Source organism: Aquarana catesbeiana, linkage group LG02 (genome assembly GCF_042186555.1).
Source record: "Aquarana catesbeiana isolate 2022-GZ linkage group LG02, ASM4218655v1, whole genome shotgun sequence".
Taxonomy (NCBI): domain Eukaryota; kingdom Metazoa; phylum Chordata; class Amphibia; order Anura; family Ranidae; genus Aquarana; species Aquarana catesbeiana.
Genome location: NC_133325.1, coordinates 313,332,807 through 313,476,985, shown reverse-complemented (window position 1 = coordinate 313,476,985; position 144,179 = coordinate 313,332,807). Strand labels below are relative to the sequence as shown.

General features: G+C 42.8%; 1 protein-coding gene across 3 annotated transcripts; it reads left to right on the top strand.

The window, feature by feature from the left end:
- Positions 1 to 39,236: 39,236 nt before the first annotated feature.
- On the top strand, positions 39,237 to 142,353 carry LONRF2 (LON peptidase N-terminal domain and ring finger 2). 3 transcript variants are annotated; one of them, XM_073614723.1, is made up of 12 exons: positions 39,237 to 41,035; positions 100,687 to 100,805; positions 103,443 to 103,565; positions 108,320 to 108,472; positions 111,539 to 111,764; positions 112,081 to 112,183; positions 118,034 to 118,148; positions 121,080 to 121,201; positions 127,403 to 127,561; positions 130,759 to 130,921; positions 134,978 to 135,127; positions 135,341 to 142,353. In XM_073614723.1, the coding sequence occupies exons 1-12, from the start codon at positions 40,276 to 40,278 to the stop codon at positions 135,497 to 135,499; spliced, it is 2,352 nt and encodes a 783-aa protein (XP_073470824.1). In that variant the 5' UTR covers positions 39,237 to 40,275; the 3' UTR covers positions 135,500 to 142,353. The 3 variants fall into 3 exon arrangements, with proteins under 3 accessions (XP_073470824.1, XP_073470825.1, XP_073470826.1); XM_073614724.1 differs by having other exon boundaries at positions 39,241 to 40,014; XM_073614725.1 differs by lacking the exon at positions 39,237 to 41,035 and adding an exon at positions 100,438 to 100,456.
- The last annotated feature ends 1,826 nt before the right edge of the window (positions 142,354 to 144,179 follow it).

Sequence of the window (144,179 nt, the reverse complement as noted above, 5' to 3'; positions counted from 1 at the left end):
GTTTTCCCTCCCCATATAAAAGAGGAGATTACCCCGTCTAGTTTGCGGAAAAAAGAAACAGGGATTGGGACCGGGGTGTTCCTAAAAATATATAAGAACTTAGGGAGGAATGTCATTTTTAATAGATTCACCCTTCCCACTGGTGTCAATGGAAGCGTTTTCCAGGCCTGACATTTTGCAATAAGAGTTTGGAGGATTGGGTATAATTTATGCGTCAGATATTGGGTCAGGTCTCTGCATATCTCAATACCAAGATATCTAAACTGGGTAACTCTGCGAAGGGGGGTCAGGTCAGCTGTGGGGGGGTTATTATCAGAAAGACTGAACAGGCTAGACTTACTCCAATTAATTTTGACCCCAGAGAAATCTCCATAATAATTTATAATTTCGAGAGCCGCAGCTAAAGAATGGGTATCGTCACCTAGGTATAAAAGCGTATCGTCCGCGTATAACGAAAGTTGTTCCACCAGTGGTCCTATCTCTAGCCCCTTCACCGCAGAAGCCGAGCGGAGTAATATAGCCATTGGTTCAATGGCCAGGGCAAAAAGCCCTGGGGACAGTGGACATCCTTGCCTTGTCCCTCTGCATAGTTGGAAGGGGGGAGAGAGGAGACCACCCGTACGTACCCTAGCCGTTGGTGATTTGTAGAGTAATTTGACCCAGTTGATAAATTTAGTTCCGAATCCAAATTTAGACATTACCTCCCATAGAAAGGCCCACTCAACCGAGTCAAAGGCCTTCTCGGCGTCTAGCGAGGCCACCACTCCACTCTCCTTAGGATCTCGGGGTAGCGCTATGTTAGTATGGAGTCTGCAGATATTTATATCCGTGCCTTTGCCCGGCATAAACTCGGTCTGGTCGCCATGTATTAGGGAGAGTATCACCGAGTTTAACCTACCCGCCAAGATCTTAGTAAGGATTTTGGCATCCACGTTCAATAAAGAAATGGGCCGGTAGGACGAGCACATTTCCGGGTCCTTCCCTGGTTTTGGAATGACAACAATCACCGCCTCCATCATTGAGGGCGGGAGACATTGCTGAGTCAGTGCTTTAGTGATCGTGGAGTGGAAGTGGGGGCCTAATATTTCCAGATTAGTTTTGTAAAACTCCGTGGGTAGCCCGTCAGGTTCCGGAGTCTTGCCTGCCTGAAGTGACCAAATGGCTCTCTGGACTTCTTTCAGTGTTATGGGAGTTTCCAGTGCTTGACTCGCTTCTGTTGTTAGAGTAGGGAAGTCTATTTTTAGGAGAAACAGATTTAATTCCTCAAGGGAGTATGTTGCTCTGGATGTATAGAGTTGCTGATAATACCGCTCAAATCGCGCGTTGATATGCACGGGGTCAGAGAGCAGAGTATCATCCTCATCCATAATATTCGCAATACAGGAGCCACCAGCCCGTTCTGTTGTCAGCCAGGCCAGTAATCTACCCGATCGCTCGCCCTGCTCAAACACACGTTGAGTCTGGGCAAGGAGGAAACGCCGGCAGGAGGCTGCACGAATAAGCGCCACCTCCCTATATGCCGTGAGCATATCAGAATGTATGCCCTGATCGGGGGAGGCTGTGTATTGAGTCTCAAGTCTTAATGCCCTTTTTTCAGCCGTCGAAAGCTCCAGTTTCGACTCTTTCCTAATTTTAGAAATGTTAAACTGATATCTACCCCAGGCAAACTCCTTGAATGCGTCCCATACCATTGGTGGAGGGGCTGAATGATCATTATGTGTCCAGTATTCCCCAAGTTCCATTAACATTATCGGTTCCATTTTCTCATCAGTGATCCAGTATGGGTTCCATTTATTAATATGTACACACGAGGGCACTGTTAATAATAGATGTGCTTAACACTAATAGGGGGGAGTAGGGGTTCAAGTATGTGATGGTGATTGATTATAAGTCAATAATATGTCTCATATAAGTGGTGGGGAGGGGGAGGGATAGGAACAAGAAGAATATATATATATATATATATATATATATATATATATATATATATATATATATATATATATTTTTTTTTTTTTTTTTTCTTCTCTCCTGCTCCAATGTGATAATGATAAAGTTAGCCTGGGCTAGGCACGTATAAGTGTGGGAGGATCTCCTCACATCCCCTAACTTAGGGAACTTACTTAGTAAGGTTAGACTCAAAGGAGTCGAGTAGGAAGTGATTGGTTGCTAGGGTGGTGTTTTTGGAGTGAAAAAGGGGGAGGTGTGAGTGGCTGTGTGTGCAAGTTTGTGTACAAATCTTTTTTTTTTTTTTCTTTCCCATTCCTTCATGGAATCAATAAAAATATGCTCTTATAATGTTAGGGGTTTCAACTCGGCGGTAAAGAGGTCGCTGGTTCTGTACTCTTTCCATAAACAAAAAGTAAAGGTGATTTTTTTTCAGGAGACCCATTTTCGGGTAGATCATATACCTAATTTACAGAAGGGATATTATAATGCATGGTATCATGATTCCTTCGCTTATTCAAAATCGAGAGGAGTTTCCATAGCGATACATAAATCATTACCACACCAGGTTTTGGAGGAATGGAGGAATAAAGATGGTAGAGTATTACTTCTTAAACTCCTGATATATGGTAAGAAATATACATTTATAAATATATATTTACCTAATCAGGGACAATCTAGAGTGGGTGCACAATTATTAACAGAGCTTATGGAAAAAACAGAAGGGATTACGATAATAGGTGGAGATTTTAATCTTATTCTCGATAATGATAGGGATACTACAGCAACCTCAATAATACAGAAGGCTAAGGATAAGAGAGAATTTAAGGAAACATTGGTCAAGCATCACTTGGTTGATCTATGGAGGGCGTTTCATCCTCTAGAAAGGGATTATACGTTTCATTCTAAAGTTCATGGTACATATCATAGAACTGATTTTTTTTTTTAGTGAATCAGTTGGGAGTATCTGCGACATCTTCCTCCGAAATTGGTAGTGCTGTATGGTCAGATCATATGCCAATTTTTCTGGTAATTGATATTTCTAGGGAGAGGGGTTTAAGAGGTACATGGAAATTAGATGATAATTTGCTATACGACGAGATATGCGCTGCAGAGATAAGGAGCGCAATAACGAATTTTTCTAAGGATCACATAAACTACCCTACCCCCCTACCGATCCAATGGGAAGCAATGAAATGCGTAATCCGAGGCCTATTTATAGAGTATGGGACAAGACTAAAAAAGGTAAAAGGGAATAGAATGTCCCAACTTTTGAAGGAGATACCAAAATTGGAAAAGCAACACAAGCAAAACCCTGGTAGGGATACTTTAACAGCACTTACGAAAAAGAAAACAGAGTTACAAAATTTACTTAATGAACAGACATTGCATATTAGGGATAAAAATGGTACGCTATACTATCAGCAAGGTAACAAACCTGGTAAATTATTGGCAAGAGCTCTACGCCAGCGAGTCAGTACCTCGTCTATTGTTAAAATTAAGTCAGAAAATTATGAAACGATCTATGACCCAAAAGGTATTTTAAAAACATTTCAGACTTATTACAGTAGTTTATATAACTTACCAAATCAACTAGAAAACTCAGACCCTGAAGGATTTCAACATAATATACTTCAATACATAAAAGATACGGCATTACCTTCATTGGTAACAGAGGAAATAGAACAGTTAGAACTACAATTTTTGGAGGAAGAAATACAAAAAGTAATCGCCTCACTAGTGCTGGGAAAAAGTCCTGGCCCGAATGGTTTTTACCCCGCGGTTCTATAAAACATTCCAAGATGTCCTAATTCCTATTATTAAGAGAACTTTCAATTCAGTATCTACCTCTGTACCTTTTGTCCCACATAGTTTACAGGCTTATATCTCACTCATACCCAAGCCGGATAAAGATCCTTCTATTTGTGGTAATTATAGACCAATCTCCTTAACCAATATTGATATCAGATTATATTCAAAGATTATTGCCAATAGACTTACTCCCATGGTACCAACGTATATACACTTAAACCAAGTGGGATTCATAAAGGGACGAGAGGCGAGAGATAATACGCTAAAAACCCTGACATTGGTGGAATACACTCAGAGACGCTCCATCCCATCCTGCTTACTGGCAGTAGATGCCGAAAAAGCTTTCGACAGGGTGGGATGGAGGTTTCTTAGAGATACTTTAGAGCAATGGGGGATTGGTCCTATACTGATGGATAAGATAATGGCCTTATATCATAATCCAGTAGCTAGAATACGCGTAAATGGGGACCTATCTGATACTGTACATATCACGAATGGAACTCGACAGGGATGTCCATTATCCCCAATCTTATATATATTAGTTATGGAACATCTCTTAATAGCAATTAGGAATAATAAAGATATAAAAGGCATTAGGGTTGGGGAGATAGAATATAAAATGTCAGTATACGTGGATGACGTGTTATTGTACATCACAAATCCATTGGTGACAATACCTAATCTAATAGCAGAATTTAAAAGATTTGGAGACCTAAGTAATTTTAAGGTGAATTATAATAAGTCTGAGGCTCTAAATGTGTCACTGCCTAACTCTATGGTTGAGCTATTAAAGAAAAATTTTCCATTTAAATGGCAGGTAGAGGCAATTGGGTACCTCGGAATCTCTATCCCTAGGGAGTTAAATAGGTTACAGGGACTGAACTATCTTCCACTAGTACGCAAAATAATAAGGACATTACAAATATATGATAAAGGGACCTTTTTGTGGATGGGAAGAATAAATATTATAAAAATGGATATACTACCTAAAATTATATATATATTTCAGACGATACCCATATACCCTGCAAGAAACATACTGAACGAACTACGTAAGGTCATAGGTAGTTTTATCTGGGCAAATAAGAGTGCTAGAATCAAAAGGAAAGCTTTATATAGATTAAAAAAAGATGGAGGGATGGCTCTACCGGATATTTCATTGTATCTTAGATCGATATTTATAGCCAGGATTGTGGATTGGTTCCATAATATGGAGTGCAAACAGTGGGTAAAACTGGAGGAAGATGTCGCAGATATAAAACTGAGAGCACTACAATGGATTAAGAGGGAATGCAGACCCTGGGAAGGGGATATGCCCTCCTTGGTAGTATCAACCTTGAAAGTCTGGGATAATCTGATAAAGAGGGGGATAGGATCTACATTGAGAGGTCCAATGACACCCCTCTTCAGCAACCCGGAATTTCCACCTGCATTTAAAGCCAAGACTTTCCTTAAATGGCGGAGACGGGATGATACGAGGATAGTGGAAACTTTGGATGAAAATAAACTTCCCCCATTAGATGCCCTTGGTATGGAACATAGAAATAAATGGATACAGTACGGACAACTCCAACAATATATTTCTTCTTTGAAGAAGGAGTCTGTATTTAATAGACCATTTCTAGGGTTAGAAAAAATATTGGTACAGAACCACAGACCCACACATACTCTGTCTGTTGTGTATAAATACCTAATCTCAGAGAATAAAGAGGAAGAGATATTCTACATAAAAAAATGGGAGGAAGAGCTAGGGTATACTATCCCCAGGGCTGACTGGGAAAAGGCATTTATAGTAGCACATAAATTGTCTATTTCTACTAGACATCAAGAAAGAAATGATAAAATATTAGCCAGATGGTACAAGTGTCCGGCAGACATGAATAATATTAGCCCAGATAATACAGATAGATGTTGGAGATGTGGTGTAGCAAAAGGCACAATGTCACATATATGATATTTCTGTCCAGAAATCCATCTATTTTGGGAAATGGTATTTAAATTATATAGGGATATAACAGGGGTAAATTTACAAGCAGATATATCTGTGGCAATATTGTTAATGAGCCCTGGATCAATTAAAAACATAGAAAAAGGAATCCTGAGGTATTTTTTAATGGCGGCACGCACTGTTATTGCCAGAAGGTGGAAAAATAGAATAGCCCCCTCTACAGAAGAATGGGAATGTGAAATAGACGTAATGCGCTCGTTAGAGGAGAGGATGATCAGGGAGGGACATATTTAACCAATATATGAAAGAAGTGGGAAGAGTGCAGAACATGGCCGATGAAACCGAGTGGGAGTTGTGATAGGAACTTAGAGGTAATATCGCAATTAATGGTTGAAGGAATTGGGAAAATGTCCCTTTTTTTTTTTTTTTTTTTGTGTGTGTGTATGGTTGTTTGGTATTTGGCTGTATGAGGGATGAGAGGATGGATGTACTGGTAGGATGGATTAGTGGGGTTGGGGGAATCAGTGTGTTACAGGATTATGGGTTTAGTCAGGAGCAAAGTTGTTATATTTATTTAGTAAAGTATGTGGCTGGGGCTAATAACGACCCTAATGTTATATAAAGTGAACCAAATAGGAATGCAGAATACAATTGTACACACTGCCAAAAAATGTATGTATGTTTATATGTTTATAAAAATTTTTTGTAAAAATGTTTGATAAATAAAGATTAAAAAAAAAAACAAAAAAAAAAACAAAAAAAAAAAACAGGGGCTGAAAAATTGGGCCTTAGGCACTGGTGGCAGCGCCCAGAACCAAAAATGTTCTTACAAGCTATCAGCGTGATCATTGAGGTGGAAGAGGATAATTACTCAGGATAGTCACTCAGCATCAGCATAGGCAGTCTTTGAAGGGATCTGAGATTTAAAAAAAAATTATTCGGTTACATCAGCATCAGGTGCTTGGTAGCTGGTGGTGATCCAAGACTGATTCATTTTTATGAAGGTCAGTCGATCGACCGAGTCGGTGGACAGACACACCCTGTGATCGGTTACAAAGCCTCCAGCAGCACTGAATGTGCGTTCCGAAAGAACGCTGGATGCAGGACAGGCCAGTAGCTCAGTTGCATACTGTGCAAGCTCTGGCCAGTGATCCATCCTCAAGACCCAGTAACCCAGAGGATTTTCGGTGGGAAAGGTGTCCAAGTCAGATCTTGCCCCTAGGTATTCTTGCACCATGTAAAAGAGACGTTGGCGATGGTTGCTGGAACCGATCATACCTTGGGGCTGCGGACTAAAAAATTGTCTGAACGCATCAGTCAGACGGCCACCTTCTCCACCGCTCCTTCTTTGACTGACCAAAGCCTCAGCAACACGTTATCCAGAAACAGGAGTTTGTAACTTCCCAGTCTCTGGGAACGCATTGCACAGATATTTCTGCAAGGCCTCCCGAAGATGTTTCATCCTCTGCTCCCTCTGCGACGGCAAGATAAGGTCCGCAACCTTACCCTTGTAACGTGGATCAAGGAGGGTTGCCAGCCAGTATTGGTCCTTCTCCTTGATACCAGGAATACGAGGATCCTTACGCAGGCTTTGCAGGATCAGGGAGGCCATGCAGCGTAGGTTTGCTGAGGCATTCGGTCCGGAGTCCTCTGGGTCACTAAGGACGACATGGTCCGCAGCCACCTCCTCCCAGCCACGTACAAGTCCATGTGTTTCTTGGGACTGATCCCTTAAAGACTGCTGCTGATGCTGAGTGCCAGGCTCCACCTCCATACTGACGCAATCCTCCTCCTCCTCTTCCTGTGTGATCGGCGGGCACGCAGGAACACTGTCTGGATAAAGGGGGCCTTAAGAGCTAAGGAAGTCCTCCTCTTCCTGCCTCTGTTCTGCCTCAAGTGCCCTGTCCATTATTCCATGCAGCGTGTGCTCCAACAGGTGGACAAGGGGACAGTGTCACTGATGCATGCACTGTCACTGCTCACAATCCTCGTGGCCTCCCCAAATGGTGACAGGATAGTGCACGCATCTCTGATCATGGCCCACTGGCGTGAGGAAAAAAAAACAAGCTCCCCTGTACCTGTGCTGGTGCCATAGTCGCACAGGTACTCATTGATGGCCCTCTGTTGCGTGTGCAGCCGCTGCAGCATGGCCAACATTGAGTTCCACCTGGTGGGCATGTCACCGATTAGGCGGTTCTTGGGCAGGTTAAACTCCTTTTGGAGGTCTGCCAGCCGAGCACTGGCATTATATGACCGGCAGAAATGCACACAGACTTTCCTGGCCTGCCTCAGGACATCCTGTAAGCCCGGGTACCTGCCCAAGAACCGCTGCACCACCAAGTTAAGGACGTGAGCCAAGCAGGGCACATGGGTCATTTATCCCTGTCGGAGGGCAGGGAGGAGGTTGGTGCTATTGTCGCAAACCACCATTCCTACCTAAAGCTGGCGTGGTGTCAACCACCTCTGAACCTGCCCCTGCAGAGCTGACAGAACCTCTGCCCCAGTGTGGCTCCTGTCCCCCAAGCACACCACCTCAAGCACCACATGGCATCTTTTGGCCTGTATACTTGCGAAGCCCCTTGAACGGCTTTGGAGCACCGCTGGTTCCGAGGACAAAGCACAGGAAGAGGCCATGGAGGAAGAAGAAGAGGAGGGGTGGAGGAGAGAGGTGTGTCACAATCATTAGTAGTGGCATTTTGGAGGTGTGGTGGCAGAACAACCTCCAACACTACTGCACCTTGTCCTGCATCCTTCCCAGCTGCCAGCAGAGTCACCCAATGCACGGTGAAACTTAGGTAACGTCCCTGTCCATGCCTGCTGGACCATGAGTCAGCGGTAATAGGCACCTTACCGCTGACCGCCCTGTCCAGCGAGGCATGGACATTGCCTTCCACATGCCGGTAAAGAGCCGGAATAGCCTTCCGTGAGAAAAAGTGGCATTTGGGTACCTGCCACTGAGGAACCGCACATTCCACAAACTCACGGAAGGGGGCAGAGTCTACCAACTGAAAAGGCAGCAGTTGAAGTGCTAGCAATTTTGCCAAGCTAGCATTCAACCGCTGGGCATGTGGATGGCTGGGAGCGAACTTCTTTCGGCGGTGCAGCAGCTGGGGCAGAGAAATTTGCCTGGTACAATCTGACGTCGGTGTACTGAAAGCAGATTGCCCACAAGTACTTGGCTGTGACACACCTAATTCTACACATTCATTCCTCTCAGTGCAGGTCTCAGAGAGGACTGAAGGTATAGTGGGGTTGGAGATCTCAGCTGATGAGGAGCAAGGAGAGGTCCTCTTTGTTCTTTGGTGTGGGTCTTTTAGATACGCTTGCCAACGAACTGCATGGCAGGTCAACATATGTCTGGTCAAGCATGTGGTGCCCAAGTGGGAGATGTTTCGGCCATGCGAGATAGCTTGAGACATATGTTGCAAATAGCAGCGGTGGGATCTGATGCACTTGTCTCAAAAAAGGCCCACACCAAAGAACTTTTGGAATAACGCAGAGACAGCAGTGCCCTGCACATGCGGAGCTCCGCGGTGTGATGCAGTCGGTGTGCTGCCCTTAGGCTGGCCCCTGGAGGGCATCCTGCCTTGTTGGAGATGTGCCTCCTCCTCCTCTCTCCTATCAGGCACCCACGTGGAGTCAGTGACCTCATCATCCCCTCCCTCCTCATCACTGGAGCAAACCTGGCAGTATGCTGCAGCAGGGGGAGCATGACTGCCACTTTGCTGTCCTTCTTGGGCACCCCCTCTGTCCGTGCTCACGTTACTGCCTTCATCTAGCTCAGTATCATCATCAGAGCCTTCTAAACGCTGGGCATCCTCCTGGAGCATGTACCCAACACTGTGGTCAAACACTTCGAGGGACTCCTCAGGAGGACATGGTGGGGCTAGGGAAGGAGTCACTGATGCCATTGAGCTGAGGGAAGAGGCCGCCTTGGCATCTGCTTTGCCAGACAATGTACCCTGAGCACGGGTAAGAGAGGATGAGGAGGATGAGGACGGCTTGGTCATCCACTTGACCAAGTCTTCCGCATGTTGCGGCTCAACGCGGCTAGCTGCCGAAAAAAAGGCCAAGTGTGTCCCACGGCCACGTGCTGATGAGGATGCATCGTCTCCACGACCAGCACTGTTGCCTCTAGACACAGAGCCTGCTTGCCCTCTTTTATTGGCTTGTGACTGTCTGCCTCTCCTTGTTGGCCTTCCAGACATACTAATGGCCTGTAGCTGCACTAAGCTGGGATATATATATATATACTGATACTGCAGCTAGCAAAATCAAGTGCCTGCCTGTAGTATGAGAACACTACCAACCTTCTACAGGTAGCTTTGGCTGAACACTGTGCAGAGCTCGCAAAAAACTAACTTGTAGCTTATTTAGCTGCCTGCGGTGGTGATAGGATCAGGAAAACACCACCAACCTTCTACAGGTAGCTTTAGCTGAACACTGTGCAGAGCTTGCACTACACTAACTTGTAGTTTTAGTTGAACACTGTGCAGAGCTCGCAAAAAACAAACTTGTAGATTATTTAGCTGCCTGCGGTAGTGATAGGATCAGGAAAACACCACCAACCTTCTACAGGTAGCTTTAGGTGAAAACTTGTAGCTTATTTAGCTGCCTGCGGTAGTGATAGGATCAGGAAAACACCACCAACCTTCTACAGGTAGCTTTAGGTGAACACTGTGCAGAGCTCACAAAAAAATAACTTGTAGCTTATGTAGCTGCCTGCGGTAGTGATAGGATCAGGAAAACACCACCAACCTTCTACAGGTAGCTTTAGCTGAACACTGTGCAGAGCTCGCAAAAAACTAACTTGTAGTTTTAGCTGAACACTGTGAGGAGGACGCACTACACTAACTTGTAGCTTTAGCTGAACACTGTGAGGAGGACGCACTACCCTAACTTGTAGCTTTAACTGAACACTGTGCAGAGGTCACACTAAACTAACTTGTAGCTTTAGCTGAACACTGTGAGGAGGACGCACTACACTAACTTAACACTGTGAGGAGGACGCACTACCCTAACTTGTAGCTTTAGTTGAACACTGTGCAGAGGTCACACTAAACTAACTTGTAGCTTTAGCTGAACACTGTGCAGAGGTCGCACTACACTAACTTGTAGTTTTAGCTGAACACTGTGAGGAGGACGCACTACACTAACTTGTAGTTTTAGCTGAACACTGTGCAGAGGTCACACTAAACTAACTTGTAGCTTTAACTGAACACTGTGAGGAGGACGCACTACACTAACTGTAAGTAGTCTAGCTGCCTGACTGTGGTACTAATAGGATCAAAAGAACACCAGCAATTTTCTTCAAGTAGCTGTAAACACTAACAAGACAAGCCTGCCTGTCAGTAGGAAGATAACAGGAACGGATCTAGCTAAACTGAATACAGTGTATATACATATATATATATATATATATATATATACACACACACACAACACCTGGGATGCATATATATACACAATACACTGTAAGTGCAGCTAACTCACTGACTGCCCTGCCTAATATAGCTAAATCAAATGAAATGATACTGTCTCTCTCTCTCTAAGCACGCCGGAACACACTACACAGGGCCGCCGTGCAGGTGGCCTTATATAGTGTGGGGCGTGTTCTAAACCCCCTGAGCCATAATTGGCCAAAGCCACCCTGGCTTTGGCCAATTACAGCTCTCTTTACTGACGGCGCTGTGATTGGCCAAGCATGCGGGTCATAGTGCATGCTTGGCCAATCATCAGCCAGCAATGCATTGCGATGCCGCAGTGAATTATGGGCCGTGACGCGCCACACGAATTTGGCGCGAACAGCCCATATCGTTCGCATTTCGGCGAATGATCGAACAGACGATGTTCGAGTCGAACATGGGTTCGACTCGAACGCGAAGCTCATCCCTAATGGTGGTGTATGCAGTATATTGAAAAACAATACTTCAACCAATTCTTATCCTTTAAGCTGTGTGTATGTCTAATTGTGCGGATGTGTGTGCAGCTGCGATCCCTCTTTTTAAGACAACGTTGTCTTTTTAATATCTTGGAAGGTTATACTCAGACCGTTATTTTTGGTATTTTGTTATATTTGATATTATGGTGTGTTTTTTCTAAATAAAATTTAATCAATTCAACCTTAGTGTTCACTTACTGCGACCCTCTTGGAAGGCCTTCCTTCCTCTTTTCTTATATGTAGTTTTTTTGTGGTCGCATGGACTGCGCCATGCAGTTGATACTACATGGTGAAAGGTTGAAATTATTATTATATTAATATTAATTAAATTAGTTGTATATTAATAGTGCGGTAGATCCGGGCACCACAATATTTTTTTCAATAACAAGGGTTCATCAGAAAAACTAATCAAGTCTCTTACTTCTATCTCAGAGGTTGGACTGGTACTCTCAACCTTGATCTGGTCAGCTTCCCTGAATAAAGGTAGGATTTCAACGTAAGGCACTATTTCCTCCTCATCCTCTTCCTCATTATCTTCCTCTTGCTCATTATCCTCCTCTGGCAACACAGTGGGAGTAGGAACTTGTCGCTGTTAGCGAGTCTTAGGTGGCTTCGGAGGAGGCGAAGGGGGCACTTGAGGCACCCTGACTGCATCAGATAATGGAAGCAGGTGATTTTGATGCCACATCTTTAAGGGCCCTTGCTGTCCTTGAGGTCTGATTTGATAAACTGGTAACCCAGGAAGTTGTTTACAATTAAACATGTGACTAAAAGGAAAAGCACACATATAAGGAGAGACTGGTGACTGAAAGCAACCAGTGCACGTAAATAATAATAGGTGAGTGTAAGCACAATCAAAAGCATAATTGTGAAATTGTAAAAAATTTAACTGCCTGTATTGTGTATCACAATTGTGAAAAATGTAACACAGCCTGTATCAGTGAAACACAATATGGTATTACAAATAATGTACATCAAAGTCCAAATCAGTGCATGAAAATAGAAGAAGTATTTTCTCTCCCCAGTTTCCAGACAGAGTTGTAACATATGATCCGGATGAACTGGTAAATACGCCTGTGGACACTTAAAAGGGATTCACAGATAAGAAGTTGGGTACTCTTACCAGATATGGTGGACACACATGCCGTACGGCAGTGAGTCAAACGACCTCAAAATCCTAGGTTCCTGGTAATGCGAAGATGTTATGTTGAGTGTGATGATCGATTCGCGACTCCAGACCGCATGGCCAGACAGCAATGGATACCCGACAACCGAGCAAATCCAAGAAATGATGGTATAGCAGAATGACCACCAGTGCCCAAATATAGGTTGAAAAAGAAAAATGGGCTCCATATGGTGCAGGTCAACCAAAAATGGTTTATTTGAATAAAATATCATACAATGAAATGCAGGATATCAATATAAAAGTGATCACAAAAATTAAAATATAAACCACTAAACCCCTAAAAATAGAACCCAGAGTGTGTATCATCCGGGAGATCACAATCGGGGTAGACATCTTTCAAACCATAGAGGTAAAGGACACAAAACTAGGGGTAGCTTTAATCACAATGGAAATGCTAGAATGTCCCATTATGGTGACTATTCTGACGGACCATCTAGACCATGGCACAATGATAGATATGGATACGGGAAAGACAGTCATGTTGATAGCACTCCTATACGTACCCACAATCGATACGCTCCCCTTCGGGATGAGGGTCCCTATGAAACATATCATGATCGATATTTCTATAATAACAGAGAAGAGGAAGATTACAGTATATGAGGACCCTGTACAATCATAATTGTGCAGGCCCATCCCAGCCTTTGGGTTTTCACAGACTCACCCACAATCCCTCCTGAAGTCTCAAACCAAAAGAGGCTCCAGAGGGGGTTGGCGCCTCCAAAGGAGGAAAAAGAAAAAGGACGCATTAGGTGCAGGCATTTTTAATCTCAGCAAAGCAGTTTTTACAGAGGAAGAAACATGTATTCTAGATAAAGGACTCGAATTTGTCCCACCTAGAAACTCAATAAATTTACAACTTTTGTTGATGTACAGAAGTACGTCCGAAAGTTAAATATTCAGAGACACTTTTTATCTGTACCCTCGGGAGACTCTAGAGGTGAGGGACAGGGTGTTAATATACACTCTGGTCTCTCCAACCCATCCCTCTTTAATCCCCCTAGTAATACATCCCATTCGGTTAATGCGTTTAAAAATCTGGTTTTACAAGACCTTGATAGATTACCTAATAAAAGAGTCCATCAGGATCCAGCTATTGCAGTAGGATTGAAATCCCTATGTGATAGAAAAGATCTCACTATCTGCCCCACTGACAAGGGGGCGGAATAGTTGTTTTGGATAAGGAGGAATAAACTAAGGGAATGTAAAAACTTCTGGACACAACTTCCTCCACAACATCTGTGCCAGATGTAAATCTGTCTCTTTTGTTTCCACGGTTACTATGCAAAGTTACGACATGAAACACTTTACTACATGTGCTACTAGGTTCATAGTTTATTTAATTACTTGTTCATGCAAGAAACAGTATGTTGGTCGAACGATCAGGACTTTTTCAATAAGTGTCAACGAACACATAGCCAAGATAAAAAAATGGTTGTATCAAGCATAATGTTCCACGACACTACTTAGAACATCATAATAGAGATCCAACCGGCACACAATTCCAGGTCATAGACAAATTTGTCTCCCATTGGAGGGGTGACTCGTGCCTTCGGGGTGTGTCACAGCTCGAGACCTACTGGATATATGAGTTAAAGTGTTACTCATACCCATGGTATGAATGTTGATTGGGACATCAACTGTTTCATTGACCGGCTTGAGTGGCACTAGTGCGCTCGTAGGTCTCTCGCCGCGACACATCCCTGCCGGTTATGAGATGGTCAATCACCCTTAGCTCATTTATGTGTCTTATTCATGCATCTGGTTTACTGGTATTTATAGTTTTATTTTGATAATTTTACTATGTGTCTAGTATCCATTTTACATGAATACACTTTATGCTTTTGATACATTACTTGATGCTGTCTTATGTTTGCCAGCAGATGGACTTGGTTATTGTGCTCACTGCAAGTTCTTTTGGCCTTATGTATATATTTTCCTTGAGCCTTCACTGGTGACAGCCTATGTCCTTTTATTGTGATAAATATCTTTCCACGTTACATCTCACCTTGACGGCGCTGTGGCGTCACCACGCACCTGTTGTGGGAGCGTTGGTGCATATGACGGGCATTAGGATGGTGTTACGTTCTAATAGGTTATGGGTCAAGCGGTCATCATGTGATCCGTATCCCTACTGCTGGCGGAAATTATTTAGATGCATCCACCCACCAGGTTGTTCATTATGAGGCTTGGAGCGCAGATCATGTGACGAACATTTACCCACATTATACCCCTCTGTGATGGCGCTGTGGCGGCACCACGCTCCTGTTGTGGGAGCGTAGATGCGTATGATGCACATCAGGATGGGAGTTACGCCCTTTACAGGTAATTGGTCGAACAGCCATCATGTGATCCGCACCTCGGGCGGAAATGATCCATATACATCCACTTGTGCTGTTGCTCATTATGAGGCTTGGAGCGCAGAATATGGCGTATTTTGTATTCAAGCCCATTCCTGTGTTTATATGTACCAACATATGTTTTTACTGTATATCCAGCATTTCCTTGTCAGATGGTGAAGTGGGCAGTGATCTTTGTTTGTCCTCTTTCATTGAATTGAAATTGAGGCTTGAGACACACGCCGTCTCTGCCACTTCCGGTCCCGCCCTGATGGGGGCAGTCCTTTATGTTTTTTCTATTTGTCAATAGCTTATAAATACTACAGCAATGTGGGGAGGCAAAGTTATGCCCCAGTGGAAGACCTATTGAGTCGCAACGCGTCGGACAAGCACCTCTTTGCTTCCCACATTGCTTTTATATTTTAATTTTTGTGATCACTTTTATATTGATATCCTGTATTTCGTTGTATGATATTTTATTATCATAAACCATTTTTGGTTGACCTGCACCATATGGAGCCCATTTTTCTTTTTCATCCTATATTTGGGCACTGTTGACCATTCTGCTATACCATCATTCCTTGGATTTGCTTGGTTGTCGGACATTGCTATCTGGCCATGCGGTCTGGAGTCGCAAATCGATCATCGCACTCAGCGTGACATCTTCGCATTACCAGGAACCTAGGATTTTGAGCTTGTTTGACTCACTGCCGTACGGCATGTGTGTCCACCATATCTGTTACGAGTACCCAACTTCTTATCTGTGAATCCCTTTGAAGCGTGCACAGGCATATTTACCAGTCCATCCGGATCGTATGTTACAACTCTGTCTGGAAACTGGGGAGAGAAAATACTTCTTATATTTTCATGCACTGATTTAGACTTTGATGTACATTATTTGTGATTAGGGATGAGCCCGATGTTCGAGTCGAACGTAAGTATGGAATTTGGGGGACCCCCACGCAATTTTTTTTTTTTTAATTTTGGTTCGGGGTTCTCCTTAATATTCATACCAGACCAAAAGCGACTGGTAATGGACTGGGGGGATCCCATGCCGTTTTTTTCAATGACTTGTTTCACTTTAAGCATTATTAAAATCACTGCTCCCGAAAAAACGGCCATTTTTAAAACTTTTTTTTGCATTGATACATGTTCCCTGGGGCAGGACCCAGGTCCCCCAAACACTTTTTATGCATATAAGCCTTTAAAATGAGCACTTTTGATTATTCATGTTCGTGTCCAATAGACTTTAACGGCGTCCCTTCCTTGGTCAGAGTGGATTCTGACAGGCAGCCCATAATGCACGAAAAACTTCTCAACAAGGACCTTCGCCACAGTGGTTGCTCGCTGATCTTTAGTGGAATAGGCCTGTGCATAACGGATAAAATGGTCAATCACCACCAGGACCCTATTTCTTCCACCTGTTTCAGGTTCTAGGCACAGGAAGTAAATGCAAACCAACTCTAAAGACTCCTGGCTCAGCAAATGTCCCATGGGAGCAGACCGAATTGGCAATGTTTTCTGCTGAATACATGCTAAACAGGAATGACAATAACTTTCTACCTCTCCTCTCATATTGGGCCAGTAAAATCTATCTCTGACTAGACAAAAGGTCCTTTCTGTTCCTTAATGTCCATGGTCATCAGGCAAAGCGGTCAAGAGGGTTGAACGATGTTTTTCAGGAAGAATAGCTGCCATTTTTTCTCCCTATCCTCTGAAGGACCTCACCTATACAGCACTCCTTCCCTTAACTGCAATCTATTCCACTCCCGATGTAAAATCTTCGCTCCAGCAACAGAGCCCAGAATCCTGTTCAGTGCTTGGATAGCCAGATGGCATTGTGGATCCTGGTCCTGATGCTTTCTCAAATCTCTTTTAGGCAACTGAGGAAGGTCCTCACCATGCACTTGCGTCAGCCCACAGTAGCGTCTGGGTATTCCAGAGGGGTGGACCCCCATGGATTGAGCTGTAACATCTCCCTTCAGCCTTCGAGCCATGCCTTGACTCAAGGCCCGCACACTTTCTGCAGCCACAGGCTCAATTTCCTGGAACCTTCTCTTGCCTATGAGGTCTACGAGATAAGGCATCTGCATCTTGATTTCCTGCCCCAGATCAGTACTTTACACTGAATTGAAACCCAGTGTGGGGGCGGCCAACCATCAGATAATCCTTCAATTTGTCTACTACAGCCCATTTTAGAGCCAAGAACTCCAGCTTGTGAACAGGATAATTTATTTCTGATGGAGTGAGACTGCGACTCACATAAGCTACTGGTCTGAGACCACCGTCTTGTTCCTAATAGAAAAGTCCTCCCAGACCATCTCTACTGGCATCTACATAAAGTTAATAAGGCTTGCCAGGGTCAGCAGAGGCGGGAACCGGAATGTCAGTGAGCCAAAAGGCCTCTTCACACTGATAAGTCCATTGATCTTGTACTGGTTCTCCTTTCCTACAACAGCCAGACCTTTTCTCTTTGGACTCATTCTCTCCTTCCCCCATAGCCACTTGTAACAGTTCATTATGTGTCGGCGGCACAGTGGTGAAGTGGGTAGCACTCTCGCCTAGCAGTAAGAAGGGTCGCTGGTTCGAATCCCAACTACGACACTACCTGCCTGGAGTTTGCATGTTCTCCCTGTGCCTGTGTGGGTTTCCTCTGGGTACTCCGGTTTCCTCCCACACTCCAAAGACATGCTGGTATGTTAATTGGATCCTGTCTATAATTGTCCCTAGTATGTATGAATGTGAGTTAGGGACCTTATATTGTAAGCTCCTTGAGGGTAGGGACTGATGTGAATGTACAATGTATATGTAAAGCGCTGCGTAAATTGACGGCGCTATATAAGTACCTGAAATAAATAAATAAATTATGGGGCCGAGCAATCCAGGTAAAATTTGCTACAAATCTTTGATAATAGGAGCAGAATCCCAGGAATGATCTTAATTCTGTCACCGTCCTTGGCCTAGGCCATGTAGTGACGGCCTCCAATTTCTTTTTTTTTTTTTTTTTTTTTTTTTTTTTTGAGTTTAAATACCGTTTATTGAAAAAGAAATAACAGTACAAAGGTATTAAATTGGCAATCGCCAAAAAAAATATCACAGCAATGTAAATAACATTAGAAGCGAGGTATACATGTACCTGATGCAGAGTCTGGCTCAAAATAGATGTGGACGGCCGCCAATTTCTTCGGGTCCGTGGCATCTCCTCCTTCAGATTCAGCATGACCCAAGTACATAACAGAAGTTCTGTAGAACTGACACTTTTCCAATGACAGTTTCAATCCCTCTTCATGGAGCCTTGTAAAGACTTTCTCCAGCCAGGCTTCATGCTCTTCTAATGTTCTCCCAAACACGATAATGTCGTCCAGATACACTACTACCTCTATTAAGTTCATGTCCCCTACTGTTCTTTCCATCAATTGCTGGAAGGTTGCTAGGGCCCCACCACAATTCTTGAGGCATCTGGCTTAACTCATAGAACCCCAAGGGGAAAATAAATGCAGTCTTCTCTCTGTCTTCTCTGATAGTACCCACTCTTCAAGTCAAGTACACTGAACCACTTGGCTCCAGTAAGACACTGGAGAGCATCTTCAATGTGAGGGGTTGTGTACTGATCAGGAATAGTGCGACAATTCAAAGTCCAGTAGTCAATGCACATGCGTAGTGACCCATTCTTCTTCCGCACAACCACAATAGACGACGTATAGGAGCTTCTGTATTCTCGAATGACCCCCGATCTCTTCAACTCAGCCAACTGCTCGCAAAGATCTTCCAGGTCACTGAGAGTTATTCTGCTAACTTGGTCTCGAAAGGGTTTGTCCTCTTGTAACCAAATTTGGTGCTGAGCACTTTTGGCATGTCCCACATCGAAATCAATCGACCCTTCGAGAAAATCTTCTCCCATCTAGCCAGTTGTGACTTCATTCTTTGCTGCCATGCAAGGGGTAAAGCTTAACTACAATGCTGGAACTCCTTCTGCATCTGCTGACAACTCTCTCTCCCAGCAGCCTTTTCAGGAAGCACTGGGATGGCTGCACTCACTTGTCCCACCGACATACATGCCCCTAATGTAATTGAATGGTCTGTGACATTCCAAAGACTAATTGGCACCTTCTTTCCAGTTCGGGACAGGTCCTTGGAGGGAACCAATTTAGGGACCATCTCTAATCCAACAGCTTAGGTTTATTCAAACTTTTCTAACACAACAAAGTCGCTTGGTTGGTCCCAGGTCAACTTGACTGTGGCCTTCAACCAAGCAACTTCTCCAGGCTGTAACACTCTCTCCCTGGTTTCCAGCTTCCACAGGCATCCTACTCCGTCAGCAGGGGGACTCTGTTTTTTTTGCCACACGTCAGCAGGCTTGAAGTAGCTGAGGGTTGATCTTGTTAGGGATGGAACCATCTTCTCCCAACACAGACGACAACAGTCTCCTCACCAAGTCCGTGTTCGTCCTAATCAATATCGAATTCTGTCTGGCCCTTGGTGGCCGGGGGGCACACAACTGCCAAAGTGTCGAATGCTTCCACTTTCCCAACAGCTGTGTAGTGTGAGTACCTGAATATTGTGAGTACCTGTGCAGAGTGCTGTGGGTGCCTGAGTGCATGAGTGCTGTAAGTACCCGAGTGCATGGCGCTGTGAGTACACGAGTGCTATGAGTACCTGTGTATTATTGTTAATTGGAAAGAGCATAATTCCCAATCCCCATTAAATTAGTAGGTACGATGACCAGCGGGGTTGGAGATGCGGCCCGGTGTACATTTTGCGGCATGCATGCGTTCCTTGATCAATTGATTGAGAGCGAATTCCGCTGTGCAAAATGTAAGCACGTTGTTTCCCTGGAAGCCCAGGTTCTGAATCTAGGGAAGCAACTGTCAACACTGTAAAGAATCACCATCCCAAAGGAGAGCTGGCAGCTCCGGCAGAGGCCAGCACAGAGGCAGGTGGAGAGAAAGAGGGGCAGGCACCAGAGAAGAGTAGATGGGTGACAGTCAGGAAGGGTAGTGTCAGGAGTCAGGGAGCGTCTCCGCTCGCCGGGCTCCGGTGCGCATACGCACGGGACGAGCTCTTCGCCGCACACCCGTCCGCGGCCTGATGGTGCGGCGCGCGCGGGTGCATGGCGGTCCCCGTGTGCGCGCCGTAGCCCGTGCGGCTGCCCGGTAGCGCGTCACACTGACGCGCTCGCCGGGCAGGGGGACTATATCTGACGGCTCCAGCGCCCAGTCGGGTTGCTGGTTTGTCGTCAGCTCTCCCTGTTCCCTGAGCCTGTGTTTACCCTGTACTTGCCTGATCTGTGTACCGAACCCCTGCTGGCTTGTTTAACTACTACTCTCCCGGATTATCCCTTTGTGCTGTTGCCTGATCTGTGTACCGAACCCCTGCTGGCTTGTTTAACTACTACTCTCCCGGATTATCCCTTTGTGCTGCTGTCTGATCTGTGTACCAAATCCCTGGCCTGTTTAACCACTACTCTGCTGGACAATCTTACCAATAACCTGCTTGACCTGTGTACCAAACCCCTGGCCTGTTTAATTACCACTCTGCCGGACTATCTTGATTCTAGCTGCCTGATCTGTGCACCAAACCCTGGCCAGCTTAACCACTGCACTGCTGGATCTTGTGATACCCTGATTATCACCTGCTTGTACCCTAACCTCTGCTTGTGTTTTCAGCCCTGCTCCCTACGGATCCCAGGACACCCGCTTCCAGCTCCGGAACCTACTATCCTCCCGGAAGCCCGTGCCTCCGCGTGCCCTCAGCCTCCTGTACCCATCTCGGGGGTCTGGGTGCGCGTGGTCGTAAGGGCGAGCCGCTCTTGGCATCTCGGCCTCGGTGAGTATTTGTCCGTGACAATACAAACCAGCCAGATGTCTGAGGCCGACAGAGCGCGCTCTCCTCTGGAGATCCTGTGTCAACAAGTATCTACCCTTGCGGACTCCGTACAGAAGTTACAAGAAGGTTATACACAAATTGATAACCGTCTGCAGCAGATCACTGGGTTACTACCTTCCGCAGCCGCAGCTCCTGCACCCAGCGGTGGGGGTCCACTTCCCCAAGCTCCGGCCAACCCCACTGTGGTCATGGCTCTTCCTGAGCCCAGGGTCCCTACACCTGAACGGTTCTCGGGAGACCGCAAGAAGTTTAGGGCTTTTAAAAACGCATGTTCCCTCTACTTCGCTCTACAGCCGAGAACCTTCTCCTCAGAAATCGTCAAAGTGGGGTTTGTGATTTCCCTGCTATCCGAAGAGCCCCAGGCGTGGGCCCACAGCCTGATGGAACAGAGCAATCCTGCCCTGAACACTATCGAGGCCTTCTTTGAGAGCATGACCCAGCTCTACGATGATCCGCAACGCATGGCCACAGCCGAAGCTATCTTGCACCACCTGTCCCAAGGGAGAAGACCTGTTGAGGACTATACAGTGGAGTTCCGTAAATGGGCGGCCGACACAAACTGGAACGAGCCGGCCTTACGTTATCAATACCATCAAGGCTTGTCTGAGTTACTCAAAGATGAGTTAGCCAGGATGGAGACCCCTGCTTCCCTAGAGGAACTCATTCAAGCAGCTACCAAGCTCGACTGGCGTCTTCGGGAGCGGCGCTCAGAACGGTTTCAGCTGCCTCGCCCTGTCTGGGCGTCACCAAGACCTCACTCCACTGTACCTTCAAATTCATCTTCAGTTCCCTCTGCATCGGTCCCTGAGGCCGAACCAATGCAGCTCGGCCTGGTCCGAGGTCCGTTAACCTCCGAAGAGAAGCAACGCAGGCGGCAGTCTAACCTTTGCCTCTATTGCGGAGGAACCGGACACTTCCTACGCAGCTGTCCGATCAGGCCTAGTAAGTTCCCTCAATCAAACGTATTGAACTTTCCAAACAATAACACTCCCAAGGCTTATGTGATGTTGTTTGTTTCTCTACAGCTTCCGGAAAGGGAGACTCGCCTGCAGGCCATCGTTGATTCCGGGGCCTGCAGCTGTTTCATAGATTCCACCTTGGCACACAGATTGAAGATCCCTCTACAAACCAAAGAGCAGAATTTGCAAATACATTTGGCCGACGGATCCCTTCCTTGCTCTGGTCCCATCACCCAGGAGACCCAACCTATTCCAGTAGTCACAGACTCCGGCCACCGGGAGTTCTTACGGCTTGACCTAATCCGTTCACCAATCTTTCCCATCATACTTGGCCTACCATGGCTACAAGCTCACGATCCACTAATCAAATGGAGCACCAAGTCGGTATCCTTCTCTTCGCAGTATTGCTCTCAGCACTGCCTGCTCCCGGATTCCAAAGTCTGTGCCACAATGGCGGTACCACCAGGCAATCTTCAACACGTCCCCTCCGAGTATCTCGAGTTTCAAGAAGTTTTTAGCAAACAAATGGCTGACCACCTACCACCTCACAGGGCCTACGACTGTCCAATTGACCTTCTTCCTGGATCTGAGATTCCGTTTGGCCGGATATTTCCCCTGTCTGAAACCGAGTTGGAGGTCCTGAAGCAGTACATAGACGAAAATCTTGAGAAGGGTTTCATCCGCCCTTCATCCTCACCCGCCGGAGCGGGTATCTTTTTCGTCGGGAAAAAAGATGGTACCCTGAGACCCTGCGTAGACTATCGACAACTAAACAACATTACAATTAAGAACCGGTACCCGTTACCGCTCATCCCTGAATTGTTCCAGAGGTTCCGATCGGCCAAGGTGTTCTCTAAACTCGACCTCCGAGGGGCTTACAATCTCATCAGGATCAGGGCGGGAGACGAATGGAAGACGGCCTTTAGATCTAGATTCGGCCACTTCGAGTATTTAGTGATGCCATTCGGTCTCTGCAACGCCCCAGCCACCTTCCAACATCTAGTGAATGATATATTTCGACAATATCTAGATGACTTTCTCGTGGTATATCTGGACGATATCCTTATTTTCTCCCCTACGCTAGAGATGCACAGAAGGCACGTTAAAACGGTTCTTGCTATTCTGCTACAACACAAGCTATACCTGAAAGCCGAAAAATGTGAATTTGAGAGATCCACCATACAATTCTTGGGGTTCATACTCTCTACCAATGGGGTTGCCATGGACCCTCAGAAGATTCAGGCAATTCAGGAATGGCCAGCTCCATCTAAAAAAAAAGGAGTACAGAGGTTTATAGGATTTGCCAATTTCTATCGGAAATTTATCGTAGGATTCTCGGCCATTGTGGCACCTATTACCCAATTAACTCGGCAGCATCAATCTTTTCAGTGGTCCACAGCGGCTCAAGAGGCTTTCCTTAAGTTAAAAGAGCTATTCAGTTCCGCTCCAATCCTCTGCCATCCTGACCCGACTCAGCCCTTCATACTGGAGGTAGACGCATCGGAAATCGCAACCGGAGCAATTCTTTCCCAGAGACAGGGACCAAAGGCCATTCTACACCCAGTAGCTTTCGCTTCTCGGAAACTCAGCCCACCGGAACTCAATTACGACGTGGGTGACAGAGAGCTGCTGGCTATAAAGTTTGCTTTGGAGGAATGGAGGTACCTGCTGGAGGGGGCAGTCCATCCGGTGATGATCTTTACGGATCACAAGAATCTCGAGTACCTCAGAACAGCAAGACGTTTAAAACCCCGCCAAGCCCGTTGGGCCCTTTTCTTCTCCCGCTTTAATTTCCATATAGCATACAGACCGGGGGCGAAGAACGGGAAGGCTGATGCCCTTTCACGGATGTTTTCCGCAGACTCCCAAATACCAACACCCAGCACGATCCTCTCTCCTCAAAATTTTCTCGGACTAACTCAAGCAGACTTGATATCCTCCATCAAATCCTCATCAGGCGCTTGTAGAGAACCAACTGTGCATTCCCTGAGAAGATACGAAGACCTTTTCTGGATTAAGGGAAAAATATTTGTACCACAAGTGACTCGGCCCTTAACCCTTCAGATGTGTCATGATCATAAGATGGCAGGGCATTTTGGGAATAAGAAGACGGCTGAACTCCTTTCTCGTTCATTTTGGTGGCCAGGATGGAGAAGGGATTGTAAAGAATATGTGGCTTCCTGTTCCCTGTGTCAGAGAAACAAGGGCCAAAACACCAAATCCTGGGGTCTGCTCAGACCTTTGCCTATTCCGGAACGACCATGGGCTGATGTCTCCATGGACTTCATCGTAGATCTACCCAGCTCAGAGAGTTTCTCCACCATCCTTGTTGTTGTCGACCGCCTTTCCAAAATGGCTCACTTTCTGCCCATGAGGGGTACTCCCTCTGCCGTAGACACGGCCAACATCTTTCTTAAGGAGGTTGTTAGGCTCCATGGGATACCAAGGAGCATCGTGTCAGACAGAGGCGTCCAGTTCACGTCCAAATTCTGGAGGGAACTATGCAAGGCCCTGGGTATCAACATTTGTCTTTCCTCGGCCTATCATCCCCAGAGCAATGGCCAGACAGAGAGGACCAATCAGACGCTAGAGCAATACCTCCGCTGCTTCTGCTCGGGATCCCAGGATGATTGGGCGAGCCTTCTCTCCTACGCTGAATTTGCGTACAATAATTCTATCCATGCCTCCACCAACCAGACCCCTTTCTGGATCAATTGTGGGTTCCATCCCACATCCTTCGCTAACAACATCCCAGAAACGGCAGTTCCTGCAGTCCAGGATAGGATAAATTCACTACAAGCTAACGTTCAAAAAATTCAAGACACACTACGCAAAACCCAGGAGGACTACAAGAGACAGTACGACCGGGGCAGAAAGGCAAACCCAAAATTTGATGTAGGAGATGAGGTCTGGCTGTCCACCGTTAATCTGAGATTACCGCTGCCATCTCGAAAGCTCGGGCCTAAATTCATAGGGCCTTTTCAAGTCAGGAAGATTATCAACCCTGTGGCTGTGGAATTGACACTTCCCAAGACATACCGGATTCACCCCGTTTTTCATGTGTCACTATTGAAGCCTGTGGTGCCCAGTCCTTTTCCGGGAAGAGGAGAACCCCCTCCTCCGCCAGTCAGAATCGATGGCGAGACTGAATTCGAAGTGGAATCCATTCTTGGTTGTAGAAAGAGGGGCAGACAGCTACAGTACCTGATTCAATGGAAGGGGTACCCCCCCGAAGATAATTCCTGGGAGCCCGCCAGGAATCTGCACGCTCCACAGTTAATTCGAAAGTTTCATCAAGATCATCCGGAACTGATGACCAGCCTTGGCGTCCAGTGTCCGCCCTTAGGAGGGGGGCACTGTCAGGAGCCAGGGAGCGTCTCCGCTCGCCGGGCTCCGGTGCGCATGCGCACGGGACGAGCGCTTCGCCGCACACCCGTCCGCGGCCTGATGGTGCGGCGCGCGCGGGTGCATGGCGGTCCCCGTGTGCGCGCCGTAGCCCGTGCGGGTGCCCGGTAGCGCGTCACACTGACGCGCTCGCCGGGCAGGGGGACTATATCTGACGGCTCCAGCGCCCAGTCGGGTTGCTGGTTTGTCGTCAGCTCTCCCTGTTCCCTGAGCCTGTGTTTACCCTGTACTTGCCTGATCTGTGTACCGAACCCCTGCTGGCTTGTTTAACTACTATTCTCCCGGATTATCCCTTTGTGCTGTTGCCTGATCTGTGTACCGAACCCCTGCTGGCTTGTTTAACTACTACTCTCCCGGATTATCCCTTTGTGCTGCTGCCTGATCTGTGTACCGAACCCCTGCTGGCTTGTTTAACTACTACTCTCCCGGATTATCCCTTTGTGCTGCTGTCTGATCTGTGTACCAAATCCCTGGCCTGTTTAACCACTACTCTGCTGGACAATCTTACCAATAACCTGCTTGACCTGTGTACCAAACCCCTGGCCTGTTTAATTACCACTCTGCCGGACTATCTTGATTCTAGCTGCCTGATCTGTGCACCAAACCCTGGCCAGCTTAACCACTGCACTGCTGGATCTTGTGATACCCTGATTATCACCTGCTTGTACCCTAACCTCTGCTTGTGTTTTCAGCCCTGCTCCCTACGGATCCCAGGACACCCGCTTCCAGCTCCGGAACCTACTATCCTCCCGGAAGCCCGTGCCTCCGCGTGCCCTCAGCCTCCTGTACCCATCTCGGGGGTCTGGGTGCGCGTGGTCGTAAGGGCGAGCCGCTCTCGGCATCTCGGCCTCGGTGAGTATTTGTCCGTGACAGGTACTGTAGAGGGGAAAGAGTCAGGGAGGCCGATCCTGAGCTGGAACATAACATCCCAGTAAGTACACCCCGTTGTGTGACATTAGTGAAACCAGTCAGGGACCAGCACTGCTGGAGCAGGGTGATGCCCCTAGCTACCAGGGGAAGAACTCCTCCAGTTAGAGTGGGGAGGAAGCCAAAGGTAAGGAAAGGAAGATTTTGGTGGTAGGGGACTCAATTTTCAGAAGGACAGAGAGGGCAATCTATCACAAGGACCTGAAGTGCTGAACTGTATGTTGTCTACCGGGCTCTCGGGTTCAGCACATCACAGATCTGGTGGACAGATTACTTGGGGGGGTGCTGGGGAAGACCCGGCTGTCATGGTGCACATTGGCACCAATGACAAAGTCAGAGAAAGATGGAGTGTCCTAAAAAACGATTATAGGAATTTAGGAGCTAAATTGAGGAACAGGACCTCCAAGGTAGTATTTTCAGGAATGCTGGCATGGTGTGCAGCATGGGAGTGATACAGCAGGAAAGTGAGCGGGGACTGAAGTGGGGGGCAGCAGATATCATACCTGGTGTACAACATGGAGGTGATACTAGCCCGGGATAGCCCCCATCTCCGGCCTAGCAACCCGGGCAATACAACACACGTCCACCCAGAGAGCCGTCCAGGTGGCACCAAACATAGATCACCTGACTCCACTCCAAGAAAACCCCTGCCCATTGACAGAGATAACCCACATACCCATAACCTGACCTTGCGTTGCTCTTTTCGTTTCTAGTTCCACCAAATACCCGGCCACCTAGTGGTAGAAGAGAAAAGTGCAACACGGCCAAACTTAGGGAGAAATCAATAGATCTAGGATAACTAATCTAGGATAGGATAACTACTCCTGGCAAGTAAATTTGTGAGGAGCAACCCTGCCTAAACTCCAGGGTGCTACATCCTCCCCCTGCCCACAAAACTACATCTCGGAGTTTGCAGAAAAATAATTTATTTTTAAGCTCTCAAGTCTGAGAGCGAGTGTCCTGGCAAAAACTGGGATGGGTAGGGAAACAGGAAAGGGTTAACAATATAACAATATAGAAATATAAACATATATGTGGCATACCGCATGAATAAACATAGGTGTCAAAAAGTCATATAAAAAACTACGATGAGTCATATGGGACAAAAAAAGTATACAAAAACATCTATGTACAATTTTAAGGCAGGCATAAGCAACAACCTTGATTCCTCACTATCTATCTAAAATATATGTACAGTGATAATATGGAAATAGGTTAGCGTTGACGACAGGTTAGATTCCTGTCTCTCCTTAGCCAAGGAAGACGCACCAACATAGCAACACCTGAAAGAGAATCAACAGCAATGCAAATGCATCCTATCCTAAGGTAACATGGTGCATTATACTGTATATACATACGTGATTAAACAGGTTTCAATGGTCCTAAGCCGAAGACAGCATAGCAGTATAAATACACCCTATGGAATATTGTATTATTTACATTTTAAGAAGTAGGTCCCATCCTCAAAGGGGAATGACACCTCCTTCCCATTGATCAACAACTTAGATTTTGCACATAAAGTAAACAAGTAAAAGTTTACTCAGGTCAGCACCGCTCACGCCAACTGGTGACCATACTAACGACTGTCCCGACGTGTGGTTTAGTCCATTATTCACAGACATGGTGGGGATTGGCACCTCTTTTACAGCCCAATCTAATTGGCTAAACACTTATGCCCCGTACACACAGTCGGACTTTGTTCGGACATTCCAACAACAAAATCCTAGGATTTTTTCCGACGGATGTTGGCTCAAACTTGTCTTGCATACACACGGTCACACAAAGTTGTCGGAAAATCCGATCATTCTGAACGCGGTGAAGTAAAACATGTACGTCGGGACTATAAACTGGGCAGTGGCCAATAGCTTTCATCTCTTTATTTATTCTGAGCATGCGTGGCACTTTTTCCGTCGGATTTGTGTACACACGATTGGAATTTCCGACAACGGATTTTGTTGTCGGAAAATTTTATATCCTGCTCTCAAACTTTGTGTGTCGGAAAATCCGATGGAAAATGTGTGATGGAGCCTACACACGGTCGGAATTTCCGACAACAAGGTCCTATCACACATTTTCCGTCGGAAAATCCGACCGTGTGTACGGGGCATTAGAGTCCAAGACAATTTACAGTCCATTGATTTCCTTCTGGGTGCACTATGTTTCCCAGCAGTTTCCCTTCTTCCTCAGGGACAACTCTGGGGACAAGGAGGCACAGCTGCATTTTAGGCAACAAGCAGCCAGGCCCTAATGCAAGGACCACACTTCAGGACATAGGTCCCTTTGCAAACACATCCTCAGTCTGTCCACATGACAGCCAGGTTTTTTTTTTTTTTCACTCAGGAGCAACAACCTGCTGAAGATCACAGGTTGCCCTTCAGGGTGGATCACCCCAACAACTTCAAACTTTAGCCAACATGGCTCAGGTAGGCACTCCATGTATCTGCCCAGAATGCTAATTTGTAGTCCTGTGAGCCTCCAGGTAATTGACCAAATCTGGTCTCCAAAATAGTGTATCTTTGCAAATGATCAGCTGCTAACGTTACGCATGTCTCATAACCATGCAAAATAGTTACACCAAATAGTACACACGCTGCGCTTATCAAAATAATAATGTAAGAAATTTCTACTAAAATATTAATAAAGTGATATTGTGCTTAACATACAAAATATACAAAATCTATTAATACTATACATTAATGTGCAATAAACGTCAATGAATGAATAAATAGGTAAAAATGCTCCAATCGGCCTGTGTATTTCAAATATTCCACAAAGTTTGTGCAATTTTCAAACATTAATAGATAATTCAAAACAAACATCCATGCGATTTAGTTTTGCATCCATGCATTTCAGTGCTGAATCTATGCAATATGGTGCTAGTGCAATGTTCAAACAATAAAAAGTTAAAAAATACAAAAAGAGCATCCATGCGATTTGGTGCTGCATCCATGTGATTCTATGCAATTCAGTACTGTGTTGCTGTGCAATGATCAAATTAACAGTCCACAGATCTTCCACACTCCATTCATGTGTTATTGTGAACACAAACTAAAGTGCTGTGTGCTCATACAAGTGCTCCCCCCAGGTGATAGCCCCTCACCTTAGGGCGTGTGACCTTGCAATTAAGCTTGGTCCAAATGCGCCTTAGAACCTCTGTGGGTTCGATGTTATATGCAGTGTCCTGGATAGATTTGCACTGGTGCCTCTGTTCCTCACAGCAGTCCCGTTTGCACCTCAATATATCAACACAAAAAGGACTTCATGGTGCAGTATGTACTAAATTTATTAAAATCATAAACAAATCCCGCAATGGGTACTCACAGTAACCAGGCATTTAAGGGCGCCACACTAAAACAGCAGGAACGAACGGGCAACAGCGGCCGGTATGGGGTGGCGTGCTAATCTTTCCCAACAGGTTGTATAAGGTTCCGTCCTGTCCCTTTCCCCTGTATGTATCTGCCGGCAGCATTCAGTCCAGCATAGTTCAGGCAGTACAGCTCTCTGGAGTGTTCTCCACTAGCAACATTTTAAATGTGTGTGAAGTTGCTGTCAGCATAGCGTCCTTGACATCACACAACACATATTTTTAATCCAAGGTGGTAGTAGTACCATTTTGATGACGTTTCACCAGTAGTACCCAGGGTCAGGTAGAATTACAGACTCTCCCTTCTTATTTACCGTGGTGATGAATCCCTCAAGATCCCTTTTGTCTGGTTGGCAGATGACTACACCATCTAGGTTGATCTTCCTGCCGTAACCCCAGGTATTCAACACTGACAGATACTTCCTGGACATCCTAGGTGACAGCTTCAGAAAATCTGTCTTTAGGGGGATCTGAAGGAACCAATGCACGGCTTCATCCACCCATTGGATTTTTCTTTTCCAAAATCTCCTCTTCCAGATGAGGGGGAATATAGGGGTATAAGTACCCGTAGTCTTCTGCCACTTTCTTAATTATTATCCTCTGTATCTTGGACAGCCGAGGCGGGGTCTTGGGATCTCCATATCCGGGTAGAACCCGGGCACCCGGAGCACGTTGAACTGAGCACCCAGCGACCACATCAGGCTTATGGTCTTGTTTAGCGTTGTGCACGGGCATACTAGGGTGGACTTTGGGGACCCATTGAGCCCCATGGTCTTCCTCAATGGACCTGGTGATGCTGATCAGCAGAGCTGCACTGGCTGACAGCATAATGTGCACACTAGCTGTAGTAGCAGGTGTTTTATCCTCCTGCACATTGCTTATTAGCTCTGAAGACATCACTCTCACCCCATTTTCCAGTGTAAGATAACATGTCAGAAAAGAGTTCCGATAGACCATCAGATGGAATGTCTGAATCTGAAATGGTCGAGCACTCTTTGGTCCAGATGTAGTTACGCTTAGCATGCGCCTTCACTGGCACCACTATGGCATTCCCCTTGATGGCCACAGGCATCAACTCCCCCACAGGCACACCACTCTCACTTCTCGCTGGCTTACCTGGCTCCGGTACTTCCCTCCTGGGCATTTCGGACATCAACCCACGTTGGGTGCCAAATGTAGCAAGGTCCCAGGCCTCCTTTGATCTAATGAGAACCTCCAGGGCCAGGAATAGCTGACATCCTTCTGTATGTAGTGGGTTGTGAGGCATGGTGGGTGTACAGTTGTTAAAGTTATTGGGCGCCAGACACTTCTTGAAGGCAAAAGAAAGTTTATTTCTCTTAACAAACCTTTTTTTGGGGGGAGAGAGGGTTAGCGCCAGGACACCCTTAGGTAGTTGCAAGATTAATTGGCAGACTCTGAGACTTCAATAGAGGGACAGCCACGCAGGGAAAGGCATCCAGCAAGACGCCACATCTGCTGCATGTGTAAGAATGCTGTCTCCTATGGCAACAGTCTTTAACAGTTCCAAACACAAGGCTTAACAGTTGCTTCACTTTCACTACAATCACTCCTTGTAGTTCTTGAGTACACTGAGCTCCCGGTCTCTAACTAGACCCACTGATTCACTGCCAATGAATCCCTTGAGCTCCTCCAATCTTCACGGTGGTATCTTCCTCAATTCCTCAAGCGTCACCCCCGCTTCTCTGCTGGGTCCCTAACTTGGCACTCTAGATACCTCTCAAGCTTCACCCTCGCTAGCCTGCTCGGTCCCTGGCTTGACACACAATGCTGCTCTGCAAGGGTCACCTACACTGGCTGGGTCCCTGGCTTGATACCCACTGAAGTTTCACGATTCTTCACCATTCCCAGTTGGTGAGAATGCTGCTCCAGTACTTGCTTCAGTTACTCACTGTGGTCCCTGGTAATTAGGCGGCTAGTCCCTTACTGGCGACAGCATCCCCTCTACCTCCGACCATGACAGGTTCTCCGGCTGGCAGAACCGTCACTTTTGGTTGGACTGTAAGCCCCAGTCCCAACCAGGGCTGGTGCAAGGATTTTTGACACCCTAGGTGAAACCTAATTTTGCCGCCCCCCCCCCTGGCTCCACCCCTGACTCCACCCCCTTTGCCCTGCCCATGTATACCCCACCTTTTTAATGAAGCGCCCATCAAATGCAGCCTCACCAGCGCCCATCAAATACAGTCTCACCTGTGCCCATCGAATACGGTCACAGCTGTGCCCATCAAATACAGTTTCACCTGTGCCCATCAAATACGGTCTCAGCTGTGCCCATCAAATACAGTCTCAGCTGTGCCCATCAAATACAGTCTCACCTGTGCCCATCAATGCCGCTTCCCCACTGCCAATCAATGCAGCGTCACGGGGGGGGGGGCCTCGGTACATACTTGGCATTTAGGATTTGGCAGATCAGTGAATATACATATACACACACATTTGCAAATTGCATGTCATTGTAATATAATATACAATCTCATCATCAAGTAAGACACACAGCAACAGTTTTTACTCACCAAACCATGTGAGGTGATGGTCTTGGGCTCAGCAATGTGATTGTGTGTGACACAGCCAGGAGAGCGTCCTCGGGAGGAGGGGTGTGCTGGACACACACATGTCAGAGCGACGGAGAGCATCCTGGGGGAGTGTGCTGGCGGTGCTTTACACACGCATTATATCATTGGGGAGCATGCCCTGGGGGGTGGGCTGGACCTGGACACTGTCACATGACACTCACTGTCAGAACGATCTCCGCTCCGAGTCAGAGTGCAGAGCGGAGAGCGGGCTGGGGGGTGGGATGGGTGCTGCAGTGGAAACACGTCAGAGCGGCAGGGTGCAGGGGGGAGTGCTGGACTGTAGAGTGGATACATGTCACACAGTGTCAGAGCAGAGACGGGGGGGGGGGCGGGGTCGCTGCTTCACACATGTCATAGCGGCTGCCTAGTGTTGCAAGCTCTATGGACTGACAGTGCAGGAATAGTATAACCAGCGGCCGAGCACCCTAGGCGGCTGCCTAGTCCGCCTAGTGGTAGCACTGGCCCTGCTCCCGACCCTGCGCTTCTCTCTTGCTGCTGGATAGGCCCTTAGACAGCCAAGCAGCCTGATGTGCCTGGAATAGCCCCCATCTCCGACCTAACAAGCCGGGAAATACAACACACGTCCACCCATACAGTCGTCCAAGTGGCACCAAACATAGATCACCTGACTCCACCCGAATATATAGGCTCTCCCGGCAGGCCAAGGGATTCAAGAAAATCCTTCCCCAATCCTGAAATCCTGAAAATCCTGAAGTACCCCACATACCCATAACCTGACCTTGCGTTGCCATTCTCGTATCTAATACCACCAAGTACCCGGCCACCTAGTGGTAGAAAAGTGCAAAAAGGCAATCAACCAGGATAACTACTCCTGGCAAGTAAATTTATGAGGAGAAACCCTGCCTAAAATCCAGGGTGCTACAAATATATGTGAAATATACCTGATATATGTTATAACAATATATGTAACACTCAGGGCTTTTTTTCAGGGGGAACTTGGTGGAACTCAGTTCCACCACCTCTGGCTCAGACGATTGGGGGGAGCCTGCTCACCACAATCACTTGTAAAAACAGAAGTCTGGTTTCTGTGTTTAGAAAAGTGACAGCACTGCACTCTGTGTGTAACCCCCCTGAACTCTGCATGTAATGCAATCCTGGTATTTAATGCCCCTTTAAGACCCTCCTACTGTTCGTGAAATTTGACTGACCACACCCACTATTTGATGTGATTTGGAGGGTGTTTGTTGGAGGAGGGGTTTTGGGGGGTCGTGGTTGAGTTCCAGCACCTAATGTTTGAGAAAAAAAGCCCTGATAACACTTACTGTTCGTTTACATTCATTGTGAGATATTATTGAAAATCAATAAAAAAAATACATGCTAAAAAAAAAATAGAGCAGTATGTTCCTGTGCAGTGCTGGAAATATGTGTTTCAGACGCTGCAAGTAGTGTGAACAGGTCCTAAATGTTGTATTTTGCAGTCTGCTTGGAGCTCTGCTTTTAATGTAAAAATTATGTTTATTGTCATAACTAAAATGTTACTAAAACTGAATCTTTAGGACAACCTGTTTTTTTAGTTGTTCTAAAAACAGGGGTTTAGTTTGCACACATTTGCAAATACATACAGTATGTAAGCTGCAGAGCCACTTCACAGCAGCTCAGTATTATCTGCAGTCCTAACTCTAAATGCTGAGAGCCTCCATAGTAGAAGCACATGCATTATAATTGATAAGCAGAGGGCAGGTAAGCCTGGAGGGAGCCCACCCCTCCTTAAAGGTACAGGGGTGCATTGGACACCCAGCACATAGCACAATGGCAGCCCTGTGAAGGCCCACAGATGTGTCCACAGGCCGGAACTCGGTAGAGGGAGTCATGACATCACTGAATCTCCTCCCATATGTACACACAGTAGCTAGCGTGGCTTAGCAGCACGCAAGGTTCTAGAATAGTCCCACAATACTCAGGTGCCAAACAGCCAATCCAGGGTGAGCTGGAGGAGGTAGTGGGAGCGGTCTGTGTTGGAAGTGCTGAGTGCACGGCTGCGGGACACACGCGCTCGTCTGATGCTCGTGCATGAGACTGCTACTTGGTCCATACCTCCAAACTTTTGAACTTCAGATTGAGGGACACTTGAGGGAGGAAGTGACCTGTGGCGCACGCTACAAAAATGGTTGTGGCCAAACTCTTAAAAGTGGGAGGGGGCTTAAGGGGCATGGGTATACAAAACCCGGGCTTCCTTGTACCTTTAACCACTTGCTTACTGGGCACTTAAACCCCCCCTCCTGCCCAGACCAATTTTCAGCTTTCAGTGCTGACGCACTTTGAATGACAATTGCGCGGACATACAACACTGTATCCAAATTACATTTTTATCATTTTTTTCTCACAAACAGAGCTTTCTTTTGGTGTTATTTAATCACAGCTGGGATTTTCATTTTTTGCTAAACAAACAAAAAAGATGGAAAATTTTGAAAAAAAAAAAAATCATGTTTAATAGTTTGTTATAAAATTTTGCAAGCAGGTAATTTTTCTCCTTCATTGATATGTGATGATGAGGCAGCACTGGTGGGCACTGATAGGCTGCACTGATGGGCACTGATAGGCACAGTTAAGGCGGCACTGAAAGACACAGATAGGGCGACACTGATGGGTAGAGATAAGGTGGTACTGATGGGTAGAGATAAGGCGGCACTATTGGCCACTGATAAGATGGCACTGATGAGCCCGGATGGGTGGCACTGATAGGTACCACTGATAGATGGCAAAGATGGGCACTGATAGGTGGTACTGATGGGCGCGTACTGATAGGTGGCACCGATGGGCACTGGTAGGCGGCACTGTTGCCTATTGCTAGGTGGCACTGGCAGGGGGCACAGGTGGGCACCAAGGATCTGGCTGCAGCTCGCCGTAATCGGGACTGATGTCCCTCTCACAGCCGCCGTTGATCGGCTTTTTTTTTTTCTCCTTGTGCTGTCAGTGCGAGGAAAAAAAATAGCCGATTACCGGCTCTGTTGACATCACATGATCAGCTGTCATTGGCTGACAGCAGATCACGTGGTAAGGGGTCGGGATCAACCCCTTACTCCGATCTGTGATTCAGCGAGTCTCATAGACTCGCTGATCACAGAGTGTGCCGCGCACGCCCTTCAGGGGGCGCGCAAGCCGCTCGGGGACAGGAGGGGGTCAATAAATGTCCTCCCAGAAAAGCAGGTCCGCGCTGTAGCTGTCATTCGGCTATAGCGCGGATCTGAAGTAGTTAAAATATGCTTTGATTGCTGTGCTGCAAGCAAGAGTCTCATGGACACATACAAACCCCAGCACAATTATTAAAAAAAAAAGCTTCCATTACAAATGGTTTTAAACAAACTGTGGAAGTGTGCGTTTCAAGGATCTGAATCTTATGCAATCTAGCTATTTGTTGAGTGCATTCCTTCTCACACGAGTATTGGTGGAGCATGGACAATTAGGATCATCTATTACACATTTTTTATTTTTTGGAGTGTGGACTTTTTTCTTCCAGGATTGTATATCATTTAATTGTGCATATAATATATGTTTGATGGAATCATATATGTTTATAATTTTAATTAGCGCCATCCTATTATTTGATATACATGTTTTTGGGTGTTTAGTTCACTTGAAATAGGGGCAAGTTTTTCTGGATTTTGTTAGAAATCAATTTACTGTATTTATCGGCGTATAACACGCACCAGCGTATAACACTTTGTCTTCCATAGTTTTGCTTCTACTCTCAAGGTCGCAGCCGCCAGTGCTAACTGGAACTTTTATTGGAACTATACATTTTTTTCCCCTGAACAGACTTTCTCATTATTATCCGTTTGTATTTTTAGTTATTTTATTTTATATTATTATTACTCAGTTGGTCCTTGCTCTGTCATTTTTTTCTTCTATATTTTAAGAGGGAAGATTCAGCACTGCATCGCTTTAACTGACAATTGCGCCGTCGTGCGACTTGCACCCAAACAAAATTGACGTCCTTTTTTTCCCACAAATAGAGCTTTCTTTTGGTGGTATTTTTTGCACCATAAACAAAAAAAAGAGCGACAATGTTGAAAAAAAAAAAAACGCAATATTTTTTACTTTTTGCTATAATAAATATCCCCCAAAACTATATATAAAAAAAACACATTTTTTCCTCAGTTTAGGCCGATATGTATTCTTCTACATATTTTTGGTAAAAAAAAATCGCAATAAGCGTATACTGTTTGGTTTGCGCAAAAGTTATAGCGTCAATAAAATAGGGGATAGTTTTATGGCATTTTTTTTTTTTTTTTTTACTAGTAATGGTGGCAATCTGCGATTTTTATCGGGACTGCGACATTATGGCAGACACATCAGACACTTTTGACACATTTTTGGGACCATTGGCATTTATACAGTGATCAGTGCTATAAAATCAGCTGCACTGATTACTGTAAAAATGTCACTGGCAGGGAAGGGGTTATCTCTAGGGGATGATCAAAGGGTAATTGTGTTCTAACTGAAGGGTGGAGGGGACTGTGTAGGGGAGATGACAGATTGCTGTTCATACTCTGTATGAACAGATGATCTGTCTCTTCTCCCCTCAGAGAACCGGAAACTGTGTGTTTACACACACAGATCCAGGTTCTCCGTGTGTCAGCAGTGATCGTGGGAGCCAGTCGGTGATTGTGACCGCCGGGCACTCGCATTGGCTCCGGGGGAGCCCTTAGTGGCCACAGGGCCAAGCGACGTAACACTGTTGTTTTGCCCAGCTGTGTCATTCTGCTGCAGTAAAACTGCGGCGGCTGGTCGGCAAGTGGTTAAATAAGGAACTTTGAAGCAAAATAAGGGTCAGTGCCCATCTGCAGCCTCACAATTGCCATCAATGCAGCCTGATCAATGCCCATCTGCAGCCTCACAAGTGCCATCAATGCAGCCTCATTAGTCCACATCAATGCAGCCTCACCATTGCCATCAGTGCAGCAGCCTCACCATTGCCATCAATGCAGCAGCCTCACCATTGCCATCAATGCAGCAGTCTCACCATTGCCTTCAACGCAGCTGCCTCACCTTCACCATCAATGCAGCAGCCTCATCACTGCCTTCAATGCAGCAGCCTCATCACTGCCTTCAATGCAGCAGCCTCACCATTGCCATCAATGCAGCAGCCTCACCATTGCCATCAATGCAGCAGCCTCATCACTGCCTTCAATGCAGCAGCCTCAACATTGCCATCAGTGCAGCCTGATCGATGCCCATCTGCAGTCTAAAAAGGGACAGGGAGGGGGGTGGGATGAGCGTCAACAGATTACATACATTGAGAATTTCCTATGATAGACAGAACATTGGTCCAATGGCGGCCCAGGAGACGGGACTTCCTATTAGAGTGGCCGCAAAGTAAACAGGAGATTCTCACTGTATGTAATCTGATGGTGCTTGTCCCGCCCCCCTCCCTGTCCCCTCCAAGGCAGCTAAAATTGAAGTATTGGCGTATAACACACACGCGCTATTTGCACCCGATTTTCAGGGTGAAAAAGTGCGTTATATGCCAATAAATACAGTATTTGTTTGGCGCCATTACTTGTTAATTTATATATATCACATTCACGTTAAAAACGCACCCAATTCGCAAATATGGTGAACCCAGCCTTTGAAATATGTTTACCTAGAAAAATGATGACGTTTTCAATCCTTTTTTCACCCACTGTAAGTCCCCTTTCACACTGGGGCTGCGGCCACGTTAGTGCTAAATTGGCGCTTTTAACCTCAAAAAAGGCGCTAAAAGTGCCCGTGTTGCGGCACTACCTGAATAAGGATGAGCTCAGGCGTGTTCGCAAGCCGCACGTGCAGAGCCCACCAGGAAGTCGGCACTGCACAGCGCTAATCACAAGCAGTGAGACATTACCTGATGTGCGGCTGCAGAGGTCAGGAAATGTGTCGCTGCTTGTGATTAGCGCTGTGCAGTGTTGACTTCCTGGCGGACTCGGCACGTGCGGCTTGCGAACGCGCCTGAGCTCATCCTTATTCCTGAATCGCTGCCCATTCATTGCAATGGACTGGGCGTTTTGGGAGCTCTAAATACACTTCTCCCAACTAGAGTTGCCACCTCATCCCTCTAAACCCGAACACATATGGATCACACGGGTTCGGAGGCTAATTTAATGCAGATAAGGCACCAAGTGAGTTTAATTACCACCTTAATCAGCCACACAACCTGTGTAATTAATATGTGTTCAGGTATAAAGGGATGAGGTGGCAACCATACTCCCAACCTGCCCCAAAGATGCTGCTTGCAGGACTTTTCCTAACAGCCCAGAAGCGCACCGCCCGAGTGTGAAAAGACACACCGCAGTGAATAGGAGGCAGTTTTCAGGCACTATTTAGAGGCTATTTCTAGTGTTAAATGCCTGAAAACTGCCTCAGTGTGAAAGGGGTTCTAATGTTGTTTGGGTACAGTGTTGCATGACTGCGCAATTACCAGTTCAAGTAGCGCAGTGCTAAATCGCAAAAAATGGCCTGGTCATAAAGGGGGTAAAACCTTCCGGAACTGAGGTGGTAAAATCTACTGGTAGAGTCCTACAGTGCACAGACACATAGGATAACAATGAGCTGCTTCTATGTGCTAAGCTCCTGTAGTAGCCGCGTTTTCTAAGTACAGTGTACATGATAAGGAGGAGGGGGCTTCAATTTGGAATGAGTTTTTTCTGTGAGGTAGCAAACATAGACCGCAGTAACCCAGAATGCTTCCTGTCCTCATTGCAGTCACACAGAACAGCCTTGTTATGGCCAGCCATTACTAATCATCCTAAACCCCATGACGTGGAGTGTGAAGCAGGCGTTGTATAACATCTCCGAGCCGCTTATATAAGGCAGTGCAGGCTGGGGGCAGCCAATAGCCGATCACCTCACGTGTTCCCATAGCATTCCCTTGGAGCTGAGTTTCTTATGCGGCCACTAGGGGGCAGCACAGTGATTATTATTATTCTGCACATCAGACTGCCCGTCCTGTCATCATCAGTGTGATGTCCCACCCACCACGTGTAGACAGTAAGTGACCCGCCATGGGCGATCTGTACGGGACATCTGTATGTAATCGGCGGGGCCGGCCCACAGACGCAGGTTGCCCTGGAATACACGTGTAAATGAAAATGATCGCTGAAGGAGCAGCACTGTTATTCAGTAGAATGGTGCGGCTGAGGTCACTTCTCCGGCCATCGTGTACGTAATACAGCTGCAAGCATTGTATGACCGATCGGTAGTATTGCATGTGACTGGTATGTGCTAACATGGCAGTGGTGTCTTTAAAAGGCTGTCCCTGTGATGTCCGGACTGCCCTCCCCATGTGATGAGCTCACAGAGAGGGAGGGGAGGGGGATTGGTGGAGCAGAGCGAGCAGTGATCTCTATGGGGCACATGCACATAGTACCCATCTATTGCCCATCACACATCAGACCTGGAAACTGAGTGCCTCTAGAGGAGGAGGCTATGGTATAGGGTTGTGCTATCCCCATCTGACTCCTCTCTGCAGCTTCATTGACTTGTCTCCTCATCTAGTCCTGCAATTCTGAAGAGCTCAGCTGATCTTCTTCATACACACTTCTTCCAGCAACACAATGCCAGCGTGCCACCAACCTGGATCCCCTGCCAGGAGCCTGCCTTGGGATGGCCCTGACCCACGGTGTGCAGTGGGGTTTAGGGACTTGGGATGTAACACCAACTCATGAACTGTGCCAGTGTAATCGGGAGATCCATCTTTTGGCTTCTCACAGGTAACAAAGAACTAGAGCTTGCTAACAATAGACTTGTAACAAAGAAACTCATCCTGAGGAAGAATGTTGCAATGTGACCCTTAAGCCTCCGTTAGTGTTACAGTATTTATGATTGAATTATGGGTAGGCGGCGGTCGCGGCGACCAGTACAGCAAGACTGATGGACTACATACCTCCAGGATCCTTTTGTTCCACTTCTAATAGTAAACTCCTGGGTTTTCTCTCATAATGTAGAAAGTCACATATTTGAACTCTCCAAGAATGGAGGTGAGATCTTTGCAACGTTCTGAGATGCTCTCCTTTGACCTCCCTGGCCTGTGCTCGGAGATGCTTGGGGTGGCGGAGGAGGCCTTCAAGGCTGGCAATTTTGAATTGGCCGCAGAGATCTATGGTTCTCAGCTCGATGAGCTGCCTCAGCCTCAAAGATGCTTGTATCTAAAGAAGGGGGATGCCTTGTCATTGGCAGGGCGAGTGACCGATGCACTGGACTCTTACACCAAGGCAGCAATGTTAGGTCAGCTTTGTCCTGATGAGCTTAGAGTTCTAGTAGAAAGTATTGCTAAAAATATTAGAGAAAAAGAACTGAAATTGCCCTTTGCCAAAACAAAGATCAACCTTTTGCATAGTGGACAAGGTCAAGGTGCACAAGCCCCCTGCAATTTAAGCCTACCAGAGGTTCCTAAACCGTCCCAAGACATTGACCTCTTCTCCTGTCCAGTATGTCAGCTCCTAATGTTGGACCCTGTCTCTTTGGTCTGTGGACACACTTTCTGTAAAAGATGCTTGTGTGAAAAGAGGCCACCACAGTGCCACTGCTGCAACAACAGGGCTCCAAACAAAGCAGAGGGACATGAAGCCTCTTTAATGGATTTGAAGGTAAACGTGGTGCTTGGAAATCTCTTAGAGAAGTGGTTGTGTGAAGAGACCAAGGTACGGAGATTGTCTGTGGAAGGGGATTTCTTACAGCAGGACAGCAATTTCTTAGGTGCATTAGAGAAATTCAACACGGCATTGGAGCTGGGTAAGTGGCCTACAGAGATATTGGGCACAAAATTGGGGTATTCATTAAAGGAGGATACAGACTGAAGAAAGGGTGTTGGTCATAGCAAAAAAACATTTTCTAACTTTCATTTTCTTTTCTTGGGTTGTAAAAAGAAAGCAAGTATCTGATTTGCTGCTATGGGTGAAATTTTTGTTTCTTTCCACACTTTTCCTAAAAAAAAAAAAAAAAAAAAAAAAAAAAAAAAAAATAATTAAAAACTCTCAGTTTTGGATAGAGTACAGAAGGGTTGGAACCTTTGTTAGATGTTAAAGAGGAACTTTATCACTTCATTATAAAAAATTATAAAAAGGTACCTTTAAAAATGTTGAATAAGGACAATCTACAAACAGATACTTATTGATGTTTGCAAGCTTTTTAGACCCCTGTCACATGGGCGGACCAAGTGGACACGGACCTGTCATCTGCCTGCTCAGTGGAGAGACCCCCCCGGTGAGCAGGCGGAGCCCACCAGTGTGAATGAGCCCTTATTCTTTACACAACCGTTCCTCTTTATTCTTCTCACGATGACCATTTTCACTAAAGGCAGATGAATCCATCTTCCTTTACTTTTTAAAACTGCCTGGAATTCTGGGTATGCCTCCTGAAACACGCAATGCACATTATCTGAGTGGGAAGGCATTGATGCAGTAGCCCTCCAAGGATACATTAGTAAGGCCAGGGTTAAACCACCTTTGCCTCACTCAAGCAGAAAGTAAAAAAAAAATAATTATAAGTAAAAGCAAAAATGTTTGTTATAAAATCATCTTGTATTTATTAAACATTCTGAAGAGCTGCATGCTGATGTGATTTTTAGTGAAAGAAGGGAAAGGTCTGCTTTAGGGACTTCTCCATTCTAGTGTGTTATGGCAGCACACATATTACCACGGGAGACCCAAGCTACCAGTCAGGACATCCTTCATGGCTTTCTCAGGCTCTCACGTCCCACCGGGAGACTCGAGCTACCATCCAGGACATCTCCGCCGGTTAGTTGGAGACCCATACAAAGCTGGGATCAGCTTTGATTGGGTCTCCGCTATGGTAACCTGGAAGCGATGACATGACACCACTTAGGGTTTACCCAGATGTCAATGGCACCATTTAAAAAAAAAAATCAAAAGTATTCAGAAAGACAGATTTTGCTCTTTTGAATGCTAGGCCAGAGGAGGGATTTGGGATCTTACAGACCCCAGATCCCTCCATAAAGAGTACTTGCCAATTATTTATTACTGTCACAAATGATGTTTAAATCCTTAGCTGTGTATACTTCCTGTTCTGTCATACCTCCTTCACCTGGACAGGAAGTAAGTGGAAATTTGCCCTATTGCAGACACCGCAAAAAAAATCATAAACCGTCCTCACTCTACTGAACATATGTTTTTTACTATTAGTTTACTCTCAATTCCTAATCTCTCTGATATCCATCATTGGGCATCAAAGAAAACGTGGACCAAGTCAATTCTAGACTTTCCCAACTGTATCCAAAAAGTAGAAAAAAGTTTGACTGTAGTGCATTTTATAAGGAACTTTGTGAGCAGGAGGGAACTGCTGCAGGTATGAAGCGTTGCCTCCTTGACAAGCCTACACTTACTTACAGCAGCTTCCAACACTCCCCTGTCATAGTTGAATCTCAGCGTACTGACAGGTAAAGCTTCAACACTTTAGGGTAGAATCAAAGCTTGTGGCTAAGTGCTTTTCTAATGGACCATTACTATGACGGACAAGCTCAGTGGCCAGTAGAAATGTGGTAGGAAGGGGTGGGCAAGTTTTAGAGCTGCAAGAAAGTGCCAAGCTTCAGTTGTGACGGAAATGTTTTGGACAGTGCTGTAAGAATGTGTAGATTTTATTTTTGTTACCTAGATAGAGCCTTCTTTAAAGTGGAACTAAAGTATGCAGAATATCCATCTCTGTTCCAGCGTTGGATCCCTTCTCCTCAGGCTTCTTCCAGATGCGTTGTTTTTGGCCTCCTGATTTGCCAGCAGAAATTATGTGACTCCTTCACTGTACATGAGTTGTCAAAGCAGGCACAATGGAACTGTGCTGAGAATGTATGCTAAGCTGCGCATCCACAGTACAGTGTACATTAAATACAACACTGCAGACAGGCTTTTTTTAAACTTTAGTTTTACCTTAACTGTTTTTAGCACTTTACTACATAAATTACAATGCATCTTCCTTTGCAGTTCAATTTCATTAAAGAAGTGTGGGAAAAGAAAACCAAAACAAACATCTATGCTCACCTCCCTGCTGCAGCATTGGCCTAAGGCGCCTTTCACACCGTCGGCTATTCTGCCACAGTTAAAAGCATGTTTTTTTTTTCCTGTGAAATTCAAGACTCCAGGCACTGCGATCAGCTGGATTTGCACAGTGTGATTAGCTGCGGTTGCGTTTAGCTGCGGTTTGCCATTTCCATGGCAACCCGACAGGGTACCGACTCGCATTGTTTGGTATGAATCTTGAGGGGGAAATTCACGCCAAATTTTAAATAAAAAAAAAAACGGCGTCGGTCCCCCCCCCCAGGGGCATACCAGGCCCTTCGGTCTGGTATGGATGTTAAGGGGAACCCCCTACGCCGAAAAAAACGGCGTGGGGTCCCCCCCAAAATCCATACCAGACCCTTATCCGAGCACGCAGCCCGGTTGGTCAGGAAAGGGGGTGAGGACGAGCGAGCGCCCCCCCCCCCGAGCCGTACCAGGCCACATGCCCTCAACATGGGGGGTGGGTGCTTTGGGGGAGGGGGCGCCTTGCCCCCATGTTGATGAGGACAAGGGCCTCTTCCCGACAACCCTGCCCGTTGGTTGTCAGGGTCTGCGGGCGGGGGGCTTATCAGAATCCGGGAGCCCTCTTTAAAAAGGGAGCCCCCAGATCCCGGCCCCCCACCCTATTTGAATGAGTATGGGGTACATGGTACCCTTACCCATTCACCTAGGGGAAAAAGTGTCAATAAAAAAAAAACACTACACAGGTTTTTAAAGTAATTTATTAGACAGCTCCGGGGGTCTTCTTCCAGCTTCGGGGTCTCTCCGGTTCTTCTCCGCGCTCTCCGGGTCTTCTGCTGGGCTCCTCCGCTAACTTCTGCTCTTTTGCCGCTCTTTTGCTAGCAGAGGAGCCCGGTCTGCTGCCTTCTGCCTTCTTCCCTCTTCTCTTCTTCCAATGTTGACACAACACTCTCTCCGGCTGGAATGCTCTCTGGGCGCTCTGACTTATATAGGCGGTGACCCCGCCCCCTTATGTCGTCACAGTCCCTGGGCATGCTGGGACTGTGACGTTTTAGGGGGCATGGTCAACATCACCCAGTGACCACGCCCCCTAAAACGTCACAGTCCCAGCATGCCCAGGGACTGTGACGGCATAAGGGGGCGGGGTCACCGCCTATATAAGTCAGAGCAGAGCGCCCAGAGAGCATTCCAGCCGGAGAGAGCGTTGTGTCAACATTGGAAGAAGGCAGCAGACCGGGCTCCTCCGCTAGCAAAAGAGCAGAAGATAGCGGAGGAGCCCGGCAGAAGACTCGGAGAGCGCGGAGAAGAACCATAGAGACCTCTGAAGCCAGAAGAAGACCCCCGGAGCTGTCTAATAAATTACTTTAAAAACCTGTGTAGTGTTTTTTTTATTGACACTTTTTCCCTAGTTGAATGGGTAAGGGTACCATGTACCCCATACTCATTCACTTAGGGTGGGGGGCCGGGATCTGGGGGCTCCCTTATTAAAAAGGGCTCCGGGATTCCGATAAGCCCCCCGCCCGCAGACCCCGACAACTTACGGCCAGGGTTGTCGGGAAGAGGCCCTTGTCCTCATCAACATGGGGACAAGGTGCTTTGGGGTGGGGGGGGCCGCAGGGTGCCCCCTCCCCCAAAGCACCCCCCCCCCCATGTTGAGGGCATGCGGCCTGGTATGGCTCGGGGGGCGCTTCCCCGTCCCCACCCCCTTTCCTGACCGACCAGGCTGCATGCTCGGATAAGGGTCTGGTATGGATTTTGGGGAGGACCCTATGCCGTTTTTTTTGGCGCAGGGGGCTCCTCTTAAAATCCATACCAGACCTAAGGGCCTGGTATGCCCCTGGGGGGTGACCCACGCCGGTTTTTTATTTAACATTTGGTGTGGAGTTCTCCCTCAAGCTTTATACCAAACAGTGCTGGGCATTGGCGGGGATCCGAGTCGGATCCCCGTGCTTGTCGCTCATCGGGAAAGGAAAAATCATTTTTCCTTTCCCAATGAGCAGCTCGGCGCTGTTATCAGCAGCTGACACAGTGCACTGCGATTATGTGCAAATAGCTGCGCTAAATCTCTCCTGGATGCAGTCAATTCTATTTTTTCTATCCGCACAGAACCGCATGTATCTAATTCGCAGCTAAACGCAGTGTGTGAATGGGGCCATAGGAAAGCATTGTGTGCTTTTAGCTGCGGTAGAAAATTAGAAAATCCGCAGATAAAAGCACCATTCTATCCGTCCGTGTGAAAGGGGCCTAATGCTGCAGCTGTTCTAAGCTAAAGAACTGAGTGATTTCATGACCACTGATTACCCAGTTCTTGGTCTGCTTGGAACTAAGCAGCGACTCTGTCACTGATCTCTGCTCTGCTCCTCCAGTGCTCAGTGGAGCACTGGAATGCGGAGAGGGCAGGAGCGGCAGGCTCTTGCTGTCAGTGGTGTGATCAGGGCCTTATTAGGGCATTATTGTCGGGATCCTTCCAGAGCCTGGAATGGCTTTAGCCTGATGTTGGCTGATATTGGGTCATAGGAGAGCACAAGAAAGTGCACTCCTGTGACCCACAAGAGAAGTATGGCCAAAAAAGCTTCAGCAATACTTCTCTTTTAAGTGTGTGTCATTTATTTTGATATATCTCTCTAAATTTTTTCAAAAAGGTTGACAGCCTCATGCCTCAACACTTTTGGATAACCTGAACAGCCATTCTGATCCAGGGTTCCGTTGAATGCTAGGGTTCTTCAAGAGGTTGCTAGGGGTTCCTTGAGTAAGAAGCAATTTCTGCCTCTCAGATAAGTAACCAGGGATGCTATTTTTATTTTTTTTATTTTAGCTATCTGTAAGTGGGGAACCCTTCCTACTTACTATCAGTGTTAAGGGGCCTTCTTCCAATGAGCACCAATGTAAGGTGGTCTTTCTAGTATTGACCGTCAACCATCAAGGGGGGCATTTTTTCAGTGACCATTAATGTAAGGGGGCAATTTCTGTGACTAATTGATTTATTTTCTTTTCTCCTTTTCGCTCCCTTCACCGCAACCTCCTGAGACATGTCACATTTCCCAGGAGGCTGCGGGACCAAACTCACATGTAGTGCAATCTTATGCATGTGCAGTAGGGAGCCAACTGTGAAACAGCAGGAAGTCACAGCTGGCTCCCACAGTCAAGATGGCAGTGCTTGGGATCTGAAGACTGGCAAAGAACTGGCTCGGGTAAAGACAGCACTGGGCTCCTGGGCTTGTAAGTGTCTGTTTCTTAAAAGTCAGAAGCTACAGTAATTGTAGCTGCTAATTTTATTTTTTTTTTAAAAACAACTTGAGTTCCTTATTAAACAAACCTCTGTTGAAAATAAACAACTTCATAGTACAAGCAGTAATGCCCCGTACACACGGTCGGATTTTCCGATGGAAAATGTCCGATCGGAGCGTGTTGTCGGAAATTCCGACCGTGTGTGGGCTCCATCGGACATTTTCCATCGGATTTTCCAACACACAAAGTTGGAGAGCAGGAGATAAAATTTTCCGACAACAAAATCCGTTGTCGGAAATTCCGATCGTGTGTACACAAATCCGACGGACAAAGTGCCACGTATGCTCAGAATAAATAAAGTGATGAAAGCTATTGGCCACTGCCCTGTTTATAGTCCCGACGTACGTGTTTTACGTCACCGCGTTTAGAACGATCGGATTTTCCGACAACTTTGTGTGACCGTGTGTATGCAAGACAAGTTTGAGCCAATGTCCGTCGGAAAAACTCCTAGGATTTTGTTGTCGGAATGTCCGAACAAAGTCCGACCGTGTGTACGGGGCATTAGAACGGTTCTGTAGTACAGAACGAGACACGACTTGTCAGGCGTCTAAGTCGCCTGACAAGTCGCCCCTGTGTGAACCGGGGCTAAGGGGGGCTTTATCAATCGTTTTGCTGCTTGTTGGTAATATTCCAAATAGTTTAATAGCCATAGTGTGGCTATTGTTTTTTTTTAGTTGATTCACCCTTCAGAAGTATGCATAATCTTGAGGAACCTCAGTCTAAAATGTTACCTAAACCTGGGACAATAAACACAACTACCTTGATGAAATTAGCTTTACATTAGAAGCCTCTCTTCCCATCAGAGCTTTCCCCATCACACTAGATGGACACATTGCATCAGAGGTCCCCAATCATGCCTGAGGCCCCCATCACATCAAAGCTCTTTCTGGACATTAGAGGCCCCCCATCACAGTTGGGGCCTCCATATACATCAGAGCCCCTTATCACATCAGTCACCCCTGATAGCACCCTGGCTGAGAAACACTGGTGTGGGCAAGAATGCACTTTATGATCCATTAACACAATATCATTGCGGTAATGCACATTGCATGCATTTTTGTGATGCAGTGCAATTTGAATGGCACCCTAACACACTGCTTACACCAATGTTCTTAGCATGTGTTACCACAACGACAATTTGAAGCAGAGTTCCACCCACTTTTGAGAGGTGGTCTTAAACGAAAGACCACCCCTCCACCTCTCGCTTTTGGATATTAAAAAAAAAAAAAAAAAATTCCTTCCTACCTTTTTATGAAGTACATAGTGTACTTCCAATCCTTCCGGGCCTCGGCGCAGGACATCATATCCTTTTGTGTGGCGAGCCCCCCACTGTCTTCTGGGACCTGTGTGTCCCCCAGAAGACAAGCTGGCCATTCACAGAGCACCGCGCGACTCACGCGTGCGTAGTAGGAAACGGGCAGTGAAGCTGCAAGGCTCCACTACTTGTTTCCCTTAGTAAGAACGGTGGCGCCTGCATCCAATCCGATGGACGGATCAGCCTTAGGGGGCCGCCATCGCGGGCTCCCTGGACAGGTAAGTGTCCTTTATTAAAAGTCAGCGGCTACAGTATTTGTAGCTGCTGACTTTAAAAAAAAAAAAAATATATATATATATATATATATATTTGCGGCTGGAACACCGCTTTAAAGCTCTTTCACTTCTTATAAGAATATGAAAATACTTTAATGACCATAAACTGGACATAGGTGCACTTTAAACAATTATCAAATATTTTGTGACTGGTTTACTGCAAGAAAATTTTTTTTGCTATGTTAAATCTTGATGTCGTAAGAAATGGGTAATTATTAAGTAGTCCAAAGAACATGTTTTCCAGTGCTGAGTTTTCTTTTTCTCTTCGGTTGTTTTTGGCAGAAGCAGTTAAAATTGTTTTCCAGCTTCCAGAGAATGTCAAGGCTAAAGTCTGTCTGTGAACTGAAACCTTGCTGTGTTAATGTAAGCTTATATTCAAATTGAACATACAAAGAAAAGGGGAGAATTTTGACTCGTTAACTAATAGTAACATTCTTCTTTTGATTGGGGACACCATACATTGGCAGATAATGCACTACACGGTAGTGTACAGCATTGTGTGCACAGAGGAGTAGTGTAGCATATATAATATACATAAGCCCCCATTCACACTGGTGCAGCTTTGAAATTGCGCTACTTCAGCGTGAATTCAAAGCCGCACATCGGTGTGATTTGCACTGCAGATTTCATTGCGGCTTGCAACATCATACAACAGAAGTCTATGCAAGTCGCAATGAAATTGGCAAAAAGTAGTGCAGGAACCATTTTTTAAAGTCGCTGCGACATGAGTGGCGGCAATTTGAATAGTTCCATTGCCAACAATGGGGTACGACTTGTCATGTGATTTGGAACTGTCAAATCGCATGACAAATCACACTGGTGTGAACTGGGGCGAACAGCGGAGTGATGTAGAGTATACTGCACACTGTACAGAGTGGTTTGTTTTGTAAAATCTTAATATACAACACAGTGGAATAGTGTGCAGTATAGAATATATTAAAGTGTGGAGAGGTGAGGTATGTACTGTGTACTGATATTAAATAAATTGTAGCACTAAAACACACATACACAATGTAAATATGAATAAAAAGTCTTTGTGCATGTGAACATAGTGTCCCAAAGTGACATATAATCAAAATAAAGATAGTCCACAGTAAATGTGAATAATCCGTGTGTCAATTCTGTCTGCTTCTCAACTGTCAGCTTGGATGTCATCAAACTTGGCGAATAATAGATGGAATACGCTTACCAGAAAGGTTGGATTCTACTGCCATAAGCATAGAATCAATGGAGCTTGGTGCCACCCGGGGCAAAGTTGTAGAGTGTTGGAGGCAGGGTAGAGCCTCTCCAGGGCCAGGACGTCCCCTCTTTATCCGAAGACCAAGTGGTTTCTCAGTTCCCCGGAATATGTGGAAAAAAAGAGGAATGCTTCCACATAGTGTAACTCAGGGTATTTTATTACTAAAAAAACCACGATACATATAAAAAGTGATCACGAGTAAAAAGCAGTGTATAGGGTCTATAAAAGCCGCCCTATATAAAAATGTGTTCAGCACAACATACAGAGAGTGGAGTGGTGTACAGTATAGAACATACAAGAGTGTGGAGAGGTGTGGCACACAGTATAACCGTACAACATTGTGGAGTGGTGCTGGGTGCAGAACACACAGCATAGTGTACAGAGTGGAGTGATTTTAAGTCTGAAATGTACAGCACAGTGTGGAGCCTTGTGGATATAGAATATATAGCCCATTGTATAGAGTGGAGCATTGTGCATATATATTGTACAGCACAGTGTACAGAATGGCGAGTTGTAGAAGATATAATGTACAGCACAGTGTACAGAATGGCGAGTTGTGGAATATATGATGTATAGCACAGTGTACAGTACAGGGTAGAGTGGTGGGTAGTATAGAATGTACAAGAATGCAGAGAAGTGATGCATACTGTACAACATGCAATGTAGACAGGTGCTTGGGACAGGTACAAACTATGGCTGGTCCAGGTTTAATGAGTGAGGACATCTTGGTAAGGCGCACTTCCTTGATGAGTTTTGTTACTGCCATACCAGAAGTATAGGTATCAATGCCATACATATCCTGCAGCTTGCAACTCTGAATCCCCTTATACATGGCTGAGCACAGACGCTGGACCACATATGGCCACTGGGACCAACCCATCCATAGCACCTCCTTCATCCAAAACCAAAAACCCTATTGCCTGTTAGGAATGTACTACCTCAGAGGAAAGTACATATTTAGGCCCCTTTCACACTGGGGCGGTGGGGGCGTCGGCGGTACAACAGCGCTATTTTTAGCGCTGCTGTACCGTCGTTCTTGCAGCTGTATTCGGCCGCTAGCGGTGCGGTTTTAACCCCCGCTGGCGGACGAAAAAGGGTTAAAATCCCTCGTACAGCGCGGCTATTGCCGCGGTATAGCCGTGCTGTCTCATTGATTTCAGTGGGCAGGAGCGGTGAAGGAGCGGTGAATACACCGCTCCTTCACCGCTCCAAAGAAGCGGTTTGCAGGACTTTTTTCACCGTCCTGCCAGCACACCGCTTCAGTGTGAAAGCCCTCGGGCTTTCACACTGAACAAACAGCGGAGGCTGTTTAGGGGCAGTTTGCAGGCGGTATTTTTAGCGCAATAACGCCTGCAAACTGCCTCAGTGTGAAAGGGGCCTTATAGTCACCTCCAGCAGAGCACAAGAGCTTTGTCTTAACCACTTACCAACCGGCCCATAGCCGAATGACGGCTGCAGGGCGGTTGGATAACTCTGGGTGGACGTACTATGACGTCCTCCCAGAATTCCCCTCGGGCGCGCACCCGAACACATCCGTGACCGCCGGGTCCTCCGGACCCGGCGCATCACGGATCCCGGTAAATGGCCGCTGATCGCGGCCGTTTACCATGTGATCGTGCCGTCAAATGACGGCGCGATCACATGTAAACAGACCGGCGTCATCTGATGACGCCGGTTCCTCTCCTCCCCCTCTCCTCCCCGCCTGTGTACCGATCGGTACACAGTGAGCGGGGAGGGGGATGGATGAATGTCTGCAGCGCTGTGGGCTGTATGTGTAGTGCCCACAGCGCTGCACAGAGACATCCAGGCATCCATCCATCCATGCTCAGCCATCCCCACTACACTGCAATGCTGAGCAATACTCTGCAACACCCCCACAATACTCTGCAATGCTGTGCAATACTCTGCAATACCCCCACAATACTCTGCAATGCTGTGCAATACTCTGCAATGCCCCCACAATACTCTGCAACACCCCCACAATACTCTGCAATGCTGTGCAATACTCTGCAATACCCCCACAATACTCTGCAATGCTGTGCAGTACTCTGCAATACCTCCACAATACTCTGCAATACCCCCACAATACTCTGCAATGCCCCCACAATACTCTGCAATGCCCCCACAATACTCTGCAATGCCCCCACAATACTCTGCAATGCCCCCGCCATACTCTGCAATGCCCCCACAATACTCTGCAATGCTGTGCAATACTCTGCAATTCCCCCGCAATACTCTGCAATGCCCCCGCCATACTCTGCCATGCCCCCGCCATACTCTGCCATGCCCCCGCCATACCCTGCCATGCCCCCGCCATACTCTGCCATGCCCCCGCCATACTCTGCCATGCCCCGCCATACTCTGCCATACTCTGCCATACCCTGCAATACCCTGCAATACCCCGCAATACCCCGCAATACCCCGCCATACCCCGCCATACTCCGCCATACTCCGCCATACTCTGCCATACTCTGCCATACTCTGCCATACTCTGCCATACTCCGCAATACCCCGCCATACTCCGCAATACCCCGCCATACTCCGCAATACCCCGCCATACTCCGCAATACCCCGCCATACCCCGCCATACTCCGCAATACCCCGCCATACTCCGCAATACCCCGCCATACCGAGCCATGCTCAGCTGTACTCGGCCTCTGTATGTGGCCAGGCTGTGGAAGTCTCTCACATGTGGTATCGCCGTACTCAGGAGGAGCAGGGGAATCTATTTTGGGGTGTCATTTTTGGTATGTACATGTTATGTGGTAGAAATATTGTATAAATGGACAACTTTGTGTTAAAAAAAAAATGCGTTTTAACCACTTCCCGCCCACCGGCCGTCATACAACGTCCTTGACTTTGTGCGGAGATATCTGAATGATGGTTGCAGCTACAGGCATCATTCAGATATCGGCTTTTTCAGCCGGCGATTCCCTACACCATGAGAACGATCATAGCAGCTGTTCCACTGCTTGATCGTTCTTACGGGAGGCGAGAGGGGATGTCCCCCCCTCCCGCGCTTCTACCGACTCACCGCTACGATTGAAGCCAGGATCGTTTTTTTTTTTTTTTTTTTTTTTTTATTTCAGGCTTCCCAGCCTAGAGGTGAGATGTGGGGTCTTATTGACCCCATATCTCACTGTAAAGAGGACCTGTCATGCCATATTCCTATTACAAGGATGTTTATATTCCTTGTAATAGGAAAAAAAGTGGTCAAATTTTTTTTTTTTTTGGAAAAAAGCATCAAACTAAAATAAATAAAGTAAAATGAACAATAAAAAAAAAATAAAAAATTTTTAAAGCGCCCCTGTCCCTGCGTGCTCGCATGCAGAAGCGAACGCATACGTAAGTCCCGCCCACATATGAAAACGGTGTTCAAACCACACATGTGAGGTATCGCTGCGATCGGTAGAGCGAGAGTAATAATTTTGGCCCTAGACCTCCTCTGTAACTCAAAACATGTAACCAGTAAAAAATTTTAAAGCGTCGCCTATGGGGATTTTTGAGTAGCAAAGTTTGGAGCCATTCCACAAGCGCGTGCAATTTTGAAAGGTGACATGTTGGGTATCTATTTACTCAGTATAACTTCATCTTTCACATTATGCAAAAACATTAGGCTAACTTTACTGTTTTGGTTTTTGTAAAGCACAAAACAGTTTTTTTCCCAAAAAAAAGGCGTTAAAAAAATTGCTGCGCAAATACCGTGCGAGATAAAAAGTTGCAACGACCGCCATTGTATTCTCTAGGGTCTTTGCTAAAAAAACATATATAATGTTTTGGGGTTCTATGTAATTTTCTAGCAAATAAATGATGATTTTTACATGTAGGATAGAAATGTCAGAATTGGCCTGGGAGCTACAGAACGCCTGAAGGTGCTCCCCTGCATGTTGGGCCTCTATATGTGGCCACGCTGTGTAAAAGTCTCACACATGTGGTATCGCCGTACTCGGGAGTAATAGCAGAATGTGTTTTGGGGTGTAATTTGTGGTATGCATATGTGGTGTGTGAGAAATAACCTGCTAATATGACAATTTTGTGGGAAAAAAAAAAAGTAAAAAAAAAACCTTGATTTTGCAAAGAATTGTGGGAAAAAATGACAACTTCAAAAATCTCACCATGCCTCTTTCTAAATACCTTGGAATGTCTTCTTTCCAAAAAGGTATCATTTGGGGGGTATTTGTACTTTTCTGGAATGTTAGGGTCTCAAGAAATTAGATAGGCCGTCAGTACTTCAGGTGTGATCAATTTTCAGATATTCGCACCATAGCTTTTGGACTCTATAACTTTCACAAAGACCAAATAATATCCACCGATTTGGGTTAATTTTACCAAAGATATGTAGCGGTATAAATTTTGGCCAAAATATATGAAGAAAAATTACTAATTTGCAAAATATTATAACAGAAATGAAGAAAAATGCATTTTTTTACAGATTTTTCGGTCTTTTTTCTTTTACGGCGCAAAAAATAAAGAACCCAGCGGTGATTAAATACCACCAAAAGAAAGCTCCATTTGTGTGAAAAAAAGGACAAAAATTTCATATAGATACAGTGTTGCATGGCTGAGTAATTGTCATTCAAAATGTGAGAGCACCAAAAGCTGAAAATTGGTCTAGTTAGGAAGGGGGTTTAAGTGCCCAGTTGTCAAGTGGTTAATATATTTCTTGGATAAGCCACTGTAGCATGCCAGTTGTTTCCAGTGTTGATGCAGAAAAAAATTTTGTTACATTAGACAGTTGTTTTTAAAACCTATTTTGCTGGAAGAGAACCTTTATGGACAGAAATGTTAATACCATTGCTGACTTCAAGATTCTTCACCTAGTGAGTCCCTGACCTAGAGAAAGTATTAGACTTTTTAGACTTCACTTGCTGCATGCCTGTTCCAGGTCATTGACTCAGTGATTATTCCTCCTGATGTGGAAGTCAGCTTGTGGCAAAGCAAATCAAAGCTTCCAGAAAGGTCAGTTTCTGCAAGATTTTGGGGGAGGATTTTTCTGCAATGGAACCCTGTCTTGGTACAGGCGGTCCCCGGGTTACAAACAAGACAGGGACTGTAGGTTTGTTCTTAAGTTGAATCTGTTTGTAATTTGGAACAGGTACATTTTTTAAGTGTAACTCCAGCCAAAAAATCTATTTTTAACCTTTTTGGATAGCATAGGGAAGGGTTAACAACCCATTTGTTTTGCTGTGTGTGCCCCTGTTCAGAAGATTTCACCTCACTTTCTGTCCCAATGACAATTGGATTTTGAAAAATTTGGGTTGTTGTGGAAACAAGGATTGGTGATAAAGCATCAGTAGAGGTACCTTTTTCTCATAATAACTCTTAAAGGAGAGAATTTCCCTTCCTAGGGGTAGATTTCCTCTCACTTCCTGTTTTCTCCCTCCGTTTGTAAGTTGGATGTTTGTAACTAGGGGACCCCCTGTAGTAAGAAATTTCCCAGGGTGGGCACAAGGCAGGGTGAGAATGCCACTGCTCCTGTGAAGGCCCCTATTTTGTAGACGCTATAACTTTTGTGCAAACCAATCAATATACGCTTATTGCCATTTTTATTTTTTTTTTCCCCAAAAATATGTAGAAGAATGCATATCAGCCTAAACTGAGGAAAAAAAATATTTTTTTTTATTTGGGATATTTATTATAGCAAAAAGTAAAAAATACTGTGTGTTTTTTTTTGTTTTTTTTTTGTTTTTTTTTTTCCACTCTTCGTTTGTTTATAGCGCAGGCAATAAAAACCACAGAGGTGATCAAAGACCACCAAAAGAAAGCTCTATTTGTGGGAAAAAAATGATAAAAATTTCATTTGGGTAGTGTTGCATGACCGCGCAATTGTCATTCAAAGTGTGACAGCACTGAAAATTGGCCTGGGCAGGAAGGGGGTGAAAATGCACTGTATTGAAGTTGTTAAAGCTGAACTCTGGGGAAAATGAATAAAATACCCTTGCAGCGCCCCCTGGCATTGTGGTGATTAAATGCTTGTTTTTGCCTAGGGTATCAGGAAAATAATTTTTACATATCTAATCCCTTGCTCCCATTGGCTCCTCCTTCCATGCGACCTATGTGTCAGTCCATTTTGGAAGACAATTTCATATCAGTGGTGTTTGGCAGACATCTGACACCTATTCCTGTAACTATATTCTTACATTACCACCATCTGCCTGCTCTGCAAACCATCTCCCCGTCCACATTTCCTACCAAAGAGAAGTTGGTAAGTCTATAGACTGCTCTGCAGTTACGATTTACTGCTCTGCCCCTTGTGCGTGCATTATTTACCACCCTTTAAAAACTACCATTATCACATAGTTTACTTTATGTGTATAGTGCTGCACTATAAATGTGAAAAAAATCACTGTTGGTTAAATATATATGGAATAATATTAATAATATAAAACCCTGTGATGATTAAGTGCATGAAAGATGTCACTGAGTCAATAAAGTACAGCGGTATCTTGGATTACAAGCATAATTCATTCCAGAAGAATGCTTGTATATCAAAGCAAGTTTCCCCATAGGAGTCAATGGAAACTCAGATAATTCGTTCCACAGTGACTGCTATTGTATGCAGTACCGCATGTGGCCAGAGGTGGGGGGGGGGGGGCGTTGGAAACACTCAGACCGCGATCGGAGTCGCTCGGATGCCCTCGGGGACACTCGGGAATGGAGTGTTTGTGAGCCTCTCCAAGCAGCTCTGAGTGTCACCGGCGCCCCCCGCATCTCTGGCCAAATGTGGTACTGCACATCCCATTGGCTTGTCTTGTGAGACAACAACTCGCAAACCGAGTCAGGATTTTTAAAAAATAATAGCTTGTATTGCGAAACGCTCGTAAACCACGTTACTTGCAATCCAAGGTATTACTGTATATACAAAAACACAATTTTTGAATCTGTGATTATTGAAGTCCCGGTACACAAAAATCTGTGAATCAAGTTACAGTATCAAAAAAAATTGTTAAACGATTGTGTAGCATAAAGTCAGGAACATCTGTCCAGACCACCATCATGGACCCCCTATAGAAGGGGTACCCAACTTGCGGCCCGCAGCCAAAGACGGCAATGAATGCGGCCCAACTCAAAACCCCAAACTTACTTAAAAATTTTGATTTTTAAAACATATTTTGTGTAAAAATGTGTGTACACTTAGCGAACACATGTGAGTAGAGAAAAATATTGACAGTGTTTATTTACTGGACTTTTATAAGTTCTATCTTCCTAAAGAAAATTATCCCACTCTCCACAATCATGACTTATTCATGTCATCAGTTTTCAGCAACACCTATATTTGCGAGCAACTATATTCAAGCTAAATTTAGAACCAAAATATCTGATAAGCACCTTGAGAATTCATTGAGAATTGCAGAACCAGTGTCAAATATTGCACTAGTTTTATGTTGCTTGATACTTTTATAATAAAAAAATCTAAGAAAAAAATGAAGTTTTATTACTCAGAGGTATCTTGTGGTCTGCCGAATTTGTCTGCTCCTCAACTATCTTTATTGTTAGTGAAAATTGAGTACCGTATTTATCGGCATATGACACGCACAGGCGTATAACACACAACTTAATTTTAGGAGGGAAGTTTCAGGAAAAAAACTTACATTTTAAATAAAGAACTTTGAAGCAAAATAAGGGTCAGTGCCCATCAATGCAGCCTCACCATTGCCCATCTGCAGCCTGATCAATACCATCTGCATCCTCACAATTGCCCATCAATGCAGCTTGATCAATGCCCATCTGCAGCCTCACAAATGCCCATCAATGCAGCTTGATCCAAGCCCATCTGCAGCCTCACAAATGCCCATCAATGCAGCTTGATCAATGCCCATCTGCAGCCTCACAAATGCCCATCAATGCAGCTTGATCCAAGCCCATCTGCAGCCTCACAAATGCCCATCTGCAGCCTCACAAATGCCCATCAGTGCAGCTTGATCCAAGCCCATCTGCAGCCTCACAAATGCCCATCAGTGCAGCTTGATCCAAGCCCATCTGCAGCCTCACAAATGCCCATCAGTGCAGCTTGATCCAAGCCCATCTGCAGCCTCACAATTGCTCATCATTACAGCTTGATCCAAGCCCATCTGCAGCCTCACAATTGCTCATCATTACAGCTTGATCCAAGCCCATCTGCAGCCTCACAATTGCTCATCATTACAGCTTGATCCAAGCCCATCTGCAGCCTCACAATTGCTCATCATTACAGCTTGATCCAATCCCATCTGCAGCCTCACCTTTGCCATCAATGCAGCCTGATCAGTGCCCATCTGTAGCCTCATCTCAGATTACTACTGTCTCGGAAGGGACAGGGAGGGGGGCGGGACGAGCACCGTCAGATTACATACAGCGAGAATCTCCTGTTTAATCGGTAGCCTCTTTAATACAAATTTCCGCCTCCTGGACCGGCTTCTATGATAGACAGAACACTGGTCCAATGCTGGACCAGGAAACAGGATTTCCTATTATATAGGCCCCTGAGTAAACAGGAGATTCTCACTGTATGTAATCTGACGGCTCTCGTCCCGCTCCCCTCCCCGTTCCCTCCTAGGCAGCCCAAATTGCAGTATCGGCGTATAACATGCACACACTATTTGCGCCTGATTTTCAGGGTGAAAAAGTGCGTGTTATACGCCAATAAATACAGTAATTGAAAATTGAGTACTTTATTGTCAGTGTATTTTATGTGTGGCCCAAGACAATTCCTCATCTTCTAATCTGGCCCAGGAAGGTCAAGGTTGGACACCCCCTGCCAAAGGAATATGTTCAGCTCACAGGTGGGCCCTTATCACAAAGGCCAATAATAAAAACCGTAATTAAAATGTTTTTATAAAAATCAGGGATTTGGAATAGCAACTGCAAGTGGATGCCTCAAGTTTAAGCCCAGCTCAAAGGAGAGAAAAAACCTCCTAGTGTACACAGTAAAAGAAATGTATTTCTGAAAAAACATATATGCACTCATATTTGCATTTTGGAGTAGAAGGCGCATCAAAGTACCAAGCCACCACCTCCCCCCACATCTCAGTAAGACTTGCAGCCAAACAACACCATAGGAAGAACAGTAGAAGCCGGCAACTCACTAGAAAATGCTCTGTCTCTCACCTGAGTCCATGAAGCTCCGTCCTATGCGTTTCGTTGTTCTGACGTCCTCAGAGGCACCTTGTGGTGGTCTTCACGGATGTTCCCGAATTCATGCTATACAGTCGTCTTTGGGGAATTTTTTTTAGATACTATGGCTTGATTTACAGCTTTTTGTAGAAAGGGACTTTAATAATCACGGACTGTGGTGTTTTTTTATTTATTTATATATATATATATATAAAATCCTTTATTAACTCAGTGACATCTTTCTTGCACCTTGTCAGCAAGGGGTTTTATATATGTTACATATATTTATATGTTAATATTATTCCACATATTAAACCAACAGTGATTTTGTTCACATACATAGCGCAGCACTAAAAACCAATGCTTTTATTTTTGTTATGTACACTAAGTGTGCTTGCAGCTTGTAGGTTTTCTTGTTGTGCAAACTGACTTCTATCCATAGCCTACTGTACTATGTTTAAGCCTAACCTGTTATGTGCTTTTTTCAGTACAATGACTCTTTTTAACCTTTCACCTGATTTTGAGAATAATCTTGCTGTAAGGTAAACAACATTGTACATACTAGATAAAAGGTTCCACAATCACTGATTAGAGCAGAATTATTTACATCAACATTGAACGTCTATATGAAAAAAAACTCTGTTCAACTTTCTAATCTGAAGTGTAAATAATAAAAGCTTAAAAACAACTTATCTGATCACTCGAACAAAATTGTGATTGGTTCTTTCTAGACCATGCGACTGTGGGGCGATTTGTTGCTAATGTAAGCCAGTGGAGTAATTATGTATGCTCAAGCATGTTCTGAGGTCAGTGTACTATAAGTAGGAAGCACAGGATAAGGGTGACAGCCTTGAAGCTGCCACTCTCAAAATTAGCAACCAGCGCCAGCTTCCATATTTATGTTTTATGATTTTATATCTTTAAAGTTTTCCATTTTAATAGTGAGAAATAGAGAAAACACTGGTTATATACTCAGCATAACTGAACTAGCAGGTCCCTGCATTTATACCCAAAACGTTTGCTGGCCTGAGTATGCTTGAAGTATATAAGAGCTTTTTATGATCAGGTCGATTTCCATCTGTACTGGATCATGTAGTATGCCAATAGACTTTTGTAAGGGGTGAAAATGACTTGCTATGTAGTTGGGTTTTCATTACCAGTGTTCTGATATTGAACTACTAGAAGTCTAGGATTTGACCATGGTGCTCCCCGGTCATAACGGGGAAACAGATTGCAATAAAACCTATAAGGGTTGTCTAGAGCTGGGCCTTAAACGGACTCTCAAAAACAGACGCCTCAAAAAATAAAAGTGCGTCCTGTAAATAAAGACTAAAAAAAAAAAAAAAAAAAAGTAAATTTGCAATTGGATGGGATCGGCACATCAACACTATGGGGTTGATTGTGCACTTTGCAAAGTGCAGTTTCTCCAGAGCTTAGTAAATGAGGTAAGGCTTCGCTTTACAAAGAATACCCAATCATGTGCAAGAAAAAAATACAAAAAAACAGCATTTAGGCTTGCACATTATTGGATGATGAAAATCAGCAGAGTTTCTGCTCATTTACTAAGCTCTGGAGCAACTACTCTTGTAGAGTGCAACTGCACTTTTCAAAGTGCACAGTCTATTTGCCTTTAGTAAATCGACCCCCATGTCTTCCAGTGCACACCGGTGGCCATGGGTTCAGTGTGACACGCTGGTGTGAAGAAGCCCTAGTTCTTCTTACCTATCTCGACACTCGCGCCAGTCTTCGCTCTCTTGAGGAGCTACGGCTCCTGAAAAATGTTCTGCATTCGATACACTGGCGTGTTGAATGCCTGGTTCCCTACTACGTGCTGTGGTTCCACATGCCAGCCTCTATGTCACTACAGGACACAACAATAACACTTTTTAAAGCACACAGACCTATAAAATAAATGCTCCAAATATGCTGCCAGAAGTTGGCAGAGAAAACGCCTCTAATGCTGTGTTTTTTTTTTTTTTTTTGTTTTTTTTTATACGTGTTTATGTACAGTGGGGACAGAAACTATTCAGACCCCCTTAAATTTTTCACTCTTTGTTATATTGCAGCCATTTGCTAAAATCATTTAAGTTCATTTTTTTCCCCATTAATGTACACACAGCACCCCATATTTACAGAAAAACACAGAATTGTTGACATTTATAAACATGATAAAGAATCTTATTTCTAACCATCTTGGAGTCCTTCAGGTGTTTTTTTAGCAAACTCCATGCGGGCTTTCATGTGTCTTGCACTGAGGAGAGGCTTCTGTCGGGCCACTCTGCCATAAAGCCCCAACTGGTGGAGGACTGCAGTGACGGTTGACTTTCTACAACTTTCTCCCATCTCCCCACTGCATCTCTGGAGCACAGCCACAGTGATCTTTGGGTTCTTCTTTACCTCTCACCAAGGCTCTTCTCCCCCGATAGCTCAGTTTGGCCGGAAGGCCAGCTCTAGGAAGGGTTCTGGTCGTCCCAAATGTCTTCCATTTAAGGATTATGGAGGCCACTGTGCTCTTAGGAAACTTAAGTGCAGCAGAAATTTTTTTGTAACCTTGGCCAGATCTGTGCCTTGCCACAATTCTGTCTCTGAGCTCTTCAGGCAGTTCCTTTTGACCTCATGATTCTCATTTGCTCTGACATGCACTGTGAGCTGTAAGGTCTTATATAGACAGGTGTGTGGCTTTCCTAATCAAGTCCAATCAGTAAAATCAAACACAGCTGGACTCAAATGAAGGTGTAGAACCATCTCAATGATGATCAGAAGAAATGGACAGCACCTGAGTTAAATATGAGTGTAAAGGGTCTGAATACTTAGGACCATGTGATATTTCAGTTTTTCTTTTTCAATAAATCTGCAAAAAATGTCAACAATTCTGTGTTTTTCTGTCAATATGGGGTGCTGTGTGTATATTGGGGAAAAAAAATCAACTCAAATGATTTTAGCAAATGGCTGCAATATAACAGAGAGTGAAAAATTTAAGGGGGTCTGAATACTTTCCGCCTCCACTGTATGTGAGTAAAAACACGTTTTCTCCTGTATTGCGTTTTAAATGTGTATGGGTGTAAACTGATTCTATTGGCTAAAATGTTAATTTTATTCTAGCCACTAAAATAAATGTTCACACAAAATTGCATGTTTTTGACATGTGTACACGCATATGGGCATAAATTACCCTGGAAAACTCTCTGAACATAACTTTTTCAGTTAGGCTTTGACAATAAAACCTGGAAGCTAAATGCTTTCTATGTAGAGCTGTACCAGATTTTGCATGCTCCAGTTTTAGTAAATCTCCCCAATTGTATTTTGACAGCGGGACTCTTGATGATGCCCACTGATCAGCAATTGACTGCAGTCATTGATTGAGAAACGTATTCCAACATTCTCATTTTTCAGAAGCCAATCTAACGTTTGGCTTCTCTTGAAAAAGGACTTCCACAGATGGGTTAAAATTCGGACAGTCCTTGCTGAACCAGATGAATTTCGATTCATCTATGGCCATCATTAGGCTCGATTCGCACTAGAGAACGCAGCGGCTCACAGCAGGAGCCCGGTGCGTCTCCATTCACTGTTTCAGGTCCGATTTCAGCCCAAATTATTGGCTGAATTTGGACCTTAAATGGACCAAAAGATGCACAGGACTCCTGTGTAATTCGCACCAGAGCCGTTGCAGAGATGTGAGAGCAGGTAACCATCTCCTGCTATGCGAATTTGATGCGGGGGAAATCCGCATCCAATTCGCAATAATGTGAACCCAGCCTTAGTCTTTGGCTAACTTAAACTTGTTTTGAAAAGGCTCGTTACTTGGCTAGTATGTATACATGCTATGGAAACTATAATTCATTGTTTTTAAAATGTTTTATATATTTTTACATTGATGGTTTTAGACGTGCACTAATGAAAATTTCAGTACCAAAAATGAGTTTAAAATATATATTTATGTGTGTGTGTATATGTGTGTGTATATGTGTGTATATATATATATATATATATATATATATATATATATATATATATATATATATATATATATATATATATATATATATATATATATATATATATATTTGTATTATATTCTACTTTTTAATTAATGTCATGAATTTAAATGAATCTGAATTTATTGTTGACCATTATTGGCACCTTTAGCGCAATAAAAAATCAAGAAAAATGCATTCCTTTAAATTGTATCTGTCTTCACACTAGTCCATTGCGCTTCTGTTGTGTTAAAAATCTTGCTTGCTGCATTTTTGGTCAGTTGAAAAAAACGCACCATAAATGCACCGCCCCGTTAAAGTGCATTGAAAACGCAGCAAGAACGCATCAATAATTTAGAGTCATATGACCTATGAAAAACACACCATAAGCACAGTAAAATCAAGGTAAAATCGTGGAAATCGCTGCAAAAACACATGCGTTTTCTGCTTCGTGATCATGGGAACCTTTTTCTTTATCGCCAGAATGCCAAAAACGCAATGTTTCAGTCACCGAAATTTCGGTGCATCTCTAGATATGTTATATATTTTTACTGGAGCATTATTGGCTTTCCAAAGTAAAACACAACATAAGCTGTTTTCCTTTAGGCTCTCTCTTTTTGTGATTGAAACTCTGCTTTTAACAAAGAGAGAGAGAATAAAATTAGTCACTGTTGAATACATTCCCTATAATACTTTCTCAATCACTGACCCAGACCAAGAATCCAGATCAGTAAGTTGGAGAAAAGTAAGTTTTCTTGATTCTTGTATGTGTTGGTAAGTGAGTTTGAGGACAAAGAGTTAGCATAACATTCAGGCAACTAACATTTTCAGAAAATGAGCACAAAAAAGGCAGCTGCCATGTTTGTCATGAATAGTTTCCACCTTTTTTCTGTAGAGTGAAATAGCTAAAAGTGGGTATTGGATTAGTTTTTGTGCTGGCTGTTTATAGAGATTTATAATTATGCCTTGCAGTTGGCTCTAGTTACATACTTGCATAATAAATTAATAAGCATGTGCCAAGCAGTTATATAGTGTGGCATTATTTCATCTTTCTCTGCATCTATAAACATGATTGGTTTAGCAACTCTAAACCCAAAATCAGGCTTTATGTGTCAGTACTCCAAACTGCTAAAGCGTTTAACCACTTCAGTTCCGGAAGGTTTTACCCCCTTCCTGACCAGGCCATTTTTTGCGATACTGCACTGCATTGCTTTAACTGACAATTGCGCGATCATGCAACGCTGTACCCAAATAAAATTGATGTCCTTTTTTCCCCCACAAATAGGGCTTTTTTTGGTATTTGATAACCGCCGGGGTTTTTATTTTTTTCGCTATAAACAAAAAAAGATTGACTATTTTGAAAAAAAAACTATTTTTTGACTGCTATAAAACATTCTCAATAAAATTTCTTCATCAATTTAAGCCGACATTTATTCTGCTACATATTTTTGGTAAAAAAAAAAAAAAATCCCAAAAAGCGCATATTGATTGGTTTGCGCAAAAGTTATAGTGTCTACAAACTATGGGATGACTTTAGGGACTTTTTTTTTTTTTCATGTTTGTACTGGTAATGGCGGTGATCATCGATTTTTAGCGAGACTGCGATATTGCGGCGTACAAATCTGACCCTTTTTGGGGACCTGTGACACCAATACAGTGATCAGTGCTAAAAAAAAAAATACACGGACACTAAATAAATGACACTGGCAGGAAAGGGGTTAACATCAGGGGCGATCAAAGTGTTAACTGTGTTCCCTATGAGTGTTTTCTTACTGTGTGGGGGACAAATACACTCGAGGATTAGCAGGAACCACAGATGTCTCTCTTCTTGTCTGACAGAAGTACGATCTGCCTTGTTGACATAGGCAGAGCATCCTTCTTTCTCTCCAGCGAGCGATTGTCGGGGTCCACCCAGATGCCCTGCAGGCAGCTAGCTCAGACTATCAGCATGCCACTGACTGACCTGAGCCAACTGCTGCTGCCCACTCTACTAACTGGCGCTCCAGTGAGCGCTGGAGAGGCAGCGCCGAGAACCGATGCTGCAGCAAGTAGGTAAGTATGTATGGCTTTTTTATTTTGTATGTATGTTTATTTTATATTGTAGTATGTATATTAAATGTATTTTTTGTATTCCCACACTTCTCCTTTAAACCCTGACTGTAATTTGCAATTTTCTGTAAACTACTATCGAATACAGCTTTTTTAATAAGAATTTGGAACCGATAATCGAGCTTAATGGTGATTTACCTACCTGGACCTGTGCGATACCATTACAGGAAAATTATACTGAGATTAATATATAGGTTGCCATTGCTGATCTACATTTTAAATGTCTCGTTTCCGTGTTGTTTCTGACTTCATGTATACAACTGTTGAAGTCAGACCTCCTTTGTATACTTTATTATAGTTTGTGACTTAGAAGCGATTTACCCAAGGCATAGACAACTAACATATTGAATGGAGAATGGAGTGGCATTGCCACTCCTAACCATGAAGAATCAAGCCCATTATGTGTCACGTACCTGACAAGGGAGCCTGCGATGTCAGCGCTGTCCCTTCTCCTACGAAGCGTACACCTTCTTTCTGCGTATCACGGCTCCGGCACTGTGATTGGCCGGAGCCGCGATGATGTCACTCCCGCGCATGCGCGCTGGTACAGCCACTAACGGCATGATCGCTGTTAGAGACGGCACGCTCAGTGCGCCTGCGCGCCGTTGTCTACGGTGCATGCGCTGTAGACATCAGTGCCTGTCTTTTGGAAATATCTCCTAAACCATGTAGGTTTAGGAGATATTTCTTGCACCTACAGGTAAGCCTTAATCTAGGCTTACCTGTAGGTAAAAGTGGTCTGTAAGGGTTTACAACCACTTTAAATATATTAGTTTCCTGCAATTTCTCTGTACAACAGCACTCAGACTTGTCTACAGACAAATTCAGACCTGGTTTGCTTTGCAGAGTGTTGTTGGTCCAACTCCATGGACATGCCTACAGAAGGAAGGAACACAGATATATTGAATGCTTAAAATGTGCAGTTAACCATTGCTTCGGTTGGTTGACTAAGCTGTATTGCCTAAAATAGTTATGCCCTGTACACACGGTCGGACATTGATCAGACATTCCGACAACAAAATCCATGGATTTTTTCCGACAGATGTTGGCTCAAACTTGTCTTGCATACACACAAAGTTGTCGGAAAATCCGATCGTTCTGAACACGTATGTTGGGACTATAAACGGGGCAGTAGCCAATAGCTTTCATCTCTTAATTTATTCTGAGCATGCGTGGCACTTTGTGCGTCGGATTTGTGTACACACGATCGGAATTTCCGACAACGGATTTTGTTGTCGGAAAATTTTATAGCAATCTCTCAAACTTTGTGTGTCGGAAATTCCTATGGAAAATGTGTGATGGAGCCCACACACGGTCGGAATTTCTGACAACAAGGTCCTATCACACATTTTCCATCAGAAAATCCTATCGTGTGTACAGGGCATTAGAGTAAAGCAAATTTCCCTACAGATATATACAGAGTGTAGTAAAAGCCCGATAGACATTCAAACCCTTTCACATTTGCTCACATATCCCCAAACACTGCTTTGACATCTACGTTTAAGCCTCAGTAAAGGGCAAAACGCATCAGTACAAGGAACAGTTGGAGTGTCTGTTTCCTCTTGAACAATCAAATGTATGCAGTGGAAAAAGTGATGTACTGCTTAACACTTGTTCCTGATTAAACCCTTCCTCATCTTACAAAAAAGTATTTTGGACTATCTCATATTTTTGAGGATATTTCTGTCCCTGTTGGGGAAAATTTAAGTGGCACCAGTCAATAGAACAAGAATTAAAGAGAAATCCCTTTGAACAAGGGCACAGACAACAGTAAAAAACCTGACAGAAGAACTAACCATTCCACACACTTCAAGGGTTAGTCCACCTTTATAGCAAAAATGAAAACGTGAACTAACATTGTACATTCTCTGCACCCCTGTTCCCCTCTGTACTTACCTCTGGTGATGCTGAGCTGTCAGTGCCCATGCAGCCGGTCCAGATGTCGGAGGATTTGAAATCCTTGTTGTTCTCCCTGTTCTCTGTGCAGTGCTCCTGGGAGGGACCTGAGCAATTCTGATTGGTCAGTGCCTGCAGAGTAAATCACTTTTGTCCTTACCCTGAAGAGCTGCACAGAGAAAAGGGAGAAGAACAAGGGTATTAAATTCCTGGACTGCTGAACCGGCTGTTTGGGAACTGACAGCTCAGCATTGGACGGGCAATTACAGCGGGGACCGGTGAGGGTGTACAGTGATAGTTACCTAGATTCCTACTTTAACTACACTGAAGGCCACGGGACTTACAGAGGTATCTGGAATGGGAGCAAGAACCACTAAATAGGTAAGCCAATTCATGCTTACGTAAATTAGCTGTGTAGTTAGCTGTTTGCTCAGAGTTCAGCTATAAGCACAGGTAGTTTAACTGGCTTGTTTAACTAGACAATTATTTCTATTTTCCGTACATCATTTGGCTTTTTAACCTCTACATTACTTGTTATTCCAAAGCAAGCAGTTTTGTGTGGGAGTTTCTAGGCTTGGAAGTCATCCAGCAGTTTAATTAATCCGTATTCTTCTCTTTCAGCCGTGCCTATTTCCCCTTGGAAAGATAGAACTTTTCATAATTAATTTTATTGTCTGCTAAATATATAAAATAGAGATCCCTGAATAGCTTGTTGTTGCAGGTCTTCAACACAACTTCTTTCACTGACAAATGGCACTGCCGTGAAAACATTTCGAACCACCATATCAGCATCTTCCCCTTTTTGTTTTAGACAAATGGACAGTGTATGGCACAGTTTATCTTAACAGTTAGCCTAAAGGTGCCACAGTTTTATGAAAGAAGTAAAGCTGTCTATTTCAACTAATAAAATTATTTTTTTGAATGATGAAACATGATTGAGCGTTCTTGACCATGGCTTAACATTTTCTTTAGTTTTCCTAAATCACCCCAACTTTAAGTGGTTCTAAACTCTAAAGGTTTAATATTTTTTTATTTTTTTAACCTTGAAGTATAAAACACAAAACCAAAAGTGTAATATATTTCAACTTACCAATGATTGGATATGGTGGCTGTATTCTTTGGATTTTTTTTCGATGTTTTCCCTCTGTTTTTTACCTGGTGGTCACCTGGTGATCTGGCCAGTAACACACCTTCTTAGAGTGTCTACACCAAGGTTTCTTAACCAGGGTTCCATGAAACCCTAGGGTTCCTCCAGAGTTTGCTAGAGGTTCAGTGAACAGATAAGTTCCCGCTGGCACCAATGATCTTTAGCTATCTGTGCGGGGGTAATTCTTCCCAATGTTCACAAGTTTAAGGAGCATTCTTCCCATTGACTATCACAATAATGTATCATGAGATGTAGCTATAGTAGTTTTTAGCAGGGGGTTCCCTGACACCAGAAAGCTATTTCAAGGGTTCCTCTGTGTTGAAAAGGTTAAAGGCTGGTCTACACTTCGGATAAAGGAACACGAGGGGCCACAGCAGACAGCAGCCTTGTCTGGGGGAGGGTAGTGTTCAGTGTATTAGCAGGTTTAGATACACGAACAAATTGAAGCCAAAGTTGTTTATCCCATCCATGTAAATTGGTACATTCTGCAGGAGAGCTTGGGCTTTTGAAACACAAACTTGCTGTCTGGATGACCAGATGAAAATGGAAGAAAGAAAGCCTAAAAAAGGAAACGAATACAGCTATCTAGGAATTGGTAAGCTGCAATAAAATAAATGTTTGTTTTTTAATTCAATACTGCTTTAGGGCATTCTCTGCCTTTAAGGTAAAAAAAAACTTTCACCACCTGTCCCCCCTCCCCTTCCCAACACTTACCCGAGTCCTCTATCAATCCAAGGCTGTGCCCGGCTGCAGCTCTTCTCTGCCTTCATGCTCTCACAGGCTTTGCTGAGAGCAGCGAGGGCCATCGTGATCCAAATCCTGTGAGGAAGGAGCAGGGGCACATGCAGAAGCAGAGGAGCAGAGAGTGCCAGCAGAAGGGGCTGTTCTGTGCAATACCCTTGCACAAAGCAGATAAGTCTTAACTTCTTTTTTATTTAATTTTTTACAAATAAAGGTTTACAATCACTTTATTGACAATTTAGGGCAAAAAAAAAGAGCCAAAAAACAAGCTCCATTTAGTGCTGCAACTTCTAACTTTGAATTTCTCTTCAAAATCAGTGTTACATGTAAAAGAGGTTATTGAGACACAGTCCTTAAAGTCCATTGCCGCTTGCCATGAACTTCCTGGTAGTGCCCTTCACATGCACAGTACAGCAGATACAGCAAAGTCTCAAGCCGCTGTCAATCAGGGGATTGTCCTGACACTTGGGCTATCAGCTTTAGTGGGCGTAATGAGATTTGTTCTTCTAGCCAGGTGGGGAGCACAAATGCAAAGGTGAATAAATGGATCCCTATAAGGAAGTGGAGTCACCTGATGACAGGAGCCGGGTCAGGAGTAGTCTGTGTTAGGAAAGATGAATTCTATATTTTGTCTCTGGTAGTTTAGGGCAGGCTCCAAAAGTAGCACATTTCTTTTGCTCCCCACTGTTCTAGCCAACTGCTATAAGGCATAAGTTCTGAGTTGCTTTGTACGGATCTTATGCAGAGCTGAGGCTTATCTCCCTACTCATATCTTACTGTACTGTTCACTGATCCGCTAATGGCATAAAGAGGAATGAGTTTCATGCTAGCCCTGCCAGGTATTTTTCTTTGCACCCAGCAGCTAAATGAAAAACGCTGACTATTGTCTGCTGGAGAACCTGCATGGTCAAAGCACATTAGCTTTAAAATTGCTATGAGGTAGAGCTTTTTGGCAGTAGAGACTTTGTATGTCTCTTCTGTTGAAAAGAAAAACATGAAAAAAACTATTAACCTCCCTGGCGGTATGATTATTTTGGATTTTAGGTGCTGAAAGCGGTACAATTATTTTGCATGGAAATTTTGGCATTTTATATTGTAGGCCTGTAATTCTTAACAATGACACACACAGATCTGTCCACCAAGAGTTTAGTAGACATCCCGGGTATGATGAAGTTTGAAACACAAAAACATAAATTATAATATAATAAGTAAATATAAATAATTTAAAAAAATTATAAAATAATAATAATAATAAAATACATTTTGCCACGATTCACTATTGCTCAATTCTGCAAGTGTTCTAATTTACTATCGCTGTTTTCTAACTGGTCTAGAGCCACTTTTGACGTAAAGGGACACTTTTTGGTTGCTATAGACAATCTCAAGTTTCCAGGCAGAAAGAACAGTATATATAATATAAAACTGCATGCAGGGCATGGGCCAAAGCACTGGGGACAAAAGGGATGTGAAATAATTTCATACAGTACTGTAATCTGTAAGATTACAGTACTGTATGTTATGATTTTTACTTGTTTTGAATTTGCTGCCAGGCTCCGCCCCCGTGCGTCGCGACACTCGCAGGGAACGGAGCCTGGCACAGAGAGGCTTCGGAGGAGACAGAGCCCGCAGACAAAGCGGGGGGACATCGCAGGATCCTGGGGACAAGGTAAGTATACCGCACCAGGATCCTGCAATGTAATCCCGAGTGGCTCGGGGTTACCACTAATGGTGCTGAAATTTAACCCCGAGCCACACTCGGGATTACCGTCAGGGAGGTTAACTGTTTTCCTGTTCCTCTAGCATTTTTTTTTGTGAGTGTATATTGCCTGCAGATTCTGAAGAATGGAGTTGGGTACAAGGATGATGTAACTCCAGCACAGTAGTTATATCATCAGTGGCCACCCATGAGGAGAAGACACCAAAAGTGGAATAAATGGTGTAGAAGATGGTAGCAGTGGCAATGGCCCAGCAATAGTGTTTATTTTGCTGTCGGTGCTAAAGGACAGAACCAGCGGTAAGTATGCTATGTATGATTGCACATTATGGAAAAAGGTGCTCTACACGCTACAGTTCTCCTTTGACCACTTGCTGACCACCATATACACATATACTGTACATCCTGTCAGCAAATGGTCATACCAAGCTCATGAGCTTGGTGTAATTTTTTTCAGGCTGTTTAGCCGTTTATCGGCTGTCTACAGCTGCCCAATCACTTTTACAGTACTAAGAAGGACCTTCTACTGCTGCTGTCCATGGTGGTTCCTGGGCGCTTGCGTTCTGGGAAATGGCCTGGATTGCTTCAAAGGGAGGAGATAGAGGAACATCCGTTCCCCCATCTCCTCTGTGATGAAGCTGGAAGCGACAATGATTTTTGTCACTTCTGGTTTCACAGCTGTCAAGTTGCTTCCTTAGCTGTAACAGCCAGGGAAGCAACAAATCAAACATGATCTATGCTTGATTAGCTGCTTTTGAGGGCAGTAGAGACATTGGTTTTCTAATAATCTCCTGATGTCTCTATAAAGAGTGGCTACCACCTGCCCAAAGCTATCAATAAGGGGACTTCTTAGCCCTCTAGTGATAGCAATAAAGTTAAATGCAAAAAAATAAATTAAACAGTGACTTTTTTTTAATGAAATACAAGAAATAATTTACATTTAAAAACAAAAAACACCCCTAACCGCCCTACACATACATACAAATGCATGCGGTCCTGCATGCATATGTAAACAACGATTGCACCACCTATGTGGCGTATAGAGAACAATAACAATAGGTCCATCATACATAATTAACTCTACACAATTAAGTCTACATTGATAACCTGTAAAGTCTTTGAAAGCATCGCCTATGAAACATTTTAGGTACTGTAGTTTGTCGCCATTTGTCATATCTAGTTACTCAATGCAACATCATCTATTCTATCTTACTAAAAAGTTGGGTTTTATATTGTGTTTGTGTGCACTAAAATTCATTTTAGTTTATTTACTCCTGAAAATTTGCATTTGATAAACGGCCAGGCAAATTTCGTGTGACATTTCTGTGTTCCATAGTCTCTTCAGCCTGAGGCAAGATGCAGGCTGTGCTTGATCAGAGGGAGTGTTCAAGAGGCAGACTGTGATTGGGAAGGGTGTGTGCCAGAGGCAGGCTGTGATTGGTCAGAGGGTGCGGTGGTTGAACAGACTACCTAGTACAGGTATACTGTGTGTCTGCACAGTGTCCTCTACATCTGAACGGACAGCCAAAGGATGCAAACTGACCACGCTAACACAGATCAGCTCCTGTGCTTTGTGTGGTCAGTTTAGAACTCAGAAGAAAGGTGTCTGGCAGGATCTACCAGGTACTTCAGATGGAAGAAGTACAGGAAAATGACAGACTGTGATTTATAAAATACACTTATGTGAACACACACACACAGAAAAAAGTAAAGACTTATGGTAACCTACACCTTTAAAACCACTTGCCACCAACTCACGTACCTAGTCATTGGCTTCAGTTGGTTGTATCGGGGTGAGGCCTGCAGCTGCAAACATCACTTTGGTAATGTTATTTGGAGCCGACAGTTGGCTTTCTTGTATTAACAACCAATGCGGCTAAACGTCCCCCCTTCCTGCCACCTTTCGCAGCCCGCCCGGGCTCTACCATAACCCCCAGGAGACCCGAAACACCAGCCATGATGTCCGCCGGCTGGCCGGAGACCCGGACAAAGTCAGAATCGGCTTCGATCGGGTCTCTTATGTAGTAACCCGGAAGCGACGTCCCAACGTCACTTCTGGTTTACTTGGCAGCCAACGGCGCCATTTTTAAAAAAAAGTAGATCTTGGTTTTATTGAATACTTTTGAGTGGAGAGGAGGGGTTTGGGTTCGGATCCCTTCATAAAGAGTACCTGTCACTGCCTATTACTGTCACAAGGGATGTTTACATTTCTTGTGACAGCAATAAAAGTGCTCAGAATTTTTTTTTTTTTTTTTTTAAAGGAGCAGAGTAAAAAAAAAAAAAGAGAAAAAGATTAAATAAGAAAAAATTAAAATCTTTTAAAGTGCCCCATCCCTCCGTGCTCTCTAGGGTCTCTGATAAAAATGATATATAATGTTTGGGGGTTCTAAGGAATTTTCTAGCAAAAATACTGATTTTTAACTTGTAAGCAACACATGTCAGAAAAAGGCTTGGTCTTCATGTGGTTAAAGAAATGGAACGGATAGCTTTTAATGTATGGCCAGTTTCCTGCAATCTCGGCTTCACCAATTTAATTTTTTAACCTTCTAAACACCATTTCTTCATACATTATTTATTTAGGTCATAGCCTATTAAATATGCATAGTGTGTATTTTATGTAATCAGATTTTAAATGCATGCTGCGTTTCATGAATGATGACTGGGTCACAGGAGCTTCCTAATACGCAGCGACGAATACTAGTGTTAATTACACTATGAAGCTTCTACGTAGAGACTTCGTAATGTGTCTGCTTCATGTTTATTCCAGTTTACCGCTTTAATGTTTAAGTTTAGCATCCTTTAATTAATGTAAAGCAGCACCGCAAAGTGTTTTAGAAGCGTTGACTCATTTAGCTATAATTATGATGAAGGGTGAGATACATTTGTGAACCGTTTTGAATAGACAACAAGTCATTTCCCCATGTAAATATGTCACACATAAAATCCATGCCTTTAGAAGCAGAAAACTGGGACACCAGTGTAATATTCCTGTTTTATCTCTTTTAGTATGCCACGTGCTTTGTCTAGCGGCTTTATACGGGAAATTAGTACAAATAGCAATGGTGTTCGAAGGGCTTTACTCCACATAACCATTCAGGTTTTCAATTTACAGAAGTTGATAACCAATAACTGACTGGTTGTTGATGGTCACCATACTGTGCTGTTGCCTTATGAGTTTATGTTAAATCTCCTTTAATAGCTGTAAAATATTGTAATTATGAATATATTTCATTTAGCTTGTTTTAGCTTCACAGAAGTGTCTGTTAGACACTAGACAGACAATTTGGTGCCTAAGCTTGTGTATACAAACAATGGGACCCAAACCACATTGTTCTACACATACTCACTTCAAAGGATCCCATGTTTAGATATGCAGTGAGGGTCAACCGTCATCAGTACTTAATTTTCCTGAAGGTCATGTACCTACAAGTTAAGTCTCCCACTCAAAATAGTGCCAAAGATTTGCATTAAAGGGGGCTGACTTATGCAAAGTATAGGGGTTGGAGATGTAGACAGTCCTGAACCAGGAATGGGGAAGCCCACATTCTATGGCAGAGCAGTCACGTGAATGGAACCTCTATGGGAATGGTAAGTATTGGAAATCTCCCTTGTACTTGTATCTAAATATGTTGGTCTTCTGTATTTTCTGTCCTACTGTTTGTAGATTAATGTTTTAAGGAATATTCTCTGTATTCCTTCATGTAATCCATGATTTTTACCCTTTTCTTGTACAATTAGATAGCTTGCCGTGTATTAGTCTAGGCCTACTTTACTATATACCATTACATTTTTGTTATTGTGTTAAAGCTTTCACTCGTGGTCAAAGAACTCTCATTTAACCCAAATCATATCTGAGAGATATTAAATCTCAAATATTGTATACGGGTAACAGTGCGCATTGCTGTTTAGTGCATCGGAGGCTTGTGACCCGCGTCCCAATTTTCCACTGGCCTCTACGCTGTTAATGTCACAACCTCTGCTGGATGTCAGACATTGTAAAAAGGATTATTCTTTGAAATGCTTATCCCTGTTTTATAAGGCTGGACATTGTTCAGTTTAAAAGAAAAAAGATATTTCAGTAAAAAGCAAAGGTAGACTATCGACTAGTGAAATGGCACTTTGACATGTAGTTAAAGTGACACTAAACTCCGGTTTAAGAAATTAAAATTCTATTCAAGTATGTACCTTCTGTTGTTCCCAGCCCAGCCATCTCCAAATTCCTTTTTTTGCTGCTGTGACTAACGCCATCCACCCCCCCACCGGACGGACAGGAAGGCAGCGCTCATTTCTAGCAACAACCCCCCCCAGCGTTAGACAGATGAGAGGCAGCAGTGGAGACTAACCTTAACATAAGAGCCAGGGGGAATGAGAGCCGGGGAATGAGAGCCGGGCCATTCCCCTTTCCGTTCTACTCCGGGCTGAACAGGAAGTGATTGGCCAGTGTGTCATAAGACTCCCTGGCCAATTTGGGTCTCAGGAGCTGCTTCCTGATTGGCCAGAAGGAGAATCAGGAAGACCATAGCGAATATTATTTTGCTATTGTCACACAACTGGATGGGCTTGGGGCGCAGTGCTCTGCGCCCCGAGTCCGCCCTTTTTTTTTTAAGGCAGTTAGAGCCTCAGGCTCTAATCATGTGCTTCAAAAAAAAAAAAATCCCATTGGAATCCATGTGTCCGACGCCCTGCATGTAGATTACGGGCCAGGCACATGAATTAGGACAGGCTACGACTGATGGCCACCCTCTGTAGCCTCGCTCCTATGGGACTTGTAGTGTGCATAGAGCAGTGATGCACGTGACCACAACTAAAGTACGCTGCCTGTTCTAAACAAATGGAAGCGAGTAGAAAAGGAGAGGTTTGGAGCTCACGGACAATTGTAAGGAAAAAAACACATTGAGAAATTATTTTACAAACAATACATTAAAGGTCCATTATGGGTTAAATTCAGTTTTCAAGCATGCTGCAGGTGACACCTGTATACCTCCCCCCTCACCTCCCAGTCCCCCCCTCCTCCATGTGACAAAGGTTGGGGATTGCTCTCCCCCTACCTGCTGTCATATTTAAAATCGGCGCAGCAGTCTGTGAATGAAGAAACTACAAGTCCCACCTTCCACTGTGAAAGGCGGTTTGTTGATCCCAGTGGAAAGTGAGGGAGCTGATGAGCACATTAATATTTCACTGACACTTCCTCCATCTTTAAACAGAAAGGCTGTACAGAGTTATGGAAAAGAAACGTGGAGGATTTGTCTGCAGGAGCCTGTCTTTGCGTCTGTGATCCGCTGATTGCAGGTGCAATGCTTTGCATGCTGCTGGGGGGGAATAATAAATGCACCTTTTTCTGCAAAAATATGTGCATTTATTATTTTTTTCCCTAAAGGTGAGCTTATCCTTTAAGAGGTGGATGTGTATGGATCATTGCTGAAGAACAAGGATATTTGATAACATTGGAAGTATATGGCACAAAGGTTTGGAAATCCTGTTGTACTGTGTGAATCACGTAAGGAGCCTGTTAAAACTATGTCAGCTGCAGTTCCTGTGTGACATCAATTATGTTTATTTTATTTTGTTCCCAAGGCAGAAGGTTTTTTATCTGTACATTAAGAAAAAACCTTCTGTGTACTGCAGCCCGCCTAATGCCGCGTACACACGAGCGGACTTTCTATCCTACTTGGTCCGGCACACTTTCCGACGGACTTTGTCCGCCAGGTGCGCCGGACTTTAAAACGGACGGACTTGCCCACACACGCCGGGACTTTCCGGCGGGCTAAGTCCGCCCGTCTTTCCGACGGACTTTCGCTGGAGTTCCGGCGGACTTTCAGAATGAACGGACTTGCCCACACACGGACAAGTCCGTTCATTTTGAACGTGACTCAGGTGCGACGGGACTAGAAAAGGATGTCAATCTTGCCGCTTTTATCGGCGAGATTGACACCTTACTAGCCCCGTCGCGGGGCATACCAGGCCCTTAGGTCTGGTATGGATTATAAAGGGGAACCCCGCTACGCCGAAAAAACGGCGTGGGGTCCCCCTAAAATCCATACCAGACCCCGATCCGAGCACGCAGCCTGGCCGGTCAGGAAAGGGGGTGGGGACGAGCGAGCGCCCCCCCCCTCCTGAACCGTACCAGGCCGCATGCCCTCAACATGGGGGTGGGTGCTTTGGGTTAGGGGGGCGCCCTGCGCCCCCCCCCCCCCCCAAAGCACCTTGTCCCCATGTTGATGAGGACAAGGGCCTCTTCCCGACAACCCTGGCCGTTGGTTGTCGGGGTCTGCGGGCGGGGGCTTATCGGAATCTGGGAGCCCCCTTTAATAAGGGGGCCCCCAGATCCCGGCCCCCCACCCTATGTAAATGAGTATGGGGTACATGGTACCCCTACCCATTTACCTAGGAAAAAAGTGTAAGTAATAAAACACACTACACAGGTTTTTAAAATATTTTATTAAACAGCTCCGGGGGGGGGATCTTCCTCCGGCTTCGGGGGTCCCTCCGCTTCATCTTCTCCCGGCGTCCGGTTGGTTCTTCTCCGCTCTCTTCTCCCGGTGTTCCTGTTCTTCGGCCGGCTCCTCTGCTGTCTTCAAGTAGCTCTCTTGCCAGCAGAGGTCCGGACTTCTGGGCTTCTGGGCTTCTGGGCTTCTGGGCTTCTCTTCCCCAGATGTTGACACGACGCTCTCTCCTGCTGGACTGCTCTCCGAGGGCTGCGTTGTGACTTATATAGGTGGAGACCCCGCCCCCTTTTGATGTCACAGTCCCTGGGCATGCTGGGACTGTGACGTTTTAGGGGGCGTGGTCACTGGGTGATGTTGACCACGCCCCCTAAAACGTCACAGTCCCAGCATGCCCAGGGACTGTGACATCAAAAGGGGGCGGGGTCTCCACCTATATAAGTCACAACGCAGCCCTCGGAGAGCAGTCCAGCAGGAGAGAGCGTCGTGTCAACATCTGGGGAAGAGAAGCCCAGAAGCCCAGAAGTCCGGACCTCTGCTGGCAAGAGAGCTACTTGAAGACAGCAGAGGAGCCGGCCGAAGAACAGGAACACCGGGAGAAGAGAGCGGAGAAGAACCAACCGGACGCCGGGAGAAGATGAAGCGGAGGGACCCCCGAAGCCGGAAGAAGACCCCCGAAGCCGGAGGAAGATCCCCCCCCCCGGAGCTGTTTAATAAAATATTTTAAAAACCTGTGTAGTGTGTTTTATTACTTACACTTTTTTCCTAGGTAAATGGGTAGGGGTACCATGTACCCCATACTCATTTACATAGGGTGGGGGGCCGGGATCTGGGGGCCCCCTTATTAAAGGGGGCTCCCAGATTCCGATAAGCCCCCGCCCGCAGACCCCGACAACCAACGGCCAGGGTTGTCGGGAAGAGGCCCTTGTCCTCATCAACATGGGGACAAGGTGCTTTGGGGGGGGGGGCGCAGGGCGCCCCCCTCCCCCAAAGCACCCACCCCCATGTTGAGGGCATGCGGCCTGGTACGGTTCAGGAGGGGGGGGGCGCTCGCTCGTCCCCACCCCCTTTCCTGACCGGCCAGGCTGCGTGCTCGGATCGGGGTCTGGTATGGATTTTAGGGGGACCCCACGCCGTTTTTTCGGCGTAGCGGGGTTCCCCTTTATAATCCATACCAGACCTAAGGGCCTGGTATGCCCCGCGCTCGCCGCAATAGGAAAATGTGTTTTTCCTATTGCAGCGAGCGTGAGATGCAATACCCTGCCCTCGTGTTGTATCTGGTCCGTCGGACCAGCCTACACACGAGCGGGCTTTCCGTCGGACCAGCACACACACGAGCGGACTTTCCGCCCGAAACTGAGTCCGGCGGAAAGATTTAGAACTTTCTTCAAATCTAGGTCCGGCGGGCTTTTGGGAAAAAGTCCGCCGGAAAAGTCCGCCGGTGCCTACACACGGGCGGATTGTCCGGCACACTCTGGTCCGCCGGACCAAGTATGCCGGAAAGTCCGACCGTGTGTACGCGGCATAACACTCACCTGAGCCCCATCTCGATCCAGCGATGTTGCACGAGAGAGTCGGCTGTCCAGGATTCTTCCTCCTGTTTGGCTGGCAACATTGGCTCCCGCTGCTGTCAATCAGTCAGTGAGCCAATGAGAGAGAGGGGGCGGACACACAGAGTAGCAGCTTGGCTCAGGTGCCCCCATAGCAAGCTGCTTGCTCCGGGGGCACTTGGCAGGAGGGAGGGACCAGGAGTGCCAGCAAGAGACCCAAGAAGAAGAGGATCTGGGCTGCTCTGTGCAAAACCACTGCAAAGGGCAGGTAAGCATAACATGTTTGTTATTTTTAAACAGAAAAAACAAGACTTTAGTATCACTTTAAGTTTATTCTATTCAGTTTGATTAAAGTGGAAGAAAAGCCTAATACTAACTATTTTTAAAAATGTTTCCTCCCCCGTCTTCCTACCTATCCTGCTTACTCTTATTTAAAAAAGATATGTGTACTTACCTATTTTGAATCCATTAATGTGATCCTGCAGCTCCAGCTTTCCTGTGGCAGGGAGCACTGCATAACAGTTGGGAATTCCAGGAGCCGTAAAATCACCTATAGGCTCCCATAACCCAGCCATTATCGGCGCTCCTTCCTCTCCCCTGCAGAAGCCTCTCACTGACACAGGACAGCCAGTGCTGAAGAATAATTTGATCGGTCTGGAGCAGATTGAAAATAGGTAAGTACACCGATCTTTTTTTTATTTTTTTTTTTTTTTAATTTTTTTTTTACACAAGGTAGGAAGGATAGGTAGAAAGAGGGGAGAAGGGAACATTTTTAAGAATAGTTAATGTTGGACGTGTCTTCCACTTTAACCAGTTATGTCATTGATGTGTATTTGGGATCATTATCATGATAAAAGATCCATTTCCAGTTCAACTTCAGCTTTCATTGATTCATTGACTGCAAGCTGTCCAGGCCCTGACTAACAAAGCAACCCCAAACTATATCATTTCTATCACAATGCTTTACACTTTGTAAGAGGTACTTCTCTTGAAAGGTTGTCTTCGGGTTTGCTCCAAACGTGTATACTTTTTCTGTGGGTAAACAAATCTATCTTTGATTTATCAGGCCACAGCACATTAAAACAATTTGTATATGGGTACCATAAGACTTTGCCTTCACCCTTATCACTTACCATTTAAAGTACAAATAAAATCTCTTGTATTGGATGTCTAAAATAAAAACTAAATCCAGTAACGATGTGATGCACAAGCCTCATAAATTAAACAAATAACTTCCTTTTACTTTCCATAACAGAACTAAATCCTCATCTCCCATGCTTCCCTTCCCAGACACTGCAGCTCAACTTCAGCAAGCCTCTCCGCCTCAGCCAGTCAAAGGAAGCTTTGTATTCATTGAAAGAATACAAACCTGCCTCTGAATGGCTGAGCACCGCACATCTTGACTCAGTTTTATTACCGATGTAAGTCGGGAAATTTCTCTCACAGCCGGAAACCCAGCACTGTGTACTGTAGGTGAAGCTACAGTATCTCACAAAAGTGAGTACACCCCTCACATTTTTGTAAATATTTTATTATATCTTTTCATGTGACAACACTGAAGAAATGACACTTTGCTACAATGTAAAAAAGTGAGTGTACAGCTTGTATATCAGTGTAAATTTGCTGTTCCCCTTAAAATAACTCAGCACCCAGCCATTAATGTCTAAACCGCTGGCAACAAAAGTGAGTACACCCCCTAAGTTAAAATGTCCAAATTGGGCCCAATTAGCCATTTTCCCTCCCCGGTGTCATGTGACTCGTTAGTGTTACAAGGTCTCAGGTGTGAATGGGGAGCAGGTGTGGTAAATTTGGTGTTATCACTCTCACTCTCTCATACTGGTCACTGGAAGTTCAACATGGCACCTCATGGCAAAGAACTCTCTGAGGATCTGAAAAAAAGAATTGTTGCTCTACATAAAGATGGCCTAGGCTATATGAAGATTGCCAAGACCCTGAAACTGAACTGCAGCACGGTCGCCAAGACCATACAGGGGCCACATACTGCATCAATTTGGGGTGCATGGCTGTTGTCCCAGAAGGAATCCTCTTCTGAAGATGCACAAGAAAGCCGCAAACAGTTTGCTGAAGACAAGCAGACTAAGGACGTGGATTACTGGAACCATGTCCTGTGGTCTGATGAGACCAAGATAAACTTATTTGGTTCAGATGGTGTCAAGCATGTGTGGCGGCAACCAGATGAGGGGTACAAAGACAAGTGTGTCTTGCCTACAGTCAAGCATGGTGGTGAGAGTGTCATGGTCTGGGGCTGCATGAGTGTTGCCAGCACTGGGGAGCTACAGTTCATTGAGGGAACCATGAATGGCAACATGTACTGTGACATACTGAAGCAGAGCATGATCCCCTCCCTTCAGAGACTGGGCCGCAGGGCAGTATTCCAACATAACGACTCCAAACACACCTCCAAGACGACCACTGCCTTGCTAAAGAAGCTGAGGGTAAATTTGATGGACTGGCCAAGCATTTCTCCAGACCTAAACCCTATTGAGCATCTGTGCGGAATCCTCAAACGGAAGGTGGAGGAGCGCAAGGTCTCTAACATCCACCAGCTCTGTGATGTCGTCATGGAAGAGTGAACGAGGACTCCAGTGGCAACCTGTAAAGCTCTGGTGAACTCCATGCCCAAGAGGGTTAAGGCAGTGCTGGAAGATAATGGTGGCCATTGAGTATGTATTGACACTTTGGGCCCAATTTGGACATTTTCACTTAGGGGTGTACTCACTTTTGTTGCCAGCGGTTTAGACATTAATGGCTGTGTGTTGGGATATTTTGAGGGGACAGCAAATTTACATTCTTATACAAGCTGTACACTCACTACTTTACATTCTAGGAAAGTGTAATTTCTTCAGTGTTGTCACATGAAAAGATATAATAAAATATTTACAAAAATGTGAGGGGTGTACTTACTTTGCGAGATATTGTATGTACGGTTCATACAGCACTTGGAGCCAATGCAGCGCTTTATTGAAGGAGTTTGTTTGGACCAGCTTGGTCCATATGAACTATTTAAATTGACAGGAAACCTGCAGATCAGCTTTAAGTTTCCATGCACACTAGCGTTTTTTAAGCTAAAAAAATGCTAGAAAAAATGCTGGATGAAAAATGCTGATAATAGCATTTTTGTGCCAGGTTGTAGTAGCATTTTAGCAGCTTTTAGGAACGTTAGCTTTTATTCGCATTTTTACAGTACATAAAATAAAAAAATGCTTGAAAAAAGCTTATAGAAGCATCTAGCACTTTTTTTTCTGCTGTAAAAAAACTCCAAAAAAAACGACAAACAGTTTTTTTTTCTGCTCCTGGACCCTGAAGATCAAAAAATGCTAATAGCCTAAAGTAGTGTGCATGGACACATAGGATAACACTATTTAGCTTGTAGGAGCAGAAAGAAATGCTAATAGTTTCTAGGAGCTTAAAAAAAAAACGCTAATGTGCATGGAGTCTTAGCCTGACATCTTTTTTTATCTGTAGAGAAACGTTGGGTACTATGAACTAACATTTAGAAAGCATAGGTATTGCATTTTACAAAAATTCACATGCCAATTTACAGTAGACCTGCACATTTTATGTGTGCTCACATGTGAGAAAAGAATTTATTCCCCCCGCGGCACTGAAAGCTAAATCTGCTTGTCCCAGATGCTATCAAGTTGTAAAGTATTAAGTACAAGGAAAACTACAATGCAGTGTAACTGATTACTGTAGACATATCTACACTGGTTTTAAAGTAGAACTCTAGGCAAAAATATTTTTTCTCATTTTGGATAGTGTAAGGCAAGGTCATAACCCCTGTCAGTTTTTTTTTTTCCCATGTGTGTCCCATTTGGGAGATTTACATTCACTTCCTGTCCCATAGCCAAAACAAGAAGTGAGAGGAAATCCCTTGGGGGTCACCAGATCTAGTGCCCCCATTGCAAGATTTCATTTTCTGGGGACAGCATAGAATTTGGGATTTTCTTTTTCTTTCACTTTCAATTACAACAGTAAACAGGACAAATAAAGAGGGCGCATCTTCAATGAAAAAAAAAAAAGTTTTCCCTTTTAGTTATACTTTAATTTTCCAATGCTGTTCACAAAGCCAGCAATAGTTACTCTTACCTATTTTACAAAAATAAAATTACGTAACAAAAAACTGTGGTTTAGAAGCTCCTAAGAAGTCTCTCTGCCTTTATTTCCAGACAGTAAATATGTCATGACAATATATTGCATATCCTGTCATTTCTCAAGTTTTCTTTATTGTACAGTATATAGAGGGTTAACATGTTCATGTGGAAATGCCCAAGTTAGGGCTAGGCTCTGCTACAAAAGTAGGATTCAGTATTATGCTTTTATTTTAAACAAATCCTGGAAATTAATACATGAATATAATGGTGCAGGAAACTGCCACAATTGGCGTACGTCACATTACCTAAGCCATGGGTGCCCAACCTACGGCCCTCCATCTGTTGTGGAACTACAAGTTCCATTATGCCCCTGACTTTGGGAGTCATGCTTGTAATTGTCAGCCTGGCAATGCCTCATGGGACTTGTAGTTTCACAACAGCTGGAGGGCTACAGGTTGAACAACCATGACCTAAGTTGTTTCAGGTCTATCTGCATCATCCATGCCAGTTGCTTATTCAGAGAGAAATATAAACAAGCGGAGGTCTGCCCTAATAAACAGAGGGAATATGGCAGTTTTCCATATAGGAAGCTGCCACAGATTCTCACCAGCTGTGAACTTTTCGTAGAGGGTGTGAGCTGTCAGCAGTCCCTCTATCTACGTGAGCAGTGACTTTCCCTACATGAGCAGAGCCTACAGGTTTGCAACCCTTTTCTTCCCTCCTGCTCTGAGCCAACCAGGCAGGGGGTTTGGAGGGGGGAGCCAGAGAGATCAGAACTTCTTCTTCTATTTTGGTGTGCTACTCATTTCAATGAGCTACTCTGGTCAACTGGCACCCTATAGCAAGAGCTGCATACATTTTAGCATTTACTTGAAATAAAAATGCATTTTGATTTTTTTTTTTTTTTGTTAAAATTAACATAGTTCACAATATATCAACATAAAGCAAGAACTGAGTTGTCGCCTGCATAACAGAGTTTGGTGCAGCTGATCGGAACTAAAAACAAGGAGCACAATCTAATGCCTCGTTTCCACTGAGCGGATCGGTTCGGTTCAGTACGTTATGCTATTTTGAGTGTTTCCATTATGTAAGTGGCCCATACAACCGAACCGCACAATTCTGGGTCCTGCTTCAGATGTGGGGACATAGAAAATGGTACGGCTCGGTTAGGGCGGAGCTACGATACATTCCACTGATTGGTGGACGTGTGACGCCATGCTAGGCATTTTTTCTAAACCCACGTACGGCTCCTGGCGGTCCCACTTGCAGTGGAAACGCTCACCTGAATAGGCCGGACCATTCTAGGCCTTCCAAACTGTACCAAAATATTTTTGAAACAATGTTTAGTAACCATGTTTGGCAAAAATATTGTTTAATTCGGACATAGAATGCATTATATAGATACAATCAATATCACATAAAATTCCAGTAGTCGACACAAGCAGCAACAAAGGACCATCTCCCATGGCAATCAATTCATTAAAAAAGTTCTAATTGTACAGTTACATTGTAACAATACTATCCATGTGAATCCCCGTGAATACCCCAATGCATTTCAACCCTTTTTCCTTTTCTGGTCTTCTTCGGGGGGTTTTAAATTCTAGAGAGATACATCAAAAAATTCCATTAGGATTTTCTACAATATACAAAACATGATAGATCATTTCGTGATATTTTGAAAGTCTTGAAAGTACATCTCCATACATATGGCGAAGTACTTACCATTTGGGAATAGGAAAGTGGGATTGTGTCGCATAGTTTGAATGAATAAAAACCATTGTGTGCGGTGGTCCCACAATGTTTGCTCATTCCCTCTGTCACCTCTGGGCGCGTCCATAGTCCACGGGGCTTGCAAGGAGCCACGCATTTGGACCCAGTGGGGAAGGTGTAGGGCGAGGCACCTATAATTTGATATTTGTAAAAATTAGTATGTAGTCAACGGGTGTCGGGTAGGTGTTCCATATGGTCCTACCTACCCGACACCCGTTGACTACATACTAATTTTTACAAATATCAAATTATAGGTGCCTCGCCCTACACCTTCCCCACTGGGTCCAAATGCGTGGCTCCTTGCAAGCCCCGTGGACTGTGGACGCGCCCAGAGGTGACAGAGGGAATGAGTAAAAATAAAGTGGGACCACTGCACGCAACGGTTTTTATTCATTCAAACTATGCGACACAAGCCAACTTTCCTATTCCCAAATGGTAAGTACTTCGCCATATGTATGGAGATGTACTTTCAAGACTTTCAAAATATCACGAAATGATCTATCATGTTTTGTATATGGTAGAAAATCCTAATGGAATTTCTTGATGTATCTCTCTAGAATTTAAACCCCCCCCCCGAAGAAGACCAGAAAAGGAAAAAGGGTCGAAATGCATTGGGGTATTCATGGGAATTCACATGGATAGTATTGTTACAATGTAACTGTACAATTAGAACTTTTTTAATGAATTGATTGCCATGGGAGATGGTCCTTTTGTTGTTGCTTGTGTCGACTACTGGAATTTTATGTGATATTGATTGTATCTATGTAATGCATTCTATGTCCGAATTAAACAATATTTTTACCAAACATGCTTACTAAACATTGTTTCAAAAATATTTTGCTGCTTTAAAGCCCCCCCCCCCCCCGGGAAACTTTTCCACTAATTTTGCAATGCATTTTGGGGTGTGCAGCTGTGTCAACTCTTGCATGTGTTACTTCACTTTTTTGTTCCAAACTGTACCGACCCCAACCGATCCGCTCAGTGGAACCGAGGCATAACTGTCAGGAACAATCTATGGAATGCATGGGCAATAGTATGGTGCTGTCATGAAGGATGATGTATCATGAGAAGTCATTCAAAGTATAATTTGTATGATTACAAAATGGGCTTATGCATGACTATGGATAGTATAATGTACTCTGTATCTTTTTCATTTAGATGTGGATAGAGTACCAAAAGGTTATTAACCTTGTAAGTGCACTATGCACCACATTTTTTATGTGTAGATTGCCTATGTATTTTTTGAATTTATGTTGCCTTGTCTGATAATTGAGAGAATGTTGTTTTTCAGGAGCTGTTGCCAAGTGATTGTAATCTTTTATATTTGATTATACAGTTGGAAACAAAATGTACATTGAAAAGAACTGCTTGTTCAAAGTACTTGTGTGAATACTATAAAGCCTGTTTTTCTAGAATATCCTGTACACAAGAAAAAATATATAAACTACAAGGTTAGTTGTAGGAAGTGGTCCAAATAGCTGAAGAGAAACATGTAAAAAAGGAATTTAAGTTTGAAATAACTAAATCCTGTATATTACAACCTGATCTTATGAGCCTATTTCTGGTTTTATCACAAAGGCATTCTTGCTGTGTTTATGGTTTTATTCTTCTTACACTCCCCTAATTATACCAGGCCAGTTCTGGCATTCCACTCATACATGTAAAAATCATAATTTTTTTTTTGCTAGAAAATTACTCAGAACCCCCAAACATTAAATGAATATTTTTTTAGCAGAGACCCTAGCGAATAAAATGGTGATTGTTGCAATTTGTTATGTCACACAGTATTTGCGCAGCAATTTTTTCGAATGCAATTTTTTGGGAAAAAATACGCTTTAATGAGTGAAATGAAAACAAAAAACAATATTTACCCCAATTTTTTTGTATAATGTTAAAGATGTTGTTTCACTGAGTAAAGAGATACCTAACATGTCATTTAAAATTGTGCACAGTTGTGGAATGGCATCAAACTTTATCAAGAAAAAGGAATCCAACTTCATTGGGACTTTGTAGGCAACAAACACACATATAATTTCAGAAAATATAATTTATTAAATGTACATAAAATCATTGATCATGTACTGACCGGTATTAAAAAGACATAGAAAAGTACTACCCTTAGGGTACCGGGGATCACTATATACCGGGGAGTAACAGTCTTTTTTGTCATACATACCATGCAACTTGTTTTTTGTTTTGTCTATGCTGTTTGGCATACTTGTGTAGTACTTTTCTATGTCTATGAGACTACGAGACTCGGCTAATCATAGATCAGCGTAAGGGGCTGATCCCGACCCCTTACCACGTGGTCAGCTGTCAGCGAATGATTTAAACAGAGCCGGTAATCGGCTATTTTTTTTCCTCACGCTGAGAGGGTGAGGAGAAAAAAGCTGATCACCGGCTACTGTCAGGGGGACGTCAGTCCCGAACAGCTAGAGCCACTGCCGCCTCATCTGTGCCCACCAGTGCCACCTACCAGTGCAAATCAGTGCCGCCTACCAGTGCTTATCATTGCCACTGATCAATGCCCACCAGTGCCACCTATCAGTGCCCATCAGTGCCTCATCATCAGTGCTGCCTACCAGTGTCATCTACCAGTGCCCATCAGTGCCACCTATTAGTGCCCTTCAGTGCCATCTGTCAGTGCCCACCAGTGACACCTCATTAGTGCCCATCAGTGCAGCCTTTTTTGGTCTTTTTTTTAGCAAAAAACAAAAACCTCAATAGTGATTATATGCCACCAAAAGAAAGCTCTATTTGTGTGAAAAAAATTATAAAAATTTAATTTGGGTGCAATGTAGCATGACTGCGCAATTGTCATTCAAATCTCGACAGCACTGAAAGCTGAAAATTGGTCTGGGCAGGAAGGGGCTTTAAGTGCCCAGTAGGCAAGTGGTTAAACCCTCCAGCCAAACATCCTCCAGCATGCTTGCGCTGTGTGCAAGCTCATCTGTACATTTTGGACTGTAAAGCCTTGTACACACGATGAGAATATCGGATGAATGATGGTCTGTTTTTTTTCTTGCATGCTATTCTCATATTGAAAATGAAAAGGTTACCAAAGTTATGAGAATTCTAGTTTGACAGAATACAACTTTGGAAGTGATGTAATGTAATATGTTGTATTGCATTGTATTTTTTTTTTTTAGTTTCAGTGCATGCGTGGTCTTGGTCTTCCAATTTTTTATTTTTTTTGGACAAATACTGTACTGATTAAACAAACATCTTACGTCTGGTATCGTACGAGAACATATTTTTTGTTTAAATATAACAAAAAGCACAGCGCTGGATATAAATGCAAAAATACAACAAAAATTGATATTACTATTAAAGCACCAACAACTTTCATATGTGATAAAAGAAAAAAATAGAAATGAACAATAACATGAATGCTTCACTATAGTGATATATATGCATGAACAATAACATGAATGCTATAGTGATATATATGCATGAACAATAACATGAATGCTTCACTATAGTGATATATATGCGTGACTATTCCCAGTTTTTTATCCACACATTTAGAAAAAGTCCAAAGATGCAAAAATTATGTCAAAACAAATGTCCAAAAAAGCAATTAAATGTGACTTTGAATAATAAATCCGTGACTGTCACCGTGTTGAAATCCCGTCACCTGGTATAGATTGAAGGCTTACCAGATAGCCTCTGATCAGAGGCAAAGAGCTAACAGCTTGGGGTTTGCCCTCCACAGCGGCTGGAACTTTAGCTGGGATGATGGATGTAGATCCACAAACGATCGCCACAGGCTTCCAGACAGCGGTACAATCAGGGAAGAGAGCTCTCTTTTTGGACATTTGTTTTGACATAATTTTTGCATCTTTGGACTTTTTCTAAATGTGTGGATAAAAAACTGGGAATAGTCACGCATATATATCACTACAGGGGGTCCCCGACTTACGAACATCCGACTTACGAACGACCCCTACTTACGAACGGGGCCCGAATGACGTCACTGCTGGCCGAATCTTCCTCTCCTGAGCCTTTCCTCCGTTCCTGGCTTGGCTGCGGGTCCCCTTCGTCCTCCTGCCTGCCCATCCACAGGCCTGGTATCGTCCGGTGGCTTGCCAGGCCGCTGAAACTGCCCGTCGTGGCCGAGGCCTTGTGCGACCTACGAAGCCTCCACGATCCCCGGTCTTTCCTACGCCGCTGCCCCGCGATGGTGCACCGCGGCCGGCCGCCCGGCCGGCCGGCCTGCCTGGCCTCTGATGGCTGCTTTCACCATCCATCTCCCTGCTGTGCCATACAGTGTACCTCTCTGCTGTCTCCTGTCGCTGCTGCCATGAAAATAGTGAGAGGGGAGAGCTGTGCTCAGCTGCGATCCTGGACTCCTGTTTTGGAAGTGACAGGGTCAATAAAGAGAACCTGTCACCTCCAATTGCTATCACACAGGGAATTGTTTCCTCCTGTGTGATAGCAATAAAGTTAAGTGAAAAAAAAATTGATAAAAAAAATAAAAATAAGAAATACAGTAATAATTAAATTAATTAAATAAAAAAAATAATTAAAAAATGTAAAGAATAAGAAAAATAATATTAAAAATAAGAAAATTATACAAAAATAAAAAAAAAGTAAACGACAAGCTACAAATAAATACAAATAAAAAAAAAGTGATTAAAAAAGTAAAAAAATAAAAGAAACAAAACATATTTGAACTAACCATGCCGCCCCTGCCATCCGGTTGCCTTTCTCTGTTGATTTGGGTTTACATCCTGTCTCTGAGACTAGATTTGCACTTAAAAGAGGTACTGTTCCGACTTACAAATTCGACTTAAGAACAAACCTACAGTCCCTATCCTGTTCGTAACCCGGGGACCCCCTGTATAGTGAAGCATTCATGTTATTGTTCATGCATATATATCACTATAGCATTCATGTTATTGTTCATGCATATATATCACTATAGCATTCATGTTATTGTTCATGCATATATATCACTATAGTGAAGCATTCATGTTATTGTTCATTTCTATTTTTTTCTTTTATCACATATGAAAGTTGTTGGTGCTTTAATAGTAATATCAATTTTTGTTGTATTTTTGCATTTATATCCAGCGCTGTCTTTTTGTTATATTTATTTAGTAGTGCCCTTATCAAGGTATAGTGCATAGCTGCAGGATTTTCCTTCACGGGTGATATTCACTAAGTTACTGTTTGTACACCTAGCGCGAATTTTTTCTTTAGAAATATTTTTTGTTTGTCCCTTCTGATAATTTTACATGAACTGTCATGATCGGCTCTCGAAAGCTGTGTACTAACGGTCAGATTATCGTATGATCAATATTGTAAACAGAAGTAAAAGTGAAATGCAGCGCTAAAAATGATAACCAATGGTAAAAGGCACATCAGACATGGTGACCATTACCAATATATACATAGCTGAAACACATGAAGCATAATACCAAAAAATTGAATATTAGACGGGATATAGTAAAGTCCCAATGTATGGCTATGAATCTGATACAAGAGAGTCCCAAACATAGGCTAAATACGAATGTTGGACTGATGTAGAAATCTTCTCTTGTATATCATGAGTTGTACGATCATGGGAAGTGAATAGATGGAATACGCTTACCAGCAGGAGTGGATTCGGATGCCGGTGACACAGAATCAAACAGGCTCTGAGATCCTTAATGGACGATGGTTGGACGATGGTTGGTCCTGGAAATCCCGGTTCTCGAGGGGGATCTGTCCTCTATGGTCCACGTCACGACTGTCCGTTCAGAAGCCCGAGGGGGAATTCTCTGCCACAAACAAGTCTCCAGAGCATGGATGGTTTCCAAAAAGATAGATAGGATGCGAATAGTGCAGATCAAATGACGTATTTTATTGGATATAACCAATAATCAACAAACGATATAAAAACGTAATCACGTGTAAAACAATAAAATCAAGTGTAGGAAAGAGTAAGGCTCACCCGACGCATTTCGTCCACATGGACTTCAACAGGGGCATCTTATGATCGTTTTGAAAGTGGTATTATTTGTCTACATTTCTAATCATGTGTACTAGGCCTAACTCTTTCTGATGCGCACATACTGCCCTGAAAAAGATGAACAATTGTCACAGGTCAGAGCTGATCACAGATATAAGTATAAGCATATACTAAGCAGCATAGTTGCTAAACCAGTGATGGCGAACCTTGGCACCCCAGATGTTTTGGAACTACATTTCCCATGATGCTCATGGACTATGTAATGTAGCATCATGGGAAATGTAGTTCCAAAACATCTGGGGTGCCAAGGGCCATCACTGTGCTAAACGATAGAAAAGCACATTCTCCAAAAGTACCAAAGAATAGTGGAATGTTTTAAGATTCAGTGAACTGGAATTTATGATAAGGCTTGCCGTTCAGAATCAGCTTGTTTCCAAGGTCACTGAGAAAATAGGCATAACCTATTGTACAAATTACAAATCCTGGACCTGCTTAGAGAAACACAGAAGATGCATTTTTCTCTAGGCTGTCATCTTGCTCGGCATTTGATGATCTTGTGAATGAGTGATCCTTCCTACGCGTGAGACCTTGTACCTTTGCAAACCAGGTCAGCAGTGGCAGCTACTCTACTTCGTTCCCAGCTGGTTACATGACAGGTCAACCTAATTGGATTGCATATATGATGAATCACATCTATAGGCTTAAAATGGTTATATGATTAATCACGCATTTAGGAAACTTTTTTTTCCTCCTTTTAACTCTGTGTGATCATCTTTCTTTGAGTCGTTAAAAAAGCACTTGCACTACAATCCTGTGCTGTTTGCATGTTTTTTTCAATCACATTTCTGTTTTCTCTAAGCCAGGGGTGTCCAACCTGTAGCCCAAGGGGCGCATGACAGCTGTGAATGCGGCTCAACACAATATTATAAACTTACATTTTTTTTTTTTTTCTGAATTTTTTTTTTTTTTTTTTTTTATATAAATGTGTTTACACTTTGTAAAATCATGCAGCCAAAGAAAAATTTGACAGTGTCTCTTTACTGGACTTTTTATATTGCATGTATATTATAAATAATATATTACGGTATATTTATTATATAAGTTTTATCTTCCCAAAGAAAAAATATTCCACTTCACAATCATGACTTATTCATGCAATCATATTTGTGAGCAACTATTTTTAAGGAGGAAGCACACGGAGGGCAAAATTAGAACCAAAATATCTGATGAGCACCTTGAGAATTCATTGAGAGTTGCTACTCCATCCATCCAACCTGATATTGATGTCTTAGTTTATCAAAAACTGTGTCAAATATCGCACTCATTTTATGTTGCCTTCTTTTACATTTATAATAAAAAATGAAGTTTTATTACTCAAATAGGTACATTATCTATATCCAGGGCTTTTTTTTTCTTGGAGAATAGGTGCAGGAACTCCCCCCGTCTGAGTCACCCCTTGTCTCTGCCCCCTACCCACCTCTGACCACCGTCCCTTGATTCCACCCCCTACCCACCTACCAGTACTGCCTCTTTTAGAGAATACAGAACCAAGTATCATTTTGTGGTGCTAAATCATTTATATGGAACTTGTTGTTGATAAAAAGAAAAGCAGTAAAATAGATCCCCTGCAGTCAGCAACAATAGAATCCCAGCAATAGATCTCCCCCAGCAACAATGGACTCCACCCCAACAACAATAGATTCCCTGCAGCAACGGTAAACTACTCACAACAAAATATCACACCCAGTAACAAAATATCCACCCAAGCAACATTAGACCCCCCCAGCAGCAACAACAGATCTTCCAGCAGCCAGTAAAAATTAACCCCTCCCTCAACAGTAGATCCCTTCCAGCAACATAAGACCCCCCCAGCAACAATAGATTCCCCATCAGCAACAATAGACCCGCACACAAAATCAGATCCCCACCAGTGACAATAGATCCCCCAGCAGCCAACATCAATAGACCCTCCAGCACACTCCACACCCCATGCTATTACATACATTCAGTGCTGGAGGTGGCAGAACTGCATTTCCCCGCGTTCCCGCAGAAAAAAAGCCCTGTCTATATCGGATATCGTTAACTCGTGATCTTCCAGACTTTTTCTGCTGATCAGTTATCTTTATTATTAGTGTATTTTATGTGTGGCCCAAGACCATTCCTCTTCTGCCAATGTGACCCAGGAAGGTCTAAAGGTTGGACACCCCTGCTCTAATCCATGTTCTCATCCACCCAAACTTAGCCATATGTTTTACCTTCATGTATCTAAAAAATATTAGGCAGGGCAAGTGTATTGCTTCATATTTTGCACGTAATATAATGTTGGCTATTTTCCTTTTTTGTACATCTTTATAGGTTTGTCTCAGTGCGTTCTATACCACCTTCTACAAAGCTTAAAGTGCTCACCCATTGCAATTTATTTGTAACTCTGCCTATTTCGTATCTGGAACGACCACTCGATATAATGTGTATTTTTTTTTTTTTTCTTCCACTCCAGATGATAGTTTGGTGTTCACGTTTTGCCTGGAAACATGATTTTCTATCCTGCTGTTCCATCTGCCACACGTGTCCTCTGAACAGGAGAGTCGGCTTGGCCCTGTTACCTAGATACAGCCTCTTAAGAGTCTTAGTCATTGGTCAGGGCTTTGCCTGAGCTGCCGGGCTGTCAACATCATTGTAATCTAGAATATTGCTTGCACATGCTCACAGCTTCTTACTGGGGGGGGCATATCTTTTGTTTTTATTCTTGTTGGGTTTACGGTGGGATTTATCTAGAAAGTAAGAATGGCTTCATGTCATGTGCTGTGGCGTACAGTCATATGTCTTTTCCTTAATGTGCTCCATGTGACTGTCTTCTCTTGTGTATTTTTTTTCTTCTTAACAATCTTTCTACAGTCATAGCAGATGGCTGTATTTCCCTACATGACCCAAGGATCACATTTTTTCTCCTGTGCAATGCCAAGCCGTGATTTTCATCATTATTTTAATTATTTGATGGTCATTGACTGGTGCTAAAAAGTACTGGGGAAAGTGCTCTGATACAACCATTTATTCTCCAGCCAAGTCTAATGAATAATTAATATACTGCTACAAAAGTACTATATTAATGGTGGCCATATACGCTTGGATAAATGTTACATTTCTTTTCAGATCTTCCCCGATTAGTAATTTTCGATCTATAGCCAACAACCCATTCAATACTAGTTCTTTAACCACTTCAATACTAGGCACTTACACCCCCTTCCTGCCCAAGCCATTCTTCAATTTTCAGCGCTGTCGCACTGTGAATGACAATTGCGCGGTTATGCTACACTGTAATGGCCCGTACACACGGTCGGATTTTCCGATGGAAAATGTCCGATCGGAGCGTGTTGTCGGAAACTCCGACCGTGTGTGGGCTCCATCGGACATTTTCCATCGGATTTTCCGACACACAAAGTTGGGGAGCAGGAGATAAAATTTTCCAACAACAAAATCCGTTGTCGGAAATTCCGATCGTGTGTACACAAATCCGACCGACAAAGTGCCAGGCATGCTCAGAATAAATAAAGAGATGAAAGCTATTGGCCACTGCCCCGTTTATAGTCCCGACGTACGTGTTTTACGTCACGATCGGATTTTCCGACAACTTTGTGTGACCGTGTGTATGCAAGACAAGTTTGAGCCAACATCCGTCAGAAAAAATCCATGGATTTTGTTGTCGGAATGTCCGAACAAAGTCCGACCGTGTGTACGGGGCATGACTATGTGAATTTTGTTTTATATCATTTTCTTCACACAAATAGAGCTTTCTTTTGGTGGTATTTAATCACTCCTGGGTTTTTTATTTTTTCATAAAAAAAAAAAAAAAAAAAAGACCAAAAATTTGGGAAAAAAAAAAAAAAGTTTTTCTTAGTTTCTGTCAGTAAATTTTGTAAATAAGTAATTTTTCTCCACTGATGGGTGCTGATGAGGCAGCACTGATGGGCACTGATGAGGTGGCTCTTATGGGCACTGATTAGGTGACACTGCTGAGCACTGATAGGCGGGACTGATGGGTGGCACTTGGCACAGATAGGCAGCACTGGTGGGCACAGATAGGCGGCACTGCTAGGCACAGATAGGTGGCACTGGTGGGCACGGATAGGCAGCACTGATGGGTGGCATTGATGGGCAGCAGTGATGAGCATTGATGGGCAGCACTGATAGCCAGAACTGACTGGCATCACTGATGGCCACTGATTGCTGGCACTTGTGGGCACAGATTGGCCAATTGTGGGCACTGGTTGGCACTGATTGCTGGCAGTGGCATTGCTGGCACTGGTGGGCACTTAATTGTAATCAGGGCACTGATGATCAGTGCCCTGATCACATCCCTAGATGTCCTCTGTAAGGAGATGCCGCTGATCAGCTCTCCTCTCCTCACACTCTGTCAGTGTGAGGCGAGGAGTGCCGATTACGGCATATCCGTGTTTACATGTGACTGGCTGTGATTGGACACAGCCAATCACATGGTTAAAGCCTGTGGCTGCGCGCCCGAGAGTGGTCATTCTGGGAGGCCGTCATATGACGGCTGGGCGGGCGGCAAGTGGTTAAGGTAATACACTACACATTGAGAGAGTGTCACTGGCGCAAAACCAAAATAAAATAAAATCAAAAATGTGTAAACTAGTTGTGCTGCAACTAAAAACCAACACTAAAGTGAGAAAAATTGAAAAGCCGAGCTTCCTGATGACGCACTTCCGGTGCGAAAACCGTTGACGCTGATTCCCTGCGATGCTGACATCACATCGTGCCCACTAGCTACACTTAGATCGAGGCTTGGTCCGCACGTCGGCTCCTTGTATGCAGAGCGGCCATTGCAGGCCATTACTGTGAATGCTGGACAGACTTAGTGCTGGTATGAGGCACATTTACATGTGAGTGAGCAATTTTTAATTGTTATAAGGTTTATTTGGAGCAGGGGCTCATTACAACTATGTCCTGCACTAATGTGGAGTTCAGCAAGTGGAATCAACAAGAGCTATAGGGGACTCAGGAGATAGACAAGTTTCTGTTTTCCAGTTAACTTCAGGGCCTCCTTCCAGATTGTACCTCATTATCCTCAGCATCCTGTCATCATACCCTGAGTAGGTGGCTGGGCACAGTAAGGGCAGAATGAAGTATGTATAGTGCTGCTAAGTGCATGGAGCAGTTGCAGTGTTGAGCCAATGATATGCAGGACAGGCAGAAGACATGGAAGCCTGGGTACTGTGCAGGGGGGCAGAAGGCATGGGAGCAAGGGTGCTCTATAGTGCAGCAGAAGCAAGAGGCCTCTGAGCCCGGGTGCTATACAGTGCACATACACTATATTACCAAAAGTATTAGGACGCCTGCCTTTACACGCACATGAACTTTAATGGCATCCCAGTCTTAGTCCGTAGTGTTCAATATTGAGTTGTCCCACCCTTTGCAGCTATAGCAGCTTCAACTCTTCTGGGAAGGCCGTCCACAAGGTTTAGGAGTGTATCTATGGGAATGTTTGACCATTCTTCCAGAAGAAACATTTGTAAGGTCAGGAACTGATGTGGACTAATGAGCTCTAAGCTCTGTATTACTTACTTCTGATCGCTGTACCCTGACTTACTTTCAAACCCTGCACTCTGCATTACATACTACTTTACATACTCCGTTCACTGCACTCTGGTTTACATATTACTGACTTGTGAACTCTGGATTACTTACTCCTTATCCCCTGCATTGTGCGTCACTTGCTTCTGACCCCTTCTTTACATTCCACTGACCTCTGAACTTTGCATTACATACTGCTGACCTCTGAACTCTACATTACATACTATTGAACATTGCCATACTCATTCCAGAGCCCTGCACTCTGCATTATTTACTTAATGGTATCTGAACTGTTCAAATCTTCTTTACTTTTTAATAGGGCTTGCTAAGTTATCTCCTTAAAAAAAGCATGTTGCAACCTGTTGGTCTTTGATCTCCTTCAGGTTTCTCACGTCCACTTCTCCAGGGTTGCCTACCCCTGCCTTAAGTGCAACAAAAAGCCCAGATTTGAATATGCATGCATGTTATATACAGTGTTGTCAAAATATATTAAGGCAGGTATGCTTTTTTTTTTTAATGTGGGTGTTGGTATAGATTCCATAGGAAGGACCCATGCACATATACTAAAAACATGCACCTAAATGTGCATTGGACAGGTTGGAATGGGCCCTAAAGAAGAATGCATTATAGAAGGACATTGCATTATGCATTATTACTTGTTGACGCCACTGAAAGTTCTTTAATCCTTCAATTGTATACACTATTTTTATAGTTTTAGGCAAGAACACTTTATTCAGCAACAAATAAGGCATTTTTCTGATTAAATGCTAGTTATGGTATTCTGTCTGGCATTTGGAAAGAATGATCTGCTAAAGATACGTTTCAATGTTTGTTCTATGATAACTTTGATACAGTTTAGGTTTATAACAGTCATTTATATTATTCACCTAGCCTACAAGGAAGACATAAAGGTCAGCCAAGTTCTTACTCAGTGCTGAGGTAATTGAAGGTGGGGTACTGGCACCTGCAAGTTGTGATTTGTCCTTTTTGTAGAACAAATGTAATTTTAATGTGCATACGTGAGGAAACAGAGCTTTCCTCTAGAACAGTTTAATAAGTCACAAATGTAACGCATTTAAACTATCCAAGCTTTTCCAAGTAGATTCTTGTAGTTGTTTTTTTTTTCTTAGCATGTATTAAAGGTAACTACTGTACATATAATTTTAAAAAAGTGAAATATATTAAATAAAACACATTATAGTAGTACAAAATATAATATTTTTTGTGATCTTTTCTATGAGAGGTAGTAAATCGGGGGCTCATTTTTCTCAAATTACCAGACAATTATTTACTTTAACGGGGGGTTCCGGCCACTTTTTTTTTAAAGTCCGCAGCTACAAACACTGTTGCCGCTGACTTATTTTAATAAGGACACTTACCTCTCCAGCGAGCCTACGATGTCGGCCCCCCTAGGCCGATCCATCCATCGGATCGGCCGCCGGTGCTTCCATCTTAACGAAGGGAAACAGACAGTGGAGCCTTGCGGCTTCACTGCCCGTTTCCTACTGCGCATGCGCGAGTCGCGCGATGCTTTGTGAATGGCCCCGTGGTTTTCTGGGACACACACAGTTCCCAGAAGGCAACTGGGCCGCTCACCGAAGAGGAAGAAGCGCAGCGGAAGAGGCAGATTAGGAAGACTGCCTAGCAACAAGGGTTTCAGGTAAGTAAAATTTTTTTTTTTTTTTAAAGATTTTTGATGCAATTTTTTATTTTAGGGTGGCCCTCCACTTTAATTAAAACATACAAATCTATAATAAGGGCTGGAGAAGGTGCACACTGGTCCTGTGACTGTGGAATCTTTAAAGAGACCCTGTTGCCAGACTGCTCATTTTAACAAAAATATTCCCATAAGGTTATATGTGCATTTAGTGTATTTTAGGAATATTTGCCTAAAAAAGCCTTCTTTGTGTAGACATCCAAAAACCCTAGACCTCTACTGCTGGGCACTGCCATCTTGTTGAAAGGAGGGATGGAGCACTTTGGTCACAGAGATTATATAGACGCTTTCAAAAGAGGACAGAATTATAGTATGCAAGGAGGGAGGGGGCTATGCTGGGGAATTGAATAGTAGCAATTGCAAGTGAATAAAAAATAATATTGTATACGGAAAAGGGAACCTCTATAAGAAAGCCTGTAGAATGCTTGATTTTCGTGTGCTTTTGCCTACAGTTGAGGATAGGGTCTCTTTAAATAGCAGCTATATAATCCTTTGCCTTAACTTTATTGATTTTTGTTTCGGCTGTTTTTAAAACGTTTATAACTTTTTTGCTTTTTATATACATTTGTTTTTTCCAAATAAACACGAATACGTGAGTCAGACAGCAGTTTTTTTTTTTTGTTTTGTTTTTTAGGGTTCTTTCACATTTAGCAGGGGATCCTTGATCCGCTGCTGAATCAGTGCTGAATGAGAGTTTTTTTTACATCCTTACCCATTCAGTTTTCCTACGGCGGACTGGGGCAGACCCATGATAGCTCAATCGGCGGCTGGATGTAAACAATTATGTCCGGAAAAACAAAAAAGTTTACATCAGACCCATAGAGTTACATGGAGCTTCCGATCAGGTCTGACTGAAAAACTGACAGGATTGGCAAGCCTGTGTGAAGGGTCCCTCAGGCCGGGTTCACACTGGTACGACATACGCTCTGACTTTGCAAGTACATGTCGCATGACGTGTGTAAATCAATGGTTCCCTATGAGAGCTGTCTTAACTGGTCCGACTTTGGCCCATTGAATATCATTGAAGTTGGATCAGTGTCAGATCCTTTTCCTAACCATCCGACTTGTGACATCCAACATGGTTATTACAGCAGCAGTAAAAGGAAATTTTCTCACACTGGGATTGTTTTGATTGAGATAGTCTGACTTGTCATTATACCAAAGTCAGAGCAAAATCTTATCCTGTTCATTCAAGTCAGATTGAAGTAGGACCGATGTAGTAGGGCAGAGTAGGATGACAGTCGTACAAACAGTCCTGTCATACCAGTGTGAACCCAGCCTTAAAGAGAGAGAGCACAGCAGAAGCAGTTTTGCCTTCAGACTCTCATGTGAAATCTCTAATATTCAAAAAGGTGGGGAGAAGATTCCCTTAGCTTGAACTCATGAGTTCTGGAAACAGGCCCATTTCAGCAAAACAGCTGCACTATTTGTATTTCCAAAAAAGAAAAAAAGTATTTTTCACACATATATATATATATATATATATATATATATATATATATATATATATATATATATATATATATATATATATATTAGTTCTGTTCATAACGAAAAGAGGTAGAGATAGTCAGTGTGGAACATATTCCAGAGGGTAGTATTGGGGGCATTAGTGGTAGGTTGAATAAAGCACATAAAGCCAAGGTAAGTGTAGTAACAAGTTCTAGTTGCAATCTCGGAACACCCAATAAGAGGATAGTATGCGACCGGTCTAAATTACGTGGCATGTTCACCAATGCCAGGAGCCTGGCGGACTAGATTTGTGAACTAAAGATACTGTTGTACAAGGAGTATTTGGATTTTGTGGGAATTTCAGAGACCTGGTTCAACAGCTCTCATGATTGGCTGGCAACGATTCAAGGGTATACTCTTTATCGCAGGAATAGAGAAGGTAAAAAAAGGGGGAGGGGTATGCCTACATATCAAGAATAATGTACACGTGAATGTGAGAGATGACATCACTTATTGAGCTAGGGAGGAGGTGGAATCCTTATGGGTAGAGCTCCAAATATGAACAAATTAATGGGGTGGGCAACTACATAGCAAATGAGGTTTAATGTAGAAAAATGTAAAATAAAGCATTTGCGTGGCAAAAATATGAATACAATCTATACATTGGGGGAGAACCTCTGGGGGAATCTAGGATAGAAAAGGACTTGGGGGTCCTAGTAGATGATAAGCTCAGAAATGGCATGCAATGCCAAGCTGCTGCTAACAAAGCAAGCAGAATATTGGCATACTTTAATAAGAAGATCAACTCCAGAGATAAAATGATAATTCACCCTAGACTCTGGTCTGGCGGCACCCGGAGTATGCTGTCCAGTTCTGGGCACCAGTCTTTAGGAAGGATGTACTGGAAATGGAGCGAGTGCAAAGAAGGGCAACTAAGCTAATAAAGGGTCTGGAGGATATTAGTTATGAGGAAAGGTTGTGAGCACTGAATGTATTCTCTCTGGAGAAGAGACGCTTGAGAGGGGATATGATTTCAATTTATGAATACCATACTGGTGACCCCACAATAGAGATAAAACTTTTTCGCGGAAGGGAGTTTAACAAGACACGTGGCCATTCAAATTAGAAGAAAAGACTTAAACTACATAGAGGATTCTTTTCTTTACTGTAAGAGCGGCAAGGATGTGGAATTCCCTTCCACAGGCGGTGGTCTCAGCGGGGAGCATCGATTAGTTTTTTTAAACTATTAGATAAGCACCTGAACGACCACAACGTACAGGGATATACAATGTAATACTGACATATAATCACACACATAGGTTGGACTTGTGTCTTTTTTGACCCTCACCTACTATATATAAGTAGGCCAAGTTATTGGCTGGCTGTTATGTGGAACCCTGCTGCTGCTAGTGTACCTAGTACAGAGTGTTCTAAATATAGGGCAGCCCTGCCTGGAGAGAGCCTATTGATTCTGCCTCATAATAAGGAATCGTGAGTCTATTTTTAGTTCTAAAAGAGTGTGAACTGGCAAATGTGGAGCAATGCTCTAGTTCATGTTGATGTTCTCTGGATTTCTGTTTTATTGTGGTGGATTTCATATATTGTAGGTTATGCCAAGCCTCATCATATTGAAGCTGAACTCCAGGCAGTTCTAACAGATAGAGATTAATACAGCAAAATATTATTCGGTATATAATTAAATGGGAGCAGCTAAGTACCTGCATTTGATCTTGTATCAGCCTCCTGCAGTCCCTGTGTAGTAGAGCTCATATTGCGTAGCTTAAGAAACATAAATTCAAGGTTAGGTGGTGTATATTCTATATTCATTTTCTTCTTTATTTATTTTTCAGTTTTGTTAACATCACAAAATGTACTTGGGATGAATTTGAAATGGATTTGGAAAGGTTAATCATTAGTGGAGATTTGCAATTTAATATGTTTATGAGCCTTTTTTCTGCATGGTTTGAATGTATTGTTTGGTAGCAAAAGTTTAACTTGATTTTTTTCATTTTTTTTATTTCTTACCACAGCTCCCAATGATTCATTGCTTAAAGTACAGCGAGCAGAGCTCCACTCAGCCATGAAGAACTTCAAGCAAGCTTTTAATGATGCGGATTGTGTCTGTAGAAAACAACCTCTCTGGCCTAAGGTAAAACGAGGAGCTCACTATCAAAAGCATTTATACTTTTATTTAGGCATTTATGAGCCCTTTACTGCACTGAAGAGACTGCAGACTTTTACTTACTTATAGAAGGAGATTGTTCATGGGTTTACACCCATCCGTTTATGAACTACAGGAAAGCTGTAGGCTGTTTAAAGTCACACCTTTTAAGATCAGCTGCAGAGAACTGGCTAAAAGTCCTATAACAAGTCTATACAGGCAGATCTCAGATGAGGCCGGGTTCACACTTGTACGACAAATGCTCCGACATTGGGAGCACATGTTGCATGACGTGTGTAAATCAATGCTTCCCTATGAGAGCCGTCTTAACTGGTCCAGCACAAGTCGGTCCGACTTTGAAAAATGTTCCTGCACTACTTTGGTTTGACTTTGGTCTTACTTCAGCCCATTGAATATCATTGAAGTCGTATCCTTGTCCTAACCATCTGACTTGTGACATCCGACATGGTGATTACAGCAGCAGGAAAAGGAATGTATGTCACACTGGGATTGTTTTGATTGGTCAAAGGACAAGTCAGACTATTTCAAAGTCGGAGTAAAATGATGAAAGTAGGACCAAAGTAGGACCAAAGTAGGACCGATGTTGCAGGGCAAAGTAGGATAACAGTCGTGTTGTGCCAGTGTGAACCCAGCCTAAGGGTCGGTACTCTGAACAACCCTTAGCTCTTCTGCGGAAGTTAAAGTGATTGTAAAGTCTAATTTGTTTTCTATAAAAATAATATAATAAAATTTAAGTATAGAACCACTTATAGCAGTCCAGTTGCATTTATTTCCGGACTGGTTCATGCAGGTCATAAAAAATGAAATGCTGAATGCTATGATGTTTTGTAAATTAAGCTGTGAGGGGGATATTTATTGTGACCTAGAATACAGTTAAAGGTGAACTTAACTGCACAAGAATGCTCTCCCCTTCTCCTCTTCCATATTGCCATTAAAAAAAAAAAAAAAAAAAAAACATTGTGTGCACAGATGCGCTGCAGACTCTTCCAGGTATTTGGGAGCAGACATCGTCTAGTGGCTCATCTGCTTGGCGGGATTTTAGTGCATGCTCATATGCCACCAGCTTCCGGTATATGGGCACCGTAGTGCCCATGGCATTTGTACGCATGTGTGGAAATCACCCACACACATGCAGTTTCGCTGCAGAACTGGCACTGCAAGGCTGGCAGTCAAAAATAAATAATGCGTGCACATACACTTGCAAATGTGTGTTAGATTTTTTTTTTATCCATAATTGATATAATCCATATTCCAAAGGCAATGCTACCGCCTGAGGGAAGTGATTTAATCATTCCCCAATGGGAAACTCTCTGTAGGCACTAGGTTTGTTCTTTGTCTGGAGTGGAGCATGTAATAGATTGACTCTGTCCACCTCCAATTTTCACTCTCTCCTGCTGTTTCATCAGCCACTTGTTACTTGTTTTACTACATGCAGCTGGTTATCAAATGAGATTGGAGAGTATTGGGCAGAACTGTTAGGAGCCACATTGTCCTGTACAGTGATGTGCTTTGCCCCATATTTGCATAAAGAGCATAATGATATACTTGACATATAAGAGCATAACTGCATACAGGGCTTGACAAATCCTAGGTCCCGGGTGACTAGAAACTGTCACGGCGCCTGAGCCCCCACCTACCGTACAGGCGCGAGCAATACCCCACTGCCCGACGCCCCAGCATCCGACCCAGTTCAAACATCCAAAAACAAACAAGAAAAACTCCTGCTTTGCTGCTTACTCGCAGCAGGGCCAACGTTTTTCCTTTCCTCCCCACACACCAGCCAATCTGCCTGCACCATGGCCCACCCCCCCACGGTGCTGGAGGCCAGCAAGGAGATGAGCAGAGCCTAGCCCCACACAGTATGCCACACACCACAACACAAACCAAAAACTCCAGCCCCAAAGGGACAAGCATCTCCTGAAACCACCCAGTAAGAAAGCTGTCCCTCCCAGCAGCCCCACAACCGAATGAGACAGCTGCCCGGCCCCCAATTAAATAAAACATTTTAGTTAAAAAAAAAAAAAACGAACTTTTTTAGCTGGCTCCTAAATTCAAAGAAAATTTGTCAAGCCCTAATTGCATACTTAAAGGGGGATGTGGAAAGTCTATGTGCAGCCAGCAGAGATCAAGTCAGTTGGTCATAGATAATGCCAGGCCCTGCTGTGTGGCCTGCACAGCAGCTGGGAAACCTAGGTGTCACAGAGGAAGCTTGGTCCTACAGCTTGTCTGACACAGCATGTAGGAAACTCTATGGGAAAGCATGCATAGTTACATACACTATTTTAACTAGTTAGCTGAGTTATACATGACTCGGCTAACCCTCTATTTTGCATGGTCATTATAATGTATGCATATAGTTGATGCCAATACCAAGTCTCCTGCTCCTCCTCTGGACCACATGCCACCTTTTCATTTTATTTTCTGAGACCTATATCCTTTTGAAAAGCAAGAGCTCATTAGTACTTTTTATGTCTCTAGAGAACATCATTTAGTTTACCGTTAATGTAATCCTGTGTTCCAGTTTAACAGGATTATTTTTAAAAATCATGGTACAAGATGTTTGGTTAATTGCTTCTAAAGTATGTCACTTTGCTGTGTGTATAGGGGCATTACGTGAAAGCGCAAGCTCTGTCTGGACTGGGAATGATGGAGGAGTCTTTGAAGGAGTTTCTGTATTGTGTTGCCTTAAATCCTGAATGGAGCTCAGTAAAGTCAGAAGCGCAAAAGGTATTATTCTATACATCCTTTCATATCCGTGCTTTATATAGATCTATATAGCAGTGCATATTTTCACCATGTTTTCCTTCTGTATCTTTACCTTTTTAACGAATTGACTTATTCTTTACCACTTGTTCTTTGAAAAATGTTGAAGGAAAAGATGTGTCTACACAAAAATGACATTCAGTGGATGCTGGGGTGTTAGAACATCTAACTTTTTCTTGTATCTCTTAGGGATGCTAGCAGTGACATCTCTTTGCTTGAATTCCCAGGTCAGCATACCTACTGCAGGGATTTGTAAGAGATCCCACTCTTCCTGCTGGATTTCTGTTATATTTTATACTATGGAGAATGCAACAGGTGGGGTGGAAACAACCCAAAGTGGATAGGAACACTGAAATCTGCAAGATGGCTGGAAACAGTGCCAAGACCTCTTGCAGAGTGATATCACCAGTTAAGTTCCCATAATGTATAAGAATCCAGCAGAAGACCTAACCAACTAAACTGTACATATAATGATGTAGTGCTAATGTAGTGCCCCTTTTATATGAGCCCTCCTAGATGGCTCCAGAATTTACCATCATACCATGAATCTTCAAATAATGGGCAAACGCTTTCACTCAACAAACGCTTTCACTCATCAAAATGATAATATTTTGAGACTGTGCGTTCCCCCTTCATCAGGCATGAGATGACGAAGGGGCCCTGCATGACCCAAAACATTGCTCTTTATCATTGTGATGTGGCATATTTGAAAAAAAGGGTTAGGTCCTTATTTGAGGATCCATGGTATGCTGGCAAATATGTACACTGATCAGTGATGTCACTAGTTCCCAGCTGGTTGTCGCACCCGCTTGGTTTCTCAGCCTACTCCAAGAACATGTTCGATGGGAATATGGTTTGTCCCTTTAAATTATAGAGTGGTATCAGGAATTTGCTAGCTGACATCAAATCCCTGCAAATCATTTATGATAAATGCCTCTACTAGCTAACATGCAACCCGTCAATGCCCAGCTTGCTTGTTTCCTCCCAGAAGGAGGTTTTAGGAAGCCAGTAAGACCAAAAGTATTATTGAGCCCCTATATGTAGACTGTTTGTAGTAGAGCTAATGTACAGTTCTTATGCAGTGATCTTAACTAAAGCAAGAGACAATATTAGGTGGCATCTAGTAGGTCAACCACTTTTTCTTGTATGTTTATGCTCATGGAACCCTTAAGTGGTATAGTTCTATTTTCTTGTTGTCTGATAAAAAACTGGCCCAGTCAAAAAGGTTTTTTGGGGGGTAAAAAAATGTAGCGTTCATCCCTAAATTGTTGATGATATTATATTTTAATGGCCAGCAAAGCATATTTAGAATCATGTTTATCTGAAGCATTTCTGCCATTCAGATGGTGCTTTTTTATTGTTGTAAATCCTCAGCACCTACTCTGTATAAGCAGAAGTGTACATTTAAACGTCTTTTTATTGTATATCAATTTGGTGTAGATTTGTAATTTATGTCTGTTTTCTTACATAATTCAAAGTAAGCTTTATTATTGGAAAATGTGGGTGATGAAGAAACATCATCCTGTACTAGTAACTCCATGCAAACCTTTTCTAGATATTTTGATTGTCTTGCATGTCTGCCCATTATTTTACCATTCAAGGGTTCTGTTTATGCCTACATGAAAGGGCACAGTCAGGGCTTACCATATTGTCATACTGTGCCTTCTGATGTGTGAAAAATACATCTGTAGCTGCCAACTTGATTTTTTTTTCAAAACTATTCCTGAGCTCCTTTACATAGATGATATAAGGTTTTATAGGAGACGTTTCCTTGTAGCTATACAGAGGCACCTGCCCCCACCACCCCTTTTTACTTTAGACCTCCAGCTAAAATGTCCAATTTTAACTGGAACACTGCAGCTAAGAATTAGTATTGCAGCATCTCAACTGAGCCATAATGGTACTGTATGAACAAAATGAAACACTGTTAATATGAAACACTGTTAATGCACCACGATAATTACACGATAATCCAAAACATTGCACTAATGGGGCACTGAATGCGGATTTTAACAGGTTAGCAAAATGTGGACAAAGTAATTTTTTGAGTCCAATTGGCCTGTATTAGGTAGTTCATCGTGAAGATAGGGCTCCCCCAGGAGAGGACATAGTTGAGAAATATAAGTTTAGGTCAAAGAGAGCACCAAATGAAAAATCATTAGGAGTCAAAAGTTTTTTTTAGTTGATCACAAAATCCCCTTTCGTCAAGGCTGGAGTATAGTGACGGCTGGTGTTTTTTTTTTTTTTTTTCTTTTGGGGGGGGGGCGGCAAATAATGCACCCACACCCACCATCCCCCAATCCCCCCCCCCCACCCGTCGATCAGGTCACCCGCACCCCCATCCCCCCCTCCACCCGTGGATCAGTCATTCAGGTCAATCGTACCTCCCAACCTCCCCACCCCCCAACAGGTCGGTTGGCTGGCCCCGCACTTACCCCATCAAGCGGGCAACGCTTCCCCACGGGTGGCGGCTTCTCGTTCATCTCCTCACAGTGGCCATGCGTCTCCTCTTAGGCGGCCAATAGGATCGCCTGTCCTTTCAGCCAATCGGATGACGGGTCTCAGGACCCGCTTCCTGATTGGCTGGGAGGAGAATCAGCGTGACAATAGCAAATATTAATTCGCTATTATCACATAACTGGGTGGGCTCAGAACGCAGTGCTCTGCGCCCGGAGCCCACCCTTTTTTCAAGCCTATTAGAGCCTCTCGCTTTAATCACGTGCTTCAAAAAACAAAACAAAAAAACCCCATTGTAATTCATGCATCCAGCGCCCTGCATGTAGATTTGGGGGCCAGACGCATGGATGGGGGGGCTGTGCCCCTAATGGACGGGATGCCACTGCTGGAGTAGAAGTTTAAAATAACACATTTGAAAATGATTATAAAGAAGAGGTTGCTACTAAAAATACACATGTATGACATAAAATTAAACAAATATTAGCTTCCATTGAGGGGAGAAAATTTTTCTTCAAAACCAGAGTGCAATGCAGTCTGACTATATAAAAAAGAATAAAAGAAAGCCACATTTCGCACTAAAAACCACAAATTAAACTGTATGTTTACACAGGCGATAGTCATCAAAGATGCTGCTGGCTTCCTTGAGAAACACAAGATAAGAGATGTTATCACAAAGATCAGTGTCCCAAAATGTAACCAAAAATGCCTCAGCTAATCTGTGGCTGGATGAAATTTGGCCAAACAGATACAAATGTTTCTACTGCCAGAAATGCAGTTGAATGCAGTAAGGCAAACACAGACCCATAGAAAATCACTTTTACTAAAAAATGAAGTTGACATAAAATTATTGCAGAGTATACAGCTTTTCTTTTTGTTTATTCAAGCAGCGGGCGCTCAAGCATTGATCGAATGCTGGTTTTTCATCAAATGCAGGATTTCTATTGAATGCTGGTTTTCCAGCAGGACCATTCAACAAAAGTGAGTTATTAGACAGGCTTTTGTTGACAAGGCAGCAGTTGAGACAGAGCAAAATTAGGCCAACTTTCGGTCCATGTATACCCTGCTTTACACTTTATTGCATACAATGATACGAATATACTTCTGTAGAAATCATGAAGGGGAGTAGAGATATGCATAATGTAGAAGTTGGTAAATAAAGCAGACATACTAGTAGGATCATAGGTTCTGAGTGACTATAGGTAGAAACTACTCCATGAGGAACAGATGGTTTTATGACAGTTTTTTACAGCTCCACTCCACTGGTGACAGTTTAAACTAGCAAGCATGGAGAACTGAGTGAAACATGGATATTACGCTAAACACTTCCAGTCCCAGATCCTTTAAGCTGCTGTTTGGAATTTCTGTAACACTTCTTGGACCTCTGGCCTTTGAACTAATCTTCTTAAGCTACTGCCTCCAGTCGAGTCTATAGGAAACTTGATCACATCTGTGGAGAATAAAGCAGAGGCAAACATACCCTGATAATTTGAAGGCCGTATTGACTGTAGTTTAAAAACTATTCTCACGTTTCCCTCTGCTCCATTGGTCTACACATATAAAGAAATAAGAACTATAGAACCTGGAATACACTTCACTAAGGACAGGGTTTTCTCATGGTCAAGCATCTTTTTTTCATCCTAAGCAGATTGTGAATAATAAAATATTACTACCGTATATACTCGAGTATAAGCCGAGGCACCTAATTTTACCACAAAATACTGTGGAAACTTATTGACTCGAGTATAAGCCTAGGGTGAGAAATGCGCAGCTACTGTAAGTGGAAAAGAAGGTCAACAATGCCCATTTGCAGCCCCACTGTGCCCATTTGCATGCCTCACTGTGCCCATTTGCAGCCATAGCTCCCCCGAACTGCAAACTCGGTAGTTAAGGGTTCCTAGATGCCCCCTAGCTGCAGCCAAAATTTGGGGTCTCTGGACCCAAAGGGTCCCGAAATGACAGATGCACACAGTTGACCAACTTTGGGGCCCCGTATCTCGGGGCCACTTGGTGCTAGGAACCCCAAATTTGGTGTGCAAACCCAGTGGAACTAGCACTACAACATATTCCTAGCACCAACTGGCCCCGAGATACGGGGCTCCAAAGTCGGTTTTGAAAATGTCAAGCACTTTTCTGCAGCACAGAATGACATTTTCCGAACCGACTTTGGGGCCCCGTATTTTCAGCACAAAAAAAATGTGCTGAAAAACTCTGCTTATACTCGAGTATATACGGTAATTAAAATGTGTTTAATCTTTTTCCAGTTAATGTGTGAGATGCTGTTTCCAGCCTTTGAGAATGTACAAGCCAATTTCTCAGCTCGTGCCCCCACACCTTACACTAGACTGAAGCCGGTCTTCTTAAATAGCTCCAACTTTTCTTCTTCGGATGATGTGCCTCTGCCAGGAGGGTCTAAGGTAGAGTATTGTTTTCCCTAATATGTAATTTTGCAAATTTTATCTGTAAATAGTTGATATAACTGGCTAGTCTACCTTTGTTTGATATTTATGTATTTTGTTACTATAAACCTTGTGATAAATCCACCTAACACAAATTGCATTTGGATTAAATTAGTGAAAAATATGCACAAAGTTGCACATTTTGCACATTTTTGGTTTATCTCTACCCTCTTCTCTGCAAATATTTAGCTCTGTAACTGAGACTAGCCACGATTAAAGTTTATTTAAACCCAAGCAGAAAAATGTAATATATTACAGCTTTCTAGTCCTTAGATGTGGTGGCTGCATTGGTTTTCTTTCTTCTTTCTTTTTTTTTTTCAGGCTCTTTCCCTTTATTTTTACCTGGTGATCCTGCCAGTAATGCCCTTTCCTGTCCTAGGGTGACAACACTCACTCACTGTACTGTATCTGTGGAGAAGCCATGTTTTCACCCTAGAACAGGAAGTGTGTTATAACTACAGAACACCTCCCCGTCTTAGAACCTAGGAGGAAGGGTTGTGTAGTTTACTGAGATAGCTTGAAAAGCTAAAAGCATTGTTTGAGATTTCAGTTCAATGCACAGGATGTTACAAGGACACTGGATTCTATCAGGATCAACAGGTATTTTTCTATACTTGCAGAAAATGTTAGCCTGAAAAAAGAAAACCAATCAGCCATCACATCTAAAGACTGGTAAGCTGCAATATGTTACATTTTTGGTATTGGGTTTATAAATATTTTAATAACATCATAATACTTTCATAATATTGAAATCCCCGCCAAAGCCGTGATGCATGCTAGGAATTAAAAATGCCCAAAATGTGGCACCTTATGCCAGTTTGTCAAGGGGCACTGAAGACCATTAATACATTACTATTAGACTGACATCTTATGATTGTTGCTGATTTGACACCTCTCTCCCTAACATAGCTTGTAAATATTGCCCATGCTGTTTACAATGCTTACCTTTATAAATGTAAGCTATGTAGTTAAAGCAGCTCTTACATTGATCATTTTTTTTTTCATTTAACCAGTGGTTTGAACGAAAAAAATAATCCAAATTCCCCATTCACTCATTCAGTAGGGATGGGGGAATCCCTCCTGCTGTGGTATTGTATTCTGACATCAGGGAGCTTTCCCCACCGTCAGAATCCAATGATCAGTGTTGCCAACTATAGTCAGCAGCACTGATCATTTGGGAAAAAGCTGACAGAATGGTTGCATACAAGTCGATTGATAGATCGACTTGTGTACAGCCAGCCTGCCCATACATGGGTCCTTTCCTACCCATACATGCCTTCCTGAACTGACCAAATTTCGATCCATGTATGGTCAGCTTAAGATACATTGGAACAAGCCCCGGACTTGGTAGTCTGGCAACTCTTGATAGATGCCAAAAGAGCTTGTCTGGATAATAATATATGTGAGCTAAGCTCAAGCTCGGCCTCATTCAACAATGAACTGTCTGCAGCTTAAACTATTTCTTTGACCTCTGTGCTGTACTGGTTGGTAGTGGGAACCCTATAATAATTACCAGCAGAATTTGTCTCACCCACAGACATGGGCTGAAGTGCTTTATGTGGCAGGGCTACTTTTTAATGCCAGTCCATAGCTAGTACTGACCCATATGAAGTGGGGTCACCTTGCTGGGGTGTATATATTTCAATACATTTTTTTTATTGTTCAGTGGACTTTTACCATAAAGAAAAATTCTAAAGTGATGTCACTTATCGTCTTTGTTTATTTTCTCTGGTGAAGCTGTTACCAGAAAATCAGAGAGTGAGGAAAAATCTCATTCTGACAAACTAAAGCCGGCCATAGATGGTGCGATTTTCTCAATGGTTGCAGGAAAGTAAATCTCTTGATTCGACCATCAACACAGTCAATGTTAATGGGGGAATCCCTCCTGCGGAGCCATTATGTTCTCCAGGTGAATAGACACGGGGAGCTGTCCCTGCCAGGAGAACACACAGTAATTATTGCTAGCAGCTATCGCCGCTGGCAGTAATCACATGAAACATCTGACATGCTTGTTGCACCCAAGTCAAGCGAAGGATCAACTTGGGTACAATCAGCCTGCCGATACATGGTTCAAATCTCGTCTGGTCCCTGCGTAACTGGCCGAGATTCAAACTGTCTATGGCTAGCTTAACAGTAACACCAGATAGTAGTAAAAAACCTCTACTACATAAAACCACTCTCCACAAACCTCATATAACACGTCTGTAGGGGTGGGTGCTTGACTAAACAGTCAGACAGTCCAAATCCAAACATAGAAAATATTCTGTCTTCCAACTGAACTTCCAAGATGACTGTTTGCTGAAGTTCCATATCAGTAGAAACACCAATGTTTCAAGTGTACACAGACTCTGTGTCTGCATATCCTCAAAACATTACTGATATGAGACTTCGGCAAACATTCATCTTGGAAGTTGAGTTGGAGTGCTGTTTTTTTCTAAGTTTAGTTGTTAAACCTCACTGGAGTTCCAATCCATCTCCACGCTATCCAAACTCAGAAGAAAAAAGGATTTCTGCCTTGACATGTACACTGCAGCGTCTCATTACTTGGCACATTTTGTAATTGATATATAACCAAGTCAGCAGTGTGCATTTATAATGAGCAGATTTCATGTTTTGTTATTGGGGATTGGCAAACCACCTCATGCAAACTGGATGTTTTGCTAGCGCTCCTTGACGTCTTTCCTCCTGGCAAAAGAGTTTTAGCAGAAAAAAACAATTGTGGTTTGTAAACTCGTGTAATGTGTTAGATGCTTTTACACACGTTTAGGCATTTCAAGTATTTTTGTTCTGCCAAAACTCTGCTGCTCTGGATGCACTTTTTTGGTTTTTTTTCTGCCTTTAAACACCCCTACTCTTCTAAATGCCTATGTGTGCATGGACATATAAGCTAACATTTATGGGTGTTTAGAGGCAGGAAAAAAAAAAAAAACGGCAAACGCCCCTGGGAGCAGCAGAAAGAGGCCAGTGTCCATGAGGCCTTATGATCATAGTGCTTCTAACGTCCAAAGTTTGTTTTATCTGCAGGACTCAGTGTTCAGACTAACCAAAGCTACATTTCCAAAGTCTGATGAGTTTTCAATAAAAGATTTCACTGACAGTCCTGAAATATGTGACCTGCCTGATGAAAAGGTAACAAAGACTCTGGGAAGTGACCTCTCTTGCCTTCCGGAAGTAGGATTGAAGAGGAAGCGTCTCAGCACCTCAGAGGACCTTCACCAAAATGAGCTCCCTGCCAAAGTTATCAAAAATGGTAAGAAACAGAAATACCTGCAGTAATTCACTTCATATTAGTCTGCCAAGGAGCATTGAACATGGTTGTATGGGCTTACTAGACTGGCAATAAACATATCTTTTCACCTATTTTTTCAAAATAACATGTTAGCCAGGAAGCTGAAAAGTTTAACAATATTACAGTATGGACACTGTTAAGAAGACGCCTAGCGCCACATTTTAGCCCCAATATTACACCACAAAGTTTAGGAGCACAAAATGAGCATTGCAGTGAGTTTATAGTGAAGTATAGCAAGTAAAAGTTGTTTTTTATTAATTGATGCTTTAATTCCCAGATGTTGAGTCCCGTTGGAAAGAGTCTGCCTCACAGTCACAAATGAGAACCATCTCTCTGGATCTGGTGGATGCTTCTGATTTTGAGTGCTCCCTCTGCATGAGGTATGCCTAAACCCTTATTTCTTTTTGAAATCTTGGTGGTCAGGAAAGTACATATAAAATGTAAAGAAAAACATGATAAGCCTATAGGCTAATCTTTTCCAATGGTTTTTATTGGTAATTTTTACAACAATAACATAGCAGCAATGTACAATACAATAATCCGACTTTGGTCCAGCATGTTAAAGAACTGGGTACATACAAAACAAAGGCAAGATTAAACAGCCCAATAACTCTCGGACCTATGAAAGGCTTCCCATTCATTGGTCAGATAGTTAGGCCACTGAAAATATAAAATCCAAGCAGTAGACGCCTATAGGCTATTCTATTGTTAGAAATACTTAAAGTATTAATAAATCCTTACCTTGTAAAACAACCCATTCACATTAAAATAGCCATGCAAGGCAAAACACTGATGTGTGTGTGTGTATGTGTGTGTGTATATATATATATATATATATATATATATATATATATATATATATTATACACAGTGTCTCACAAAAGTGAGTACACACCTCACATTTTTGGAAATATTTCATTATATCTTTTCATGTGACAACACTGAAGAAATGTCACTTTGCTGCAATGTAAAGTAGTAGGGTGGCTATGCTGGCTCTACATGGTCCTATTTTGTGTTGAATGTAGCCAACCTCATCTGTGTGTTCCTGCTATGGACTACATACTTACATGTTTACACACCCAGCGTCGGCACATAAAAAACTTTGCAATGTGTGATCCAGCCCATTCATCACTGGCCCTCCCATGTATGAGCATAGCAGAAAAAAAGCTAACAGGCATGCTTGTAAATTGGAGTATGCAAGCACAAAAATCTTGGGAGTTATAGTATGAGGAGATTAATTAATTGAGTAATAGTGCGTTTGTTCCAACCCAGGTCCAAAAAACTTCTATAATACAAATGTGAATAAAATGCATATGCACAGTGTATCAAAGATATATTGCACAGAATCCCATCAGTAAAAAAATAAAGAAATTATTATATAATAAATGCATGAATAACTAAATAAATTAATAAAGTCTTCTTCAATGATAAGAGTGACTTGTTGAAGTGTTAATCAACGTGTTCATCCAACAAACGAATTGTGAAAATTTTCAGTGACACAGTGACACCACCTCCATCACCAGGTGCAATGCCCGCTCACCTTAGGGGGCAACCCCAATGGGTCTAATCGTGCTTTTAGAGATATCCCAAACTCAGAACGTCTGGACTGTGCTGTGGTAAAGAAATCCTGGGTTATGGAGATAACAGCTGCTCTCTAGCGTAGCTCAAAGCGAGAAAAATAAAAATTTAATTGCACAAAATTGTATATAAAAGGTATGAATTTATTAAAAAACAATGGTCCTACTCACAAGAATATCATTTGGAAAAAGCATGGTAAAACAGAGTATACATCACATCCAAGAGGGACAAGAGGCTCTCCTCCTCACCGCTATTGCTGGGTACAGAGACACCGGAAATGACGTCACCAGCTCCTCCCGATGCGTTGTGTCACAGATCATGTGACTTCTTCAAGGGATATGAATTTTGCACGTTTACATTTTTTGTTTTCTCGCTTTGCGAAATTGAGAATTGGAAATTTGTTTTTAGCTGGAGGGTTTAATGACACTTTAAAGCAGACCTTCAATTACTCATGGAAGGTCCACTGTTTTGCCAGCCCCCGACCTTCCAAATAGCTATTTAAAAAAAACATTTGTAAATAAACCAAACAGTCACACAGCTTGGAATACGCAATCCTGTGAGAATATAGCCCATTACATGAGTGCATTCTCAAGGTATTTCAACCTCTTGTGACGTCACTTGTATCTCCTGGAAACATTGGAGGCTGGGACAGAGAATTGCACGAGCAGTTTGTTTACAAATGGGTTTTGTGTTGGGGACTAGCAAAAAATGGATAGCCTGCTTTCCATAAAAGGTCTGCTTTTAACTAAGGCTGGCCATACTTTATACAATTTTCTTGTACAATTTTCCTTTAGATTTACCAAAGCGATATATTATGAGTTCAAACCCAAAAACTTTCAATCTGTATGCAATCAGGCAGGCCCTTGTTCTACATAGTTGAAGGTAAATCATAAGGAAATTGAGTAAGGAAATTGCATAATGTATGCTCAGCATGAGGGTTACCAAGGGGATAATGAACAATTAATATTAAAAAATAAAACTTTTTTTTTTCCACTTGTGTGGCAAGATTTTGGTGATTACTTGAACTATTTGCAAATACAAGTCCTGTTGCTTTATGATTTGATGGATCAAGCAGTACTATAGTTGCCATTTCATCACTTCCAGAGACATATTAATTGCAGACTTATTAATTTCAGAGACATATGAGTTACACATGTTCTATTGCAATGAGCTAGAACACTAACTGAATATAATAAATCACAGAACCTGTATGTCATTAGTCAGTAATTAAAAATGTAATTAGTGACCATGGGCAATGTGTATACTTTGCTCTTTAAAAGTGTCTGTTATCAGCGAATTCTGTTTCTATGGATTAGGTGCTCAAATATGTAAGGATGGTTGATCATCAAAATTCATGCTTCATGTGTTTTTTCATTCAGTAGTGCGATAAGTTGACCAAGATCCTGCCCCTTGTACATAGGTAATTACATACTGTAGAACACACTAGGAATACACATCAGTAAAGTCATTTACATTAAAACAGACTTGCTGCTCCCTATTAAAAAGGAAAATGACCACTTAAGGACCAGCCTCATTTTGGATTTTAGGTGTTTACATGTTTAAAACAGTTTTTTTTACTAGAAAATTACTTAGAACCCCCAAACATTATATATATTTATTTTTTAAACACCCTAGAGAATAAAATGGCGGTCAGTGCAATACTTTTTTTACACCGTATTTGCGCAGCGGTCTTATAAGCGCACTTTTTTTGGAAAAAATTCACTTTTTTGAAAAAAAAAATAAGACAACAGTAAAGTTAGCCCATTTTTTTAATATTATGAAATATAATGTTACGCCAAGTAAATTGATACCCAACATGCTTCAAAATTGCGCCCGCTCGTGGAATGGCGTCAAAATTTTACCCTTAAAAATCTCCATAGGCGACGTTTAAAAAATTCTACAGGTTGTATGTTTTGAGTTACAGAGGAGGCTAGAATTATTGCTCTTACTCTACCGGTCGCGGCGATACCTCACATGTGTGGTTTGACCACCGTTTTCATATGTGGGCGCTACTCACGTATGCGTTCGCTTCTGCGCGCGAGCTCGTCGGGACAGGGCACTTTAAAAACAATTTTTTTTTGTTTTCTTATTTTACTTTATTTTTTCACTGTTTAAAAAAAAAAAAAAAATTGGATCACTTTTGTTCCTATTACAAGGAATGTAAACATTCCTTGTAATAGAAAAAAGCATGACAGGTCCTCTTAAATATGAGATCTGGGGTCAAAAAGTCCTCAGATCTTATATTTGGACTTAAATGCAAAAAAAAAAATGTCATTTGAAAAAATGACAACAAAAAAATATGCCTTTAAGACGTATGGGTGGAGCTGATGTCATGACGTCGCTTCCGCCCTCCTATGGTATGGAGACGGGTGGGGGCCATCTTCTCCTCACTTGTCTCCATACCACGGACATGACAGGTCCCAATCGCCTCTGCCGCTAACGACGGCTCCGGTAAGCGGCGGAGGGCACGGGAGAGCGGTGGGAGGGAGGTGGCACCTCTCCCGCCGCCGACAACGGTGATCTCGCAGCGAATCCGCCGCAGAGACCACCATTATCGTAAACAGAACCGCCGGCCCTAAAGATGGATACCTCGGTTGTGGCAGCAGCTGCTGCCATTACCGAGATATCTACCTTCAAAGTAATGACGTGTATATATAGAGTGGCCGGTCGGTAAGTAGTTAAACTGTATTTCCACGTTTGCAGTTCAATTTGGGAACCCCCCCCCACTGTATGTTTGTTTGTTATGTGTTTCTATTCACATAGCATAACTAAATATACATGTTTTTTTTTTAAATCGTGCTTACCTTTTTTAATTGTTTATTTGGAGCAAAATTTTTTTATAGACTCTATGGGCAGCTTCTATTGCACTTTAGAAAACTAAATGTGCAATTAAGGGACAGACTGAGGGACAGATTTATTTTAATATGCATCAACATGCATTGTACCACCCAAGCCTTGATATTACCTCTTAAGGTAAGTAAAAATGTAGGCTGCATTTTTAAAATGGTATGCTGTGTGAATAGGAACATGCAACAAATACAAAGTAAGGTTTATTCCAATTTGGCTGCAAAAGTGTAAATAGACTTTTCAGATGTTTAGCAGGTTTAGTCTATTAGTAGGTTAATGCTTACTTATCACAGTGGTGGCATGTGTGTGGAAACCTGTGTAATGCAGAGGAACTGATTGTCCAGTTCTGCATCACACAGATACCACCCTACACGATGCAGTGGCCTACAAGATAAATTTTGATTGGTATGTTCATGAATGCCCAATATACTGTAGTGCCCTATGTGAATTACAGGTATCTTTACTATGTCTTTCACAAACTGAATTCCAGTGATCAGTAGAGTATTTTGCTAGATAAAAAGTGTAATAGCTTGGCTCGGTCTTTTTTGCCTGTTTCTGGAGGGTTTAATCTCATGGAAAAATAGGATGACATGACTGTCAGGGCGATTTTGCATGAGTCACCAATAGGAAAAGTCTGCAATCTGTTATTAGGCCAAAGTTAAAGCAAAACAGGCAACCGTCCCATATTTGAAAGCTGTTGCCTTGATAGTACAATTATATAAAAAAAAAAAAAAAAAAAAGAAAAAAAAGATTGCCTTTTAGATGATTTCATCAAGTTACTTTTATGAGACACTAATACATTAACAGATGAGTGATTGTGTAATCCGGTTTGTTTGTGAAACAACAGTGCCACCCTCTGATTTAACCATATACGTAAGCATTTATGTATAACCGTGCCAAATATGCTTTATATAACCAGAGATCTGTTGGTGTGAAAAATCCGGAAACCTATACTGAAGGAAATATACAGACTGCCATGGTGGACCTTTTGGAGGTACTATTTGCATGGCTATCATGATTATCCGGTTGATTTACTAAAGGCAAATAAATAGTCTGTGCACTGCAAGTGCAGTTGCTCTAGATCTGAGGGGAACATGCAAGGAAAATGAAAAAAAAAACAGCATTTTTGCTTGCACATGATTGGATGATATAAATCAGCAGAGTTTCCCCTCATTTCAGAGCTTCCCCTCAAAGCTAAAGCAACTGCACTTCCAAGTGCACTTGTAGTGCACAGTATATTTGTCTTTAGTAAATCAACCTCCATGAGTGACTGATCCATAATGGGTATGTGGATCACTTCACATATTGCATACTTGTTCTGGGTTTGTTAGGCAGTTTATACTGAATTCATAACCAACTAGACAAGTAGCATTTCAGGTCAACAATTGCAGTCTATACCATTTTCCCAGTACATGTTTCCTTTATTGAGCATTAAAGTGACCAGGCTGCTTTGTTCTTAGTAGCGGGCCTTATTTTTCAGAGCTTCTAAAGAACGAAAAGATGACTGGTTGTCATTTTTCCTAGCAGCCAAAAATTTTCCTTTCATACTTCAGCCTACATTGAAAACTGATTGCATGCTGGGAAGTTACACAGACAGTCCTAGTTCTAAACATTTGTAGACACATAGCGGACATTATTATATCTAGTTTGTGGCTTAAACTTGGGATCTTTTGACAACATTTTATATGATGTGGTCTCGGAAATATGTGTATTATAAAACTGGTTTTAGTCACATGGCATACACAAAACTAAAAAGAAACCAAAGTACATCCTTGCATTAAAATTTGCTCTTTCATCTGTTGCAGGCTATTCTATGAGCCTGTAGCCACTCCATGTGGACACACATTCTGCCTCAAATGCCTTGAGCGTTGCTTGGATCACAATCCGCATTGCCCCCTTTGCAAAGAGAACCTCTCTCAGGTGAGATGATTGATGTTATTCCATAAGAGATTATGTATTAACGTGTCACTGTTACATGGTCATACAGTACTGTCGCAAGTGGTCTTTATCTTCTTCAAAATCAGGTTTGCTTAGTGTTCAGCATCCCAGAGAATTGATATTTTCCATATTTCTTTAGTTGGGGGTTAGAGGGGTGGTTTAAACTGTTTCTTTGGTCCAGTCATTTTACAGATTATTTTCATAAAGAACATTTTCAGAATGAGAGGATGTGGGTTATTGTCACGTAACAGCCACCATTACCACACCAATCTCCAAAAATGTACTTTTTTTTTCAGTGATAATTTCTATGATTAAGGCCTCATACACACAATGAGAATATCAGACGAATGATGATCATTTTTTTTTTTTTTTTTTTTACATGTAGGCTTATATCAAAAGCCAATAGGTTACTAAACAATATATACCCAAAGAGCACAAAGTCGGGGTTTTAAGGTGCAGAAAGATCAATCAAGAGCAAAATTTACAAAAAAAAAATAGAAAATTTTATTACATAGACATTATAAAACAATTTATAAAATTTAGGCCATAATGGCCCAGTGGTCAAGGTACAAAAGTGTGATTGCCTCTACATGTTTCACCACAAACGTGGCTTATTCTGGAGCTTTTGTAGAACCTTGGTATTTAATATTTTCCACCTTTCAGAATGGTCTTTATTCCAAATGATCCCCTAGACCCATCAAAAGGTTTTATGGGGAACATCTGTGCCAAAACCTTTTGATGGGTCTAGGGGATCATTTGGAATCAAGACCATTCTGAAAGTGTCAGAAACCATGAATCAGACCGAGACAGAAGCACAGTTAATCACACTAGGTTAATAATAATAAAAAGGTAAACAAAGTAAGCGTACTCAATACATAACCAGAGTTCAGTAACCAGATCGGGTAGTCAGCCAATGCCAATGTCAGAGAGCCAGAGATCAACGTAGTAGTACAGCAAGCAGGATCAGGAGCCAGAAGGGACGTCAGTCAGCCGAGCAAGTCTTCAACAGGAACGCAGGAGAAAGTCTCAGAGATGTGACCAAAGGCAGAGATGAAGTGAGCTGGACGGCTTTAAGTAGGCAAGACTGACGAGCAGATCATCAACAGCTGAGTCATTGTGGAGAGAAAGGAGCTAGCAATTAGCCGACAGCTGAGCGGCCAGCTCAGAGAAGGAAGGGCTGAGCCCAGCACTGACAGAAAGGTGGCTAATATTAAATAACAAGGTTCTACAAAAGCTCCAAAAGAAGCCACGTTTGTGGTGAAACATGTAGAGGCAATCACACTTTAGTACCTTGACCACTGGGTCGTTATGGCCTAAATTTTATAAATTGTTTTATAATGTCTATGTAATAAAATGTTCTATTTTTTTTTGTAACTTTTGCTCTTGATTGATTTTTCTGCACCTTAAAACTCCAACTTTGTGCTCTTTGGATATATATTGTTTGGTCATATTTAAAGGAGGTGGTGCATTTATTAGAGTCTCCTAGCTCCAATATCAATTTGATAAATTTCAATAGGTTACTAAAGTTACGAAAATTCTCATACGACAGAATACAACTTTGTGATGTAATGTGTTGCATTTTATTGCATTATATTCTTTCTTTTCCAAGCATGTGTGTTCTTGGTCTTCTGATTTTTTTCGGATGAATACTGTACTGATTAAATGAAAATCATTTGTTTTGGTATCGTACGAGAAAATTATTTCATATTTGTCCCTTTGGATAATTTTGCATGAACTGTCATGATCAGCTCTCGCAAGCTGTGTACTAACGATCAGATTATCGTTTGATCACTTTGAAAGCAGTATTTGTCGATCGTTTTTTTTTTTTTTTTTTACCGTATATACTAGGTATAAAGCACGGGTGTCAACCTTTTGACCTTCCTGGGCCACATTGGAAGAAGAGGAATTATCTTGGGCCACACATAAAATACACTAATATGGTTAGCTGATGAGCAAAAAAAGTCAGGCAGATCACAAGTTAACAATTACTGATATCGATAAGTAATCAATACCTATTTTGTATGTAATATTTTTTTATTATAAAAGTAAAAGAGGGCAACATAAAACCTAGTGCAAAATTTGACACGGTTTTTGATAAACTAACACATCAATATTTGGCTCAATGGATGTAGTAGCAATTCTCAAATTAATTCTCAAAGTGATCATCAGGAATTTTGGTTCTAATTTAGCATTTCGTGTGCTTCATCCATGAGTATAGTTGTTCACAAATATCAGTGCTGCTGAAAACTGATGCCATGAATAGTGTGTGATTGTGAAGAGTGGGATATTTTTCTTTGGGAAGATAAAACTTATAAAAGTCCAGTAAAGAGACACTATCATATCTTTCTTTGGCAGCATGTGTTCACTAGGTGTAAATGCATTTTTACAAACACCCACCCCCCCCCCCAACCCCAAAAAAAAAAAATCAACATTTTTAAGTAAGTTTATAATTTTGTGTTGGGCCACATTCATAGCCGCCTTGGACCGCATGCAAGCTGTGGGCAGCAGGTTGGTCACCCCTGGATTAAAGCTTCACTTCTGCTGCCACAACAGAAGTGTTACCACACTCTTGTTGCATTTTTCAAATCCTAAAATGTATTATAAATCCTCCAGGAACCCTTAATAATTGGTAGATATGTCACCAAAAATATAAATAAAAAGCTAGTGGCCCACCGGTAATTACACAGGCTGAAAAGTACTTTATTGACCAGCCCTTACAGCTAAAGTCAGAGCTCTTATTGGAATAGTTTTCTTTGAAACCTGTTTGTTTAATACATACTGTATTTATACTAATCTTGAGCAATCTCTTGTGTTGCATGCTAGTGTTGTAATTTATTGCACTTTGAACCACAAAAGATAAAAAAAATCTGGAAGTATGTTGACCCTGACATTTTTTTTTTTTTTAATCTCTAGTACCTTGCAAGTAGAGCATATAAGAAGACTCTTCTGACAGAAGAACTTATTTATCGATACCTACCAGAAGAAGTAACTGAGAGAAAGAAATTATATGATGAGGAAATGAAAGAATTATCAAAGTAAGTTGCTAATTCAGGGTGCCTTCCCACAGTTTACAGAGAAGGGAAAGTCATCTAAATAGTAATAATGTTTAGATTTTAACCGCTTAAGGACCACCCCACGTACATATACTGCGGGAAGTCGGCTCTTAAGCGCAAAATCACGTACCTGTACATGATCTTCTTCCTCTTTGGCTCTGGGGCATGCCGCCGGAGCCTCACTCCCACTGTGGTTGAACACAGCAGGAGCCAATCAGCGGAGTCCGGTGGTCGCAGTGTCCACTGGGAACCCAGAGGTCGCTCGTAGAGAGTAAACAGGCCAGACCGCCTTTCTGACAGAGAGATCTCGTGTTTCTGTTAAGCAAAAAAAACGGATCTCTGTTTTTCTTCAGTCAAAGCACCCCCTAGCAGTTAGAAAGCACTCATAGGGGGAACACATTTAAACCTTTGATTGCCCCAATGTTAACCCCTTCCCTGCCAGTGTCATGTGTAAAGTGACAGTGCATTTGTTTAGCACTGATCACTGTATTGGTGTCACTGGTCCCCAAAAAAGTGTCACTTATTACCAGATTTGTTGGCTGCAATGTCGCAGTCCCGCTAAAAATCACTGATCGACGCCATTACTAGTAAAAGATATTAAAAAAGAGTCCCTAAATCTATTCCATAGTTTTTAAACGCTATAACTTTTGCACAAACCAGGCAATATATGCTTATTGGAATTTTTTTTTACCAAAAATATGTAGAAAGAATACATATTGGCCTAAATTGATGAAGAAAGTAGATTTTTTTTACATTTTTTATTGGATATATTTTAAAAGCAGTAAGTAAAAAATATATATTTTTTTTCAAAAATAAAAACCACAGAGGTGATAAAATACCACCAATTTGTGGGGGGAAAAAAAGGACATCAATTTTATTTGGGTACAGTGTCGCGTGACCACGCAATTGTCAGTTAAAACAACGCAGTGCCGTATCGCAAAAAATGGCCTGGTCAGGAAGGGGGGTAAAACCTTCTGGAGCTGAAGTGGTTAAACTTGTTCTTTCTGAAACTTCTTTTGTCTCTAGTAGATAGCTGATCTTGGTAACTTAAAAGTGAGACTGTCATTCTAAAAATAGAAAAAGTCCTACCTAAGGGTAGAAACCACAAAATGCCATGAAGAACAGGCTTACACATGATCAGCACTCTAAGAAATGCTTCATTTTTGAAACAACACCTCTGTTTCAATCTTTTCTCCAGTTTTGGGTAAAATCATCTAATTTTGAAAATGACACATTTTTGTCAAGTTTTGAACACTACAGCAAGAACACTACAACATGACAAATGTCAGACTTTGTAATATAACCCCAATTCCAAAAAGTGAGACACAGCGTAAGATCTACATAAAAACAGAAAACAATGATCTGAAAATCTCATAAACCTATATTTTATTTGCGATAGAAAACATATCTAATGTTTAAACTGAGAGAATATATAATTTAAAGACAAAAATTAGTTAGTTTTGAACTTGATGGCAGCAATATGTGTCAAAAAAGTTGGAAAAGGGAAACAAAAAGCTGGCAAAGTAAGTGGTACTAACAAGGAAGAGCTGAAAGAACAATTCACAGCTAATTAAGTTAATTGGCAACAGGTCAGTAACATGATTAAAGCGGAGCTCCACCCAAAAGGGGAAGGGCACTTTTTGGGGGGAGGGAGGTCAAAACCACCCGCTCCCACTTCCGGGAAAGATCGCCACGACAATCTCTAAGCATTTATGGCCCCTCTTCCTTCCCTTCCGCTGCCATCTGGGACACACACAGGTCCCAGAAGATGGCGAGACCATTCAGAAAGCTCATCGCAACTAGCACATGCGCAGTAGGAGACCAGCTGTGAAGCCTAAAGGCTTCACAGCCGGTTTCCCTTGCAGTGCTGGTGCCTGCACCCGTAGCCGACTGAATAATCGGCTCGGGTGCCGATATCGCGGGATACCTGGACAGGTAAGTGTCCTTATAGTAAAAGTCAGCAGCCACAATATTTATAGCTGCTGACTTTAATTTTTTTTTTTTTCCCAGACTGGGGCTCCTCTTGAAGTATAAAAACAAAAGCATCTTAGAGAATCAGAGTGTCTAAAAAACAAAGATGGGCAGAAGTTCACCAATTTTTTGAAAAGCTGTGTCTAAAATTGTCAAAAATGTCAGAATAATGTTTTTGAACGTTAAAGTGCAAAGACTTTAAATATATCACCATCTACATATAATTAAAAGATTCTGAGAATCTGGAGAAATCTTTTTGTACAAGGGATAATTCCCGAAATGCAATACTGGATGCCTGTGAACTTCTGGCCCTCAGGTGGCACTGCATTGAAAACAGACATGATTCTGTGATGGATATCACTGCATGGGCTCGGGAAAAAATGACTGTGTGTGAACACTCAACATTCAATGAAGAAGCTATATCTGAACATGATCCAGAAACGCTGCCATCTTGCCACAGCTCATTTAAAATGGAATGTTGCAAAGTGGAAAATTGTTATTTGGTCAGACAGATTGAAATGTGACATTCTTGCTATCAGTTCCCAGTTCGAAGGCTTGCATGGGGGGTGCTTTAGTGCGTATGGAATTGGAAGCTTGCACATCTGGGAAGGCACCATCAATGCTGAAAGATTTATCCAGTTTAGAGCAGGATATGCTCCCATCCAGACAGCCTCTTTTTCAGGGAAGGCCTGGCATATATCAGCAAGAGAGTGCTAAACTGCATACTGTAGCTGTGACAACAGCAAGTTTTTGTAATAGAAGAGTCCAGGTGCTTAACTGGCCCGCAGTCCAGACCTTTCACCAATTGAAAATATCTGGCTCATTTTGAAACGAAAAATACGACAAAGAAGATCCAGGACTGTTGAGCAGCTAGAATCCTATATCAGGCAAGAATTGGACAAGATTCCTCTCCCAGTTCCCAGATGTTTACAGCTTTGTTAAAAGAAGAGGGGATGCTACACTGGTGACATGGCCCTGTCCCAACTTTTTTTAAAACATCATCAATTTCAAAACTTATTTTCTTAAAATTGTACATTTTCTCAGTTTAAACGATTGATATGTTTTTTGTTGTGAAAAAATATGGGTTATGAGATTTGCAAATCGATGCATTCTGCTTTTATGTAGATTTTACACAGCATCACAACTTTTTTGGAATTGGGGTTGTACTTCACAACTTCTTCACATATAGGCTCTCATGATTCTAGCAGGTGTGGTTTTTCTGGGTACTGGAAGGACTAAGTTAGGGAGGAAGGGCAACAGACAATGACTGGGTATGTTTTGCACAAAGAATGTGTATAATGTAGCAGAATCAAGTGTAGGACATACAGGAGAATACACAGAATGTAAGACTGGAGCAGTATGGGGTACATAACATACTGAAGGGGAATGGAGCATATAACATACAACGTGCCAGCATTGTTTTGGTTTTTTTGACTTGCAGTGTAGCAACAAATAAGTATTCTATAAGTAAATACTAATCTATAAGTAAATCGATCAACAAGATGATTGTATATAAAAGCGTTCCATGTATGGCCACCATTCGACACAACAAGGAAAATGAAATATGAAGACTGGTAATCTATGGTCTATTGGAATTATGCAAATAACCAACTTCTTAGTAAACTAGTTATACATTTTGGAAAAGTTTGTTTATGGATGTTCTTTTCAGTCTGTTAGTATGCAGAATGTCATGGAAATAATTGGATTAAGTTCTTTTAAAATGGGCTTATTGAGCAATTAATATTATTGATATAACATGTCCATCTAATCTGACTATTTATTAATACAGTTGCAATAAAAAGTATGTAAAAAACCCTTATGCCCTGTACACACGGTCGGACATTGATCGGACATTCCGACAACAAAATCCATGGATTATTTCTGACGGATGTTGGCTCAAACTTGTCTTGCATACACACAATCAGACAAAGTTGTCGGAAAATCCGATCGTTCTAAACGCGGTGACGTAAAACACGTACGACGGGACTATAAACGGGGCAGTAGCTAATAGCTTTCGTCTCCTAATTTATTCTGAGCATGCGTGGCACTTTGTGCGTTGGATTTGTGTACACACGATCGGAATTTCCGACAACGGATTTTGTTGTCGGAAAATTTTATAGCAAGCTACTTTGTGTGTTGGAAAATCCGATGGCAAATGTCCGATGGAGCCTACACACAGTCGGAATTTCCGACAACAAGGTCCTATCACACATTTTCCATCGGAAAATCCGACCGTGTGTACAGGGCATTAACAATTAACAGTTTTTCTGCAGTAATTTGCTATAAAATGTGATCTGATCCTTATCTAAGTTACAACAATAGACAAAAACAATGTGCGTAAAGGGTAAGTTCACCTTTACAGAAAATCTGTAAGGTGAACTTACACTGGACCCCCTCCCCATCCCCCCCACCCCCATCCCGTTGTACCAGTGTCCCGCAATCCCCGCTGTCAGGCACCAGGACACTGCTTTACTGGTCCAGGGATTTGAAAGCCTCCTGTCTTTCTCTCCTCTCCTCGCAGCGCTGACCAGACGGGCTACACGGATTATTACTGGTCAGCACCGTTTATGTGATGGTGCTGACCAATTTGAATGCCTCGTGTCTGTACACGCTGAAAGGTATGGATAGGAGAGTAAGGATTGCAAATCCCCGGACCGCTGAAACAGCATCCTGATGTCTGACAATGGGGGATCGTGGGACACTGTCAGACTGTCACAGCGGGATTGGGGGGGGGGGGGTTGTTGAGGTAGTCCATTGTGAATTCCCAAGTTTACCAAAATATCCTACAGGATAATATCAGGGTGGTTGTCTGCCAAATAAAGCTTAGAAGTTGGGTGATAAAAAAAAAAATGGAAAATTTTATTTGCGCAAGGATCCTAAATTAGCAGCTGAACACTATAATCTTGATATCAGTTATAATAACAATGGATAAAACAACATGCAGTGCTATAAATGCCTATAGTGAATTGTATAAATCAATTAATAATGAAGTAAGTAGTATAGTATAAAAAAAAATTATAAAGTATCCATAAAGAAAAGTCCCAAGAATCCGTGCTGAGTAAGGAAAAATCCAAGGACATCAGATGTGACACCCATGGTAAGATCACACTGGAGGCTTACCAGAAAATCAGCAACCCCCCCCCCTCTTTCTCAGGGAGATCAAACAGACTTCCAATCCAATTAGCAAAGGCTCAGGTGTCCCCTCAGGTAGCTCCAGGTGGCCAGTACAAGGACAGAAGATAGGAAAGTACTCCAGGAAGTTGTCCTAGCAAATCCTCACTCATGCTTAATGAACGGAGTATATGCAAAATACAAAGCTCCACATAGTATAGTACTGTAACTGTACAAACGTATAATTTATTGTAAAAAGTAGTGCAATTACATTTAACGATGTTAAAAGGCATGAATCCTATCAAAAGCTGTGAACAGGTCGGCCCCCCATAACCAAAATAGCCGAACATCAGTCGCACATATGCAGTATCGTATGCGCGTAGGTCCGACCGGCGCATTTCGTCAGAAATGACATGCTCACCCGAGGGGTGTATTTAAAGTGTGGACCTTGACGTATGTGCGTACCCCTGATGACGTCACTTCTGTCTAAATGCATTGTGTGGACAATTACCCTAAGCATCAAAGTAAATACACCACTGACTGGCTGCAGAAAAAGAAAATGGGCCTTTTGGTGTGGCCCAGTCAGAGCCCAGACCTTGACCCCATAGAGATGCTGTGGAATGACCTCAAGAGAGCCGTTCATACCAGACATCCTACAAATGTGTCTGAGCTGAAGTGGTTTTATAAAGAGGAATGGTCAAAAATTCCTCCTGAATGTGGTGCCGGTCTGATTCAGAACTACCAAAAAACGTTTGCTGAAGTCATTGCTGCCAAGGGAGGTTCGGCCAGCTATTGACTCCAAGGGTTCCCTTACTTTTTCCTCCAGCACTGTGGATGTTTAATGGGTATGTTTATTAAAGACACAAGAAATTAGAATGGTTTGTGTATTATCAGGTTAAGCACTGTGTGTTTGTCTATTGTGACTTAGATGAGGATCAGATCACATGTTATGGCAGATTACTGCAGAAATCCAGCTAACTCCAAGGGGTTTATATACGTTTTCTTGCTGCTGTATGCATGTAATTTATCCATTACCATACTAGCATGGATGTACTATTCTGTCTAAAGATTAACAGATTATTTTCTGTTCTTCTAATACAGCTTAAATAAGGATGTCCCTATATTTGTTTGCACCATTGCCTTTCCAACAATCCCTTGCCCGCTGCATGTGTTTGAGCCACGATATCGCCTGATGATCAGGAGGAGCATGGAGACTGGAACAAAACAATTTGGAATGTGCATAGCTGATGAATTAAAAGGGTGTGTATGTACCGTGTATGAATGTGATTACGTATTTTTTAGAAAAAAATTATGGCCTTTTATATATGTAAATAGAACATTAGATTCATCAACATCTTTTTTTTATTGCCGATTACTATTTTTGGGGAAAACATTGCAGATGTCAGGTTTCCCCCGTAGTGTATTTCTAATAACTATGATGCAAAAAAATATTTAGAAACTGGATACTGAAAAAATTGAGAGACTAGGAACTTAAAGTGTATATAAACCGTAACAATGAACTTCCCTTATTTGCTTCTATTTTGGTCTCTTAATTATACAGTTGAAGGCGTTTTATTATGTGTTTGATATATGCAGAAAAAAAACAAACCTGTTGATCCTACCATAAATCCAGTAAGCGTATAGGATTCTTCGGTCTCTGTAGTTTCCTCTTAAGCATTGTTATCAGCTCCGCCCAGTAATACTATGTGAATTAGAGAACATCTTCTATGTTATGTGGATATAAGGGGAAAGTGTTCTGTAGTCCTATCCAAGGATGACAAAATACTGTATAGTAGAATGCATACGTTGTCATCCTAGGAGACGATGTGTGCATTTGTTAGGATTGCTAGATGAAAATAAAGGTTAAAAAAAAGCCTAAAAAAATAATCTAATACAGTCACCACATCTAAGTACTGATAAGCAACAGGTAATTAAATATTTTTATTTGGTTTAGATAGACATTCATATTTGAAACTGGAGGAAAATATCTGTGCAGTCAAGGACATCTGTTATTCACCTGTCAAAACAGAGATGATTTAGGATGCTTTTACATGATTTTATGAGAGTAGAACTGTTATGTTTACTATAATTTTTTATAAGTAGTATGTTAAGTAAGCTCGTTGACACCTTAGTGTGAAAATATCTTAATAGGTTTACATTAAAAGAGAAGTACCCATACTTCTCTTCTAGATCACAGGAGTGCACTTATTTCTGCACTCCTTTCACCCAGATTCAGCCGACAGCAGGCTTTAGCAGGTCCAGACTCTGCAGGGATCCTGATAATAAAGCTTAAGTCCAAGGAAAAAAGAAACCCACCTGTCAAATGTTCAAATCCCATAGGATGTTGAATAAACACACAGATATAAATAATTCTTAAAGTGGTTCCAAAGTAAAATTTTTTTTTTTTTTACCTTGGGGCACTTTCACACGGGGCGGGGGGACTTCGGCGGTAAAGTGCTGCTATTTTTAGTGGCGCTTTACTGTCGCTTTAGCACGCTTTTCGGCTGCTAGCGGGGCACTTTTAACCCCCCCCCCCGCTAGTGGGCGAAAAAGGGTTAAAAGCGCCTGCAAATCGCAGCTGTCGAAGTACTTTGCGGGCACTTTGGCAGCGCTGTCCATTGATCTCTATTGTAGGGGCGTTTTAGAAGCGGTGTATTCACCGCTCCCGCAGCACCCCAAAGATGCTGCTTGCAGGACTTTTTTTCCCGTCCTGCAAGCGCACCGCTCCAGTATGAGAGCACTTGGGCTTTCACATGGGGTGGCAGGGGAGGCGTTTTACAGGCTCTATTTTTAGTCCTTTAGCTCCTGAAAAACGACTCAGTGTGAAAGTAGCCTTAATGTATTCCTTGCATTAAGATAAAAGTTTTGCCCCTGGTCATGTCCCCCCTTTGGCTTCTGTTGCTGTCAATCAAATCCTGTGAGTAGGGCCAAGACAGCTGTGTGTGTCTTTAGGCACTCACAGCCTGGCACAGAGATGTGCCCGCAGGTCTGCCTCCATAGAAAGTGGGGACAGACACAGAAGAGGAGGAGAAGAGAACTCCTGTGGGGGACCCCAGAAGAGGAGGTTAGGGACGCTCTGTGCAATCATTGCACAGAGCAGGCGAATATAACATGTTTATTATTTTAATTATAAGAAAACTGCCTTTAGAAACACTTTAATTTCCTAGACTCTCTTACCATGTATTTGTCATAAAATAATAACTATTTGTATTGATTAACAAAGTACAAAAGAGTTTGCTACTAATTTTGTAACTGTAACTACACTTTGATCCTAAATATGTTTTAAAATATAAAGACTGATGTCCATTAAGTTCAACCTCTCACAACTCCTGCAGCTCTAGAGGAAAGCAACTGCAACTTTTGCCAATTTCGCCTTACAGGAGGAAAAAAAAATATTTCCTGGCTCCTCCCCCAAGGTCAGTTGGTGAAATTCCCCAGATCAGAATGTTGCTTTTTTATCCTTTAGGGCACTTTCACACTGGGGTGTTAAGGGCGTTGGCAGTAAAGTGCCACCATTTTTAGCGGCACTTTTCATCCGCCAGAGGCCGAAAAAGGGTTAAAAGCGCCCGATTTCAATGGGCAGGGGCGCTTTAGGAGCGGTGTATACGCTGCTCTTAAAGCGCCTCAAAGATGCTGCTTGCAGAACTTTTGACGTCCTGCCAGTGCACCGGTCCAGTGTGAAAGCCCGAACGATTTTCCAATCAATTTTCAAAGGGTTAGTTCACAAGAAATGAAAAGGTGAATTTATCTTCTATGATCTCCCTATTCTATCACCCTGCCCAGCCAGTATAACAGTCTGGCACTTTAAAACTTCACAAAACATCGCTAGAGGCTGTCATTGGTTGCCACTGGCTATGTGACCGCACCGACCTACGAAAATCCTTTTGAGGTTCCTTTCAGACCCGCAACAAAGCAAATCTTATTGGTCCGCACAGTCACGTGGGTAGCACTGACCAATGAACGCTCACAAGTTTAAAATGCTGGAGTGTTATACCAGCTAGAGAAGGTGTCAGAAGATGGAAATCATATAAGGTACATACAGAGATGATCGGAGGAATGGGGAGGGTGCTGTGAGTTAGTTCACCTTTTCATTTTTTTTGAAAAGGTGAACTAACTCTTTTAGATTCTGTTGTGTTCACCATTACTACTTGGTATGGATTAACCACTCTTACTGTGAAGAAACCCTTCCTAAAATGGAAACATTTTTTTCACGTTCACTTGAAGTCTGCTTGCCCTTTATACAATTCTGCAAATAAAAAGTACATTTGACAAATCATTATACTGGCCTTGGACATATTTACCATGTTAATTAAGTATTCATTCCTGCTTTGCCCAACAACATACCTAATGGGTAATGCTATTGCTAGGCATGCAACCTTACATTTTTCACATTAAATTTCATTTAGATAGGGTCTGTTTGCACTAAGATTCACGAAGATTCTTCTTGTCATTCTCAGGTTTGCAGACTATGGATGCATGTTACAAGTGAGGGATGTGAAGTTTTTTCCAGATGGTCGCTCAGTAGTTGATACCATTGGCCTGAGTAGATTTAAAGTCTTGAGTCATGGACAAAGAGATGGCTACAACACTGCAAATATTGAATATTTAGAAGACAAAAAGGTAGTACAGCTAAAAATAATTCGGACACATACAGATGTTAAATATCCATTTGATTACCCTATCTGACTCAAACTCCAAAATGAACAATTGTCTAGAAAAAAATAAATAATAGACATATTACTCTGAATGTATCACCGATGAGAGTGTATATACTATGGTAGCAGTGTTAAGTATAGGCTCTCACCAAGAGAGAGAGTTAGTTCAGTGTTAAGACTTATGCCGCGTACACACGGTCGGACTTTACGGCAGACTTTGCCCGGCGGACAGGATTTCTTTGGACAATTCGATCGTGTGTGGGCTCCAGCGGACTTTATTTTCTCAAAAGTTGGACGGACTTAGATTTGAAACATGTTTCAAATCTATCCGACGGACTCGAGTCTGGTCGAAAAGTCCGCTCGTCTGTATGCTAGTTCGACGGACAAAAAGCCATGCTAGGGCAGCTATTGGCTACTGGCTATGAACTTCCTTGTTTTAGTCCAGTCGTATGTCATCACGTACGAATTCGACGGACTTTGGTGGATTGTGTGTAGGCAAGTCCGTTCATTCAGAAAGTCCGTCAAAGTCCGCCGGGCAAAGTCTGCCGTAAAGTCCGACCGTGTGTACGCGGCATTAGTTTAGGTCATTTGTAGATTCAGGTCCTAGGGGGTTGGAGGGGAAGCCAAGTGTTCAGTGTTGGGGGCTCACTTCAGGGGTTAGTTTAAGTGCTGGGGCCAGGTTAAGAGTTTAATGATGGGGAGGTAGTTAAAAAGAACCAAAAAAAAGGCTTTTATATCGCTTTAAGATAAGTATTCTTGCATGAAGCATTAAAGCGTTATTAAACCCAAAATGAAAAATGTAATATATTGCAGCTTACCAATCGGTAGATCTGATTTCTTTTTTTATCTCTGTTTTCACCTGGTGACCTGGCCAGTAACATGCATTCTATATTAGAGAGACACCACTCAGGATGAATGAGCACAGGGGGCACCTTTTGGAGACCAGCATTGCTAGTCTGGGGGGGTGGGGTGTAGATGGACTAGCAAATTTAAATCGAGCTAATACCTAAGCAGTTACAGAAAATAGATTTTTTTTCCTTTTTAGAATAAAGGTTTTACATTAAAAAAAATAAAATATAAGCTGATTATTATAAGTACCCCTGTCAGTGGTAAATGGTTTGTCTCATCTCTGTAACTGATGCATTCTGCTGGAGAGAGTCTGGTTTTGAAAAACAACAGACTTACTGGCTGGCTCACCAGATGAAAGTGAAAGAAAGCCTAAGGAAGAAAGTGAATGCAGCCACATATTTAAGAAATTATAAGCTGCAATATAATAAATGCTTGCTTTTTATTTTAATACTACTTTAAAGCGGAGTTCCACCCAAAAGTGGAAGTTCCGCTCATCTCATTCCTCCCCCCCTCCGGTGCCACAATTGGCACCTTTCGAATAGATGGGGGACAGGTATCCTTTCCCACTTCCGGGAGCCTCAGCCGTGGCTATTGGCATCAGGGCTGGGGCTCCCTCCTCCTTCCCCTGTCGCCGGGCCAGTAGGAGAGAGGAGCGGGCCTCGCGCATGCGCAGTAGGGTTCCCGGCGTGAAGCGAAAGGCTACACTGCCGGGTACCCTTACCCACAATGGCGGCGGCAGCACTCGACAGCAGATGGAATCATCCTCTGCGGTGCCAACATCACTGGACTCCAGGACAGGTAAGTGTCCTATTATTAAAGGCCAGCAGCTGCAATATGTGTAGCTGCTGGTTTTTAATTTTTTTTTTTTTTTTTGGTGGACCTCCGCTTTAAGTGTTAGGCAATGCTTTAGTAATAGGTATGCTTTAATAGGGTAAACAGCAGGATTTCTTGGCACCAAAAGTTCCAGAATTTAAACAACATTGAGAAACGGCATGAAGTCAAGATAACCCATACACTTTAGATTGCAGATAATCTTCTAAGTATTACAAAATGCTTCTCATTTTTATCAGAAAGCAGGACAAGAGTGGTGGATGAATATATTGTTGATACCGCTTATTTTGGGGAAGAACAATTGCAAGTGTAATGCCGTGTACACACGACCAGTTTTGCCATCAGAATAAGCTCCGAAGGTTTCTCCGACGGAATTCCATTCAAGCGGTGTTGCCTACACACGGTCAACCCAAAGTCCGACCGTCCAGAACGCGGTGACGTACAACACTTACGACGGGACTAGAAAAAGGAAGTTCAATCGCCAGTAGCAAATAGCTTCCGTCTCGTACTTGCTTCACAGAATGCGTCGTTTTTGGTCCGTCGGAACAGCATACAGACGATCGGTTTTCCCGATAGGAATTGGTGCCGTCGGAAATATTTAGAACATGTTCCATTTCTAGGTCGATCAGAATTTTCGAAAAAATAAGTCCGATGAGGCCTACACACAATCGGAATAGAAGATGAAAAGCCTCCGTCAAACTTTTTCTGTCGGACATTCCGCTCGTGTGTACAAATTTTCTAACTTCTGACTAGCCCCTTGGACACAGAATAGTAATCTGATGTGGCCACAAATGGCCAAACTGGGCACTTATCATGTAGTATTATCTACCTTAGAATGGCCTGGTTTTTATTAGCGATCCACTTAAGAGATTTTAGACTTCACTGCATGACACTCCCAAGTCATTTGCCTCTACTTTGTTTTCCCAAGCGAGCTGATGAGAAAACAGCAAATGATATAGCAAAGTTGTATAGTCCAGTGTGAGATGACCAATGGCCAGGGCTGGAGGTAGACAGATGTAGCTACAGTAAAGTGTGCAGTTCAGGGTTGTTGGCAATAAAACATGTTGGAATGCAGACTGGAGGTTTGGGTTGGCAGCAGATGGATGGAAACTAGAAGGAAAGCCATGCCTTTACCAGAATTGCAGAGGTCAGAATACAAGCTGAATGTTTATTGGAATAGAAGAGCAGGGTACAGAGCCAAAAGACAGACTGAGTTGTCACCATGATAGTAGATCAGGATACAGATTGCTAAATGTGCAGGACATGATCTACAAGTTCAAAAAGGGAAAATCAGGCAATTTCTTCAGGTATTTTTTCACTACGTTGGGACCAGATTGCGCCATCTATATTGCACATGGATAAGATCAGCATGTGACTTCTAAAATATAATTCCATTTCTACCTATGTCTTGTAGGATGTGACTATTTATGTGCTTCCACCATGTACTACTAAAAAACTACTGCCAGTGGTCACCTTCTGCTGGTATCCCTTTCTAGTTAGGTCAGCGGGCCGTTGTTTTGTTCCACTCTTTAAAATATCAAGTTAGCTTCTAAATTTTAACTACTGTAAAAAAATCTACTTTATAGGCTACCACAGAAGTTTAAATATAAAAAGCAAAAATATATATATTTTTTACAATCAGTATCAGTACAGTATGCAACCAACTGCTTAACAAACAAATTGTATTATTTGTAGGAAAATCGGACACAGAACATATGCTGAAAACAAAGGTATCCCAATTAAAAACAAACTTTACTCAAACGATCCTTCTGGTGAAAAAAATGCATAAATACATCCTAGAGGATAAATATATGTATAAGCATGTTAGGCATATATAGCATACAAGATAAACAAAAAGCATGCAGTAATCACATAGGAATAGGGGTGGTGCTCTCTCACCAGAAGGCTTGTTTTTGGGTAGTGTTTTTTTTAATAGGTATTTCTTTGTTTTTAGCATGAGTTCTGTGTTTTTTTATTTTTTTTAAAAAGAAAATAAATAAAATGTGTTTGTCAAGCAGTTGGTTGCATAGAATTTTTAGATGTGTTTTCTTTTTATATTTAAACTTCCGTGGTAGCGCTATAAATTAGATATTTTTACAGTAGTGGTTTGTAGAATTCTTCTTCTTTGGGCTCCGAATGTGAGATATACTATTTTATTATTTAATTTTGGAGGGTGTGGGCTTTGGAGGCTGTTCACATTATTGGTTGCTGTTATATTCTAGGTTTGACCGACTGGCTCCAGAACTATGCAAAATCAGCTTTTAAATTCATGAGAATATTTACCCCCTTTTACAGAAGGTGATTGTCATGTGTTACTTTTTGTTTGTGTATGGTCCCACAGGTGGAAGGACAGGAATATGAGGCGCTACTTCTGTTACACAATGCTGTCTATGATCAAGCTTTTGGCTGGTTTACCTCCCTAAAGGACAATCTCAAAGCACAAATCCTTAACCATTTTGGGCCCATACCAAGCAAAGAATCTGATCCACAGGTAAGTGTATAGTGATGAACAAAGAAGTGCACATGGAAAAATTGTACCATTGTATAACTGCACTAGGTAAATCATACAGCCTTTTATATAGGTAATCCTTTGCAATACAATATAGACAAACCCTTATCTGTAGCTACATATTTTGCCCAGTAGTGTCCAAAGGGTGTAGCACATATTGAGGGAAGAATCAACTGATATCTGTTTCTCTTTCAGAGCAGTCCAAGTGGCCCAGCCTGGTGTTGGTGGATGCTGGCAGTGTTGCCTCTAGAAAACAAGGCACAGCTAACCATACTGGCGATGACGTCCTTGAAGGATCGCCTGCATGCCATCAGACGTGTTTTATTATTTGTCACCCACAAAAGACCCAGATGACAGAGGCTTCCATCTGGTGCCATGACTTATGCTTTTTTTTTTCCTTAAAAGAAGGACTTTCTCTGCACTGAGATACACTTTTATGACATTTTGGGAATTTTCCTTTTGATCTTTTTGTGAAAATACCTTGCAGTGTCAATGAATGAACAACACTTCTACCTGGTTTATATTTAGCCTCCAGGCACTAAGCAGGTACTTGGTTACCATCAGGTCATCATCTCATGAAAATATGTTTGTTGGTAACCATCTCCTAAAGTGCTTTTTCTGTCAAATTCTATATCTCATAGTGTGTTGTCTAAAGTTTTTGTTTAGAGATCAAATATTTAATACCCCCAGTTATACAGGAAAAATACTTGACCATGAATATTCAAAGGCATGATTGGGTTGAACAGAGTATTGCGTAGTTCAGAGTTAGTGACAATAGAAAAAGTCAGGCATTAGAAAATCCTATATGCTTGAACACAATGGACAAGGAAGAAACCTCTAAAAGCAAATATATTCATAAAAATCGTATTACCCTATTAAAGTCTGCTTAAGAATACAATAAATTTCACTTTCTTCAACAATCTGCCTGTATCATGGAATCAGATACACAAGTAGAAGAGACAACCTAATGAAAGTATATATATAGGCAAACATACTAAATGGATCTGTTTGGCACGCTTCACAGTGAAAACTAATAGAAATATATATAGGTAATTGTTTGGTGATATACTGTACATACATAATAATTAAATGATCAGTTACAGTATGCACCAAAACCATGAATGTAATTTATGTTTTTTTGGATAAAAATATCAAGTTTATTTGATCGTGCTGGGGGAAATGATAGTAAATGGAACAGTAATGTTTAAGTTTTGGTAGTCCATTTTATTTCATTTTTTTTTTTTTATGTTTTTTTTTTTAAATTGTCACTGTTGTGAGCTTGATCTTTCCCACCATTGAAAGTAATGAAGGGTGTTGTCACCTTTTGGGGGATTTGATTTTACACCACAGCATGCCTCTTAGGGTAAAGTCAGACAGGCACTTTGAGCCCTGAGATTTTATTTAGTTAAAGTGGTTGTAAAGGCTATTATTTATCAGTAAATAAAAATAAAAAAATGTTATACTTACCTGCTCTGTGCGATATTATTGCACAGGGTGGCCCCTTACCTCTTCTTCTGGAATCCCCCGCCGGTGCTCTCCATGCCTCCTTCCTGCAGGTGTCCCCTCAGCAAGCCATGAGCTGAAGGGGCAGCCGTGCTGACTTGCTCCGGGTTCGGGCTGTGTGTGTCCATAGACACACACAGTGCCGGTAAACCGCACCCCCTCTCACTCCTCACAGGAGTTTGACTGACAGCAGCAGGAGCTTGTGACTCCCACTGCTCTCAGACTTTCCTGTAAGGCCACAAAGAGAGGAGAGCGGGGCTGCAGACAGGACAGCACTGGATCGTTTAAGCAGGTAGGTCAGTGTTTAGGAATGGGGGGGCGGAACAGGTCAATGTTACAGCATTGGAGGCAGAAACATGTAGTGGGGAGGTTTTACCTCTATGCAAAGAATGCATTTATGTAAAAAGCGTTTTGACGTTAGAACCACTTTAATTGATACAGTGTTCAAACATTATGTTATACTAGTGATCTTTTTGTTAGATTATTGTAAAGTTGAAAATGAAACATATAGTGGGGGTCCTCTTACCAAACTCTAAAAAATGGTGCATGTAAGAAAAAAAATAAGCCGACAAGGAAGGATTTCTTTTGCTCAGTGGATTTATTCCCAGGGGATTTGTTTTGCCTAGAGGAGTTATGAGGTTGAACTTAACGGATATTCAGTCTTTCATTGTTATTGACTAGGTAAATATCTGATCCCTAGACTAAGTTCTAGTAAATGTCCTCTATATATTATGTTTAGAACATATTTTCCGGTGCTAAAATTTTTGTCCAGGAAGCCTGTCTGACCTTGCCCTACCTGGGATACCCCTTTTTTGCCATTTCATTATCTTGACATGTATCTAGCTAGAGAGTTCATGAATATTCAATGCCTTGTGTTGAGTGGAGACTTTCAGGCAATATGGCAGATCTGTCCCTCGAATGGTTAAATAATTTGAAAGGATGGTTTATATAAAATATTAAGGACAATAAGTGCTAAATGTGTTTCTTTTGCTAGAGAGCATTACCATTCGCATTTTTTTTTCTGCTGATATCTGACCCTATATTATGAACCATGTAACAGGTAATGCCTATAAACAGTTGGATATCTTTTTACAGTCATCAGAAGCTGTTTCCTTCTTTCAGGATATGTGCACATCTAATGCTTCTAAGCTAATCCTAAAACATTGTTTTTCCTCCACAACAAATATGGATTAGCCTCTTGTGCCATGTTGCTTTTGCTAACTGTAAAATCCCAACGAGGATGGACATTCTTTTACCTGAATACCATCAGGTACTGTATTACCCAAGAAAAGTGTGATTACTGTTCATTGGTTGTTAGGGTTTACAGAGCTTTTTTTTCTATGTTGTCTTTTGTTCTTGTGTCTTGTTGTAGCTCTTAAATAGCTTGTCTTGTGAAGACCTTTCTGAAGAACATTTCTGAAAACCAGCAGTTCCCAACACTCTGTGCCTGTGTTTAAAATGGTTTTAGCCTCTTTCTACATCTGTAGTGATATAATTTTATACATTTTACACATTCGGCCGTACATTGAGACAATATAGTGTAGAAATACACAAGTCTGCATACACTTTAATTCTGTTTACATGCATCATTTTATAGAATTGTCACATGTACCACAGTTCCACTGGCAAGAAGATCCACATCCTATGGATGTTTTATAGTAGTTGCTAAAGTCTTTGTTGCAGTCCTTCGACCATATCTACATGTCTTCCCTGCTGTGTTCTTAGAAGAGAATTAGGAAGACTTGACTATATTATTTTTTATATGCAAATTTTTTGGGGGCAGAGTTGTCATCTCATTTTTCACGGGAACAAAATTGTTACACAACTGGAGATCGTACGTGCATAGTGCAATGCACATATTGGCATGCCTTCCTCTTGACAAGCCTAAAATCTGTGATAATGTTCTTAAAAGCTTAATGACCTCAAGCTGTTGCATCATTAATAAGACATCACAAATGTGTAACAAGAGCCTTATCATTGCATTTCTGTAAACTGGGATTGTCCTAATGACATTGATAAAGCTATGGGGATTCACCAGAAGTCTCCACAAAGACAAGACCAAGTCCCACACTGCCTCTCGAGGCAGTAGAGTTGATAACATTTATGCCCTTGTAACATTGCTAATCCAACTGGAACTGGACAGATTATGGAGTTATCATGAGATTTTAGAGAATCTAAAGAAATCACACCTTCAGCTGTCAGTTTGTCCGAATTTGCAAATTTTATTTAAAATGATTTTTTGTTATATTTTGTACAATGATGTTTGTTTGACTAGAGAATAGATAGGTTCAGACTATGCAAAAATATCTGTAAATGCCACAGAATGTTGCAAAACTGTACTGGAGGAATGAAAATAGTGCAGACAATCATGTTCTGTATAGCCTAAAGTGAACCTTCACCCTCTTCTTTCACTTTCCATTAAATTACTCCCACCTCCTTTCACACAATCACAGACTTTTCTTTCTGTAAATACTTTTTCATTGCCCACACGTCACGTTTCTTGAACTTTTACTGGGATGTGTGACATAGGTATCCCAAGAGGCTTTTAGGCAATCCACGGCGTATGTCTGGACCTGGATACTTGCGTCAAGCATCCTAGGAGGCTTCAAGGCAATCCACAGCATATGCTCATGTGCTTCTTCAGCAGGTCTAGCTGCAACAACTAGGAAGAGACAGCCAGCATCTAAAGATGTAAAAAAAGCAGATGATGGTGCGGGACTAGATTAACAACAGATGACTATAAAAAAAAGTGCTGGAATTGCTGGGAATGTTTGTATGTTTTGTTTTTTTGTGGTTAAACCAGCAAAAAATGTAAGAAGGGATTAGAAATGGACACACATAAGGGGGTGAAGTTCCTCTTTAATATTTTGTTAAATATGTCAGTAGATGAGCACAGGGATATTGATGTCAATGGGCCTAATATATTAATGTATGGAAGAAGATTGGTGTGTCACCAGCCTATTCTCTTCATGACCAGCTATAAAAATGTAATCTAATGTATAGTGATGCTCTATCATCATCATGGGCCACATCGGCATTTTGATTGCCCTCAAAGGGCCAGTTGTATCTGTATGACTATTTAAATGTATCTACTCTTTATCACATTAAATAATTGCCTCTACATTTGATTATTACTGTTTTTAGTAATAACTTCAGACTTAAAAGAGAAGTATGGGTTTCAGTAAAAAAAAAAAAAAAAAATCATACTCGCCTAGGTGGATGCAGCTGTTCCCTGCTGGCTCTAAGACCAAGAACTGAGCGATCAAAAACTGCTGATCATTCAGCTCTCGGTCTTCAAGCTGCAGAGAGCCTGTGACTGTCAGTCCAAGCATCTAGGTGGATCCCGACCATATGGCCAGAATCTTTTCCTGGACTAGCTCTGTGACAACAGCCGCTGAAAATGGGTCACAGGAGTGCAGAGCAAACTGCACTCCTGTGATCCATGGGAGAAGTACAGCCAAAAAAGCTTTGAATATACTTCTCCTTTAAGCTGTAAAGGGCAGGTGCAGGCCAGCACAGAGCCCACTCATACTCATGTAGCAGATGATGCAAGTCTGAAAAGGATGGTCGCACACTGCTGGTATCATCCACATTAAACTTTATTAGAGACTGCTCAGACAGAACATAGTTCTGCCATTGTGTTCTGTCTGAGCAGTCTAAAATAAAGTTTTTTGTTGATTATACCAGCAGTGTACAACCCGCCTTTTCAGCTGGCATAGAATTGTATTATCCTCAAATAATAATTATAAGCAGATGTCCAGAGCACCCCACCCCCCCCCCCCCTTACATCAGAGTTCAACTGCCCCCCACAATCAGAAGTCAAGAGCCCCCCATCCTCCCTTACATTACAGTGCATCCCCCTTACCCTGAGCTGCTGCCGGAGAGAAGCTGGGGCAGAGCTGGGAAGCAGAAAGTGCAAGGTCTAGAGGAGGATCAGAGGAGGTCTGGAGACAGATGCCAGAGTCTTCTCTACCCTGAGACCAGGGAAGGCGCAGACGAAGGGGTGCTGCAGCTGCACATAGAGGTGCAGGATTTGTAGGAGGAGTTTTGTCCTCTCTGCCGCCAACAGCTGAGACAAGGTAGGGGCAGAGATGAGAGGGGTGCCCCAGCTGCAGGAGAGGTGCGAAAGCCACATAAAATGGCCTGGCGGGCTGTATTTGGCCCGCGGCCAAGTATTTGACACGTGTTTTACTAAGTTAAATTCACTGTTAAATTAAATTAGATTTAAAAAATCTGATCTAATTTCAAAAAGCAAAATCTGGTTACCATGGCTTATTGCATTTTGCAGATCATCTCTGCCCCTGGCATTGCTTTATGCAGTATGCCCATAGACTCCTAAAATCGAATAATTTACAAATGATCCATCTGTTTCTTGGTCTGTTAATATGCTGCATTTTTATGAATGTTGATTTAGCCAGCTGAAGGACTCTGCACAATGCATTGACTTTTGGGTAAAATTTATAAAGCCTAACGTCTGATAGCATGTGTGCCTTTTTCATACACATTCAGTCAATTTGTACTTAACCAAAACTGTTAAAAGATCACAGCCCAAACTCGCTACCTGTATTTTAAATAATATAATTTCATGTCGTAGAACCTGCTCTGTGTGATAAGGATATAACCTCTATAGTTATAAACATATATGTCAGAATAGTTTGCATGTATGTACCTTTCTTTTGTAAAGGACTGAAACTGTCTACAGTTTGTTTGGATATTATTTGTGTTGAACTATTCTGAGTGAAAAATCTCTCATCACACCACATGCAGAGTTCTTGTCTGACCATGGAATGTTATACGTCTTTTTGTTCACCATTTTTGTTCTGTGGTTCACGGAGTTGTGCATCTCAAATAAAACTGAAAACAAAAATCTTACATTTGCTGGTTTGTAAAGCCTTAGCTACAGTATCTCACAAAAGTGAGTACACCCCTCAAATATTTTATTATAACTTTTCATATGACAACACTGAAGAAATTACACTTTGCTACAATGTAAAGTAGTGAGTGTACAGCTTGTATAACAGTGTAAACTTGCTGTCCCCTCAAAATAACTCAACACTCAGCCAATAATGTCTAAACCGCTCGCAACAAAAGTGAGTACACCTCTAAGTGAAAAGCACTATACACCGCTCCCACACCGCCCCTGCCCATTGAAATGAATGGGTGCCGCTTTTAAAGCCCCTTAAAAGCACTTTGAAAGCAGCGCTAAGCGGGCGCTTTTAATCCCTTCTGGGGTTAAAAGCGCTTGGTGCTTTACTGCTAACTCCCGCGCCGCCCCAGTGTGAAAGGGGTCTTACAGTAGTAATGAATGGAGATGTACACATTTGCTATGTTAAATAAATTCCCTAAGCTTTATGTCATCCATTTATGTGGCAAACATGTAATTCAAATAATCTTATCATTTCACATTGGATTCTTTTCTTCAATCCCAGCCATATCCTAAAGCTGGCCATAGATGGCTAGAATTTTGAACAAAAATTCTAAGGAAAAGTCTTAGATAAAATATGGTTCATGGATTTTTTTAATGTTGAACAAAAGTTTTATTAATCAATTAGTGCATACACTTCATATTTACATCCATATACGGTCAGTAACTATTACATACAAGTCTATGTATTCCTGTGGGTACACTGTGTATTATGAGTCGCTTTACTGTGTGGGCACATTTCTTAGGGTACAGACATTTTAATAAATGCTATTCAACAAAACACTCTTTTGTATGATTATTTCAAGCTGTTTAGCTGTCATCATGTGCAAGTTTCAGACTCCTACAGCCATCGGTACCATATTTTGTTGTATTTGGCTGGGCATCCTCTATTAATATATATGCATTTTTTGTATGATAAGGTGTTATTTACTTCTGTCATCCACTCCCCAATCCGGGGAGGTGAAGGCCTCATCCATTTTTTTGCTTTTACCTTCCTAACCACAAACAACGTCTCATGGAGCAAAATTTTCGTAAATTTATCTGTTGTGTCAGGACATATTCCCAGAAGGCATTGCTTCAGATCTAGTGCTAAGGGTGAACTCATGGTGTCATACAGGAAGGTTACAACTTGCTTCCATAGACCTTGTATTTTGGGACATGCCCAAATTAGGTGGAAGAAAGTGCCCGTCTCTTGTCCGCACATCAAACATACTATGGACTGGCTGCGTTTGTACCTAGCTAATCGAAGGGCGAAGGGGTGTGAGATATGCCCTGTGAATAATGTAGATCTGTGATAATCTACCTGAAAGCTTAGGGACACTGTTTTACAAGATTCCAGTGTCTCTTCCCATTTTTCATCTTCCATTGGTCCCACCTCTCTTTCCCATCGGGGTTTCAGGTCATATGCTAGTTTGGTAGAAATGGGGTGGAGAGCATGCTATAGAAAGGTGAGATGAGTTTGTGAGGGTCTGTGCTCCTGATGATTGCCATAGTAACATTAGAGGTAGGGTGCGGGAGGGAATGTGGAAATTGAGATTGTGCCGCGTGACAGAGCTGCAAAGATCTAAAAAACGTGGTTTTGGAGCTTGAATTCCTCTCTAAGTGTGTTAAATGTCTTGAGGTTTCCGCCTACTAAGAGATGATGTAGATAAAATATACCCTGAGTGGTCCAGGCCCCTGTGTCTTGTATTTTAAGGAATTCCAGGAGACTTATGCCGTATCGGTGTATAATCGTTATATGGTGGTATTCCTAGTTTGAGGCTAGGTCCCATATACATCTATAGTGGAACAATATATCTATATCTATATCTCCTTGGATCAGTCCAGCTTGAGCCTATTGTTATCGCATAGATCGGATCCTTAGTGTGCTGTGCCCACTTTGGACAAAGTAGAGTAATAAATCGTTCTCTGTCCGTCTTATCGAGGTAAAATAGTAGTGACAACTGCGGCGCCATGTTATATAGATTAAAATCGGTAAGGGCTGTGCCTCCAAGATCAGTTGGGTTTTTGAGTGTTTGCCATGCCAGTTTGTGTCTGCCAGTTCTCCAGACAAAAGGTTTCAGTAGGGCCTTTAGGGATTTAAAGTATTTCAGAGGTATGTATATCGGGGTATACCATAGTACATATAGGATTTTGGGTAGTAAGACAATTTTAATTAAATTTATGTGGCCCCATATCCCAAGAGGAAGGCAGGTCCAAACCCTTATTTTAGTTTTAAAAAGGGAGAAAAGGGGTTCAATGTTAAGAGAAATGTAATCCGCAGGGGATCTGGATATATGTATCCCTAGGTATTTGATAAAGCTGACGCATTGTAGTTGCAGTCTAGCCTGAGACTCCAAGGGTGGAAAACTATCTATTGGTAGCATTTGAGACTTATCCCAATTAATTTTTAATCCAGAGACTATCCCGAATTGTTTGATCGTTTGGAGTGCCGTGTGGAGAGATGGACCCGAATCAGCCAAGTGTATCGTCCGCATACATGCTGATTTTTTTTGGTCCGAGATCCCACTCTCGATCTCTGGGTTTGCTCGGATCATTGTTGCAAGGGGCTCCGCTGCCAGGGCGTAAAGTAGTGGGGATAGGGGGCAGCCCTGTCTCGTGCCTCTA

Bases quoted from the DNA above. Each gene is read 5' to 3' on its own strand.
- LONRF2 (XM_073614723.1), top strand. From the start codon at position 40,276: ATGGAGGTGAGATCTTTGCAACGTTCTGAGATGCTCTCCTTTGACCTC. The intron at 41,036-100,686 runs GTAAGTGGCCTA...TTCTTACCACAG, and splicing joins CAACACGGCATTGGAGCTGG to CTCCCAATGATTCATTGCTT. The intron at 130,922-134,977 runs GTAGTACAGCTA...ATGGTCCCACAG, and splicing joins AATATTTAGAAGACAAAAAG to GTGGAAGGACAGGAATATGA.